This window comes from Sipha flava, unplaced genomic scaffold (genome assembly GCF_003268045.1).
Source record: "Sipha flava isolate LNK unplaced genomic scaffold, YSA_version1 111_pilon_pilon, whole genome shotgun sequence".
NCBI classification, from domain to species: domain Eukaryota; kingdom Metazoa; phylum Arthropoda; class Insecta; order Hemiptera; family Aphididae; genus Sipha; species Sipha flava.
Window position 1 is genome coordinate 1,592,777 of NW_020271729.1, and position 144,179 is coordinate 1,736,955.

A 144,179-nucleotide genomic window follows, 5' to 3' on the forward strand; every position below is an offset into this window, starting at 1 on the left:
AAGCGTTGATATAAGTGATATAATATATATATATATATATACATATATAAACAATTTACAACAAATCTTGTTTAACATTAACAAAAGTAAAGATGCAGAAAAATCTTATTAGACTCTTATTAGAATAGAAAAATATACATTTCTTTATTGGGTTTGTTTTTAGGTACTCAAATTTCAAATTTATAGTAATTTATGTATCGTTTGTTTTTATTCATTTTTCATACAAATAACATATGATAAATATAATTTAAAAAAAATTATTCAAATTCAATAACAGTATGAAAACTAAAAATAATTACTGCAGCTGAAAGTGTAACTATAAAATTATACAGACACTATATGTATACAGTTGATACAAAACATTCAAATAAACATATAATATTATTTAATTTTATTAAAATATAAACAAATAAAATAATACAATGGACAGGTTAATCAAAATACCTATTGAATCTCAATAAAAGAGTAATCTTAAAATGTTGATCAACTATTCAATTTCTTCTCTTATTCAATAATATCTATCTTATGTAATAATATCATAGATTATGGAATAATTTTAATAAAAAAGAATACAATTATTAATTGGGATAAATGAGAAAATAATATGTTAATTTCAAGTTAATTTGCGAGGAAATGAAAAAGTAAATAAGTTAATATAAGTAAATAATAAGTTAAAGTAACTTAACTTTTAACTTATTAACTCGTTAATGCCTAAGCTTACAAATATGTATATATATAATTAGAATACTTTGTTTCATTTAACTTTTGGTGTTTAATAATATTAGTAATAAATATGTAAATTTCTAAATCAATAATTTTATTTATTAATATTTATAAAGCAAAATATACATAAGAAAATTTGCAATGACTTTTTGTAATATATATTTGCTAATTAGGTCTTAAATGTAAATAGCTTTCGATACTTATAATAAAATAGAAAAACATTTTTTTTACAGAAAGGCAAATTAAATTAAATAGGGAAGAAATCCTAGAATAATAAGCATTAAATAAAATATATAATATCAAAAAAAAAAATAAAACATTGCGATTTGAAAATGATTTATATTCATCACACACCACGAATACATTGAAATAATAACAACTTAAATCTATAAAAAAAAACTAAACATGAAAAGACAAAAATATTATAAATATATTTGAATATATTTTTTTAATATTTAAACAATGTCAAACAAAAATGGTTCCAGACTAATACGTGTTTTATTAGAAATTTAAGTATTATTTTAAGGTTGAATTTTATTTTGACTAGCCAGCCAGTGTCCTAGTTGAACGACCGCCAGCACCAAATACGTTCATACATATAATATATCCAGGCGTATAATAATAGCTGTTGCCGAGAAAAACTTGAGTAAATGAAAAATTTCATCCCCACACTTGGCACAAGAGTCGTGTGGTTTTATTTTTTACGAAAACCCCCTCCTGATTATGTCTTGAATAGTGCAATTGGATTTGGCATAAACAGAACGTAAGATAAAAATGTGTAGCCAACATAGGAATCTAGAAGCCACCACTATTCTATTTATATGTTCGGCCGACATAAGGATTTTAAGAAGTTTCTTTAACCGCTATTTACGACACACAAACTACTAATCTGGTTACTTGTTTTATTTACTGCCCAGTTAATAAAGTAAATTAGACAAACTTTAAGCAGTAAGATTTTCATTGACTCATTACAAATTGCGATACGGTATAGTAATTAAAACACTAATAACGATAATAAAAAAAAGCATATTGTTTTGTATTTGTATACAAATACATACAGGATTATTTTTCCTTCAATTTCTCATGTGTTGCTGGTTAAGAAAATTACTAATATAAAGAAACCAAACATCTTCAAATTACTTTTATTATAGATTCCTTAAATCAAAAAATAAAAACCTAGTTGATTGCTAAATAATTTAAAATTTCTGAATTAATATTTAATAAAGAAAAAACTTTGGTAATTAAATTTATAAGAAAATATAATAATAATATTGATTAAAAGCTATTAAAAATATCTTATAATCCTAAAATAAAATTTAGCTGATAATCAAAAAGAAATCAAATTTAATTTGTTTTCATTTACATTATTAAATTTGAACAATTAACGATAATGATCAATATTTTATTAAACATTAAATAATATAAAATGTAATTCATTTAATGTTAATAATACAATATTAGAAAAGCAATACACACCTAGATAGTAAAGATCAAAGATATGTTTAAATAATATTTTTATAAAAATCAACATTATACTTGGTAACAATGACATTGGAAGTCTTTCCAGCCGAACATCACAGACACATTATTATATAGTTTTAAAATACACGATTTTCTAATATTATTCATACTACTATTATTATTACAAAATAAATACACAAAGTTAAAATATTTTATTCTAATATATAAAAATTAAATTCGTTTTCAATTCTATCCACAGTTAAATGTGAACAAGGGAATTATTTGACTATAATAAATAAATTGAAAGAAATTCTCAGTTATATGTCATCTGATTTACATTACTAGACTATCAATATTTACAATACAAATTATAAAATTATTAAACTGGAACTACATTTATCAGTTAAACAACTTTTCAAAATTAATGTTGTATTATTACTATTTTTTTTTTTTTTTTTACAATATTAAAAATATAATACGTTCTTTACATAAGTCTCTACTAGATTAGAAACTAAACCAACTTTAAATCTAATAATAATTGTTTATCAGCTTTATTGGATGTACTTCTGGTATGGATTAATAATGTTATTATTAATTACTTGGAACCAGATTTAACAGGAGTAAAGGGGGATACCAAAATTTATTGTTAAAATTGTGTATTTCGTTATTTTAAATAATTATTTAAATTTATTATTTATATTTATTTTTTTTTTTTTAATTTTATTTTTTCGCATTTTTGTCTTTCTTTTTTATATTTATTCATTACGTTTCATTCAACAACTTTTAATACCAAGTGAATTTATAAATCAAAATGTCTAAACATATATTTGAAAATAGTGCATAAAAACGAAAAAAGAAGTATTTTAGAAAAAAAATTGTTAGGGGGCCTATAATTGGTATTTGCTACTCTGAGACTTCAATTTAGTACTGGTTATACTTTTAACTTTAAAAACTACCAGCATTCAATGACAAAAAAATAATATATTAAACAAAAAATATTACGTCAAACTTCTGAGAGATATCTAATAATTTATAACTGAATTATATAATGGTAAGTGAAATATATCAATAATGTGTAAATATAATCAAGATTCAATACATAAATGAATGCACATAGTAAATATATTATTTCTTTACTACACATACCATGTTTTACCAGTAATTATCTAGGTCTCTCTTTTATATTAGATCGCTTTCACATAGCTTTTGTCCTTTTTAGGACAAACTACTAATATTTTACACAATAATATGATACATGTTTAACTTAACAATGCTGACATAAATGTGATAATTTAAAGTAAAAACTTTAAATAAGCTTTTTATGTGTAAAAAGTAACATCTATAGACAAAACTTTTTATAATTTAATGTAATGTACTACAAAAACATAGTTATTTTTAAGAATTGAACATAAACTACAGAATAAATATTCATTATTTTACAATAAATCAAATGTATTCATATATTATACAACATACTATATTTTCTACTTTTAAATTAAAATAAATAATATAAATTCTTGAATTTAATTCGAAGTTTATTTATTTTTTAAATGTAATAAATTAATAGATTTTTTTATTAGATTTTATTTGCAAAATATGTTTAAAAATAATATAAAATAATTAACAAATTTTAAAATAGAATAAAATAAGAGCTTTTATATTATTTGTAATTGAGTCTGTGTTATACAATAATCGAACATGAAATGTTAAATATTTAAATTAGAAATCAATATAAATATATCATTAACACTTGATGGACAAAATTAAACATTATTTCTCAATTATTTTTTTTAATTTCTCCTTATGCTTCAAAAAATCGCTGGTAAATCAAAAAGTAACCTATTATTGACATATATGTGTTGAATTTTTATTTAAAAATGTACTTAAGACATATTTCAGTTTAGAATAATACACCCATAAAAATTGTTAAAATAAATATCATTGTATAACTATCATATTCTGATTAAAAAATATTAGTATTAACATTTTACTGTTATTCTCTAAAAATACAGATAATGCTGAAAAATATCAGTAAGTATTAGAATTTAATAAAATTTAATAAAATGGCGTTAGTGAAATTAATTAAAGTAGAAAAACATTTGTTATCTAAAATATTAATAGTTTAAATAAGTTCGATGATAGTGAAATATTAACTTTTTAAATTTTTAAACCCATTAAATAACTATAATAATGATTTCACAGTTATAAATCTAATGAATATACGAGTACAATACATTTAAGAAAAAATACTCTTGGTTAAGCAATTTTTTTGGATCTGAACATTACTAATATTATTATTTATTTATTACTTAATAATTTACGTGCATCGACTGTACATTTTTTACCCGTCAGTCAATATTAACCCCTATTATGTCACTTTCTAGGTGCGCACGTATGTGCACACTACAACATGGCAAACCTGAGAGGATAGTGTATGCGACTGGTCATTTACTCATCGTCCATGCGCAGCCAGTCGAGGCACTATTTTTATTGACCGAACAGTCAGAGGGTCTTCTTAACGCCTGCGTTAGCTTACCTTTCAAAACCGTGTATCAAAAACAAAAATGACAAAAATGCCTAAATACTATAACGAAGAAGTCAATGCGATTTCTATGTCTATACGTTTTTTTTTGAAGTTGGAATTGATTAAAAATAATCAGACAATATTTATTTTTTTTTTTTCATTTCAGTATTAAACATAGACGACAATACAATATTTTAAGTTAAGTTCTCAACACCCCAACAATTTATTAAGTGAATAAGATCTACATCACATATATAAACAATAATTTTATTATGAATTAGTATACTAAAAAATATAGGCAGATACTTTACACAATAAAACTAATTAGAGGTGTTTAAATTTCTAAATAAAAAAAAGTTAGATAGCCTTTACGTATTTAGTTTGATATATTTATTTACAAAATTGTATTTATTTTTCTATAGGTACTGATTATTTCATTAAATTATTTATAACACATTTTGTGAAAAAAATAATATATTAATAGTAAAGGACAAGTATAAATACTTAAACAAATAAAGATTAGTTTCAAAATAAATGTAAATAATTTAATCCTTTTTACGAAGTAAAATGCATAAAAAGTTCCTTAGGAAATATTAATGTACACAGTTTGGAATTCAGTATATAAACGATAAGGATTGCTGTACCCATGGATAATTATAGCTCAAAATTCTAAAATTTTAAAATAAGAAGGTTAAGTGGGATGTGTTAAGAAATGATTAATTATTGTTGTTATTTTGATTATCAACTTTTTATAATAGTAGCAAGTTTAAAAAATATATAATTTTACCGACCTCGTATTCAAGATATTCAATGATTAATACTAAAATATATAGTACACAAAAAAAAAAACCAATTATATCATTCTATACAAATGATATTATTTTATAAAAAAAAATAAAAACGGTAAACCAGAAAACTATATCATACTTTCCAGAAACATAAACTTATATTTATCTTAAAATTTGAAGAAAAAAATACGAAATTACAAAACTATGTTTGATATAAACTATTTAATATTATAGAAAGAAATATCAAATAATATCAACTGACAAAGTTCCTAATAAATAAATAAATTGATTACTTATAATTTAATAATGGACTTAAAATATGAAGTTTAAATTAGCCATACTGGTTTTTAGATAATAATTAATATTTACAATTAATTATGATATAAAAGAAACATTAATTATTAAATACCATATTTAATTTTAAACTACCAATAAAAAAGGTTTAAAAATATATAATAATGTCAGTTACATATCAACCACATTTCATTATTAAAATAACAAAAATTCCAATAAACCACAAAATAATTGAAAATAGAATAAAACAAAGAAAAAATGCAAAAACCGATTTTTAATAGAATTTTATAATTTTTCGAAAAAAGTTTTATCTGTATCTAATTTATGAGCGAAATAGTTAATAATAAAAATAGTTGAAGCATGAAACTTCCAGAATAGATTTACTGACCGAAAATTGAGGCACTTTCATATTGTTATCAAATTATGACACCCAAGAGGAACTGATCTCCATACTCCCCATCTCTTATTTGTTAACACTGCTCTGTTACTAAAAATATACTTAACAATAAATCAACTATTTAAAACTGCTGTAGAAAATAACTATATTTGTTTGACGGGCTAGTAGCTATACAAAAAAAATATGTATATAAGTAGTCACTGTTTGTCAAATATAATCATATCATCTCATATATTGTTCTAAAACATTTTTTTTATTTTTTAAATTAAATTTTAGCGAACTTAAATAGAAAACAATTTTTAACTTTACAGTATAATATAAGTCATTATTAGGTTATAATGTATACACTATAAAACCATTAGATTTTCAGACTGAAGTTTCAATTCTGTAACTAATAGCAACCCCAAAATTATATTTTTTTCAACATCATAGGATACATTTTTAAAAATAATAAAATAAGATAGTAATAAAAATAATAATAATTTCAGAACAAAAATTTAAAATAAAAGCAAATTAGACTTTTGAAATTATTAAAAAAAAAAATCATAATAACAGTTAGTACTAATACGAAAATGTAAAGTTATTAACTATTATAAGATTTTTAATATACGTATTATTTAATTATATATAACTGTGCATACAAATATACAAAAAAAGAAATCTTTAGGATGATATAGAAGGCTATTAATATTGAATTGCAATCGTAAATATTCTTAATTTAAGTACGCAACTGATTTAAAAATAAATCAAATGATAAGATAAAAAAAGTTATTTAATATTTTCATTTACTACTATAACAATATCAAAATAACTTTAATTAGTTATTTAAGTTTTTTTTTTTATAATAAAAATTTTAAATACTTGCATTTTTTTTTAAAAAATTAAAATCTTAAAACAAAATTATAAAATTAATAAAAAAAATACTCAAATTATTAGTATAATCATTTTTACTTTCTTTCAAAAAGAATTAGTTATTTTAAATTTATTTAAAAAATCTAAATTATAATTTTTTTTTTAAATAAATCTAAATTAAGCGTAAAGAAAGTAGTCCTTGCCGTAATTTATCATTGAAAAAGCTTATATATATTATATAATATTTTATATAACAATTTAAAATTAGCCATATAATGAAAAAATAAAGTTTTAACCAAAACAAAATTTTAAAATACAAAAAACGACGACTTGTGTCCATATTTTTTGATTATTCATATTTCCTACATTTTAAAAACTTATGCAATTTTTTATAACAATTATTCAATAGATATAAATTATTTAACATAATTTTTTAACTTTTTATTAGGTTCTTTAAGTATTTTTTTCGTGGTCACATTAAACCTATAAACGGCAAATCAATATTAATTATTCTAACCAATATCATACGACAATATTTAATAAAACAAAATCATTAATTTTCTATAATAAAGTATATACCTCATTTATGGATTTATGAAACAAATATAATTCATTATTTTCATCGATACATTAAAATTATAGATTCGCATAAAGATAAAACTTTTGTACTTTTTTCTTAAAAATCTAAAATTTATATTTAAGGTACATTATAATATATATATAGAATACAATAAAACAAAGTTTAAAAAGAAAAATAATACTAAGCATGTCATTAATTTTATCAATATCCCATGGGGATCACAAATTATAGCCTAAAGGATTTAAAATGGTGGCGGTTGGTGAAATTAACACAAATAGGCAAGAAAACGTGTTTAATCTGTTATACTGAAAGAGGTTTCACAAAAGATAGAAAAAAGCGGTAGAGGGTTAGTTAAAAAACAACAGACTTGGCATAATGCCACCATTACTCATAAAAATTGTATTCCTTACAAATAGTAATAAGTAAAACAACAGCACAGGATAATGGTTGGACCTTTCTAATCGGTTTACATTATCAGATGAAATAATTCAATTCTAAAGAAAGAAAAATGAATCTTTTCTGTGTTTTTATTTGATAAAATTATATTTATATATATATTTGATAAATAAAATAATTTTTGTATGTCCCCCTATGTTCTCAGCTTAAAAATAATCAATGATAATTTACAATTTATGGTATTAAAATATTCATAAGTAGAAAAAATTATCAAAAATAAACCGTTCAATTTAATTTATATCTACTTGTAATCAAATATTTCATAATTTTGAGGGATACACATTTTGAATTATTTATAAAACAGGTTTGATACAGACATTGTAGTTAAAACCATTATACTAACCCAAATGGATTTTAATCTTACACGTAAATAAAAAAATATTTAATACACAAAATCGGGTATAAAATACAAAAATATTTAGAATATTTTAGAAAATTGAATTGATAAGCAATTAAAAATTAACTCTTTATCTATATTTATATCTATATTTTTGAAAGAAAACACATAGACAATAGCCTAGAACACTATATAATATGATAGTTATAATTTTATTAAATTTGTGCTTTAAACTATATTCAAAATATTAGTTCAAAAGTTTCTATCTAAAAAAAAAACATTTTTAAGTATCAAACGTTTCAATAAAAAGTGAACTATATATTTGACTGCACAGTAAAACATTGTTAACACTATTTTTTTAAATATTTTTATAGACAACATATTTAACATATATATTGTGAAATATTATGTCAAAATCTAAATTATAAAAAATTGAATAACTACCCAAACCTAACTATGATGAGTAAGTCGGCAAAACAAAACAGTAACACAATTTTTTCGACATTGTGATTATAAGCTCTAGATTTTATATCGATATATATATATTCCATAATTTAAATTAATTAAAAACATATTTTGATAGCGATAAAGAATAATACAATATAAGCATACAACAATCACGATGTAGAGAAAATTATGTGATATTGACAGTTGTTATTTCTATTGTTTGAATCCTGTTTTTATCAAATTGAATGCAAATTATTACAGGGATATCTGGTGGTTGTGTCCACATAGCCACTACCAATTTTAATAATTTTATGGCATATCTAAGTACCTGAATATAATAAAATCAATATCACAATAACTAATCAGGAAATTTTTTCAGTTAACAATCTAGATCAGCGTTTCCCAAACTTTTTTTTTGCCGGACCCCTTAGAGATAATAAAAATGATCATGGACCCCTTAAAACATATAAAAATTAAAAAACAATAACAAATAATAATACTTTGTATATTTTAAATTCACGTTCGCGGACCCCCTCCGGTATACATGTGGACCCCTAATAGTCCGTGATAGAGATGGGCTAAAAATTTGAAACATCGATGTTCCTATGTATCTACATTTGAAACATCGATGTTGATGATCGATATATTCGATAAAAAAATCTATGTTTAAAAATATCGATGTTTACCTTAATAAGTTTTAAGAAAAATTGTAACTATGTTATATGTATGTATGTTATGTAAAAATTGTAAAATGTTTAAATAAATACGTTATTGAAACATTAGAATTCGGATTAGAAAAAAATCGATTTTTTTTTTCAATACATCGCAATAAAAACAGCGATTTAGGGTTTCGATATATCGAACGAAAACATCGATGTTTTTAAAAAATAGATGTATTTTACCCATCTCTAGTACGCGGACCACAGTTTGAAAAACACTGATCTAGATCATTTTTTCTATACTTGTTTATTATATATCTTTGTTAATACCACGTTTTAACCAATAAGATTTAATATTCACTACTTAGTACATTGATCATTAAATGTTCTCGTTTATCGTATATTATGATCACCAGATATTAAATTCACAAATTTTTTAGGCACCCCGTTGTAATGCACAATTTTTGTCCAAATGAATACCTATAATCATTCTGCCAATAGTTTCTTGGGTAAATACTCATCACTTATGCATTATCCAAACTCTCATATCAATTAAGAAATAACCAAGTTATCATAAATAAGTATATACATATATGTTTTAGAGTTTGGAATGCTACTAATTTAGTATTATTTAGAAAGATACAAAAAATGTAATTTCATTATTCTTTTACATTATTAAAAAATTTACAACTAACTATATTCCTCATTACCCATATTGAACTCGAACGTAATTTAAAATTAATCAAATTATTGGCATTAAAATACATTATAATGATATATTAATAAAATTGCTAACCATGTAAATATATACAAAAACTGTAATTCACAACCTAGGGGGAAGAGTACATGAGTAAAAATCACGGAATAAGAAAATTACTATCAATAAACAAAAAAAAATGTCAACAAATTTTTTAATTTATGTGGGTCATATAAGATTTTTAGAAATCTACAAGGCATAGAATAAAAATTTTGAGAACCACTATACTAAAATTTAGATGTGATTTTAATACTTCCAAAAAACTTTGTGTAATGTAAAAAAAATAGCAAAAATAGTGACCAAATAGTATTTATAGTAATATTAATGATTATTTGACAAATTGTTAATTGATAAAACAAGTCTGGAATATATGTAAGTATACAAGTCGTATAACTTTTATACTAAAATAACTAATATAATTATAGCTCATTAGTAATTAAAAATCTTACCTGATAACTCATAACATCTGTCTCATCTATGTTGTTAATATCAAAAGTTGCAGCATTTTGATTGAATAATCCTTTTCCTGGGTATGACGTACTACGTCTAAATTTTGATGAATTCATTGGGGTAGGTTGTTGATGATGATTGTAATTAGTATTTGGCTTACGACCAGCTAAAGCATGCATTGGATTCAAATTAGGTACAGAACGACCACGATTCCACGATGAACCAGCTATACCACTTTGATTTTGACTAGAATTAAGCCACGAGTTCTGGTGAGACTGTGACCAAGAATATCCTTTGCTGGCCATATACAGGTTCTGCGGATGAGCTGACTGTTGCAGTTGCCTTGATAAATTATGTGGGAAATTATGTGTTGCACCAGATGCTTGACGTCTGTGATGATGTTGTGGCTGTTGTTGTTGATGATGGGGTCCCAAACCAGTATTGTACAAAGTATTTGGAAAACTCTAAAACCATTAAATAATTAAATTAAAAGTCTAAATCTAATTACACATAAGCTCAAAAGACAAATACAATATGAAATATATTATAGGTAATGAATAATATGCGTAATATATACATTATAATATTATAATAAAATTTATCAAATTTAAAAACAAAAAATTTAATATTTTAATAACCAAAATAGAATTAACTAATTTCCATAATTTTAACCAAGCCTTGTAATAAATAAGTATTGTTTAATTTTTGAATGAAACTAAAAATAACAATGAAAGTTATTTACATAAATAAGTAAACTTTCTCAAATAAACCACTTAGTAAATATGACAAAGATAATAAGATTCTTCTATTCATATTTCATAAACTGTAAGAAACATTTATGAAGCCAATATATATGTTATGGACAATATTGAAAGCTGGGCAATTTGAACCTCAAATAGACATAAATAATTGTCAAACTAATAACAATATACTATAAATTATTTTACTAATAATTTCTTATATTTGTATTATAATACAGAACAAAGTAGTATATATCAGTATAATATTTCTTACTCACTATTTATATTAATTTATGTCATATCTATTGGTTTCTCTTATCACATTGATAAAATTAATATAGATATGCCAATATAATCAGACAACAATATATGAGCAATAATTGATATTTATGATTAAGCAGTCAGGTTTTCATGCTTTCAAGACACTATGTATTTTGTAATTATTTATTTATATTTGAGGTTCAAATTGCCCAGGCAGGACCAAATTGCCTGAGCAATGACCTTGTCCGTTATTCCATATTGCCTGTAACATATATTTATATAGTAAAATAGTTTAAATATAAATATATTAAGATAACCCTTAATTAAATTATACTTTCTTAACAGAATTTAAATACATATTTATAAATGTGTGAGTGTGTGTGTGTGTGTGTATGAGAAAAAATATAATAAAATAATAGCTTTAGTCTGATATAACCTTTAATTTTAATAATGATAAATTAAAATATATTTAAAAACTGAATAAATTAATAATTCATAAATTCTTCAAGTTAACTATTCTTTAAATAAATTATAGTACAGTAAAAAATTTAAAAAATATTTTATATTTAGTAAACTCAACCTCATAAAAGTTTAATTAGTACATGATTAGGTAAATAATGTTCAAACCATAACCTATTTAGAATAAATAATAAAATAAAACAAAATTAAAAATTATTAAATGGTTAATACTCATAAATTAGTAAATAAATAAATAAACAAATAGTTTACACATAGAAATAATAAAATTATAACCTGGAGTAAAATTATATTTGTTAAGTACAACTGATTTTGAAATATAAATATATAAATTTTATATTTATTAATATACTTTGATTATACCTGACGATTAATTTTTAATTCGTAACCGGTTGTACTTTACAAATATAATAATACTCCAAACCAACTTCAGGCTAAGCTTTTATTTATAAATTTAACTATGTGTTTATTTATTTGTATAGTAAAATAAATAGAGGACAATAATTTAATATCTTTTAATTTTAACATTTTCAATTAATTTAGAAAACCTTAAATTTTATAATGAATACTTATAATTTATTGATGATATTTTATTTTTTTATTTACTTTTCAATTAAACACTATGGTTAAATATTAAAGATAAATAATTATAATACATATTTAAATTTATAATTTCATAATTTTTTTTTATATTAATTTTTATTAAATATAAATTTATTAATTAATTAATTAGACATACCTAATTTACTGTTAAAATTATTTAAAAATTTGAGACAATTTTTCAAATTCTTATTATAAACAAGTAATACAACATATCTGTATGCATTTGCATTTTTAAATATAAATTTATTTCAAATTAGGTTAAAATTATGTTAAGAGTAATGTTAAATATATTGACAGAGATTGGGGGAACTCAAAAATCTTAGTTTGTAGAAACATTTTAGATCCTTTGAAGTTTTTAATTTTTTAAATATCTGACACCTTGGTAACATTAACAAAATACAGTATAGATAAGACTAATCAAAGTATGGTTTAAATTTGTAGAGTATTAAGCCCCAAGGTAATGTCTTCTTACTACGTACATGTTATTAGGACATAGTTGAACATTTTTGTATCAATCATGACATGTATAAAAAAAATCTTAATAATTTACTTTACTAACAAAAAAAAAAAAAAATTAATCAAAAAATATTTTTGAAATATGTACCAAACCCTTTCAAGACAAATCTACACATTTGGGTAGGTTAGCGTGTACCTACTTAAAAAAAAGCATTAAATCCTACAATGATCAGCTAAAACAAACATATACAAATGTGTAGATTTTTTGTAGACCCCTAAAAATTTGGATTTTTTTTTTTTAGAACTTTATTATTAAAAATATTAAATTAATTTTAAAAAACAAAAATTCGTACAAACAAGAAATGACCTGCACAATTATGTGGTTAAGATTTAAATGTGCTATCTGAATTAATTTAGTCTACACAATTTTAAAAAACCAACCACACATTTATGTAGATTGATTAAAACCTATAACTAAAATTAATTTATCAGTCGAGACTGAAGATGGTATGTATAGATTTATGTACACAATTGTGTATTCTTATTGTAAAACATTCCAAAACAAAAATTAATGCTCGTCGTGAAAGGGTTAAAGGACATATATGATACTTAATCTCATGTTTAAATAACTACCTAATTTTAATTTTACTTTTTTCCTAAATAGTAGGTAAAAAAATTATAAACAGAATAAATCTTTAAAATACAAATGAATATGAAAATGAAAAAAATGTAAAATTTATAAAACAAATTGGTCTGATATTATAAGACTATAATTAAAATCAAACATTGATAAAAATTAATATATTATCAATAATGGTTTAATACTATAATAGTAATACTTATTTTTTACAAGTGTAGCAGTAGAAATTAAGTTTTCTATGATTAGATAATATGATTTAGACAAATAAAAAAATCGATTGTTTTCAATACCAACTAGTTATTAATTATCAAAATGTATTTTAAAAATTGTTCTTAAAAATTTAATATGTTTTTTTCACAAACTAGTAAGTAACTAATAAATTTAATTAGTATACATATATAAATAGTATTAATATCTAATTTTAATCTTATTATTTTTTTTTTTTAATTAGTAATCATCAAACTAAACATACAAAAAGTTATAGTCATAGTAACATATAAAAAGCACATTTAATAATAAAAAAATTTTCTCGATAAAATTAAGTAGCCGTTACATATTTTATAATTATGGCAATTATTTCTATAGAATTGTTTTATATGGTCTTACCTATCTCATAGAATTGTTTTCTTGATTTGAATGAAAACTGAAGTAATTTCTAAGTGGATACATAAAAATTTCCAACTGACAAAGAATAATCATCATCAACTAATAGCATTGAAATAAGATAATTCAATACTAATATTTATAAATTATAATAATCAATAGTAAGTAACTAATAGGTAGGTAATCATAACAGATCAGTTTTTATAATCAAAACCAAAAACTAAATTAATATTCATTAAATGCTAGTACAATGAAATTGTAAGTAAACAGATTTTAACTGATAAATTAAGACCAAAAAATAAAATCACTTTTCTACTTTAATCTGTTTAAACAAATACTTATTAAATAATACTAAAAATTAAATACAACGATATATAATAAAATATAATAAGTAAATAAGATACCTAATTTAACCTAAACTCATATAAGAATAGAGTATATTTAAAAAATAAATAATAAATAATCATGACCACTCTCTACACTCTAGTTTATTTAGTTATCTGCTGTATTCATATCTGTGGCGCAACCAGGGGGGTGGACTCCGGGTCTGGACCCCCCCTTGGTACGTATAATAGTATATTAATATCATATTCTAGATATATATATTATAATTTTTTATTATTTGTATATTAGTTTATTTTGTCAGACCCCCCCATGAAAAATTCCTGATTGCGCTACTGATTCATATACTGACTTTATAATTTATAAAAATATAACTAAACAAATATATTCAATAAAATTAATTTCAACACCTTAGTTGATTGTATAAGATTACTTCTACAACTAAACAGTATAAAATGTTAGTACCACTTGTAATAATTAAACTCAGATGAAAATGAATCATCAAGGCTATAGAATTCTACAAGTAATGAAAGCGTTTTAATTTTATAAAATGGACAACTTACAGCGTTGTTTGCAGCCGCAGAAGCATTTAACCCATGTATCAAGGTATCATCAACAGACGCTGACCACAGACTAGACGTAGACGAGTTGGTAGACGAGTTTATCACATTAAGACTAGCTTCATTGTTATATGACGATGGTAACTGCATTTGAGGGCCACCCGGCGATTTGTCACCACCACCCAACGCTGCCAACACAGAATCTTCTTTGACAACGCCTTTGGTAATAGGCAGCTGTTGGTGATCGCCGTTGACCGGTGACGGTGAGATCTGCTGTTTAACAGCAACGTCCTGCTGTTGCTGGCCGTCGTCAACGAAATACGACTGGGACGAGGACGATGATGGCAAGCCAGACGTGTTAACAGACGATTGGTATTCGATAGAACTTAAACTAGAATTTACACTAAATTTGTACTCCCCCATTTATACAATATATCACGTACGGTCCCGTGCGGAATAGTGATATGCCGCGCGATCTCCTCGTCGGACGTAATAGGTAGTAAAACGCACGCGCGAATAATTTATGGCAATTTTGACAACCGATTGATCGATCAAAAAAAAATAAACAAACGAGAAAGAAACCGTCCCTGAATATTATATACGTGTGCCGTGTATGTGTATAATATATAGATATATATATAAATATATATATATATATATGTATACGATCAAGGAATATTATGATTTAGTATAACTATTTTTATTACTAATATTAAACACTTGTAATTTTGATTTAAAAAAAAAAAAAAAAATTAACTATAGAGCTGCGGCTGCAAACGGGCACGTTGGCCACCCGCTGATAACACGACTGCACGAGCCGAAACGCGATAGCAGCGGCGGCAGCAGCTTGTCGGTGAATCCCCCTCCACCACCGTTACGCACGTTCCGTGCCGCCCACGGAAAGCCGCCAATCATATGTTTATTGGCAATTTTCGGATTCGACGCACTCCGCCGCTGCTGCCGTCGGAACCGACGCGCCGTCGTCGCCGGCCGACGTTACTCGACTCGGCTCGTTGCGGCGGCCACGGCGGCATTGTCTTTATTATTTATTTTCGTCAAAGTATACATAAAAATATATTATTATACATCTCAATTTGTATGCGTGTCATACTATTAATATTATTGTTCTATTTATAACGTTAAATATCATTGCGTGTTGTCCGCAATCCATTTTTATACGATACATTTAATGCCGCGTTTAGGTTATCTCCGCCTTTATAGTTGGCCACCTTCTCTACCCCATTTCTCAGAGATGTACAGTTTGTCTTATTAACTAATCTGTAAACGTTTTGTAAGTAATAGTGTACATTGTTAATAGAAATTAAATTGTATACTTAATGTATTTTTTTCAATGTGCCAGCGGATTATACCTACCTAATTAAACTTAACAATTTTTTCTTCTACTTTTTCCTCTGCATTTTTGAAAGTGCATAAATTAAAACATCACAGCTTACGGTTAGCACATACCGTATTTATCATTGTTAGACAGGTTAAATCGCTCACACTACAGGTAAAACATTTTTGAACCAACTGACAATTTAAAGATTACAAAATATGTTACGATCTATAAGATTATTTCTTGTATTTTTCCATATTTAAATTTAACAATAATGAACATATTTAAAATTATTTTAAACCAACAGTATGATCGTTGGATATAATTTTTGTACAAATTTACCAATATAAAATACAATTAAAATTAAATTCACATTATTTTCTTAGAATAGATCAGGCATGTTAAACACACGGCCCGCGACTAATAATTTTGTGGGCCGGAGCTACCAATATTAATGGACAAAATAAAAAATAAATAGCAAAAATAAAAGTTCAAAATATTAATTTCGTTTCACAACTATCTTAGGTTCTTATTTAATAATAATATTATAATATATAATATGTATAATATTATGACATACTTAATGGATACTTAGTATACCATTATTATGACTTATCTTTCAATAAAGTGTAATCGAATAAATTTAATTAATGGTTCTATCTATGTGTATATATATAATAATATGAAATATTAATTTTTTCGTTAAATGTTTATGTGCAGCTCGCGTAGTAAACTGTTTTATATTTACCCACTTGATACTTGAGGAGTTTGACATGCCTCGATTAAATGAACTTCTAGATTTTTCAACAAGAAATAAACACATTTTATCCATATTCTACAGTGTTTTTGTATTCAAGTTTGACTATAACTGCATAATATAATATTAGTCACATTGATAAATGATCAATTACCAGCTCTGTAAACTGTACCTAGTTTATAGTTTCAGTCCTACGAATACAATTAATGTTGTATCTTTACATGTTGAATTATTTTGTAATAGTAACTATATACATATATTACATAGTGTATGCTAATACTATATAATTTATATATATATATATATATAATAGCATATAGATCTAGGTTAAGACATGATATGGTCACGTCATATAATCACCGAGAAACCAGAATTTTCCCGACGGACCATTGCTTAGATATATTCATAAGAATTATGGCCCCTAGACCCTCGTATATATATATATAGCTTTTTATTTATTATAAGTATAATGTTTTTAAACAGTACCCATGGGGAATAATCGGACACCTATATTTTTATTATATTTTTGTTAAATTCAACCATAAAATATCCCTATTAATTAGTTCAGAGATTGCTTGTGGTATTCCTGCGATTGAACACCAAAAAATACTTTATTGGTGTTCATGAATTTTCCGAATTTCTATGTGTACTATGAAACTTAAAAATTTTTTTAAATGTTATTTATAAAGGAGATGGTAAGTTCTCATACAAAGCATACCATGTAAACGTTTATATATGTAAATTCCCATACAAAAAAATATATCGGTACGTAAGTTCCTATTCGAACCAGTGACGGTTTTTAGAGTGCAAAGAGGGCGCTCGCCCCCCCCCCCCCTTAGATTTTTTATGTCAACTGTTATGTTTTTTATATCGTATTACTTTCACGAAGTATATTCATACTTTTTTTTCTTTGCATCAGCATGAGACATTGAATTGATAACAATATACGAATATACGTTATCAAAAAATACAGATCTACAACTACAATTAATAAAAATAAGCTAGGTTATGCTAGTCGGGTTTGATCGGGTTTTTCAGATGATAGTCAAATTTATGAATTTTTTACTATATTTAATATTTCAATAAAATTAAACTAATTAAATTTTGAAATAAAAAATGAAAATTATGCCATTTATTATAGAATCATAAAAAAATTGTATTCTTTACTTAATATATGTAATTATGGCGGGGAACAACAAATTGAAAATAGATTCCCCTTAATGTTTTATCAAAACCGCCACTGACTCGAACAAAATTGCATGTTTCATAGCCAAAAGAGCAGATAATAATAAAATAAACGATTTCTGTGATTATTTAATGAAAAATTACATAGAGGAAAATAGTACTTCCCCTCCTACCTTATATTTTAACCAGTGTTTCTAGTTTTTGTAAAAGTTTTACTAAAAATGCTTGTGGATATTTTCACTTCGAATTCAACTTTTTCTTTTATCATCATCCTTATATGTTCAAAATATTAGAAGTCTTAAAAATATTTCAAACAAATACATACCTGTATTAAAATAAGTACATAGATTACCAATAGACCTCAAAAAATAAGCAAAATAAACAATAAAATATTAAAATACAACTTAAAACAAATATCACAGTATGATTATGTTAAAATTTTGAGTTTTCATAATGAGCCACATAAAATGTATATGATTGTTAGTTATTATTATTATCGTATTAAATAATTACATATAATATGTTGATAACCATATATTATTATATAAGAACAAAATTCAATTAAATTTGGATTAAATGTTCACAAAACACATAAGAAAAAAATTTTAATCACATCAACAACCACCTAGTCTGAATAAAGTGGGAAAGAAATTTGTATTCGTTATAATTATATTCGTGTAAGAACTTCATGCTAGTGTATTTTTTTTTTTTTTTTTTGTATAGGAACTCACGTAGACATACTGAAGGGTGAATTTTACTTGCTATATCTCAAGAGGGAACTAACATTTTCCCATTTATAAAGCATTTTTGGAAAATATTTTATTCATCATTTGTATTATTATAATGTAAATAAATTGTATACCAGCATAAAATTATATCTATTGGTACTAGTGATAAGCATATCTGGATTTCATATATTATCCGGATTATTCAATTCAATTTTGCTTTGCTATGTCGCATTTTTATATTCGCATAAATATAATTAAGGTTATGAAGTAAAGATAAGTTAACTGGGTATTCAGTCATATCATTGTAAGTCATAGTGGTATAAAATAAATTCAACAATTTAATAACTTGTTTTGGTAAATAATAATAAATTATAAAAACTGTTGAAATCATGATAAGTATACTGTAATTCATTAAACATAATATAAATTTATAGTTAAATTTTAATTACAACAAAATAAAATAATTTATTATACTATTATTAAAAATAATTATAATTCACAAAAAAGCAAATCTATAAATTCGGATGATCCGGATTAGTATTTAATTCAATTTTTTTTTTTTTTTTTGTCTTTAAGCTTTTATAAATACAAATTATTTTCATAACATATATAATACATTAAATTATTATATTATTATATTAACTATTATATTTTTAGCTCTGCAACTAATTTATAATATCATGATAATATAAATATATGACTGAATAAAAATCAATAAATAATTACCAAAAAAAAATATAAATCTTATTTAAACAATATTCAAATGTTTTAGTATGAATTATTGTTAAGTTTTGATGTAAGTTTGAATGTATCCAATTTGATATTGTTATTTATTTCGTAAATCGTTCTTGAATAAAAAATACATTGATAAATTTAAATTTAAATTCATATAGGATGTACGTAAAAGACTTAAACCCGGATTTAAATCCAGATAAAATAACAATAAGTAAAAAAAAAACTGAGAAAACTTTTGAAATGAAATACTTTCTAACTTGCATTACTTACAACTCTAAGACTTTATACCTACCTATGTTTGTTTGAAAATAAAGGCATGAAAAATATTTAAATCACACCAGAAACTAACTAAATTTAATCAATAATTTCCGTTAAAAATCATTGAATTAACAATTTCACAATAGTTTTAATTTCAAACGTTATGTATTCTAAAATTATTAGTTCATGATGTTTAAAGTTTAAGTTATACAATATAACATGTGCAATTGGTAGGTATGTGTAGTGTTAGCAAGATAAATATGCCAGTTGGAATACCAATTGTAAGTTTTGCTAAAATTTTTTCGAATAAAAATTTTATTTTATTAATTATTATAAAATATTTAGAATTAAAGTTTTCATGTAATATAAAAAAATGTTTAGTATAATTATTTATGTCACTTACAAAACTATTCAGGCTAGTTAAATTCTCCTAACAAACAATTGTATTTGTATACTAATTTCACCGATACACTACATTGACTACTATAAACTAGTACAATAAAAAAAAATTAATAAAAAATACTTCTATAAAACAGATTTTTATTCACATTCAGATACACCTTTTATCATATATAATGTTAAATTATGATTATGTATATATATATATATATTTAAATATCAGTAGGTATACAACTTATTCCATCTATAGAAGGTTTTAATTTAATTAGCGTCACTGTCACCACGTAGCTGTTTACGTATAATCTTACATCATTTTTTTACCAATGACAATGAAAACAATTATATTTAATTTAGATTTATTTGATATATAGGTAATAACCAATAAATAATACTAGTATAATTTCGTTTTAAAAATTGTATACGTTTCTGTTTACCGTTGTCAACTTTTTTAAGAATTACGAGCATAAATCTTGTTAACCTATAGGCTTTTACATTTAAATACATATTAAGTAATATAAATTTATTTAACCAGAAAATCATTGGAAAGTATTTCTATATTTCTATACTATGTAATACAATAATTTGTATTATAATTTTTTTTTTTTTTGTACTTCCCAATTATCATTATTTTATGTACACACATTGATTGTATTTTTAAATTATTATTTAAAATTATAATTTTAAATTTACTGGAAAAATCGTATATATTTATAAATTATTCTCGGTTATTAATTAATTAATCCTATTATACAAGTAGGTACAATTTGCGCCAGTGCGGTGTCCAAACACTCAAAAACCAAATAACATACCCCTCTCGTAGGTCACGCTGATGCAGTACAGGGTAGAATACATAATCAACTATTTAAACAGGAAGAAAATTAATTAAAATGTACGCATTTGTATACATGTAATTACTGAAACGTACTTATAAACATTGAAGTCTATCAATTCTATACTTATCGCATTGTAATATTATAAAGTACAATGTTAACCGAGTACATATAATTAACATTAACGGTCTAAGGAATTCAATAAATAAACAGCTTTTAATAGAAAATTGAAAATATCGAAAAAATAATCAAAATGTTACGTATTTATAGAAATTTGTATGGACATGAGCAAAATCCGCTTTTTAATCAAATAATATATGGCTGGAACAGTGTAGTAATTGAGAACCTGGTCATTATTCTGTATTGACTATAGGTATTTGGTTATGGGAACCCTGTGTAAATGTCGTAACAATTATAACTCTAAAGAACCGATACAACAATTTCAAAATATAAAATAAAATTGAACATATTATAATCAATTTAATATAATAATAATATTTAATCCATTGAATATATGTATATAAAGACTAATGTTTATTCGCAATCTACTAAAATTTTAAAATTAAAATAATTAATAATTTGTGCATTGATATTGATTACTCAAGCTAAAAAAAATTCAATGAATCGTTTCCTATAATGTATTTTGTATTTTTGTAATTCTAATTATAGAAATGTTGGATATTTGCAGCATTTATATAATTATAATGATAAACTATTTTTAATAATAATTTATTTTCAGATACAAACTTAATCATTAGATATAACAAAAAGTTAAGTCATTAATTCACGTTATATTACGTAATTTTTTTCCATTGCGATCAAATAATGCATTTTACTTGTGAAATAAAAGCTGATTGAGCGTAGGTATTTACAATTATAGATATCAATATATTTATTTTTTAATCGTGACACAATAGGTGTAGGGTTATTAAGTACATTGGGAGGGCTGAAGCCCTGCTATAAATGTTCAACGTACTATTTCGTGGAAGATCTGTCCCTCATATCCTCACTCATCACCTATATTTAGTTAATTACATTCATAAATAAAAAAAAAATAAAAATCATAATCTAGATAAAAATAAAACATTTATATTTTTCTAACTATAATTCCAAATGTCTATTATTTTTAAAGTGTATACTCGTATTTAAAATACTATTTGGATCAGTATTACTAGAAATATTTATTTTAATATTTAGTATTACCAAAGATTAAAAACGATCTTGTGTCATAATTTACAGTATATACATACGAGTATACCTATGCATGGACACGTCTCATTGTCAAAAATTACCTCTCACATGATGCAGAAAAAATTGGTAAGGTCAGCACTAAATGTAGAAATTTATATAAATTGGAAAACATTGAAACTGTTATATGTATTTTGAATAAATTGATTTGATACTTGTACTCCGGTTTATTATTATAGTGTTGAATGAAATTGTTAGCCACGAGTTCAATTTATTAAGAACAGTTTATATAAATAAAATAGACATGTAATAATCCTAAGGGCTAATATTCGCACTTGGGGAGAACTAAGCCTCTCCATGCTTCTTAGATATGCGTAGCGTACTTTTCAGTGACACAAAATACGTAGAAAAACATGATTTTATACTTTAAAAATTGTATTTTTCATAAACCCAACCTTAACAATACGTGGATTAGAAATTAATTTTACTATATCAGAAGAATAGAAAATTTTTTCCGAAGAGGAGCAAGATGAATTTATTGACCTGGTAATTAAGAAAATAATGAAACATATATTTAAGGTTAAAAACTAATTGATTTTTAGTTCAGTGTTTACAATGATCAAAACCAATTGGCCAAGAAGCTTTAAGATATTTAATCTCTTTTAGTAAAACGTATGTGAACAAGCCATTTCTACTTATTGCAATATGAAAATCAAATATCGTTACAGACTCATAAAGTCTGAAAATCAACGCAATAATTAATTGAAGTGATTTGTAATAAACATGTAAAAAGGTATGTTAATATTGTTACAATATGGTTTTGTAAAATTAAAATAGACCATAAAAATATTAAAATGTAAAAAATAAAGTTTTCGGAATAATTTAGTTTTAGTTTAATTTAATTTAATTTTAGTTAAGGGTCCGTGGCTTCATATGAATATGAAATAGACCGTAAGTATGAACGCATTTGTGGTAGATAAGATTTTTCTTTTAAAATTATTACAAGAACACTTGTTAACACTTGATTAATTCATGAAATACAGTGTTTTTAATTTATAATTATTTGATTTGAACTTGTTAATATGCGCTTTTAATCATTCAAAAATCTTCGAACATTCCATCAACTGCAAATACCGTCACGTAATTAAAATAGCATGGATAAGTTTGTACTTTTTTCCATTAAATTTCATTATTTCAGAGCCACTAAACCCGGAACCGCTTAAATGTACCTCCTCTTTGGAGTAGGTATTTTCACAGTTGCAGGCGTACATCGACTTTTTTTTTTCCATGAAGACGTTTGAGTTTTTGTTTCTTCAGAAATGTCAATGGTTTTTTTGATTTTAAATGTTTTAAGTCTGACCTGGAAGGTGTCGTAAAGGTATAACGTTATTTTCGAGTTGAATATTTTCGTGGAAGTAAATCCGATTGCTTAAATATGTTCACGCGAATTCCTCAGTAATCTCATATTAGGTAAGTAAATGTAACCTAATAAATTTTATATCGAATATTTGTTTATAGTCTTCTCCGGTATAATAATATAATATATTGGTATATATATTTATTATTATATATTTGTATGGTTAATTTTACAAAAATACAGTTTTATTGTTTAGTGTAAAATAGGTAATAAATTATAATAACAATGTCGATAATTATTGGAAACTTGAGAAATAGGGTGCGTTACGATTGCAACCTTTTTCACTAAAACGATTCCGTACGTTCTGCCTAACCAAACTTGGCGCAACGTTGCCGTTGTTCACAACCATGAAAATTTGTAATATAACTTATTTTAGGAAATTATTACTTATATTTGAGTTTCATAAACGTTACTGTTATTATTATTTTTAGACCAATATTTTTTGATAATCTATTTAAAACTTTAAAGTTTATGTTCTAATACAAAAAATAAAATTTTATAAAATAATTATAGATTATAATTAATTAAATAATTTTTACTTATTCTGATGTTAGAGCAACAAATAGTCCTAAGAGTTTCTTCAGAACTTTTAACGCTCAATCCTATAGTGCACATCCACCAATATCCTTTGTCATTCAGTCATTGAAAAAAATGCAGGTTGAAACCAATATAAAAATATCTACTGTAGAAGAATATATATCGAAAACTATTTCATCTAAGGATATCTATATATAAGGGTAAAATAAGCGATAACAATCTGGTTTACAAATATAATATTGGTATAATGTACACGTCAACAAATATAGTTATTGCATAAATATTTTTATTGAAGTACACGTTGGCAGTGGCGCGCAATAGGAGTTTTATTGAAGCAGCTGCTTCGTGATTAAAATGGGGTGGGTTGATGATGTGTGACAGAAAAGTTCAATACATTATTTGCACATGTGACATAAAATATTATTATACATTATTTGATTTGAACTTATTAATTTTAATATTTATTTATCTACAAGTATAAATGAATTGTGACTTTGGATGGGTTCTCGACACACATAGGTGCTTCATTGGAAAATAAACTTCGCGCCGCCACTGCACGTTGGCATCTTTACACTCATTTTCGTACTCGATCGTAGTGGTTTAAAGGATTAAGTAGAAAAGTCGTACGCAATTGTGCAAACATACCCAATCATGTATCACCGGAGGAATAAACAAGTTAACATTGTAGGAAATATCCACTCCTCTCAAATACATGTATTTATCAAAGATCATCACTGATCAGTGAACACGTATGATAACATTACAATGATATTCATATACTGTGACACTGAGTGATAGCCATTGTATTAATTACCTTAATGTTCTAAGAAAAAATCTATTAGTTAATTCAAAGATAATAAATAACTTAATTAATTGATTTTTAATACATTTTTATACATTTTATATATTTTAATTACCAGAAACATAGTACAACACATTTGTTTTAAAAAATCATAGTTAAAGAGTTACAATATAATATTAAAATATCTACAATATATTATGATTGTCCTACTGTTCAATTGTGACATAAGTAATTAATTATAAAAATAAAATAAATTTTATCGCATAGTAAATATAAACTTAAGTTTTTTCTCATTTAAATATATACTAGAATATCTTAGTAAATATGGAAAATTGAATGTTGTAAAATTCCACTGTTTCATGTTCATTTTATTTAGATGGTGGATGTGTTCCTTTAATAGTAGTTCTATGTAGTATTCTGAGACCCACTTGATTTCTAGGCGCTTGTGTACTTGGGTGAGCGAAATGACCAACAGCTAAGTTATCAGATATAATAAAATCACCGGATTCCCACTAGAAAGTATGAAATAATAATGTAAGAATATGTAAATTAGTGATAGTTTTCAAATATATTTTTTTTTTATTGAAGAACTTTCAGTAAGAACTATTATAGCTCAAAAATTACAGAATTATATACAATGGTTTATTTAAAACACATTTAACAATAAAAGGTCATTCAAATATAAGGTTATAAAAAATATTAAGACTTCTATTGCAATAAAAACTATTTTTGCCACGAAAATACAATAATTATAAGCAAAAAAAAGTAAACACATGACAACATTGAAATATAATATATGTTAAAAATATACTTTTATATTCATTTTAATAAATAAAATTGTAACTTGAAAGTTATTTAAATCATACAGAAACTACATTTTCTATACCAACATTTTTTGGTTGATACAGTTAATATATTATTTAAAATTATTATTATAAATATATACGATTAAGTAAATAAAGTATAATAAGTAAATATATACGATTAAGTGATAAAACTAAAAAGAAAACATATTTAGCTATCAATCAACTAGTTTCAGTCTAATAAGGATATTTCAAATAATGTAATATTATAAATTAATTACAAAAGTTATCCTACTTTGTAGTAGTTTTAAAAAAGTCTATTCACCTTTCTATGGTGGGTAAATAAACATAAAATACAAATTTTATAGAAACATTTAGTTTAAATTAAATAGATTTTTATCTTATTAAAACATAAAATTAATTTTTTTCTATTTTAAATAAAGTTCTGTTGAAAAAACAGTTATAGCTGTGACTATTTGGTAACACTTATTCCGTTTTTATTATAAAAATATACTTGTAAAAATTAATATAGTATTTTTATTAGTATACTCAATATTTAACAAAAAAAAATCAACAATTAAAAAAAAAAACCCTATTTAATTGAAAACTATTATAATTTGTTGATAAATTTCCATGGAATATATTTTTTATTTTTTAGTTAAAAATCCTATGTTTATAATTTCAGATGTATGCTATCAATTTTTATTTATATTCCAAGATAAAATTTCTTTTAATAAAATAAAAACAAAATTACCTTATGTGTATATATGTATTTTCCATTATCTTGATTGATTTTATTATTTATTGAACTTAATAATTTTTCATATTCTTCAGTAGTGGCAATTTTTTCTGTTGGAAGTTTATAGTCCCAAATAAAACTAGTAGTCATTCCCAAATGAAAACACAAAACCTACAAATAATTTTTATAATATAATAGTGAGATAAAAATACTTAGTGTTAATCAATTAAGCATACTGGTTTGCCTGTTAGAGGATGACTATATATCAAAGGGTGTATGGGTCCATATCTTCTGTCACTAACCATCCAAGCTCGATTCCAACAATCATAAGTTTCTTTGTCTAATCTTTCAATCAGTTCAGTTAATGGAATAAATAATGTATGCCCTTCTTTAGGCACTGATTCCATATGATACAAAGAATAACTAAATGGTGCTGGTTGAAATGTTCCATCAATGTGCCAACCTGATCGCCCAACACCTTAATAATATTTAATTAGGATATTATATTAGTAGTTATATTATACAATATAATTCAAATGTGTAATTAAAAATTAAGAAGCTAAACTCTTAATTCTATAATTTAAATATTTTTTTGCTAATATAGCGTATTTTACTATATAAAACATTGCTAATGAAGGCTTATGAGGTTAATACTTTTCATATGAACTATTATATACATAACATTTGTATTAGTTATTTAATAAAAAGTCTTTAAATAAGAATGAATCAATTTATAATAAAAATTTTTTACAAATATTTATAATAATCAAACTTTTTAAAATCATTCCAAGTTTATACCCATGACCTGTTTGTAATGTATACTATAAGATACAATTGTAATACTAACAATTTTTGTCAAATATAAATACATCAAAATGTGATCATTTTTGTTATTATTTAATGTTTAAATGTCTTATAATTATTACTATATATAATTTAATCAATTAATAGCTACATTTAAATGTATGGTTCAATACTGAAATATTTTAAAGAAAACATTTTAATTATATAAAATATTTTATTATTCTATTTAAGTAAGTACTTGCAAAAATAAACTGTCAATACATATAAACACAAATGTTAAATTTAAGTAAATGCAATAGATAGATATAAAATAATCTAGACTTAAGTTTAAAAATCATAAAATTAATTATATAAACAATATATTTAATATTTGTTACCTGTACATCCTTCATTTTCATCATTAGATACTCGAAACACATCAGGATGAGGTGATTTTGGATGTTTGTAAAAGGTAGATTCTAGTTCTCCAAACCAATGGCTGATCTCAACATGTCTATCACCACTTACAATACCTTGATCTTTAAATATTAAAATTCTATGTTCGGTAACATCTTTTTTAATCTCTTCAATAACTGTAACATTATTGTAAAAAATATGACACAAAATACTTTACGATAAAACAGAAATTTTAAAAATAATTTATAAAAATTAAATGATTTGTTTTTAATAACAGTAATAATTAACTATAAAAATAATAAAATTTCTCATACTTTTAGGTCTATTTTCAGTTTTCAAATCAATTCCATATACTTCACATCCTAAAGATTTAATGATTTTTTTCATTTTACTATTTATATTTTTCGAAAGCATGAAATCAGTTTTATGTATAAATACATACGTATAGCATAAAATACATTTTAAATATAATATTTTAAATTATTTTATAATAATTTTGAAAATATAATACCAAGTTAATAATATATGTAATTTTATATAAGTTAAGTTAGAAAAAAAAATTTTAAAATTGATATTGGACGCTTGTTATCTATTCTTATGTAAATATCAAATAATTGTATGATAAGAAACAATCACAGTTGTGTTGTACAATTGGATCTGCGCCGTGATAAATCCAAACGTTCCAAGTGCTTACCACGCATACGCCGGGACTTTTTGACATCTATAGATAATAAAGACTTATTAGGATCTGTTGACAACATAGTTACTTATCAATGATTTCAATACTTATCCGAGTATGAAATATAATAAATAATAATAATTTAGTGGCGTACATAGTGGAAGGGCTAACGGACTGAATCCGCCCCCTCCCATTCCCGTATTATTATCATTTTTTTTCATGGCTGTGAGCAAATAATATGGTGTATTCATATAAATATTAAATATACTACACTACATTTATGTCGTAATAATTTCATTTCCCATATGAACTTTTAATTATCAAGTAAATAAACCTTAATAATTATTCACTTATTAATCTAGGTACAATTGGGATAACAGTTTGCATTAAAATACATTGGTTTTTATCATTTTTATTGTATTAATTATATACATAATTTAGGTATATAGATCAAATGCACAAAAATATACGATTTCAACAAAAAAGCTATCAATAATTTATATTAATTCTAGTCATCAACATTTTTTGTAGTGGAAATTTCTTCTAATCGGGCGCCCATGCAAGGTCCAGCTTTTACATTAAAAATATTAACATGATCATGTTGTGAATTGCACCATGTTACTGATCAGTGGCGCATACAGGGAGGTTAAGGGGTTGTAACCCCCCTCCCCCGAAATTTTCTCCAATATCTAGGTTAAAATTTACAAATTTTACAAGTTTGAAATATGAAGAGCTAGTATTGAATACCTAGTATTCATTAGTATCATTGATTATAGAATATTATACTATTATCAATGCTATTATTTAAGTCAAAATATATTAAGGATTTGCATAATTTTGTCAATTGTAAAATGTGTTATATTTTTACCTTGACCCCCCTCCCCCGAAAAAAAGCCTGTGTGCACCACTGTTAGTGATAATCTTCTATCCTGAATTAGTTTACCTTTGATCTTGGCAGTTTCAGCATCTTTTCTCATTTCATATTTAATAACTAATGCTGGAAATAATGTATCCAATATATACTCAATCATGTCACCTAATTGTAAAAAGTGTGTTATAACATGGTTTTCATCATTTGCTTTACATCCAGACACTAATAATTGTGTTGGTCGATGATCAACTGAAATTTAGTAAGTTTTATTTTCTCGTACTTTATTTTTAGCTTCGAGTAATTTGTTAGCAATAACTACTTTTTATTTCATTTGATAGGCATTTTTGACTGTCCCAGATGCGGGTATGATTCCAAGAGCTTTCAATTTATTTCTCAAATTCATGAATTTTTTTTTCAAACCTAATAGTTCTTTTTTTTATTACGTTGCCCTCGTTGTTTTTTAATTCATAAATCAAAATCAGTTAATAATAAATTCTTTAACGCTTCTTGTTTAGCTTCAATAGTTTATCCTCTTTGGTGTGAGTTTTTGGAGGTAGACCCAGGGGTGAAGTGACCCACCGGGATACCGGGAAAAATCCCGGTGGCCTAGAAGCTAAATGGCTTGCTAACCTGGAGTATAAATAGAATAAAAAGATAGGAAAATAATGAATAAAGGTCCCCAAACACTGCCGCGGTGGTGGTGGTGGTAGTGGCAAAGGCGGTGACGTTAATGTGTACACACGTATTGTAATGGGAGTACGCACACTGCAGCAAAAATTCGGACGCGGTAAAATATTACCGCTGCGATATTTATAAAAACCGCAATATGCTCGATTTCACCGCCACCGCGCAGCGGTATTTTCAATTGACTTATCAAATATACGCTAATAATACCTATACTATCTAATATATATGGTGTATATTACGCTTTAAGCGGCCCATACATGGTTAATAATATTGATCAATATTTGATATTGTCAATAATATTGAACAAATTAAAAATATCTGATTTTTATTGACCCACTGTCAATAAAAATAAATTAATAAAATAAATTTGAAATCTTCAAATGTGTTACCAGTGGCTAAGTAACGCAGAGTCAAGGAAAGTCATTGGCTGGCTGAAATCGATTCTCGCATTATTGTATTTTGTTTTTTTAATAATGGAGTAACTTAAGTTAAAAGCTCATCATAGCATGACTCGTTCATTTTTAAAAAAATTCGATAATCTTCAGGTTGGTTTAATCGTAGCTCAAATAACAGATTTTCACAATTATACTTATTTCGCTTTTGCAACCTCTCATTAAAAACCAAAACCTCTGCTTCCGTTTTTTCTTTCTTTTATTAAGAAAAGAAATAGCTAGAGCAAGAGCTATTATAGTATTATCTAAATTATCAGACATAATTGTTTATAATTCAAATGCATAAATTGTTTAAAGCGAATTTAAATCTGATTTACTATTTGATAACGGACCTGGTAATTTGATAATGATATTATGTTTAATAATTTTTCAATAATATTGATACGTTGATGGTCATCGTCAATGTTCGTCGATATTTTTTCACTAATATTGAACGTGTATGGGCCGCAGTAGTTTAAACTTCGTTTATTTCCTAGGAACTATTCAAGTTATAGTTTAATATATTATTTAACTTAATTAAAAATAATCAATCCAATATTATATACATATATATATATATATATACATATGTAATGAATATAATATTTACAATAGTATAAGTACTATAGTACTAACGTACTATATAGATGAATCGTCAATTTATCAACGAAATAGGAATTAATTAATTAACTATACAATTATTGTATGTAATATATAAATATATTATGTTTATAGTGGATAAAAATCACCACCGCCACCGCCGTAATGTGTTCAGGTCTGCAATTTTAATATCACCACCGCTAACGCCACCGCGGCAATGTGTGGGGACCTTAATACAAGAATTTTCTATCGTTTATTTTATATATTTATATCTAATTCTTATGTGCGCATGAATATATGGTCGATAAGTGATAATCACCATAAAAAGTATCGGGATTTATCAGTGTACCGGGAATCGGGTAAGATAATAAGACAACAATCAAATATAAAAATAACTATTGGGGCGGACGACGTATTAACTAGGTTTTTTTCTCTAAAACCACTCAATAAGCCGTAATATTGAAACACGTAAACACGTTTTTTGTACGTGTTTTTTGGTGGTGTGGCGTCCTCTTAATCTAATAAATAATATTATAGTCACCATGATATTAGCACTAAAACAAGATTACTAAAATATTGTTACAGTGTTACAGTAATCGTATAATACAGTATGATGATGGACTAGTGGAGTACCTACATATTTATATTTCATACGTATTAACAAGGCTTGTTTTAAATATCTTATTCATTTCATATTTCTTTTTGAAATGAATGATAATAATAAAAAATGGTGGTGCTGAAAGAGATAGGGAAAACAATAAAAAGTTATTAATATTAAGTGGAAAAAAAAATGTGTGAAATTGGATTCATATTTTTGTAAAAATGTTTGGTAGGTACTTATGATAAATTTTAAGATATTTTGTATACCAAGTTGATTATTGCTCTATCTAAAATATCCAATAATGAAAGTTTTAAACCTAATATATTAGATCTAAAGCTGACGGTATATTACAGAGGTGGCAAATCTTTTTTGGTTCAAGTGCCAAATTTTACAAATTAAGGATTTGAAAATCGTTTACGTGCCCAAAAAAAATGATATTTTCTAAGAATAAAAATAAAATTACAGATATATTACATTATTTTTATTAAATTTTTGTAATTCCTAGTGAAACACAAACAGTAATCGTTTCATTGGTCGAAAAATGTATTTCCTTCAATTTTATTTAATTTGTTATGGCTTTCACAAACATAAGTTGACGACAAATATGAAAGCACAAGGAATATTGTCATTTTTAAAATACATAAAATATAATTATAATTATTATAATATTATATAATTAATTATATAAATATAGTATAAATAATATAAAAAAAATATATTATTTGTCTCTTTGAATTTCTTATAATCAACATTTTTAAGCAGTATAATATTTTTTTTGTATACAATTTTTAATAATTTCAATTTATGGTCGTGCCATTAAAATTTGGTCAGCGTGCCACCTCTGGTACGCGTACCATAGGTTCGCCACCTTTGGTATATTATCTTCATTATTGAAGTATGAAAATATTCTCATTGCACAAATATTTATGAAAATATTTTCCATAACAGACTTTTTATCCAAATATTTACTAACGAGTAGCTTAGATTTATTAAAATGTCAACAAATGGTCGAAAGGACTTTAGAACAAATAAAGAAACTCTAACGAAATATAGAAAATACAAAAATTACATCTGATAAGTTCATAGAAAAGACAAAACGCCTAATTGATCTAGAAATTGAAAATACTGACGATGAAAAAATTAAGGAAGATTCAAGACCAGTTTGAAAATAAACATGTAAGAAGAAAAAAAGGGTGGCTGATTATAAAATAGAAGAAGAAGAACTAATCATTAAAGCTGCAAAAAAATTTGAAGTTGGAGTATATAATAAAGTATTTGATACTTTTATTCAAAGTATGACTACAAGATTTATTAAAAATAGCGCATTGTTATAATAATATTGTTATCACCTATAAGACAACGACAATATGAAATTTTTCAAAATTTGGAATTTGAAATCCTAAATCTTTATAAAATATAATACTCCGAATATAATTTGAATATTAACTTGAAAATGCCTACTTGTTGGGTTATTCTAAATTGTAAGTATTGAGAAAGTACTGGTAGCGATATTCATTTTTTTACGTATGTACAATTAAACATTTTTATGTTTTGAAACAAGTGTAGGTCCCTAAATACAATTTTAAATATTATAATTCTAAGTTTCTAATTAATGATGAAATTCGTTTAGAAAAATGGTTGTTGGCTATAAATCATTCAGGATTTATACCCAAGAAGTCTAGCCGAGTATGTAATATCCATTTTTTAAAAACAGATTTTGTTGATAGTCCAGGAGTAGTTATAAGTTAAGACATAAACCCTGTACAGTACCATCAGTTTTTCCTGGTAGACCTGTAGCATCAAGTAAAAAAAAAATGTTAAAAACATGTTTTATGCATATGTAGTTAATTAAAAAAGTATTCTTGACCATGTTTCCTTGTTTCATAATTCATAAAACATTACGATTTAGTTATATACTTATATACTTATATACTTATGTACATGGTTATATCCCAAATGTATGTATATTGACGTAAATACTACATAGGTAGTATTAATTAATGGTTTGGTGTAATAATATAAGACAGAGAACTGAGAAATAACAAAATTTAGGCAAGTTCTCATTTATAAATAATAAATCTATAATATTAATATAAATGATAATAGTCTAATATTGATAACGTTTGTTTATCGTGTTGTCTTCTTTGCATATGGCGTCGTGTTTCAGATTATTTTGTGGTGGTGTATTTGAAGACGGCTATCTAGTGTTATTATATATCTGTGGTTTTTATTTTACGATTTATTTATTTCTGGTGTGATATTCGTATCTGAGTATTAAAATATTGTTCTATTGTCATTCGCCACTATGCCTGATAATTTAATTAATGACATGTTGAATGATGGAATAGTAAACTACTCTTACGAAAAAAAATATGAAATAAAAAATAAAAGACCGTGTCCCTTTTATCATATATACATATAAAGTTATAAATGGGGGGGGGGGGCTGTAACGTATTATTTTAGTGTCTCCCCAACTTAAATACACGTGCTTCACCACTGTGATATACATATCTCATTTTATTCTAATGCTTATGATTTATACAGTTAACAATAAAGAACTATAAAATATGTTTGTGTTATTATTTATAATACAACAATAGTAATCAACAACAAATTGTATGCAATTATTCAATTTATCCTCCACGAGCTACTATGTACAAGTCCATTTTATTCAATGCTCAACTTGGAAAAATTAAAGAAGGGGGACTCTGTTTACTTTAAAAAAAAGAGCGTCCCCAAAACTTGTTAAGCGTTATAATAATTACTATTATTATGTTACAATTATTGTAACATAATAATAGTAGGGGGACGCTAAAATTTCTGAAAATTAGTTGGGGTACTCCATCCCCTTACTTTCCTCCTCAAGTCGAGCACTGATTTTATTGACATATGATATTTATAACAAAATTATAATATATATATAGTATATATAGTATGTTAATTAATGAAAATATTATTCAAACATTACGTTTTAAAATACCTTCGATCAACATAACATAATCAAACGATATACGTACATAGGTACACATATGTACACATTACATACTATATGTATGTATGTACTGTATATCAGTGGCGTAGCCAAGGGGGGTGGCTAAAAGGGCTATACCCCCCCATGGGCCGTGTTTATATGTATAATGTATCTTGACTATTTAATAGAATCAATGAATGCTCGTTTTAATCAAAGGCTTATTGATGTTATGCCACTTGAAGGACTTTTTCCGGCCAATTTAAATATGTATGACGATAAAAATATTATAAAAGCTGCTAAAATATATGTCCAAGATCTCCATGATGATACTTCATCTACAATCAGAACTGACCTGTTCATATGGAGACAACAATAGAGTAAAAATACTATTCCAAAACCGAATTCTGCTCTTGATTCACTCTCTCATCACGCCAATCTTCGACCTAACATTAAAATACTATTACAATTATTCGCCACGTTACCAGTTACCTCTTTCACTCCGGAAAGAACGTTTTCAGCACCTAATCGCTTAAAAATTTTTTTAAGAAGCACTATATCGGAAAACAGACTGAATGGGTTAGCTATGGCTTATATAAATAAAAAAAGAGCAATTCGATAAAAGTGAAATAATAACTGAATTTGCCAGAAATTCGCCTAAGAGGATGCAGCTGTCAGAGTGGAGCAAGGGACTGAACACTAAAACCAAAATTATTATTATTATTATAAATTATATATTAATAAATATTTTTAAAACTATACTAAAATGCTTGAATTAAGTTTAGAAACTTGGTGGTAGATGGTGGAGGGGGTTAAGGGTGAATTCTCGTATCCTCTCTTACCTTACTTATCCAAAAAAGTGGTTAGCCCCCCCCCATTTAAAAATCCTGGCTACGCCACTGCTGTATATAATATATAAACAAAATTGCCGCAGCTTGTATATCGACTTTTTTTTTTTTGGCCTCTAGTGTTTTTATGAAAGTGGAAATTGGCCCACCAACCACAAAAGGTTGAACAACCCTGAAATAAAATATTCCTTTAATGAATCGATTGGCTCCTCGTGGAAAAATCATGCGCTTTTTTTCCGATCACTTTTAGCATATAATAAGAATTTGGTCTCCTTGTCTCTAGTCTCCATGATCACAAAACGTTACACAATCATTTTTCTAGGATGAAAATTTCAATCAAATTATTGTGATTTATGATTGTATTACAGTCAACAGAAATAGATATATTCTGTATTAATAAATTGCAGACAGGTAATTACTATTAAAACTATAGACAGTGCCGGATCCAGGATATTTGGAACCAAGGGCTGATAAAAATTCAGATCCCTTAAATAGGTAGAAGTACGTAAATGACTTTTTAATTTTTCATAAACTTAAGAGTGCCTTTATACCAACAAGGCCCGAGACGAGCATACCCAGGGCCATTCTAAAGCTGGGGTGAGTGGGCTCATATCCCGAGCCCCGAGACTTGACCTTATCGTTTGGGCCCCGCGATCACGTATTTAAAAAATCAAAAGTTTTCTTTATGCAAAGATTTAAAATAATACTAATTAATTTTGAATTTTTATTTTACAATATTATATTTTTAATTAACTGCAATTAATTAAGAAACACTTATACAGGTTACACTAAATAAGGGTGTAGGTAAAGATTATTTATAGAGAGGTTTGATACATTAAAGTTATAATTATTTCTATTGTGGGAATGCTAATTAAAATCTGTAAAGGAAGTTAAAATGCAATTTAAATAAATAAATAAAGCGTTACTTAAAATAAGTGAATCTACAAAAATACCGGAAATTAAAAATGTGTTACAAATTCGTGCCAAGTTCAGCAATAGGTATGGTATTAATTATCAAATAATATCAAAAAAATAAATAAAATTCTATAAAATTAAATAATTTCAAATGATTTTGCTGTAAACAATTTGAAAAACAGTTTTATATGATTTGTATAATTTATATGAATTTTATTGTAGAGATAATGGAGGCCCATAGTCCATTATCTTAATATTTTTACATTGTATTGGCTATTATGATAAAAGCTTACTTTTTGTATACTTGTTACCTAAACATTTTAATATAAATGTGTTTGCATGAATTATATCATGCAATATTACATTAGTAAATATGAATATATTATATATATTTCAATAATACAATGTATAATTATATATAATTATACATTGTATTACCAACATAATATATTTTCTGTTCATTTAAATAGTAATGTGAAATTTAAACTAATTTAAGCTGTGAAAAATAATTTATAGATTGTATATTATTTAGCTTTTACTAAGGAATATAAAGGTGATCATTAACTAAAGTTTCAACATTTCACTGTAAATGTATTTACCAACATACTATTTAGTTAAGTTAATTTAATGATAAGAAACGAATTTTATTTACTTATCAAATAATTTTTAAAATCAGTGAACCATCCTATAACTATCATAAAATTATGATAATGATAGGATGGTTCACTGAAAAATAATAATAATATGATTTATTTTTTTAACATTTTAGTATGTTAGAAGACACTAACACTGAATTATCGTCTCAAGTATAATTCCTATTATACTACTCGTATACTATTACATAATATAATAATTATTAAAGTTTATTATGAATGTAAAAAAGTATGATAATTTATTTTAATAAATATCTACCTATTACAAGGATTTATTAATATGACTAATACAGTGAAACCGTATTGATTATAAATTTTATAGCATCTTATTATATTATACTGTATTTAAGTTTGAAAGGAGGCGAGAGATACCTACACAAATTAATATTTCACCATTTCCACCATCTCATACTGTTATTTACATACCTACTAATTATTATAAAATAAGCGATTAATAAAATTATCATGTAAATTTCATTTTCTTGAATATTATCGATATTCATTATTCTACGTAATAAGATAATAAGAGAGGTAGTTGCACTCTATTTATATATATATATATATATATAGGATTGGTAAATATTATTTATAGGTTTTCATTATAAGGGTTATATTATTGTGACATAGTAAGAATAATATATTAAAGGTGTATGTATTAGATTTACCTAATAGTTATTAAGTACATGTACATTTATAAATATAATTTGTAAAATAATATTTGTTAACATATTTACATAGTTTGTAAATATCATTACGAAAATACGGATTTTTATGTACTTCAAAATACTAAAATATGCATGTATGTGTGTGCTAAAAAGTAACAAAATATGCATAAAGAAGAAAAATACACGGAAATAAATTAATATAATGTTTGTTCAAAAATTCAGATTCAAAAATAAAGGAAATATTTAGTTTTTAAACTAGAGAAATAAATTGAAATTAATATCCGCATTACACATATGCAACGTTTAATAGGCAATAACACTATATTGATTGTAGGTCAAACGGCGGCCATTATATTATTAAGGTTAAACGAGCTACCTATAGTCTATACATTGCAACTTATATTGGTTCGTTTATGAAAATTCTATTTACCAAATCATTGGTCTGCATTTCACGTTTATTTGGGGATGCAATGTTATCATAGACCCTAACTGTTATTGATTCAAATGGATATAAAAAATTAAGTTTATTTTAAGATCTATCAAGAAATATGATTTTCACAACTGTTGACAAATAGTTTTTGGTCAAAAGAAATTGTTACTTAATGTGTAACAGTTTTAAAAGTTAGGTAAGAGTAGCATTTACATAGTTATTAGTGATTTAAGTTAATAAATCAATACACATTTAAAAAAATAAATAAATATTTACATAAAAAAAAAAACACAAAATGGAAATTAATTGGCTAATAAAAATACAGAATACTCTTAGCCTCTCCTATAAATGTATGTATATTAATTATAATTATGAAAAAAAATATTTATATATATTCAATTAAATATTTGAATTTTTAATCGTGATACTTTAAAAGTGGGAAAACAACTTATTTAAAACAATTTATATTTTAAGATTGTATGGAAATCAAAATTTAAAGTTTTTTTTCCCGTACAATTAAGGAATACAGATTTAACTATTGGTGATTCTATAGTATGATTTGATCCTCTTCTATGAAACTGTAATAAATCATTAATTATTTAAAACAATTAATATCTAAAGAGAAATTTTCATCAGGATACATCGGTTAGCCACCTTATAAGTAATGGCACAAACATTTTTTTTTACTATTTATTTATTAATATACTATACTAATTATACTAAACTGAAGTATCACTCTAACCCTGTTTTAATAAAAAAAAAAAATTAAAAAAATATTTCTAGTTAAAATTTCTCTTTAAAACAAAATAGCTATCGATTACAAATTGTGAAGAATCATATTGTAATTTATATAATATACTCGTATTTATATATTAATACACATTTCAAAGTAAAACAAAATAACTATGAAGTAATGACCACATTACATTTTACGTTCATTGTTAATGTGCACACAATATACATAGTAAATATGTCAAATAAATTATAACACTGTGAAATCCGTCCGGAACAGACTAAGGATGAATCAGAATACTGTTGGAATTTATTTGGTTCCCAGCAAATGGTGCGCCATTAAAAATCAGCAGATCAGTCAGAATACTTATTTTAGTACATTTTACATTTATGTATATAAATAATAAATAAATAAATTTATACTCCATTTACCATTACTTTTATTAATGCATCTAATATGTACTTCAAATGTATTTTTTTTTTTAAATTCAATTTCATAATTACCAATTTTCTAAAGGCTACAACAATGTAATATTTTTTTTTAAATTATTAATTAAATACTATTAATGGTCCCTTAAAAAATAATTACAACATTTAGATAAAAATGTAATGTATACTTATGTCTTACATCATATCTGATAAATTTTATTACTGTAAAATATTTAATAATTTAATTTTCTTCTTTTACTATTAAATAAATTTGTAATTTTTAAATATGTAATACAAATTTAAAAATCATGTACATGTTAGCATTTTTCATTTTTTAGTATATTAATATTTACACAACTATTCTATCATTTTTATTATTATTTATGAAATGTCTTATTAAATACTTGGTTGAAAATGTATCAATTTAAGCTTATACTTATTTTTTATTTTTTAAAGAATATAAAAGTATATAAATTATAAATTTTAATACATAGTTTAGGGCATTGGCAAATAATAATAATAATTTTGGATGATATTAAATTAAATTTATTTCTCTATAAACAGTATTAAATATTTTCAAGGAAGTGAAGAAATTAAATATTTTATAAAATGGAAATACTAACTGCTATAACCTTATTATTCAATTTCAGAATAAGCACCCATGGATGAAAGCGAAAGAGCTAATAATATTAAATATTTTATGTTACGAGAAGTATGTACTTTGGGGAGTTAAAACGAGGAACAAGAGTTAAGTACAATATGATATAGTTTTTTTTTTTTAATAAAACCATTTTGACTGTTCTAAGTAATAAACAATTATAGTTAGATTAACATTTTGAGCGAAGCGTAACTAACTGGTTATGAAAGAATTTTAACAAAATAAATTAAATCATTTTTTCATAATTTAGAAATAAAATGTTAACTATGAATTTCAATCACTTTGTAACAAGTTTTTCGAGCAAAAATTATAAAATAAGAGAATTGTACACGATTAATACTATTAGGATTAGTATTGCTAGGACGGTAAATGGCTTGTAGTTGGGTCAAAATTGTCAATATCTATATGGCTTTACAACCTAATAATCAGGGTTGGGATTTTATAGCACTTAAAATTGCATAAATATACGCTATAATATTACTTTAAAAATCGCTAAATAAGCTCTAAAAATATGCAATAAAAAAAAAAAGGAAATGTATTGTTTAATAATTTTGTACGAGCACAAGAGACGAATGTGGACTGTATAAAACGAATTTTACACTCGTTCGTTAATAATCGGTTATTAGTAGATTTAGTAGAAATCGACAAAAAAAAATCCAACAAAATCAGCAGATAACAAAAATTAGAACCAAATAACTAAAACGAAATTATCATAATATTATATTATACCCACTTATATATTATCGCTGTAATTGTACAGCGTTGCATCAGTTTAATCGGTCTATTTACTTAATAACCTATACATTTATAATTTACTTGAAAATTCGATTGATAAAAATCAAAAAACACGTTTACTAAAATACAATTTCATAAAATATAGCCAATTTTAATTAAAACGCAGGTAAAATGCAAAAAAGTCTCAAAAAATCCAAAAAAAGCACTAAAAACTAAAAAATGCAAAATACAATTTTTTATTTGAGTTCTCTGTATCATGAAACACATTTTTAACTTACTCTGCTATTTTTTAAGCATCTCATAAGAAATATGCAAATGCTATAAAATCTCCACCCTGCTAATAACATATATATCAGATAGTATACTCGTATATATTATTTTGCTAATATGTATGTATTATGCACAAATGTATTACAATTATAGTAAATAGTTATTTTATATAGTTAGATATACATATAACAGGCGAGGGCTTAAAATTGTGTGCAGTATACTATGTGTAACAAGGACTGGAACCGTTTGAATTCATAGTTATCAGTTCCGGTACTGGTTCCGGAATAAAAAAAAATGTTCCGTTTTGGTTTCGGTAGTCTTATATACTCATATCAATACTAAACAAACATTTATTTAAAATAATTAAATTTTTTTTGCACTTTTTTTTAATCAGTTTTATTTTTATCATATTACCATAATGCATATACAATAACAGCCCTAGACCACGAATGCTTTAATTTTCGTTTCAATTTGAAATTAGCGAATTATCCAAGGATATCGCTTATCTGTGGATGCCATGCCACCTTATTCCGTGGATAATTGACAATACACTGTATATATCTTTGGTGCTCAGTCAAAAGGTGTTAAAACAAAAATTATAATTTTTCATTAAGATTTAATAAATGTCTGAATTTCAGTTTTTTTAAATCAATTTACATTACATAAACTTTGTTGTACTCTTTTTATTCTATCTTAAAAACAAAATTTTTCCATTATACTTTTTGAAATATTCGTATGATTTAGTCTAATTATATACACTAATTATGAATTTAATAACGAAATTATGAAAATAACATAAGGAGATTCACATTGAAAATTTCATATAAAGAAATTATTGACAAATTCGCCAAACTTAAAGCAAGAAAATCAAATTTTTATAGTTTGATATTTACACTATAATCATAAATAATAAATTTAAATTGCATTTTTAAAAGAAATAGTAAAATTAAAGACTAAAAAATATTTCATCGCCGGTCACTTACGAATCTGTGTATGCGATTTCGACCAAAAATATTGCTCCGATAATTACAATCATAAGAAATTTCTGATAGAAAATGGTTGGTTAAAAACTACTTTGATGGAGGACATTTTACAAATTTCCTTACAGTTTTCTGTATAATTGTGAAAAACTGACGAAAAGTTAAAAACAAAACTGCAGCATTTACGACACACCGGTTTTCAACAATATTGAATTTTAGATTAGATCCCATTTTTTTATGCAAAAGTTAGAACCTTATTAAGAAATTTGGTCTTACTATCATAACGACTATTTTTAGAATATAAACTGATTAACTCGACCACTTTCACTTAGTATCATTTATTCTAGAACAACGGTACATCAAGTTAAAAAAAACCAATACAGCAATAACATCAATCCATCCCTGTCTTCCTTGTCTTCCCTGTCATCACTATCTCACCCGACCGTGAAGTCTAACGCAATCTAGGAGTTTCATCTTTTTAATCTATATTTTAATTTTTTTTACCGAACTCAAATAAAATAATATATAAATTGTTAAAAAAAATATCATCTTAATAATTTTAATATTTATTTGTACTTATCTTGAACTGTATACAATATATAATTCACACATTTTTAATCTTACTAAAGAAGTCTGAAAAATTTTTAAATTTACTCTAATAGTTTTCTATTACTATTTTAAATATTAAAAACGCATATTTTCAAGATCCGATTAAGATATTTTGCGCCCAGGGTAAATATCCCTAAGACTCGGAAATTGTTTTTATAAACATGAATAGTAAGTGTATTAATATAAAGACGTTCCCCTAAAAATTCTTCAATCTATGCTCTTAGCTATACCTCATTTAGTTACGATAAATTTTATTAAAAGTCATAAGAAAAATAATGAAAAAATATGTTTATATGTATTAATATGTATATTTGTTTGTGTATGTTAAATATGTATCAATCTTTTTAATATAAGAGTAAGAATAAAGAATATAAACTAATAAACAATATTGATATTATAATAAAAAGAAAATTAAATTATAAAAATAATAATTTTGTAAACATGATTACAATTTAAATTGAATAAATTAATTAAAATTATTATATAAAACACTGGTAAATTATGTAAGCACATTATTTTATTTTTGTTAATTATAAAATTTTTATAAAGATACTTTCCTTGACTTCTGTTAAACGAATCGGCCAATTATCTTATGAAATTGGTCCAAACAGAACATTTTCAATATTAATTACAACAGTAGATGAATTTAATTTTTCTTTTTAAGTAGTAGCAAATCATGTTTGACCCTAAACAGGACATGGTTTAAAAAGTGTGAGATCTCCAAATCTTGCACGCGGGGGTAGATTCTCCCCCGCTGCAACCCTCTAATCCGGTTCTGCATATTTTGATATAAAATTTGCTGTTAAGATAAAAGACATTCTTCTTCCTCCCCTCCCGTCCACTCTGAAAAACCTGTCACCGAGACGGCTCATCCTCTCGTCATGTTTGCATTTCAGTGATAACAACACTGGTCTACAAAATTAAACTTTTTTTAATCATCAGGGTTGTATATACATTTTTCCAAACCAATTTTTTGTACTGATTTCAAATTTGTAATTAGATTTTTTCCATCACCTTTATTTTTTTAATTATTGTTATTTCATTTTTTATAGGTATAGAATATATTTTGAAATAAAATTACTAAATTAAATGTTTATTTTACTGGTTTTTTCAATGATTGAAATTGCATGAACAAATTATGGAATAAATTAATTCAAACAAATATTTAAAATAAAATAATTAAATTAAAAAGGCAAATAATTTACAAATTTAAATATTTAAAAATGTTGTGAAAATGATTTTCTGTTATATTTTTTATCAGGTACGTCACGATGTAGCATCCAGCAGTAGTCCGCTAACATACTTTCATTCCAAAAACCCTGGTAACGTGTTTCCATTAACTGGATGTCTTGTCCATCTTTCGCCTTGTCCATCACTTACCGCACCTAAACCAAATATATAAAAAAAAAAGAGAATAAATATCAAATATTGTTTACTTCATGCAGTCGAACCTCTATCGATAAAATGGTTTTGTCTTCACAAAATTAATTATATTAATATTATATAGTTTTATTATAAAATCGATTTTTCCCGTATTGCTTAGGGGGTAGGTGATAATTATTGTCCATCTGTAAATTCAATTGGTTAGGTAGTATTTGAATAAAAAATATTAATATTAATTAATATTAGTAAAATATTAAACTATTATCTTCAATGTTCTTCAATCACCATTGTAATATATGTTTTTATGTTATAACATGTTTTTCTATGTGTAATTTTTAGTATAATTAAGCCAGGGGTGGATCTGAAACTTATTTAAGGAGGGTGTAAGTAGGAATATTCTATATATATATAGCAATATTTACAGCTGTGTACTTATATCAAAAATAAAAATAATATAAACAAATCCGAAGGTGGGGCGATCACCACGCCCCCTCCCTCGACCTAAGGGCCCTTTGTTCAGATCGCGGATTTGGCCTTTTGACGTCAATCCGACTCTATTAAGACCTTCTTCTGGAAGTATTGGAATAGATAACGAAGCACTGTGTCTAATTGGTCTAATTGCAGAGTCTAAGCATGGGTTAATAATATTATGTTAATTTTTTTTCGAAAAACCACTTACGTTTACATTACAAAAGTAGCAATCGTTGTAATGATTTTTTTGTTCTCTCCATACCATTGGTATTGCAAATGGCATAGACGATTTTCTTTTGTTCAACCAATCACGCAATCCGTTAGAACAAGCACTACATATAGTTTGTGGTACCCATGCTTTATCTTGGTCACCAAGGGGACAATCAAAATATAACTTGTAAATATTCCGAAGATCATTTATAATTTTACGCCGTTGTGTTTTAATTGCAAATGATCCACAAACATAACAAAAAATATCTGGATGATTTTTACACCGACGAGCTGTAACGGACCGCGGTTTGCTCGAACGCCAACAGGACGCTGCAAAAACCCGTCGTAGTTTGACAGCGCAAGTCATGGTCACCGTCGCGCAGTTCCGTCCGTTTTCGTTGTTTGCGTAGTATTACACGTACGTGAGACAATTCATATCGTCTACACATCAGGCAGGTAAGACTGCGCAATAACGTAAGATCCAACGAGTAATAGACATCGTACCCTATAATAATGTACAGCGGCGTATGAAACCTAGGCGCGTACGTATCATATAGTGGTCACGGTCTGCCGACGTCGGCAAAAACGATCCGTCCGTCTATATAATAATCTCTATCTTGATGCGCGCGCGCTCCTCTTCGATAATAACATTAACGGGGAACGCGTAACGCAATATTGTTCTTTTTTTTTTTTTAAAGTGAAAACGTTCGCGTTTGCTTAATGTAACGTCACGCATTACATCGAACGTTCTCGCGGAGTGTGCAACGCCGCCGCCGCCGTCAACGAGAGCTGATGTAACCAACGACTGAAGCACTTTAGCGCGTGCAGTACGGCGCGCGTTCGATTTACATGCTCGTAAAATTCATAACAAGTACAATTTTTCGTGCGGCGGCGGCGGCGGTGAGTACGCGTTTCCCCGCAGTTGGCCGCGGCGACGGTCTGGTTACGAAAATAAAAAAATAAAACGTTTTAAATACTAATAATAATAAAAACACTGTTACCGACGCAGAAGCGCGCGCGCAATCGTCGCCGGACGTTTGACCAGGCCGGATCGCGAAGTCTCGAGCGGTGCCGTCGCACCGCGGTGTCCGTCTGCGCCATCATCGTTTCCGTCGGTTCCGCGGTCGTCGCCTCCGTCATCCCTAGCGCCGACCCGGACCGCACACGTGCGCATTCGCCTCCGTTGCCGCAACTTTAAGGTAAATATTCAACGTCGTTAGAACGTGCATTACAGTATAACGTCTAGGGATATACGTAAGGCTCTGTAACGACACACACGCGATTTAATATTACAGATGATGTTCTCGCGTCGTTGAGATTTTCGGCAAGCGAATAACGGGTGTTTCTGGTAGGGGATGGGATAATAGGATTTTTTCGGCAAATATTTTTTTCCATGTGGCAGCATGTCGAAAACGGTTAGTATTACCATCTACTTTTCAAACCGTAAAACACGGTTTTCGATCTTCTCAGTGCAGCAGTGTGCGAAATAAAACAAATCGAGATTATTTTTAAATCTTCAACCATGCACTTACTTCTGTCGATAATTGTTTGTTCTTTTGATGAATAGTTTTTTTCTTTGAGATTATTTTCTTATGCGTTCGATACGTTTCAAATATCATGACAAATATTTATTTTCTTACAAGCACTATAAATATTATTTGTAAATACATTACTGCAGTGAACGGAGCTTTGATCAGAATCGTCTTTTTAATGCGATGCTATAGTTTTTGAATTTAAAGACATCTGTTTCTGTAGAATTTCAGTTGCTCCTGTTCGTCTCTCTGGAAATTTTTTCATTCGTCTATCGAATGTACCAAAAAATTATTGTGTTCACAACGAGAATACGTTTCATGATCAAAGAAAACGCTGTATAAATGCACTGAATTTAGTTTTAAGTTGCATATTATGTACTTCTATAGATAACGACCAACAACAATGGTGACAGTTGCAAGATAGTCTCCGTTTAAGAGTCGTAGATGTCTTTTGACTGTGAACGGTATTTTTATATGATATATACGGAAATACCGCTATTAGAACTTAGCTTCCAAACGCTCAATGAGACGAAATGCATCATCCTTGTCCCGAATTCAGATAAGAAAAATATTTTAAAGTACTCAAAATCCACTTTATCCTTATAGTACTTTTCCCGTAAAGGGAGTCAACCATCTTGACATACTGTATATAATAAAAACGTTATTAATTACTTGTAATATTTTTATTTTTTACCCGACAAAACATCATACTGAATCAACATACTGAATTAAATTATTATATATAAGTATAATACTTGCAATCGTCCTGTCTATTTTATCATTCATCATATTTAATGTGGCAATTTAATTTTATCAAAGACCAATGTTCTGATAATAATAATAATATTTTTATCTCTATAAAATTTAGCTTTTTGCGTTTTGTAAAATAACAATCAATATATTACATACACAAAGAAAACAAATTAATAAAAACACACATACACACATACACGAACGCATGTATATATTTATGTAAATATATATTAGGTAATATAATATAATTTATGTACACACTACATACAATATAATAGGTTACCAAGCCCGTCAATCCATAGTATAGAATTTAAATCAAAATGTTATTCAACTGAGCTCAAGATTTATATTGTAGATCTTTGATCTTAAATATTTTCTGTAGGTAATATATATATATAATTTTAATTTATTATTTATTGTCATGCTTCATTTTAAACTAAGTAAATTAAACTTATTTTATATCAATTGTGACGTGTATTTATAATGGGTCATGTACTCACACATTCACATTATTTACATATGTATTTGAATATTATATTTATCCGATAACTAATCCATAATTATTTGATACAATTATAAATTATAAACAAATTATAATTTTTGATTTTTAATTTACTAATTATAAGTAAATGCTGCCAATTTGTAAATAATATTTGTTTTTATACTATGGTTGGATAGTTTAGATGGTTTATTCTTAAGATTATGGTGTTGACATGTTATGAAAAAAAAATAAAATTATCATTATTCGTAGATATTTGGCATTTTGTTGGAAAATTTAAATCATAGTAGGATAAAATAAGAGTTTTCCAATATTTTTTTTTTCTAACCAAATTAATAGAATTTAAAATAAACGCCTCAATAATTCAAAATAATAAATAAATAAGCCACACCTTAAAAAATAAATTAATTCTATGTTGTATTTTTTATGAATTTTTACTATGAGGTATAAAAAGAATAAAGATACAATAAACCTTAGTTAGTCTTACAACATTAGTAATTACTAACATTAGTCTTAAGTAATATAAGGTTTTTTTTTAAAAAAAATACTTTATAAGATGGTAAAAGTGGTTTAATATTTTCATGGACTTATTTGGCTTATAAATATTTGAAAGTATACTCAAATTGTACTTCAAAGATATTTTTTTTGTTTTACATAAAATTCAATTGCGTAAAATGATTAAATTTATGCTTTTTCTCATTTTCGATTAAATCTGGTTAATTTATAAGTAAAATAAAATCAATTTTAACTTAAGGTTATCAGTTATCTAAAAAAAAAAATTATATTTTTTTCTGTATATGTTAGTTTACGTGAACATTTATTATAAAACAATTAATCTATTTTCAATATTTATATATATTATTATTTTGTATGTAATACATTCTTTTATAGAATATTTCTAATTAGTAATTACACACGTTTACAAAATTATAATTAGTTTCAAAAAATTTATAAAATATAAATTACACTGGACATTTGAATCGGTTTTTGTTTAATGTTTCAATAGCCGAGGTTTTGGGAAATAATAAAAACTGACGAACTTTCAAAATATGATAACTGTGTTCATATACATTAAGTGAATAGTAGTTAATATTTATGCCAAATATTGATACTGTAGTATTATTTTATTTAAACTTTATAAGTTTAAAGTTGCTCCACATATGCCCTTTTAACAAAAATCAGGATAATTGTACATAAATAATGAATAAATATTTTTAGTTTTGGTTTTACTTTAATTGAAAAAGAATACTTATGAATTTAAAAAACTACATATTATCTTTAAAATGGCTGGTAAAAATATTTTTTTTTTAATGTCAAGAGAATAGTTTTTGTCTTAATTTATAATATTAAATTTAATATCTTCTGAATGTCTTTAAGTTTGGATGGTTTCATCGGGACTTCTAAATTTGTATACAGTAAATTTTGAGGAAGGAAGTTAGTACGAGTTGAGTAGGCTAAGCAAAATGTGTATACTACTAAACTGTTGATACAAGATATTGCTTTACAAATTACCTTTGGTAGTTTAGTCATACATAAAATGTTAATACGAGTTTATTTTAAATCTATTCTGCTGTTGTCTTGGTTTCTTTCTAGTTTCTCATAAAATAGGGCCTTATTTATAGTACCTACCCCGCCTTACTAAAAATCAAAAATCATATTATTATGTTATATTATAATATTATCATATTCTCTATCACTAAGACTTTTTGATCTACACTAATTTTATTCCGTTAGCTAGTGGATGGTATACAAGCGGTTGCATTTTCTTAAAGGCCTTTTTATAATCCTAAAATCTCTATTACATGGAAAGTAGCGGTGACTAATTATGGTGGAAAAATGTTTTTTTTTTTTTTTTAAACGACCTATGTATATCTAAGCCAAAAACAACCGGGGTATTACATAATTATTGTTTTGTCCACCACAGTTGTCTGCGTAAACGTATAGTTCATTATTCTTCATGGATACTCTGGCAATATATTGTTTTAAGAAAGAACAAACCTGATTAGGTTCCTTTTTGTCTAGTCTTCGTAATAAATAAATATCATTAGTTTCGGTTAATAACTTTGCTACAAAAAACGTAATCAGCCAATTGACGTACATAAAAATATACTTACATAGGAATCTTAAGCAAAAAACATTCATTATAATTCATTGTAAAAGCAAACACGTTTTCGTATAATTTAATGCTATACGTATAATCTAAATTAATATGATATTTGTTATCTGAATATTATATTGTCAATAAGTACGATAAATAAGGACTGAAAAATAATATTATATTAATATTAAAAATTCAACAAAAATTACGACGAGACAATATTTTTCCAATATTTATCTAGAATTTTTTTTGTTAAAAAGGTATTTGTGTTGCACATGTCTCCGATTAATAAATATCACAAAATAAATAATTTTATATTTTTCTTACGGTCCATATATCGTTTTAACACAATGATTCACCTATACCTAAGGAACTGAAAACCAAAATTAAATTATTTTATCAAAAATGTAACACGTGTCATTTTAACAATTACCGATTTATTTAGTACAACTATTATAATAGTATTAGTATCTTAGTATCACCCACATACTATATTTAAATGTGGGTAAAGCCACAATAATTTTTAGGATGTGTGGGCACATAGGGTCTTATGGTCTTGAACACTTATCATTGAATTTAATTGTATAATATACGAGTACGAGTACTTACCCAAGAGGTAATAACTTATTAAACTTAATACATAGCTAATTAATCATTAGTGATGGTGTAGGAATTATGCTATCCTATTCTATAAGCGTTAGGGTAGTATATATATATATAAATATTTAAGTCCTCCTAATTCAAAAATTTGTAGGCGCCTCTGAATATTATATATAATATTTACGGAACTATTGCGATATTATTGAATATGTGTTCTAATTTGCATGTTTCTTCAATCATATTCACAAATCGGAAGTATTAAAATATTGGTTATAACCGCTTGTAATTTTATTTGTTTATTATTTTGAATAATTCAAAATGAATTAATTATTAATATTTGCAATATTTCTATAAATTACTAAATGAGTTATTGATATTATTATCATCATATTAATAACGTTTATTTTACTAATCTACACAAAAAAAAAAAAACAACGCACTTAATAGTCAACACATAATGTACCTTAAAATCGTTGTGATCAACAAAAAGATCTATTAACTGATGCCGAAATCAAAATAGTGGTTATATAATTTCGTTTGAAAATACTAGAAAAAATATACGATAATACACTATTTATAGTTTAACATATAATATTTTATTATTCTATAATGTTTATAAACTTGTTTTTGTATTTCCAAAACATGACATGTAAGCAATTGAGATGATTATTTGTGTTCATTATTATTGCAATTCTAGGTGAAAAAAATAAAAAATACTTTTATCAGAACATAATGGTTATAATGAATACTATGTTAATGTTCAATTTTTTTTACACTTATATACTTAATGTTATTATATGCATTGAGTTATACAACAATACAAATTTAATGAACCATCCAACCATCAATACATATATATATATATTTGGAACTTGGGTCAAAAAGGGCCAATCTCACTATTTAACACTTTTGGATAATAAACAATTACATTTTTTTGGAACTTCAAAAATTAATATAAATTTTAATTTTTATTGTATGCATTTTTACTTTTGGAAACATCATAATATAATTATATTCTACCTAATGGTATTTATTAGGTTTTTTAATGTTCTTATTTAAGTGTTTTTTATTGACATTGGCCATATGAAAATCAGTATTTATAAAAAACATGCGATATTGGCCCTAAAACATCATCAATATATAAAACATATTTTTTATATCTAGCCTTATACTTCTTAGGTTTAGTAACAATTAATAAAAACAATAGATTTTTCATTTTTATATTAATTAATTTTTATATTTTATTAATTTTTAATTTTTTTTATTAATTAATTTTTATATTAATTTAATTTTTATATATTAGCATAATTTGTTTAAGGATAAATATAACAAATTAATACTTACTAAAATATTATTATATCAATAGGATAAAAATATGTATCTAATTTAACAGTTTATAAGATATTAATATTATTATTATTCAGTCTTGAATATTTTTTTCAATATCACAAACTTGAAACTTAACTATAAAACAAACCATCTAGAAAATTAAAAACAAACTATAAAATAATATTCAAAATAACGACTTCATTTTTTTTTAAATATAAAATAATAATATTATTATTAAATTAGTCACTTTCTTCTTCACTTGATCTAGAAGTTGCAGAATTGTTTACTAATTTATAGTAAAATGGACGGCTTGATTCACTGATAAAAGGTAACAAAGACTGTAAGTCTTTTAACTTTTTTGCTTCAATTGGAAGAAGGTTAGTGTGTAGAGCAGCGATTCCCAACCTTTTTCCCTCGCGGCACACTAATCCCAACCTATATTTAGCCGTGGCACACTTGTCACTGACTTATATATATATGTGTATACATATTTCTTTTATACACTTGACTTTCATCATATTAATTATTAACACCAAAGTAGTTGTATATCAGTATAATATACAAATAATTTAAAATGGTAGGATAGAAAAAAAAAATTATTATAATTATCCTAAATATTTAATTTATTGAAATGTAAAAACAAGATAAGTTACAATTTTTATAAAAAACCTAATCTTGGTGAGAAATTTGGGACTGTTTTCTCTTCATTATTAGCTTTCTTCGTGGTCGAATGGTTGATAAGCACACCCTCATATCGTCTTCCAAGTTCTTCATTGTGATCGATTTTTAGTTTTGATGGCATTCATCGAAGAGAATGCTGCTTCACAAATATAGGATGTAGAAAAAGGCAGTATCGCATTCATAGCTTTTCTTGAAATCTTGGGATACATTTAATAAATTTATCCAAAAAGATGAGACATTTACATTTATTTTGATTTTTTTTAACTTTGACTTTCTCGCAGTATCTTCAACTAATTTAGAGTACTGTAGCTTTAGACCATGGTCATTTTTTATATCAATTAATTCACTTTCTTCATCAGTGGTAAACAATGCAGTCTCATATGCTGAGTCAATGAAAGGATTTCTCACCAAATCCATCGATGAGACATCCAAAGATGGAAAATACTTTTTTATATTTTCATAAGGCAAACGTAGACTTTTTAAAATTAAGTTTGTAAGATCTGAATTAATGTGACAGTTCTTGACAATATCAAACACTGTAGAGTATGTAGTTCACCTAATTCAAAAGAACGTCTGGTTTTTTTTGTCAAGTCCAATATTTTAAATGTATGATTTTCATCACAGGAGAAGGAATGATTATATAAAACAATTCCAAAATGATTAGTCATGTATTTCATCCACCTAATCTTATTCCACCCCACAGCTTCACCATCGGTATTATTTTTTTTATGTATAAATACTCTACCAATTAATTTGGCAGCTTTGATCTCCATGTCATTGTAATGATTTAAAAATAAATAAATTTTTTAAGAAGAAGAAGAAGAAGATCAAATATAATATTGATAACACTATTAATAAACAATGTCAATATGGCCAATGATAAGATAATATATTTAATTAATTTTATCATATAAGAGCCAAAGTACACATACCTCTTATAGTTTTATGAATTAGATAATAACTATAATGGCGTAAATCAGATAAGTCACTTCAAAAATAGAAATAATATTTTTGTTTGTGACATTGGTCAATCTGATTCTTGTAATTTTAATGATCAAGATACGCCCTTCTAGCACAAGAAAATATATATCAAATTGTATATGTTAAGCCATTTATTTCATTTTCACCAAAAAATGAGATTGGCCCTTTTTGACCTAAGGTCCAGATATATATTAGAGTTATTAAATGATAAACCTTAAAAATAAATGCGTCAGCCGGAGAAACGAAAATAGACACAACAATGTAAGCTGGCTCGCATTTCGTTGACCTACACACGCATGTATGTTACTACATTATTTTTGTTACTACGGTCTTGTGCGTAAATGCGGATGCAGAGTTCAGTCTAAATTGTTTTTTTCTTCGTGGGAAGTGCAGTTAGTTAAATTGACCTTATTCATGTTATTTGTTTTCCTATGATAATATACGTAATCCAAACAAAACGCACCTACGTTATATTGCCTGGGTTGAACGTGTTCACTCGTATAATGTACTGAAGCGTCGAAATTTCATATAATCGTCACTATTGATTGTAATTTTCTTCTGAGTTACACGTTAGATGTTAGACCACGATTTTTTAATAGTATCGATTATAATAGATGGTTTAGTAAATCAGAATTTCATTTTTTAAATGATTGTAACTATTTTACACAAATTCGGATTATAAGCAAATACGTTTATAGTATTGCCTAATTTATTATTTTAAAGGAGTTATATTTGGATCTGAATGCGAGGGTTCATTATGACTTATTCTTAAATACGAACAGGACGTCGGGACTGAGAGAGTCAAACATATTACTACTCTAATATTACGGTGTTCAACAAAACATACTGAGTAAAGCTTTATTCACTAAATATTTATCAGACATCTGTATATTTGTAAAATAATTTATGAATACATATTATTAAAGTAAATCGCATTAACTAACGACGTTAATTCTGTATAAAATATTATAAGTTCTACAAAAATAAGGATAAAAGTTAAAATTGTATAATGTTAGTATTATATAAAAATGTTATTAACCAGCATATATATTTATTTTATTTAAAATTAACTTTTTACATATTCAAATGGTTTGAAATTATATTGTACACTAAAAATACATTAAAAATGCCAAATTTATAGAATTGCTATTAAGTTAAAAATAATAATTTAAAAAGTTTTCCGCGAACCAGGATTCTCCGCATAAATTTTATTTTTGTTATGATAAGATACCAGTTTCTCGAGTGTGTTCTATAAAAATGATTCAAAGAAATTCAAGTTAATTCTTTTATAGTACCATTTGTGTCAATTTTTTTTTGTCTCTTATAGATTTCCATAATCTTCTTAAGCATTCCTTCTTTTAAAAATTGAATTTACGGTCATTTTGAATGAAATATGTATAAAAAATTAATTTGAAACTTATTGATATTTTGTATCAGACAGAGTTCAGTAAGATTGAGTATATATTTATGATATTTATATTACCTTTTTATAACTTATAATTAATAAATTGCAGTTTGTAATATAAAAAATGTTATATAAATTTAATATCATATAGTTTAATTTTTATCAACAAATTTGAGAATTAGCAATATTATTTTTTATACTTTAATTTTAATTTTCCTCTACTATTATTTGTGAAAAAATAATACTATGTTTTATTTTAACAATAAAACCAATATGGTATGACTTCAGATTAAAAACGTTCCAAAATGTTCTTATAATATATGTGGTGCAATATAAATACATACGAGAGATAACTTATTTGGATCCTCATTAAATATTTTAATAGTTATTATACAATTTTACATTTTAAAAAATAAAATTATAATTATTATTCTATAATTACAGTATTTCGAATAATTATAAGTTTAAATATTTGTAATACTTGAAACAATACTATGATTATTAATCATTTGTGTTAGTATTCATAATCGTTTAGTTAATTGTTTCATTGATTTCTGTGGGATTTAATATTTTATACTCATTAAAATAATTACTGATAATTAATAACTGATTATTTGATTAGAGTAAAAATATACTTAAACGTATAGAATTTAAATTTAAATATTGAATGCACAGTAAGAACTTTTAATTGTAATTTAATAATCTATTCAAAAATTAAAAAAGAGTTATTTGCCTATAAATCTTTTTAATTTATTTTTAATTTAATTTGGTTAATACTTAAAACAAAACAGGCTTATTTTTAATTGTTCAATAATAAAAATTAAGTTAGGAAAAAAAATTCTACAATTTTACAAAAAAAAAAATCTAATTCTAAGACCTACAATATTTTAATCACATTATTATTTAATTTAAATTTAGAAAATATCAATTTTATACTTCATTATAAAGAGGATTGCTTTCAGAAAAAAAAAGTAATCCAACATCATATCTATTATTATACTGTATTATATTTTTCATACAGAAAATTACTAATTTACCTTTTGCTCTTCACATTTTGAAAATTTGATAAACGTTGAATCTAATTATTTAATAGCGTTAAAAAAGTATCTTATATGGAAAACGATGCGATAGAAAGAAAGTTTGAATGTAATTTTAATATTGATAGTATTTAAAAAAGAATATTTAATTGCAGTGCGAAAAATAAAGTTTCATTTATAGAGTATGATTATGATACATTTATTTATTTACCGGGTAGTTGTATGTCTTGTACAAAACAATATCCATATTTATTTTTACTTGTTAGACTGCAATCACATTTATTTATTCATTTAATCTGTATGCGTTCAAATAGAACTACAGTTTACACTGCTATTGTTATATAATAATCATTCCTTAACCTTAATCTTTTGAAAAATACAAGATATACTTAAGAATCATTCTTCTCTACTGAAAATTAATGAAAAAGTAAAAACGAGGTCTTGATCAGTGATCGTACACTTACACACATTATTTATATATATACACATAATATAATATCCTATAACATTTACCTACATATTATATATATCATATTAACGTTATATTACTAACATTATTCAAATATTCTAGTACATTTATATCGTTTCATTATTTAAATATTATCAGAAAATAAAATCGAATTTTTTGAAATTATATTTAATAATGAAGTTATATTTTCTGTTTTTGAGTATTTACTTTTTTTTCTCATTGACCTATTTTGATTAATAAATATCAATTAAAAATACTGCTAAAGGAAATATTTGTTAAGCATACGAACATGCACAATAATTTAAAGTTTAGCCAAAGTGAATAGCTCTTTGTTGTAATTGAAGGAGTAGAATATTATTTAAGAGAAAAGAATGTCGTCGGTTATAACGTTTTGTAGAAAAACATAAATATTAGTTATAAAATTAGTGTTACAATATATTTATTACAATCAATTTTCTGTTTTAAGATCATAACTAGGGCAGAGGAGTTCTAGCTCTAAGAATTCACCAAATATGCATTTAAATATACAAAATATGCTTTTAAAATATACATTTTAAAATGAATAATTTTGAACAAAAAATAAAAATTTTTCTGTACATACTTATTATTATAATGAATACATTTTATTTCAAATTGTATTTAACAACTTACAAGTTACAATTAATTATTTGAGTTTTCTTATTTAAATATTTATTTAAGGCATTTTTTATTATAAATAGTAAATAGAACGCGTTTGGACGTATGGTTGGCGGTCAATTGTTGATAAACACAGTGATTACTAAAACATGTATATTTCCGATGCCGGCGACAGGCGTCCGCGTGGCCCGTATCAATATTTTGTGCGTTGAACAATATTATCTCATCTATCTATAAATAAAATGAATAACCCGACCATCAACCTAATCGATAATTTTCGAGACGTTTTTTTAGGAAAAATAGGTTAAAATACGTCTGGGAAAAATCAACAACTATATTAATATTATGATTATCATTTAAAATAATTTTAAATTCAACGCTATTTTGGTTGTATGAATAAATAAATAAAAATGTCGACGAAAAACTATTGATAAAATGATAAATTTTTGATAATATGCAAAATATGCATTTACAGGTATTTTGTATATGCACAATAACATTTCAAAACTAGCTTTGTGGAAGCATAAAACGTATTTGTTTCGCGTTCCACTATTTTTGTGATTGTGCAACAAAAAAAAAAAAATATTCAAACGCTATAAGTCCTCTGCCCTAATCATTACTTTAATTTTTACCTATTTCTTTAATTTTGAGTTATTCGAGCGACGATTTATACTTAGTAAATACATTTTTATTGTTATTATTATTAATGCATTAAAGTAGTTTAACATTTTTAAAAATGTATAATTTTAAAGTTGTTTTTCCTCAAAGCTAAAAATTCCAAAATTGTATAAATAAGTAATATGGAAAATACATGAATATAAATGCTGTAGTGATCATAACGTTAATCTCGAAGTCGGAAATGTTTTAGTGTATACATTCAATAGTCTCGTGTATGCATATATAACTGTATATGCGTATAAATTGTGTAATACATATTATGTATTGTAGGTACATATTATGCACGGAAACGTACGTTCACTGCAACGTGGGAGGGCGATCGATGACAAAAATGAAACATTATTGGGAGGGCTCACGGTTTTAAAACCTCAAAAGAATGTTAATGCTCCGAAATGTTTATGGTCCGGTGCAATATTTTTATTTCTACCGCGGTGTCCATAAAAAAAAAAAGAAAAAAACACAGCGGTGTAAGCTAGTGGTAGAGGAGATAGTGTGAAAGAGAGACGGATAGAACGTAATAATATAATGACTGTTTTATTTCGAACGCGCGGAAAAGACATTAACGTCTTGTCCGTCGCCACCGCCGACGGTTAACCCCTTCCGAGCGGCTCCGGTCCATCGCGCAGTCAATTTAACGCAATGAAAACGATGACCGTCTTGTAATAATAATAATAATAATAATAATAATAATAATAATAATAATAATAATAATAATAATAATAATAATAGCAGTAATAATGATGACACTAGTCCGTCGTACACACATATATATATACTGTACAGATCTCATCAGCAACATCCTCGATGGGTGTTGTTTCTGCCGCCGTCGCTATCGATAGTTTATGTCCTTGTGGCGTGCGCCACCGACGACGACGATTAACGTAATTCGCTAGTCTTCGTAGTAGTCGTAAAATACGATCAATTTAATAGTTTACACACTCACACACACATACTCGCCATACATATAAACGTAAATTTCGCATTTTTTTTTTTTTCGAACCTGTAAATGCGTGCGACTAATTTGTGTTGGCGGTGTTTTTTATCGGTCATTTTCCATGACAAAATAACATTACTATATTTGTGATTAAGCCTTTATAGTTTTGATTTTGTATACATTATGGTGGTTTCTTAATGATTTCTAATTTTTTTTTTTTTTTAATTTTTATCTTCGAGTGATCTATCTTTGTTGGATGCGCCGGATTGTATTAATACAACATAAATAATACGCGTTTCTCAAATTTAAAATATAATTTTACTACTGTACTTTTAGTAAAGGTAACAGGATAGCTCACGTAGGAATGATAGTTTTTACTTTAAATAGGTAAATGTAAATACATTTTATATGTATTTACGAGTTGTTAAAAAGAGGATTCGTTCCATGTGCCTATACAATTATGAATTGATGTTCTTTTAAAGTAGACATTTTATTCTTTATTTTCAAAATTAAAATTCAAATGATCATGTCAAATTTACAATTACTATTATCAGCTGTGAGCTTTTATGATATATATGTTATCAAAGTACATTTTTGCATTAAAATTTTTCATAAAAACGTGTACAGATTATTCAATAATTTATACTTATTTTTAATTGCTTATCAATTATATTACAAAGTATAAAATATTTTACATAAATTAAAAATTATAATGTAGCATGAAACAACATATACCATAATTACATATACCATATACCATCTTTCAAATTCAGACATCAATACGATTTTCAGTGCGTATTACAAGGATATTTTGATTTGGTTGATCGATATTTCATTTTTGTTTGAATTCTTAATCACCCCAAGGTTTTCGTGTATTTGATTTCTTTCTTTCGAATTCTGTCGATAGAACGTTTATTTTTCACGGTTCACTAATCATTTTTAAATTACAAAGCGCAGGGCGGTATGTACTCAGTTGGCTACCCATATAAACGAGCGAGTAAATCTAAAAAAAAAACTTTATATATATAATGTTATTGGTTCACCAGACTTACTTCTTCAAAATCCTTGAATTGCCGGTTAAAGACCCGACGATTTATGGTTCAATAGACCCAAGTGTTTCTAGTGACGGGTTGTCAAAAAATTACGATTTAAATTCCGTACACAATAAGATTTTTGATAATCGTTGAATACTAACATCGACTGTAACTTGTATGATAACTTTCTAGGCACGCCAACAGCACGATGTGGCCTCACATACGGAAAACAGAGAGCGTTGCAGAGCTTAAGATGAAATTCACCGGTAATCAAAATGTCAAAAACGGCATTGGGGTTTCGGCCAAAGCAACTAGGACGCCGCAGATGAGCACAGCTATGAGAAAGGAGATGGTTACCAAAAACAGGACAAAACAGAATATTTTAGCTGTAAACACAAAAAAAGTAAGTATCTATTTGTTATAATTTAAATAATTTAAAAACAACCGTCTCTAAAATAATGTGTGTATATTTATTGGTACACATTTAAAGATTTGTAGACTATTTTAAATACTTACATATCAAGTTATAGGTATTAATTTTATCAATGATAACGAATATTTTTTTAAACCATCTAAAGTAATAGTATTCAAAATAATGTATTAAGAAAAATATCAAAAAAAAATTTAGTAGAAATTATTATATGAAATTATAATTAATATTAAAAAATCATTAAAAATAGAATAAGTTAAAAATTTGTAAAAAATATAATTTTGTAAATGGTATTGAATAACTTTTCCGTTCAGTTTCAATTAGAAATTTATAGAAACTGAATTAATCTAAAATTGATCGTGTCGTTGTAGGAACAGTCGCAGTTCAAAATCATGTTAAAGAGATTATATAAAATATTATTTTATTGCTTTTTTCTGGTGATTTAAATGACTTGTCTTTATATTTATTATGACCTATAATTATAAAAGTCGCTGTAGCATTTGTTCTGAATTTATTTTTTAATGGGAATTGATGATTTATTAAATAAATCTAATTTGGAAGTAAATATTGAACGATAAACATAACAGTATTTTAAAGTTTGTTACTATAATGTCTATAACCTTTTTTTTATACATTGTTCCAATTCAAACGCAGTTTTCCATACAAAATATCGGTTACCTATTGGTATGCTCGTTATAGAACAAAGATAATCGGGGGCGTAATGTATTATTATCAGTTTTATTGATATTATAAATATTTTATAATATTTGATCACGAAAAACAAGAGGCGCACTGACCGCCATCGACCGGTTGTAACATAGTGACCGGTTCTATCTGGTTTTAATGGTACATACACATACAGATCCAAGAAAAGATACGCCGTATACAAACATATACATATAAGCGCATGCATGTTATTCCATTTACTTCCGGTTCGAATTCCCAATTAGTAAGTAGAAGAAAAAAAAATAAGAATCCTGAACGTTAAATGTATTTCAGTGAGATATAATATTATTATAGCCCAATATAGCATAATTTCACATCCAAAAAGCTTATAGATATTTAAAATAATAAAATTTAAAAATTAATATAGCCATCACGTTTAGATCTTATGGTATCATCTATGTATCGTCGTCAAATAATGCCTATTGACCATTGTTCATAAAATTGCTTTTTACTAACTCCTACCTAAGCGATGATAAATCATTATATTTATTTTACTGGCAAAGCTACAATAGTAATGCTGATATATATACACCAGATTGCATTGTAGTAAAAATGTAATGCACCAAAAAACTGAAAATATAGTTTAATATCATAATAATTTAGGTACACTAATTTGAATTGATGGTAGTAAACGGTGTGACAATCAAACATAAAACAATTTAAATATTGCAATTATAAAATTTAAATGAAAAAGTAATGTATGTGTAGGATTAATTTTGAAATATTTGGTTCTGCTTGTTTTATTAATAATTAAAACATCTAAAATACTGATGATATTAAATTGAACTATCAATTTCGTTTTTTTAGCGAAAGAAAGCTAAAAAATTTTCAAATTTAGAAAATATTATCGAATATTGTATATGAACAAGTCAAATTTTAAAATTTCTTTAAAATTGAGATTTTAGTGTTTTCGCTTATTACAGTGGTTCCCAAACTTTTTTGGTTCATCCCTAAAACAAAAAAAAAAATTAATTTATCTCCCGTGAATAAATTAAAAACAACATTTTTTTTTATTTTTTAATAAAAGTAAATTGATGTCGATTTAAAAATAAATATATGATAGTGTAATATACAATATAAATATTTGTCTTGCGCCTCCCTAGGGAGGCGCGTCTCAAAGTTTGGGAATTATTTTCTCTTGAGTGACAAAATATTTAATTAAAGTTTGATGACTGTTTAATTAGATTTCTAACATAAGTTACTAATTTAATTTCATACATAAATATACTTAAAAAAGTATCTTAATTCAATTTATACTTGTATAGGTACTTGTTACTTATAAAAACAATATTATATAGGTATTTGAGTGCATTTTCAAATGGTTGAATTTACAGATAATGTTCATTAAAAAAATAATTTTACATTTACCAATGCATGAAGTTTAAAATAACAAATATATACAACTCATAATTTTTTAAAAATCATAAACTTAAAAACTAAACCGAAATTTTCCCAAAAATTAAGAAAAATTATTGTAGAAATTAGAAATTATTTTAACTGGTTGTAAACATAAATATTATTAATAACACATTTATCATATTTTTAGTTATTATCATGTAACAAAACTAATATATTTATTTCTGGTATAAATAGAAATTGAAAAATACTCATGTTTTTAGGAAAAAAATATTTAATCAACCATTAGTTAACATTTGAATATATATGAAATCCCCAAAAAAGTACAAATATAATTATATTCAATGATTTTATAATATTATCTAGGAAATCTAATAGTACCTAACTGCATTTATCATGTTAATTTTCATTTCATATTACTGAATATCTTACAAACATTGACCTCTAGTGATTCGGTTTTTTTATAATACATGGTTGATTGATATCGGTCGTGACATCTTTATTCGTCATAGCCATGAACTACAGTCAATACGACGACAGGGTTATCATTTTTTCAATTGGTTATCTTAAATCAAACGTTATTTATAATCTTCATATCGTTTTTGTCAATTTTTATTTTTAACATATTTTCTATTTTAACTTAGTATATTTTTTGAGTCATAAAAAAATACAACAATTTTATTATTAAATAATATGACATTTAACTTGACATAAATATTATAAATATTAATTTATTATGTTGTAGGTACTAACCTAACCTTTTACAATTTTATAATAAATAAGTTTTACACATTTTTATTTGTTACTTTTATTTTTCATAGTAAATACCAAAATTAATAATATAGAAAATATCAAAATATTTATGTTTGTGTAAATTTTATTTTGCTCTATGGACCACTAAAATGTTCAGGATTGTGATTCTATACTAATTGTTTTTTTTAAATTATTTATATTTTATTCAGCCAGTTCTCTACTTTCATCAAATCATTCATGATTCATAGATTATCATCATTACTTAGTGATTTGTAGCGTTTAGTTCTTTAAGTTAATTATCTTTCTATTAAATTTAATTAGTTTACATTTATTGATTGTGTTGAGTTAAATTAATAAAGTAAGTAGCTTTTAAAGACATTTTATATAACTAGAAATAAATGAAATTGATCATATTATGAATATACCTAGGTATTTGTATTATACATAAATATTTATATATTTATATATACATATATATTTAAAATAGTATAAAACTAATTTCATAATTTTCATATAACAATAATATGTATATAATCGTATATATACATTGCAAACAGCGTTCTCTTTTTAAACAATGTAGTCTCTGAGTTCATAAAAACGGTCTCTACGATATTATGTAGTCTCGTATTATGGGGATATATGGATTTAGCTATATATCGCATCAATAAGACCTCCTTCGGCGATTAATAATCTTTAACTGTCATCTGTATCAGTGTTGAATCTTCTGAAAATTGCCGCTCTTACTATATGTAAATTATAACCATTAATCCATCTATATATTAAATCGTGTGAACCATACGAACTCAGCCGTCAACTGGTCTATACAAATGAGATTCAGGGGTATTATAACGACGTGTAATATCAATATTCGCTGTATGATATAGTTTCTATTACCGGTATTTACTCTTTTACCGATAGTATAGTATTAGATAAACGTAACTTATTTCCATTGATCTTATATTGTATATGTTAATGTTTACGATTCGTTACTTCCAACAGAATGGAAAAAAAAACATTCAAACCAAATGAGTCAAGTATATAGTGAAAATATATAAATAAATAATTTTAATTAAAACGAATAAATAAATGAGTAAACTATGAATAATATAGTTGTAAAAATGTATATTTGCATCGGTAGCACAGGCACTAAAAATACATTATGATATTTGAGTAAAAAATATTCGAATAGTCCACTTATCACTAAAATAATCGTTTATCACATACTACGAGTACAGAGTACTTCTTATTTATGAATACATAGTTTAGGTTTTCTAATTATTATTATTCGTCGGAATGTATTGTGAATTAACTGTGGAAAACGTAAGTAATTAACGGAGCGTGCCAAGACAACGGTATCTATAATACACACGAAATTTGTTAAGCCATCCGGACCGCGATACCCAGAATAGGTATAAGTTTTGGTTATTGTATACTTGCACAAAATTAATTACCGTTATGCGTACACATAACATTATAATGTTATTATTCAATAATTCACGATTCGTGTTATGCATTTAAACGGTGTCCAGAACAACAATACATGCATAACAGTGCCTCTAATATACGCTCGATTGTAATTAATGTATGGTATTATAGGTTGATTATATATTTATTATACATGAAGTATAGTTAGTTAGTACCATTTTATACATTTCCTAGGGTTCTGGGGTTACCTATAATACGTATGCTTTGTGATACGAAGAGTCTTGATTTGCATGGGAAATGACCTAAGCGTCTGTTTCCTCTAGATCTATCCCGAAAATCGTACGTAGTAATATACCATAAATAATGGAATTCACGCGGTTATAGCTATATTTAAGACGCGAATGACGTTGGTGGTCCACTGCAGCCATGTATGAGACTGTTCTGATTATAGCCTACGGTATACGAAACAATAATTAACCATTGATATACACACTTTTTTGATTCAACCGTTGGTTGCCCACAATTGTTTTCTCAAAAAAAAAAAAAAATTATTATTTTCTATTAAGCCTAACAAAAACGTGAGATTTTTCGATGTACCTACATACATTTAAAAATTGTACCTAACGTTTTTTATTTTTTTCTTCTTTTATTGAAATCTAAATAATTTTCATCATTTTAATACACCTAGTAATAATATAATAATTAAGTGTAATACCAGATTAGGAGGTTTTTTTTTTTAAATATTGTAATGTAATTTACCTTAGTAATATAAAACATTATTAATAATACAATTCTATTTATCATACGTGTATACAAGAGTATCAACTACAATTATATGAATTTATAATTTTGTTTATTTTCTTCGAAAACTATGTAGGCAGAAGGTTTTTTATACGTATATACTAATAATATATAATATGCTATTATAGAGTATATTTTAGGATATCAAAAATAGTTTGATTTTTAATCCAATTTTTATAGTTTCTAAAAGTTTGCAAAGCATATAATTAGTAAGCAATATTTTTTATCTACTTTATTGTTGTATAATTTTAAAAATATAGTTTAGATTATTTTTATAATAGCTGTATCATAAATTATTCAATTCTGAAAAATTGTTAAATAATTGAATAAAATCTTTAATTTGCAAAATTAACATATTTTATAAAAAATTTTATATTTTGAGTGAAACGAGGAGTGTATTGGTTCTTACCATGATGTGTATGTATGTTTTATTTTTATGTCTGTGTACACGATTTTTATTGGGAGTAATCTGATCATCACAATGAAAAACTGACGAAAGTTATAAAAACTAAAACTTATAGAATACCGGTTTTCGACAAAATTGAATTTTTGTTTTTTAAACTAAAATGTTTTGAGTTATTTCTAGATAATTAAATTTTCTTGTTTTTTAAGTTATTTTTAAATATATGTATAAAATTGGTTTGAAAAATATGTTTAAAAAGGAATTCAAAGTTTCTTATTATATATATATATAACTGATTAAAGAAAAAAATTTTAATATGTAAAAAAAATATATATAATGGGAGTTTAAATATTAAATTACGTGATCCGCTTTATTTTTGTAGTCAAAACTTCATAACATTTTCAATTTTTCTACTTTATGCTTAAAAATTGGATACAAGATTTTTCATACAATTTTTTTTTATGGCCATAAAGAAAATTACTGGGATTTCGTGAAAATGATTTATAAGCATTATAAAATGCAATTTTGATGAATGAGATATTTTAATGAATTTCCATTAAACGATTTTAATTATTTAGTTGAAGAAATTTTATAGTTTTCAAATATATTAATGAATTCTGTGCTGTCTACAGGCACTTGAAATTTTTGATTTTCTTTTATTTTAGGTACTTTTTTATTGAATAAGTTTGAACATAAGAAATAACAATAGTCAAACCTTAATAAAAAGTTTGGTTATTCTACCATATCAACCACATTTTGAAATAAAAATTGATTTACTCGACTTCTTTCACTTAGAATATTTTTTTTTCTAGAACAATGGTACTTTAGTATCAAGTTAAAATATCAATACAGCAATAACATTCACCATTCCTGTACTCATCCGACCTATGAGTTTCGCTTTTTATTTATTTTGTATATTAATAATTAATATGTACGAGCTAAAATTTATAAAATAAAATTAGGCTAAATGTTAATTAGGATAACTAAAAAAAAATCTAAAAAAAAAACATCATTTTCCAATTAAATTTACTTGTTCTTTTTAGTTTCTCTTAATTGTCGAAACTAACTATGGAATAAAAACTAAATTTATACATTGTTAAATGCATGGACTGTAAAAATGTTACTTCATAACCCACAAATAAATACATATAATATACAAAAATATTATTGTACAATTCTACAATTCACATTCACCTTCATTTGACCAAATAAATGTGTTTAAATTACTTTATAACATACTTACATGTATAGATTTTCCGAATGGACAATATTATGGGTGAATAACATGTGAAAATTTAGTTTGATGTTTTGTGTGCTCCTTTTTCTCTTATTTTTATTTATATTTTTCTGTCTCTTTATACGTCCTGAGGACACGAAAAACGTTTAAACATACGCATGTATATGTGAAAACGACTGACAAACAATATGAATGCCATGTGCGATGGCATGTAAATGTGTGGGCATAGATATCACGTGTGTATATTGTTTATCAACATTAATTCATTCGTTATGCACGTATAGATGAACAGCAGCGCAATATCAGTGGATCCTTTTTAAAAAAAATGTATTTATATGACACATATGTATAACTGAAATGTAGTATTTCGAAATCGAACGTGTTGTTGCGAGGTGAATAACTTAGCAAGGATATAGTGGATGTATATACTCGTTATATGTTTGAGGATAGTACAAAACGGCAAATGATTTACTAAAAAAACGATAGTTATAATAATGATTTCAGCACTAATTTTTTTAATTTTTTTTTTTTTTTTACGAAATCACAATTATTCGACGTTTTTAATTCATATCGATGATATTTCAACGGAATGGCATGTAATGTATTATTATGAATACACGTATAGAAAAGTACTCGGTTCGCGGTGTAGAGAGCCATGTACATTTCCTTTCTTTTCGCCGCCGCCATGGATTCGATGCAGCAGGTATTATACACGCGCGGAGAGACGTCGTTTGCACCGGGGGTTATGATGGAGAACGATGGTCGGAGCAGCAACAGGTGCTTTGCTGTTGCACTCAGTTCGGTCTCACGTTCCAACGGTGAAACGTGTTTTGATTGTTGTGTCGTACACGCGCGTGTGTCCCGGAATTATGCCGGTACCGTCGTCGTCGGATGAGTGTCGTTCGCAAGGCTCGTTATACATTCAGATTTTTTTCTTTCCGTACTTCGTGTACCGTCAATAAAACAACGTAACATTACACGCCCACTACTCCGATGGACTTGCTAGACGCATCTCTTCACCTTGACACCGCCGTGCAGGTAAATCATCGTTTTCAGTACCAAAACGACTTAAGACTTGCGGCTCGACCGTTTATTTATCCCTATTCGTTTTCCGACGAAACATATCACTAGCCATACAATATTCGTTCTTGATTTTAAATTTTTAAATTTTCGAGGAAAATATAACTCGTACGCTTTCGATAACAACGTTACACCCTTAGAAGAAGAAAAAAAAATAATATGACCATCACTACTCTATACAAATATTATTTGTTAAGGACTTTTCATTCGGGTGTACGTTCGTAGGTGGTAGGTAATCTTTGTATTTCAACAATATGAAAGTTTGTAAAAATTTTTGAGTGTAAAACAGGTTTTTATTATTTTAATAATAATTTTATATTTTAATATGCAAAATCATTAACATTATGCGTAGTTCAACTAAAGAAAGGACGTACAATATATTTAAAACATGTTTATAACGATATTAACTGTTTAAATGTAATTTATATTGATATTATTTAACATTGAAGAGTAATTCAACAAACATTTGTTTTTTCACAAGAGAAAATATAACGCTCGTAAACTTAAATATAAAATTAATAATTTATAATTCTAACCCTTATAATAAAAAATAATACTTTAAATCATATATAGACGAGAAGGTTCTAGAGAGTAGTGAGCTTTTTATTAGTTTATAGCTATATGTTTTTTTTTGGTTAACATTTTTTTTTACAAAATATAGTTTACTCAAGCAATTCTGTTTTTCTCACCATAAGCTATTGTACATTTTCCAGAAAATAATGTTTTTAGAATGAGATATCTACAAATAAGTGAGAGAAAAATATAATAAAATTACAAAAGCAAACCAAATATTTTAATTTAATAGTAACCATTAGATTATAATAATTTAATTGAGAGTTGAAAAATGTACTTCTATATCAATTTATGTAACTCGACTATGTTATTTTTGATGAATTACATTTACAACCAGTCTAATATTGGTTGGTGAACCATTCTACGATGTTAGATAGTGAGACACATAATTTTTTTATCTTCTACAAGAAATATTAGGTAGTGTGGTGCCTTAGATAAGGGTTCCGGTTACTCAATTCTTACATCGGTTTTACTTACATATATGTCTACACATTTATCATTGAACTCGGGTTGTACTTTGAAGATTTTAATTTTCCTGAAATTTTTGTAAAAATAATGACCAAAAATATGACGAATTTATATAGGCGTGTATTTAACTGTATGCAATAATTTAGGGATTACTTAAGAGTAAATTTTACCTTAATTTACGATTACGTAAATTAATACTAAAATGTTATTTTCCAATTCGAAAATAGTTTATTGTTTACAAAAGTTATGTAGTTCACTATTTGTTATTTGTTTGTAATAATATAGTAAAACTATAGTAAAATATATAAAACCGTACATTTATGAGAATGGAATAATTAATATTTTTAATATACAAATATAATTGTTTAGTAGTCTATGCTCTATAACTTGATGATAAATATTATTATTATTAATCTCGGTAATCGTGTATCGTATAAGTAATGGATACATATCGATATAATTGTATAAGTAATACGAAAAGTCATAATTAGTTTGTATATGTGTAGTTATATATAATAAAGCTAATAATCTCACACATTAAAATATGTATTTTATAATAAAGATTGACTAATTTAAAACGTAAAAATGTAGTTGTAGTAATGTAGAACAGTGTTTCTTAAACAGTGAACCGTTAGTATATTACAGGAAGGAAGGCAGAGCAAGAAATATTAATGTACATAATTATTTAATTTAGAATATAGCTGAAAACGAAAATGCCTTATTGTTTTAATGATTTTGATAAAAAAAAATGTATAGACCTTAGGAGGCCATAATAATTTTGCATTAAATTAAGATGGTCACATTACAAAAAAATTTGAAAAGAACTGATGTAGAGTACTATATGATTTGATATTCCGTATTTTGTGACTAATAAATATTCATATGGTAACTATCTGAGCATTGATAAGTTTGATAAAGAATTCAAACTTTACTAAAACTTTACTTAACTTTTAAAAACAATAAGTACAGTTTCTAACTAAAATATGTATAAAAGCTGTGTTTATTTTTACAATACCGAGAATAGAAGTACTGATAAATTATAAAAATATTTAACATATTGGGATTTTTTATATTAAATTTTACAGTAATTTAATTCAATTTGAACTATAAAACAATAGGAAAAGGTAATTTAAAAATTTTGCTTTAATGCCTTGTAATGGTTGTAGAAGAATTTAAAATCCGTTTTTTATTTGTAAATTACGTAAAATAATGATTTTAAACTGTCATGCTTTATCCATACTTTTACCAGTAATTTAAATCACATTAATGAACAAAAATCATAAGAACAATCATTACTTTTAAAATATTTCTGAGAACACTTAAATAATATATAGTATAGTTTTGAAAAATTAAATAAGTAATAATAATAAATTAATATACATAATAGTAAACCATGATTCTATAACTATGGCCATAACACAATCTTAAAAATAACATTTTATCATGAAATATTTTTGTTTACATTTGTTTTTAATTTTTATAGTGTACTATATTAGTAAGAATACAGACTATAACTGTAGTAGTAGGGGAGCATATTGTTGGCTTCCCTTAGAACGAATTATTAGTATTATAGCTAAACGTGAAAAAACTTATCAGCCTCGACCCAGTGTCATAAAAATTGGTGGAAATAGTCAAATATAATATAGCCCCCGGGAATCATTACGATTGACCACTAATCGATATTGGCCTTAACCTCTTCTGGACGTTCACCTCTGATCTAACCAATTGTGATTTTTGGTCACGAATTCAATTTAAATTCGTTTCTTTTAAATTGTCCTTAAAGACGATAGAAGACGATTTCGAGTTAAGCCTCGCGAATAACAATTTCTCATTTGATACCACTATTAGACAATTGTCTTCCAAATAGGGTATGTCGAGGAAACTCAGATTCATTAAAGTGCATTTAAAAACGTAGTAAATCTTTTTGATCGATCCATGTTCGTCATTCGATTTCGCCGGCACATTTAAAATTGCTAATATATCGTGTGACTAAAGTACTAATAGATGATGTATATTTCATTTATTATTTATATGTATACATCTTACGCTTATTTATATATTATATACAAGGAGTGATTTAAAAAATGTAGTTTTTGGGCTTAAATAAAATATTTGCCAATAAATAGGTATATTTATCTTTTTATTTTTTAATGTTATTGTTTTAGGTACTATTATAATTTATTTATTTTTATAATTGTGGTTAAATACTATAAAGAAACCCTTGGACAATAATTATTTACTGCCAGTTTGCACAATAACATAAAACAGTATTATTTATTTTATCTATGATTATTAAAGTTTAATTCGGTTTTCATTCAATTATTTTATTGATAGAGTTAAAATTATTATGTATTTTTGTTTTTAATCAGTATTAATTATCTATAGGTACAATACAATTTTTGTATTTTTAAAGTAGTCGATTTTTCTGACATTGTACAATAAATATGTTTATAAATGTTTATGTTTACATGGATGTATCTATAACATTTATAGATTTTAAGTAGATCTTGTAATTTTTCGGTCTATACATTTTTAATCTACTTCGTATCGAACCTTTTTTTACCTGAAAATATTTTTTTTTCAGCTCTCAGAAAATAATATTTCAAACAAATCATTACGAAATAAATCTCTAGTACATAAACAATGTTCGATTGTATGTCATTCAAATTAAATATTTTTGCTAAACACACAGGGTTTAACAAAAGTTAATATCGATTATTGATTTGTATCTCCGTTAGAGGCGAGAGTGCTGAAACATCGGATTGTATGCATATTATATGGACGGTTAATATGTTAATGTTCCGAAAATGTGTCTTATTGTCGTTCAAAATGACTATTGCAGTGATTTCATTCATCAAACAATCGGGAGACGATGTCGGTCATTTAATTATTATTCCATGTTTCAAACAAACGGACTGGTAACTTGTTTTTAGCGACTTCCTTTCGTACATGTTCCACATATTAAATTATTTACCTATCGTTCGAAATTTCATCAGCCGGTTTGAAATATTCTCTCGGCGAGCGACGGCGGCACGGCGTCTATATGGGTAGGAGGTAGGAGGGGTATAATAATGAGTAACCAGTCTTCCGATTTAGCCAATTGTTCTTTGACATTTAAGAACAATCTGGGACATCGGGTGCCCTTACATGGTAAATAGGCCAATATGTGCGGACATTTGAGGCGCTCTTCCTGGATATTATTATATTATTAAATACAACATGTACATCTAAATTTATCTGTCAGATATTAATGCGGCACTGAACATAAAATAAAATCTTCGTCGACTGTTATATTATGTTAGATTTAGGTGCCGTACACAGTGTATAAAATATAAAATAAATACTTAAAAATACTTTGTAATATTTCATTACGAAAAAATAATAACAATAAAACAATATAGTTGCGAAACGTAATGTTTTTATAATTAAAATCAAAATACCTTATATATTTTAAAATGTAATTCATAAGTATAAGTAAAACGTTTTTACATATATTAATATTGAAAGTGCGAAAGCAATAATTTAAATCGTACCGGACTACATCACGAACGAATATCACTCTGAGAACTGCAGTATATACGTAATGTTATGATATAATAGAGATATACAGTCAAATTTCTACTATAAAAAACTCTCAGTATATTAAATTTTTTTATGAAACGTTATTTTCATTGAAAAAGAATTTTTATTGAACGAATTCATCTTAAATTATTATTATTCTACAATAAACGTAAACTATTGTTATCCGTAGAGTACCCACTTGCGATAATTATTGTTGGTAAAAAAAAATGTAATAAGCTATAAAACAAATACGCATCACAATGTAATTGTACAAATACATATTATTATTATTATTATTATTATTTACATGTACATTTGTAGGAGTTTTTCAATCACAAATTGTATTTGTAACCGACGAACCGTTTGCGATTGAACCGTCGAGTTCGTCAAGTAGAGTACACAAAACGTATTGTAATGTTGAGTCTACACGGAGACGACACAGAAATAAAACTTGAATAAAAATATATTTTTAAACTTTAAACATATGTATCGCACAAACGTGTCACGTACGTCAACTGTACGACATTTAAACAGCATACCAATTAATAGGTATTTAACGGTAGACGACGAATTTACAAAAGTACAAAATATACCCACTATAAATCAGCATATTAATACTGCCTGTGAAATCCCGAAAACCATTGTCTTTTGGTTATTTTCGAAACGTCGTCTCTACACGTGTTCGGCAGCGTTCACAACAGCGAAACCAAAAGCTTTGCATTTAAGAACACGTACCCCGATTCGTCAGGCACGACTGCGTTTTTTAAAGGGTGTTTCGGTCTCGGTTGTCGGGGAGAACACCGAGTTTCCGTTCATCTTTTCGCCTCCGTCAACGTTACGTGGTTGCGATCACGCGCGCAGTGATTGGTTTTTCCTTCGCGCTCCGAAGACCGCGGAATCGTCTTGCCGAGTGGCCGAAGGTGGTGGCGGACGGTAAATGTCACATGGACGGCGAAGCACAATGAAGCGCGCGTGCGCGCACACACCGCACGTGTGCCCGGGAAAAAAGAAAGGAAAACAAGAGAGAGAGAGAGAGAGAGAGAGAGAGTGAGTGAGAGAGACGGCCCGCGATAACGGGAGATCCGTTCGCGCAGGTGGGTCAGTGGACCAAGCGGTAGGTAGGTTGCGATGACGCGATCGGCTGGAGGGCGGGTAGGGTATCCGCGCGGAGCACCGCGGATAAGTGGCACATCCTCCTGCGTGTGAAACAACGCGTCGGCCGTCGCGGGAACGTGACCCCCGGCCGGCTGTTTATACCATTTTTTTCGTACGACGCGCGCGTACGCGTGCGGACGTACCGATTTCGTTTCGGAACTTTTCGCACGTCCAAAAAAGCGCGTCAAGCATTCGGGCCTTATCGCGAAACGTTCTAGCAAAACACTTCCATCGCGGCGACCCGGAAACCGTCTCCGGTCGGTGCGGTCACGACGTACGCGATTCCACGGCAGATGAAACCGGTCCGTTTGTCCGGCAGAGCTTTATTCAATTCATTTGGAGATTTGTTTTGTACTTTTTCCACGCATTTCCTTTGACATTGTTATCGTTGCGATTTCTGCCACCTTCTTTGCCGTGTGGAACGGTGGTGTGATCTCGAACCATTTCGATAAGTTTTTCGTCGTTCGCGGTGATCTGGATTTCGTCGCAAGAAAAATCATGTGTACGAAAAGAAAAACGATTTTACGATTAAAAAAAAAATCCGTGTCGTTATTGTCCGCGTCACGCAAATGTTCACGTGATCGACGCGCGCGGAAAACAAAAAAAAAGACACGCGGGCCAATCATCTGTAAACCGTTTTTCGGCAGTTCAACTTTAGCGCGATCGCGGGAACGCGACCGCAGGAAACCGAGGCTTTAAGTATTACGCGCGTTCCTTTTCTGATTACAGTCCCTCCGCGCATGCCACCAAGCCCGCCCGGCCGTCGGACGACCTATATCGATTTCGTTTCAGATGAACTTTTTCAACCGATTCGTCATACGGATATCGCCTCGGTTGCGCGCTCGTCGCCGCCGTCTTCAAATCGGCTCGACGCGTGCGCAAAACAGTCTTAACGTTTTACGCGCTCGTGCCACCTTATAACGTTACATCAAAGCTGAGGCGGAACTATGGGGTGGTATACGGGTATTTATCCCCGGGCGTAAAATTTTAGAGGGTATAATTTTTGTAATTATTAACAACCAATTTGATATTTTTAACTTTGGAACATACTGATATTAGGTTAAAACTCAATATGTATGACCGTGTATTAATGATTAGAAAAAAACGCTCGAGAATAGTATTTGATTATCTTGTCCATGATAGGACGTAACAATGTCTAGTTCCACTTCTGCATCAAAGCAACACAAACGCGACACACGATTGTTAGCCGAACCGCGTACGCGCAGGCAAAGGATCGCTGCACTTCTGATAGTAAAAAGTATTACGTATTTGTGTTTACGTTTTCGGGCCTGTTCGGTTATACATGTGTGATAATAAAACCTGTAACCGTAATGTGGCCTATATACATAATCTCGGCCGTACAATGATTATTATTGTTTTATTATTTTTTATTGTTTATGTGACAATACTTCCTGTAAACGAATTTCGCGTTTGAACTAAAAATTAACCAAACGAATGTTTGGAATCATCCAGGATTGGACAAAGTGGATGTTTTCACGATGCAACGTTTTCGTAACTTAATAACGCCTTTATGCGGTTTACAAATGTGCCGACGGATTCTATTAAAGTGTAAAAATAATGCGTACAACAGAAGCACATGCGTATTATATTACGTATATTTTACAAAATGTTATTTGTTACATTATTTAAACAATTGTACGCTATTTGAAAATGTAAATAAAAATTAGGCGCCTACGAAATGCCGGTACGTGGTGTTCATTAACGATTATTATAACCACGTTGTAATTGAATAAAATTATACTTGAACCGATCAAGCTTCCAGGCGTTATTACATTATTTATTTATTTAAATTAATAGCTCATCGGCTACTAATAATCTTTTTGACATCTGATAGCATTAGAAAGTGAAATACGCAAAGGGAAAGCTCCATGTGACATTATGAAATAATGAGAACTGTTAGCATACCTTCGGGGCACTTCCTGTGCCCGCGGATAGTCGGTCATGTTAGAACTATAAATAGCAACTGTTGAGGACATAAAAGAATCGTGATATATTACACATAGTAGAAACTGAATTAAAAATGTCCTCGAAGCGTTATTTTCGATTATTTAAATCCTTTATTCAGATCTATCAATACTATCTTTTTGGTAGCCCAACTTCAGTTTTAACTAAACAATTTTTTAACCAAACCTGATACATAATAAAAATAATTAAAATGTTTTACGTAATCAAATTAAAGCATTTCACTTTTTACCTCAAAGCGAAAATTGCATTAGAAATTCAATTGGCTATTTGGTTGAATGTTTTCTAAACGTGTTTTTTTATAATTGTCGCTTTAAATTTATCTCTGAAAATGGATTCTATTGGATTTGAAAAATATTTCAAATAGAAGAGTTTTTATGATTTTAAAAAATTATTTCTCAGCACTTCGTGTTTAGATTGAATATATTGTAGTTTTTTTTATTGTTAGACATTCATATTCTCGATAAATTCAGCTGTTTATAAAAATATTTTTATAATATTTAAAGTAATTCTCATAAAATAATTTTTACATTTTCATTATATATTTGTCATAATTATTATTAATTTTTTTAATGGTGATATATATTTGTTACTTAGAATGCACTTTTTAACAGAGCCGTGCCGAGCCATTTTTTATCCTGAGGCAGATCTGAAGCAATGCGTCCCCTAGGTTATAGGGTTGTCACAGCTTTTAATATGTATAATACGATTCGGAAAAATCTGAAAAATTATAATTAGGTTTCTAGCAAAACAAGAAATAACATTTCTTAAAATTTAGTAATAATAAGTTAACTATTTAATATTTTTGCGCCCCAAGTTTCAGGCGTCCTAGGCAAGTACCTCGCTCGCCTTACCCTAGTTACGGCTCTACTTTTTACTAATGAATATTATTTTTATTGTTAAAATAATGATCCTTCATAATATACAGTATAATATTTATATGTACTATTTTCAGTCTTAGAATAATGCGTACCTAACATTTTAATCAAAATTAAGAAGTAAGAACACTATAATACATTAATTATGTATTGATATATACATTTTTTTTTGCTTTTTTTTATGCTATTGCGCTATCAAATCACGATAATTTCCTATTTTCTTTTTATTATTTTGGTTTATATACAAAAAATACCTTAGACGTAAGTACATTTGCTACTCGGACAATGGAGTACGATGTACTAAAGAAAATTTGAACGGTCTCGAATGCAGTTTAATATTGTGTGTTGAGCGTGTAATGTAAAGATAATTTTCAACAGTCGAAGGTTTCCGCTACCTATGTCTAATAGATATTTAATCAAAGTAAAAAATATGAAACCATGTCGCCGCCACCGCCGTCGCGTGTATTTGCGCGTATTATATCACAAGAACAAGTTTTGTCGATCATGCATTTTTAATAAACTTCAAAGAAATATGTAATACAATATCATCTGACATTAATATCCATTTTATTATTATCGGAAACACGTTTACGGTACTTTTTATAGTTACCTCGTTAATTACACTTCATCACAAGAACGTGCCCTTAATTGGTGATACTATTTAATTACTCATTATAAGAGCCTGCACATTATTTACCATCGTTCGTGGAATATTTTTCGCTCTTAACATAAGCAAATGTGATTTCTACATTTCTCTTGTCACTGTTTGTGATGAAAAAAACGACACGATAAACAATTATTGCTATAGGAAGTGTCTACCGATAACAACCAATATAAAATGTTCACTACATTCAAATAATCGTAAACAGTGTTTTCACTTGAGTTAATAAACACGTTGTATAGTAATGTCGCAGTCACATTGATTGTACATGTGATTATAATATAAAAATAACAAGTGGTACTACGTACTAGAATACGTAGGATACGTACATTAAGCTTACTTGGTATACTCTGATCAAATTTGCCTGATTAAAACTAGGACAAAGGAGTTTGTTAACTAAAAATATATTTTATCGTTATAATTTTATTTTTCTTATCTATTTATGGTTGTTTTTTAATTTTTAACTGTAAAAATATTACTTGAAACACCATACTCGTGCTAAAACATTCTGTTCTCTGTTCGTATTATTTCTACTATACTTATTAGTTTTCATTGATTCTTGATCATTAATAGCAAGCCGAAAAAAATAATACTGTGTTGTAAATAACTGATTTTATGTTGGAAATATTATGACTAAAACTATGGAGTAATATTTCAAAAAATAAATATTATTTTGATTTTGTTTTTTAAAAAAAATGTTCTACTAATTAATTATGAAGTTATGACTTTTTAACTTATAAGTAGGATTTCTAACTTTTATCTTATATTTTTAGTAAAATTCAAAACTTTTAAGTTTGAAATGATTATAAATGTAATTATAAATAATATGTTAAAAACAATTAAATAATTTGATAGTACTTTAAAATAAAAGCTAAAGTATTTTTTCCAAGTTTAAATCATACGTTTGATGATTAATATTAATAGTATCGTTATCTGTAATTAATTTGCTCTGTACTGGATTCAATTAAAATAGTGTATACGTTTTTATAAATAACAATTCAAAGCATCAAAAACAAATATAATGATATTTTAATTTTTAAATATTATACTCCTAAGCAATAATTTAATAGTTAAGGATATACCAGACAGTTTTGAGGTAGTATGAACTGTCAAAACCACCCATTACACTCGTTATAAACTGTTTTTCTTTTTTTTTTTTAATTCTGTAAACGTCGACGTATTCAATTACAACGTATTTAATGTTGGTATCTAAATAATTATATATATATATATATATTTAATTAAACTAAAATAAATTAAATTATAAAGAGAATCATTTTTTTTAATATATTTAAACACTATTTAATTAATTTAAAATAAGTAAAAGGGATGGCATTACATTTTTTAATAAAAAATAAGTCAATAAAGGAAATTTATATCAACACCAAATCTGATATCTGGGGCTTAATTTTTTTATTATTATTTAAATAAAAATATTTATCATAAAAATTTCATAATCGAAAAATGTAATTTAATCCATAATATATTATTTAACTAAAAACTACGTATTGATTTATTTTATACGTTGACCAAACTATGAGTTATTATAATATGTGGATTAATAAAAATTGTTAAGAATAAGATTTCTTCTTGAATATATAATATTGATTTATAAAACTACGTTGAATGTTTTTTTTTTTCTAGAAATTATTGTGAAAAAACTCCCTTACTCATTTTCAAGCATGAACTGTTTTTCATATATCTGGTTTTATTAATATTTCAATCGTATCCATATGTACACGTGTATGCGTGTAGGCTTTATATGTATAATACGTCTGCGATCTGTCAAGCCAAACGGTCCAAATTTATATCAATCATTTTGACAAATGACAAGACTCACACGTTATTTTTATAATTATAGTTCGTCACAATTTGACAGTTAATTTTTAAACCCAATTTAATTAAACATTATTTTTATAATCGGTCGCTATTGTACTCTTCACTAGTTTTAAAGATACACTTTGATTGATATATCATTGTTATTTGTTTGATGGTCATCGTTTTTATCACTTTTACAATAGATATACTTAGGCGTCTATTTTATATTATTATTTCTATTATGATTTTTTTGTTTGCAGATGATCAAAGATCCAGTCGAAGATTTGTCGCTGACGAGCAAAAACTCGAGTAGAGTTAAAGACCTGATGAGTAGTATAATTTTCATACAACATGTAAGGGGAAGGTTCGCGGGATATACACTCGTGGCAAGTCAAACAATAAGTTGTTGGTTCATGCTTCTGGTGATTTTTAATTACAACCCGTTTTCCACATACTATAATCTGCCGGTCGGATTTATTATTATAAATGATAAAAGATAGCGCTTGAAGGTCTGTTCCCGATAAGAACAATAAAATATGGAACGACTTGCCGGCATAAACTATACTCAAAGAGACCGGTGTTGATGCAACAGTGTTTCTATTTTGTTATAAGTTTTAATCAGAAATCGCGATGAAATCTATACATTACAATAACGGTGCCTACTATTCATATATTAAAATAAAACTATTCATAAATCAGTATTCTTGATATAATGCATATATACTATGTGTTATAAATAAAAAAAATTGTAACAAATAACGTGATTTATTGACAAATTATGATAACAGAAAATTGGTCCAATGTATCGTACTTATTCATTTCAAAACACTCAATATAACGATAATACACTAATATATAAATATCAATTACAACAATGAACGGTTTAAGTATCTTATCGATGAATATAAATTATTTTCATCTTATTGATGATAGTTATATAATCGTTATGTGAATCTAATAGTATAATATGCATGTATATGCATAAATGATAAAAATTAACAACTTGTTCATATTTATACGATTTTACATGATTATTAATATTTTTTACAACCACAGTGAACGACATGAACAAATTTATGTATTTTCTTCGAATTATAAAAATATCAATAAATGGTTTCAATTTATTTGTCCTTGATAAGTAAAAATGTATAATAAATTACACGTCAAATGGTATATAATTTCTAGTACGCACCAATTTCGTTAACACTTTTTATTGTACCTTAGAGTTTATCATTAAGTAGGTGTATATTAAAACTAACCTATTTAAATAAGGTTCCGATAGATATTACCAATTTATATATACATATAAATAAAATAACTGATGTCAAGAAAACGCACAACTAATTAAACCATTATATTATACAACAACGAAAAACCAAGGATATTCGTTTATATACCTATATTGTTGCACAATATATTAGAGAGATAATTTATTGGGCTCTAGTCACTTTTGAGTACTAATAATAATAATTTATTATACTTTCTAGTTCTTATGAGAAATATTTATATTTTCTTTAAACTTATTTTTATTATCAATCCTTTTATACATTTAAACTCATTAATTCGTATTAAATAAATATTAAAGCGAAGACTTACCGAAGAATATTCGTTTTAATACAGAGAGGCCCGTTGTTGAGAAAGTGAAATAAACAAGTTTTAGTCCGTTGGAATATTTGAAAATGCTTATTATAGAGAGATTTTCTTAATTGGAAGTTCAGGGTTTTCATTGCAAGTATAAGTATAATCCAAATAAAAATAACCAAACTGTACCATACATTTTTAAATTAAAAAATATCAGATGGTGTAAAAATATTTAAATCCGATTGGAAATGTATAAAAAGTTTTATCGAAGAAAATTATTTTTTTAAATACTTTTCAAGTCATATATAAAATAGAAACTCCAAAACTGGAAATAATGTTATTTTATGTCAGTAAAATACGAATAACAGTAATTATGTATAATTTATTTTTTAATGCATATTTTTCTATATAATAAACAACATATTAGTAAGTTATAAAGTACAGATCATACATCCATGTATTAAATTCTGCACAAATTAAAAAATAATACTATAATATTATTTTTCTTTAAAGTCTTCTTCGGATAATCAAATCTGCATCGATAGTTTTGTTTCGTGAGATTTTACATATACAGTTATAAATAATAATACATTATAAGTATGACTTGTAATAAGAAATTTTTTTATCATACATTCATATATTATAATCCACATATATAAATATTAACACGATATGTATAAATCTTATAATAATATATTGGTAATACTAATATTTTAATTTTTAAAAATAATATTTGAAATAATTATTGTCCATAGTATAAAAAATTATTATGTTTAAGTATTTATTACACAATTACGAAATAATTACCGAATAGTTTATGATCCGTAATGTATTATATATTATAACTATATTAAAATTATTGATGAGTAAGTAACTATATTCAATTTAAAATTGTTTTACATATCACATATTATGTGTAGATATGAAAGAGTAATATCGAATGCTGAACGTTCATAGCAATTAGGATGTACGACGTATATGTATGCATGACTAATTTGACATAAAAATACCGTTAAAACGTTGAGAGTACATGAAATATTTAAAAAAAAATCTCATATAGTCGTATACAACAATTATTTTCTAGTACATATGATAATCAAATCACTTAATAACTTATGTATTTAGATAGTAAAATGACAATATATTTTTTGAATTATTTAAAGTTTAACTACTTAATATTTTGTTACCATAATAAAATTGTACATGGCAGTGATAGTGTACCTATGCTAAATACAAGTATAATATTACGGGGAAAAAATGCTATTTTAATTTAATCGTCAATGCCTTTAATATTTTTGAAACAATATATACGTATCTACGTGAATAATATTTCTAAATGTAACTTTTAATTAAATAAATAAATTACTTCGAAATTATATGCACTGTGTTCATAAAGTACTATACTTGTCTATCGAAGAAAATCGACTTAAATTAATTTATATACTATCGAGCTTTTATGCGATTAAAAATATGTTTCAGTTTTTGATTATATTTTGAGGTTAAACGATGCCATTCGAGTAAATAAGCTGTTGATATCACACTATCGTTTTTATTTTTCTGTCGTTTAATATGACCAAAGTAAAAATAAGTTGTATCCATTTCAAATTTGAAATCTTTTTACTTCAGTGATACACTGCATACTATTTCATTTTTTATTTTTTAAATAGGTACCATTATATTTTTATTCTATCTCGCGATAGCCAATAACTGCAATGCACATGTTTTTAGAGCCTCCATATGGTATCAGTTTTAAAAATATTAATTTGCTCGTAAGACATATCGTATTGCTTTTATGGTCTTAAGAAATCAATGTTTCGATAATATTACATCGAACTATAAGCGTTAATATTGTTTAATCGTCCATAACGTTGTTGGCGTCAATAAATACAATATCTCGCGGAGATTATGAGGTTCACTGTTCATGCGTAACCCAATAATATTTGAACACCATTACTCGCAAATCGTAAAAAAAAATAACGATTACAATATGTGCACATAATATGTTATTTTCGTACGACTGTTTTTATATGATATTATATAAAACTCGTGTGTTGTGAAAGGTGAAGGTTAAGACTAGTAAATATTGTTTTGAAAGTCATTAACGGTATATCGGAAGTTCAGGAATGCGTATTAATGTATTGCATGCATGTTGTAAAAAAATGAAAATATTTATATATAGTTAGGAGTAGGAACTAGAAAAATATGTATAATAGCAATAATAATAATAATAAAAATACAAGCCCGTTTATTTTATATTATTATCATCATGCTTTACGTACATTGGAACGGGCTGAAGCTACTTTCTCCCGCCGCAGTTTGTACTTTCACTGCACCAGTCGTACAGATATACATATACATATGCGAGAATGGTTCAATAACAATAATGTAATTACGGTAACTTTACCGGGGGCCCTGGGGGTCCCTGAACACCGACGAATGACGAACCGGTTACGTTAAAGCTTACGGTTGTTATTAAAAATAAATACAAAATAAATAAACGTGCACGCGTGTATTGTACACGCAAAGGGAGTAATAATAATAATATGCTATTAAACGCAATAATTATTAGATTCGGATCCATAGATTGAAGTTCGTTCAACCGAAACTCATCGTCGGTCTACCGTTATGTTTGTGTTATATTATTATTATTGTTATCAACAAAAAAATGGTACGCAAGAAAATTAATTAATTTCAATTGTAATTATATCACACCACAAGTATAATATTTCAGTGTCTAAGACAATATAAAAGTATGTATTGATGTATACGTTCCAAAACGTATTATTAAACGTAATATACACGTTAAAAATATCACGACTAGCCGATTGTTTTGGGATTTCGGTACAGTTTGTTCAAATAAAAATGTATTATTATTAAAAATAAATAATAAAGACACCCATCTTGTAAGTTTCAGTCCAATTCCTCGACCTTTTACTAAAATAAAACTACTTACATATTATAACACAGTGATTTCTTTAAAACATGTTTTACGTCATTGTATTATTAAACTTTTTGTTTATATAACCATCACAAATTATTAATATACGTAGCATGATAATATTATAATTTTCTGAAAAATGCGGAAAATAATATTTTACCTTATTTGTTCAATTAATTTTTAATATTTTTTAGTAAATTATGTTAGTTGATTTTTTCAAGAATGAATTACTCACTGTTTGTGCTCCTATCATTTATACGAAGGTACACATTTTAAATATAACATTTAAGTTTAATTATTTTTTATCATTATGGAATAGTTATTTATTTGTTTTTAATAAAAATCTTTATTTACACTTCAAACTTGAAATTATATTTATAAATAACTCTATATTTTATTAATTTTGTTTTTATGATTGACTTTGATTAAATACAAAATAATAAAAAATGTTTTAATATAACAAATACAAAAATGTATTATTCCATGTACCTAATGATATTTTGAAATCTTCGCATACATAAATAGTATTTGATTTATATTCGAGGCCGGATTAAAGGGAGTCTAGTCGGGGTGGTAGCCCCAGGGCCCTCTTGAGCACCTAAGTGAAAGGGGTCCAAACAATTTTAAGCCTATACACATTTTTATCATACTAAAATTAGAAATTTTATAGACATAAATTTTATATACCTATTAATTTTATAATTTTATAATGTAATCAACAATTTGTGGAATAGTTAAAAAAATGTATCGCTCTGCGAGCGTAGCGAGCGGCTTTGTAAAGCATGTTTTGTCAAAAGGGCCCATATAAAATTTTAGCCCTAGGGCCTAATAGGTGCTTAATCCGGCCTTGTTCATATTGTCAAATAAAACATAAAAAATACCTAACATATAAAAATCAATTATTTCCTCTTTTCACTTTGAATTTAAACTGTAAATTCCGTGGACCAAATCATAAATTAACGCAAATCTTATATTTTCTAAATTGAATACTAAGTGTAAATATATCGATTAACCGAAAATAATAAGTTTAATATCTAACTGAATGGAAAATCGAATTATTTTAATGTTCCTACTTTTTAGTTATATTTTCAACAAATTAATTTTAAGACGAATGAAGGCTTTATTAACTTATCGTTATTTAACAGGAATTGAAAAACTCATAAAAACTCATGGCTATTAACCTTATAAAATATTATAGACATTTTCCACTTCTTCGGGTTACATGTGGTTGTGTCATGCCATTACATTATACTCGGTGTGTTGCAAGATTTACAAATTACAACTTCAAATTGTCATTTTATTACGTTTTTAGTTATAATCTTGTAATACTTGTATTTCTGTATCGATCCCACGCTGCAGTGCAGTCTTTTGATTATCTAAATCGCTTTATTACGTCAACATACAAGTTAACGTCTATATAACATTATATTATTGAACGTTTATTATAATAATTATTATTATTTTTTGTACACAAATATATAAAAGGTTTATTTAAATTTTACCTGTTTGAAATTATATGTATAATATTATCATCATGCAGTTTACGTCTGTGAGAGTTGTGTCTGTTTATTATTGTATAACGTTATTGTGGATATAACTACGAAGTGTCTACGCGGAAACCCCGTGACTCGTAATTACTCTTATGGTTTATAGTCAAAAACAGTTATTTCTTGTTGACTTATCAACCGTTCAACATTGCACAATACCACTGACAAGGGTATATGGTTTTTAAATGTATCGATAATAATGTTTTACACTTCTGTTATAACCTTACAAAATTGTTGAAAAAACTCTTTGAAAATTCTGGAATGTAGTCAATTGGACCTTAGACGACATGCGTGAGGGAATTTGATTATTATAACATTAATAGAAGCCATAACATTTCTCAATTAATATTAGCAATTAGCATTATTGCATGTATATGTATGAAATACATAAAGGTACAGGTATAAGCACTGTGTAATGAATTAAAACCAAGTGTATCCATGAAAGTGTAGATTTTATAGCATACGTACATATTTTAATCTACTATAGAATAAAAAATATAATTTACACTGGAGATGTTATCAAAGCGTCTTACGAATAAAAAAAAAGAAAATAAAAGAATTGACAATTTTAACATAAAATCAAAGTGAATTACAACTGCAGTATACGAGCACATAACATGACATAAATCATATATTTTATGGTTCATTTAAAAAAAAAAACAAATTATTAGCATTAAGCTCAAGAGACTTTCATAGAGTTTCCATCCATATTTCTAGTGCGTAATACTTTGGTTTTTTTCTATAATAGCATATTAAGTTATATTAGTAGTAGTAGTAGTAGTAGTAGTAGTAGTAGTAGAAATAGATATTTATTGCTTTGACCTCCTTCATTTGTTTTCTTAAAGTACGTACGTACGTATACGACATTGTCCATTAATCAGTCAAAACGAATCGGCGGATTTCCTGTAGTGTATAGGCGTGTTCACCTGTCAAAATTGTGTGATTTCATACGTGACTCATCTGCTTATATAAATGAAGGGTAACAAATTGTAGTAGACTTGTACGCCTACTACGTTGTTTTTTTTCCAAGCAACATCGAGACTTTCGATTGATATATACTCCGTTGCATTTAATTTTTTTTTTTTGCGAAAAATATTTTAATACCTTACTATAGTATACTTAAATACAATTTATTGACTTATATTAAACGGATAAAAGTAATTAAGATAATTTGTATAGATTTTATAAATATTTTAGTCATTTCGTCCCGCCATCGTAAAAATTGTAATTTCACATTTAAAATATTGAGTTGAAAAATAAGTGTTTAAATTTCTTAATATTAACAAACTGTGTGAGTAAGTATAAGTAAAAGTAGCCAATTTTCAAATATTCAAATAATTTTATTATTACATTTAATAAAAATAAAATAGTTATCCTAATCATATTAAAATAAGATTGCGAGGTGATTGGGTTTTTATAAATTTCTTTTTAAAATATAAATGATAAAAAGCGATATTATTTTATCAATAAAAATATTTAAATATTTAGAATATATTTTTCTGTTTTTGAATATGTCTCGTTGAATAAATCACACCAGTCAATAATACTTATTCAATGACTTTTCTCGTACAAAATATCTATTTACTAACATTAACTAAAATATAAAAAATATGATTGCAGCTTTGAATTTTGTTTTTATTATTTGTTATCGATAAATAGAATAATATTGATAATAAATAATATAATATAATATACAACGTATAATACAAATGTATCAAATATGCCTTATACGCACATGAGTTTAATATGTGTTATCTGATTTTAAATAATAAAATATCTTGATCTTAAAAATAATGACATTAAAGAAAACTACTTAAGTATTTCGGTAAGAAAATAAAAATTACAAAATATTAAACAGTAAATAAAACTGATTGACATGCTGATGGGTTGATCGACCGCAGTAAACAGGTGTTGAAATTAATTAGTTGGTCCAATTCAGCCAAATGTTTATACTTGAATGTAAAGGAACGGTGGAGGTAAAACGTGATCCGGTCGGAGGTGAAAGTGTATTTGTATGAGTGTGCGCTTGGCTACAACAGGTTCGAAGCACCCACGACATCACGAATGATCCAAGGTACTATTTTGGCGGGATCACGATCCGCCACAGAATCACATGTGCGAAATAATAATAATAAAAAATAACATTAACGATGACGAAAAATAATAATAAAGTAAATTATTGCAGAGGTCTAGGAAAAATCGAAAGTGAACCACATTAAAAATAGAAACGATTATTAGAACGTAATTTCTTCATGCGAGCTTATACGTCATTATTATTATTATGCTATTACCGTTACTATTATTATGATTAAGATTACAATTATTTTTTTTCAGATAAAAAAGCTAAATGAAGGTTCTCAACAATCTGGTACACAAAAGAAAACTGGACCCGTTTGTAAGGTAAGACGAGAATTCGATTTTTCTTATTCAATAACTTTTGAAAGTATGTTAATGTGTTTGAGAAATCAATAAATTAATAACAAATACACAATCATCATTTTTACCATCCACTTAGATAACATATAATTGTATTAAAAAGGAAACTATGTAACATTTTTGAGAATTTTAATTTTTCTTAATTTATTTAAATAATTAATCAATTAGGTACTTATTTTCTAAACTACATGTACTTGTATCAATATAATTAATTAAACACAACGTGCATTAAATGTGGTTAAAAATTAGTGTAAATATAATTCGAAATAAATGCTAATATAATAATGGCTGTTATAATAAAAATATTAATAATAATAATAGTAATAATAATAATAATAAAAAAAAAAAATTATAATGTAGTATGTAAAAATTTAAATTTTATTTTCGCTACGATTTTATATTGAAAAATAATACTGTACTCTAACTGAACAAAACTTAAATCGAACTAACAGCTCTTATCCAAGAGCCTTTGTCACGTTCAAATTTCATACTTTAGTGTTGCCTACTAATGTTCGCTAACGGCTTGTTTGATGTTTCATGACTGATGTACTCGTGAATATATGCATCGTAAAATGTTTAATACGCGTAACGGATGTTATACTATTATTAAAAATATCTTTCGGAATGCTTTCTCCCTGAGCAGTGTGCTTGCAGTCAGCCCCCGCCAACACGAATACGATCGTCATAATGATGAAAAATAAAACGAGGGAAATTAATATTATATTATAGTGTTGCCTTTAACGTGAACACGACTGTCAGAAAGATGATGGATTCGTGATGCTCGACCAAAACGGTATTCATAATCATATCATTATTTCCGATATTGTTTTTAACCATGGATATACCGTAATGACGGGTTGGTATAGGTACGGGACTTTTCAGTATTATTATTAGTTCTCAATATCGGCTGCATAGCTGTAGATCTGTTATACGGCGAACCTTTCTAATAGAACATTGTTTATATTGACTTCCTTGTTCTGATATTCTGAAATTTTCATTTTACGGGATGATATTAATATTTTAATTAATATTACATTGTTTTTTTTTTTTATGATTGTAGTGAAGCAATTACTTATACATATGTTAAACAATTCACCCATAATATTATATTATATAATCATTAACAAAACGTATTATTATTATTGTTAGTATTATTTGGTGTATTTTCTATTTTTATTATGATCTTAAAATTATACATTAGAATTTAAAATTTTAAAAATCGATACAATTTAAAACAAAATTTAAATATATTTATTTGATTTTACTCAACAAAATTAGTCTAAAATGCAAGTATATGAAGGGAACTTTGTACATGTATATTATTTCAGTATATTTAATCGGAAAATTAAATGTTGGAATTCCAAAATATCACTTTTAGTAATTAAATTATAAATTTGTGATGATGTATTATTGAATTTTATTTTATGTTCTATATTTCTACATATTTTAATATGTATATGGCAATAATTGTGATATAAGAATTATGTTATAGAATTTTTAAGTTAAAAATTATAGCAATCGTTAATTTTTTTTTTTATTAATCTTATAAGATTCGTATAGTTATAGATTTTTAGAAATGCTATAAATTTATTAATTGTAATTATATTAACTACTGATTGATAAATTATCAGTATTAATAGAAAGTACATGAACATACTTGCTGGAAATAATACAGCAAGAGAACCATCGAGTAAAAGTAGATGCTTTTCGCAATAATAATTTTGATTTTTGAAAGTTAATAATTACTGCTAACTATCCTATTAGCAATAATTCGATTATTGAAGCAAGCAAATAAATAATGAATTTTTAATATTAATTTAATGAATAAATTATTGATAGGTTCATTTTTATAACGAAATAAATAATTAATGCTAAATAAAAACCAAAATTTTAGATTTTTTTTAGTGGAACGAATATTTTAAAAAATGGACACCTCCTTCAATATATTTATTTGTTTTAACTATTAACTATAATTTGTTAAATCTGTTAAATTTGAAACAGTATTGTTTTTAAATAAAATATAAATATATATTAATTATTGTAACAAACATTAAGTACCGACTAATGAATAAAATGATGTAAACATACTTTTTTTAACGATTAAATAAAAACATATATTTTATAGATTCATTTGATTGAAAATAAAATTAGAAAAAATAATATATAATAATATATATAATGATAGCATCCAGACTTTGAATTTTGAATGAAAGCACTAAAATGTAGTATTGTTCCAATAAGTGGCCGTTTGGTTAGATATAGCGCCAATTAATTTCTATTGATTGTTTTTAATTGAATGTTACATAAACGTATAACACATTCAATGAATTTCTTATTATACATCTATAGGAGATTATTTATTTATTTGATTATTTGTTATTAGGTATACTTGTATTAGTATTAACTACTAGATTAGTTGCATATCTTTATTTAATAATAGTAATTCTCCAGGTTTGAAAAAAAAGGCAAACAGTACTTTCCAAATCATTAGTGCTCGAACACATTTTTTCATTTTCTAACCACATAATAAAAGCAATGTTGACTACTTATTAATTTCAATTTTTTATCGTAGCAGTTATATAAACGACATATTAATAAAATACTATATAATGGCTTGTAATTTTTTTTTAAAAACAAATAATAATTTATATATATATACCTAATAGTTCGTGATTTGAATTAATTATATTACGAAAAAAAAACAGTCATTTGAAGATCTAAAATACATGTATTTCTTTAGGCTTATTTATTCTTGGTAGATACTTACGTACTTATTGATTTTTAAATATATTATAATATTTTATTATATGCATAAACCATCACATTTGTATATACTATAGTTAATTTAATATGAATTTAGCTGTATACTAATTTATGTTTATAATACTATATTTTTAAATATAGTCTAAGAAAACTTTATCATTCAGTTTGCTGTTGCTCACTGTTTTGGAGTTTACAATTTATCGTTATTAAAGTTTACTCTAATTATTTTAATTGAACAAGAAATTTCAGCTTATGAAAAAAACATGTTGTCTATCTATATTTATGACTATTTTTTTCTTTTTTTTTTCTATGAATCAAAAATTAGAATGGCGCCTCCTCAGAAACAGACTCACCAAAACCTACTGACCGAATCACTAACGCTAAGGTAATTTTATAATTTCATATAACCTCTAATTATTATTAGAAACCCTGGTATGGTTTTACGATTCACGAAATTTTCTACTCGTTCACTTGGAAGTTGCGTACAACCAATTACTGTATAATATATTCCTGTCGTGCACTCTATTGAATTTACTATATTTCAGACGTAATAAAAAAAAAAAATTGATTTGATCTATAGGTACAAAAAGTATTATCGAATTCAACGAAAACAACCGTCCAAGATGTTTTAGACGTACGGAAAAAATCCGTAGAAGTCAGTAACCGCGTGGGAGGAAACACGGCGAATTCAACCGTCTTAAACAAGGAAAATCAATTGCCTCAGGTATACATTGTTAAAAAAAATACATAGGCTACACTGCTGGCGTGTGAAAAATATAATTTTAAATTTATCTATTTATTATAAACAAGTATAAAGTATAATAAATAATAAGCCGATAGTACAATTGTTGTTTATTATACTGAACGTGTAAAATATGTTATTTATGTAAGCAATGATGTCAGTCATCATATAATATAGCGAAACGAGAGGTTATGTACTGCCGTTGAGATCTCAAAAAATAAAAACAGAAAAAAAAATTTATAATAATAGGTCTTGTAAATGTATACTTGAGTTTTTACTATAATTTTACTTTCAGATGGTGGACCTGGAAACTATGTATTCATTACTATCTGAAAAACATTCAGAATTGCTGCGCGCATTTAATTGCATGCAAGTGCAACAGCTCAAAGAATCAACGTTGCGCAAAGATAAACGAGAAATCCAACGATTGTCTAAAATAAATTGTGACCTCTTGACTGATATAGACAAATTGCAAACTCAACTCAAAGAGACGACAGAACACAATGAACTGCTTGAGTTCAGACTTTTAGAATTGGAAGATATTGAAACAACGACTAAAGTAAGACTACAAATTTAATTAAAATATCATGTCGTATATCGTAGGTGTTATCAATCACGAATTATTTTACGAGTATTTCCATGTAGCACGACGTTGAAACGTTTAAATAAGTAAGTATTCGAACGCATTACTTTATCCTGGACTACGCGTGTGAAAATATTTTTCATCTTATTCATATTTCATGCGATACATTCAACGTTCACCGCGTGCTCTGTATAATTTATTTTGAATTGAATATGATGTATGCGTCCCGCCGAATGGTTGCAAAACGTTTTCGCACTTATTCCAATCCATTGTTTTTGTGTACAGCTGAAAAGTCAAAACCGTGAAACCACCGAAGACATGAGCGACTCCGGTGTTATGTCATTAGCTACCAGCGACGATTTTTGTAGTGACGGCGACCAACATGAAAACGAACTGGTAAGCCCTTTCTAAACGTAAATAATCCTAGTGCATAACGTGCAGGCACAATGTCACATGATTCCTTATCAGAAAAAAAAACAAGGTCATGTTATGCTAGTATAGCGCGCGCAATACAGAGTAATTTAAAATTGCTGTTTTTTTTTTCAATTGTCTATTAAAACCTAGTGATCTTTCAGTTCCATTATCTTTTTGTCCTTGTGATGCCGGCTGAAATAGTGTTTATCTTTATCGTAAGAATAAGGTGTTGACATTTAAAAGGCAACCCGGATTTGTGAGAATAAAAACTCATAAATTGCTTCCTGAATCTATTGTACTGCGGGGACGAGTTTTTACAATCAATATTTTTAGTACAAGTGCTAAAATAATAACGAAACTATAATACTCTCAAATTTTGCGCAATAAAATAACCATTTAAGTTATTATTGAACTTATCAATGTGGCAAACCACGAATAAACATGTCTAAATTAAATTTTTAACGTTTTTTTTGTAAAGAAATTATTTTATCAATATCATCAAACAAAACAAAGTATGTGTGTATGAGTAAGTGAATAAAAATATCAAGCAAAATAATTGTCAAATAAATGCACGATCTAAATAATAGCTGAAACGGATGAAAAACAGTGGCAAAAAAAATATTATTGTTACTTATTGTTACTTGCAGAGTAAAATTTTGTATTCAACACACACCGCTCTTTGTTTATAATATTCCAACTAACGTAATATTATATTACATTCAAAATCACTCTCACGTGATTGTTATTCATTTATTTGGCTACCATTTTATATTATTCCAGCCGTTATGTCATAGAAATCCATAGGTGTGCCGTTGACTCAACGGACCCTCTCGACTTCACGTGTGTTACCACTCCTACTAGAAAATATTACAATTATAAATACTACATATATTCATGTACGGGATAGAATGTTTTAAATACAATAAGGCCAGACCTCGAAATTGAAACACGCCTAGAGCGTATATTATAGAACTATGTGACAACCTTGTGTGACAAGCATTCTGTAGACTTTGGACGGTTCGTGATCCGATTCGAAATGTTCTGTCTTTCGAAAATCAAATACGCGTACTGCTGTTTAATAGTTGTGTCTATTTTTTACTGGTTTTTCGATTCAGTGCCACTTGGCTTCCGTATGTCGTACTGGTAATAAAATTAGATTTCTATGGCGGCGGCGGCTGTCCGGGTATAATGCCCGTGCGCGAGGTTATGACAGGTTTCGATTTTAACCCCGGGGGATGCAACCGAGAGGGTTTCGATGGGCATGTTTGACATTCCACTACAACATTCCTTTACCTAATATCCGTAGAATGTAAAGGTTAACTATATAATATATACTGTAATAATTTATCATTTCTGTAAAACACGCACGGGCGTGTATATGTTTGTGTATGTTATGAAAGACTGTTATTCGTTTAACGTTTAATATTTGCTATGCTAGAAATACATCCAAGTACATCCACATAATTGTGTACAAATTGAATTTTTTAATTGTGTTTTAGGATGTAAGACTATGTGATAATATCAAACAACGACTGATGGAGATGTACAACAGTATATGTTACTGCGTAGAAGATAGATCGACAATTAATCAAGTACTAGCACTCATAAGGCATTTCGAGTGCCGTTTAACAGACGTAAATCAAAATGACCGCCATAAGCAGACGTCGTACCCAGATTGCCTTCAAGAAAGTGGTATTTTCGAAGAAGATATCTATTCGGAAACCGTATCAGAAGCAACTCAAACTGAGAGTCCCATTGAAAAAACGATAGATATCCTATCTACCGATTTAACCGAAGAGCTTAGAAAATTATCAAGAATTCGTGAAAAAATCGAAGAACGAAAAGTCCCATTAGTAGACGATCGATTTGCTAAGGAACTGTCGTTTTACAAGGAACACTGGCGAACTTTAAAGAGAAAAGTCGAAGCTTACGAGAGCACGGAAGACGAAAGATTGAAACTTTTAACAGCATCCATAGATAGAGAATCAAGACTGTCCAGTGAAGTAAAGAATTTATATAATACTATAGATAAACTAAAAGAACAAAATCGATTGTTAGAAGAAGAAAAGTGCGAATTTGAAGAAGCAGAAAATGATACCCGACTTAGATGCCAGAAGTACGTTAATTTTTTAACAATGTGTTATTTTTGACTTTTTAACAATTCAATTTTTAATTTTTAGGTTGGAAAATAAATATATGACATTAGCTGAGAAAAAGAATACACTACAATCCGAATTAGTGAGCAAGGCTGAAGAAATCGAAGCACTTCGCCAAGAATTATCTGAAGTGGACGCTAAGAAATGCGAAGCCCGTAAACACGCAGCCTCGATGGAAGCATTGGTCAACAAATATGAGCAGCGGAATTTCGAGCTCGAAGAGTCTGAAATGGAAACCAAATGTAAACTACAGATTTTGGAAAATGCCTGGCCAGCAGTAGTGTTATGGAATATATGGCGTATCGTGTGTAAACATTATCGTAAACCCAGACCTACGAAAACCGTTGAGTATAAGGAATCTGCAAAGATGGATGTAGATTATTTAGAGAAATTGCGGATCATGACCAAAGAACGTATGGAAATGGAGAAACGGATCCAAGATCTCGAGTTCAAAGATAATGTTTATCAACAGACATTACAACAAGCCGATAACATTTTGGCCAATGTTGAGGAAGGGTATAAGCGTCAAATTGAGGAGTTAAACTCGGAATTGGCAGAAAAACAAAAGAAATTATTAGATCGGGAGAATAGAATGCGGTTATCTGCCGATTCCAGGGATAGGGAACCTGAACTTTTAGATAGAATACATGGTCTCGAAACTGAGGTACGAGATTTGGTGCATAAACTTCAATCTAAAGACGTAGAAAAACAGTCATGGGTTCGTCGTGAAACACAACTCAGAAACGATATGGAACAATTCGTCAACGAAGTGTGCCAAATTAAATCAGAAAATGCAGTACTTAGAAATCAATTGGACTGCGAGAGAATGAAATTTAAAGATCTACAGAAAGATATAAATTTTAAACAGTCTGTTTACGCAGAGCTTGAAGAGAAGTATAATGTTGAAGTAAATACTATTTATTAGTTATATTTAATATACATATTACTTAAAAAATAATATTTTTACAGGCCAAAAATTACCAGTCTACTATACTAAAATTGTCGAAACAAATTGACGAATATGACGTTACAAATGGAGAACTTAAAGAAGAAGTTGAAACTCTTGAGGTAAACTCTTTGTTCTTGTATTAATTGACTTCTCACACCTTATTAATTTTATATCATACTCATATTAAACCATAATAAGTAATAAATAGTCATCGAAAATCAAAATTAAAAATATTATACTATTTGATATTTGTATTGAAAACACAATGCAAATTTGTATTCAAATAATTCGTAAGAACAAAATTACGATTTATTTAGATTTTACATCAATATAAAATTAAAAGTAAGATAGATAAATGTTAAATATATCTTTTCTAAACTTCAGTTATGTTCGTCTTTATTTTATTTGAAAGAATTTTAACATTATACGAGTAGTTTATGGATATATTAAAATATAATGTTAGTTGAGTATATGAATATGAATTTCTGTTTATTGTACATCTAAGAATTTAATTTTTAATTGTTAATAAAATAATAAAAACTGAAATATAAATTAGTACATTTTTAATACTCGTAAATCAATAACAATTTATTTTTTGTTATATAATTTTAATAAATGTACTAAAATTGAATTACAGTTGAACTTTCAAATAAAATACATTACATATAAGTTTTATAGAGGATTTTTCTTCCCCCAGGCACACGTTAAACTTTTACGAAATGCACTGACAAAAGAAAAGGAAATCAAAGAGAATATAACTGTCGAACTGAACCAAGAATTGTCTCGAAAACAAGAAATAATTGATAGCATGGAAAGGCACATGTCATACAACGGATCCAAAAATGCTGCCGAGGAACTACAATGCCAAAACTTAAATGTATGAATATATGAAATTTTACTTTATTATATAAATTGCTATTATATGTCATTTTTCAGGCTAACAATGTTGGAAAATTGAACTTGGAACAAATCAACGATCAAAATCAACTCGTCGCAATAACATCGCTCCAGTTATCAAACCTTCAACAACTAAAAGTAAAGTTCAAAAATAATAAAGAGTTACTTTTAGTATCAATACACCGTTATGAGTTTATATTTTGAAAATCGATAGTCATAGTATTGTTTCGTTTGTATGCATACTGTACTCATATTTTGTTTGAAACCTTTTCACATAGTCATTTAATTTAAAAAATATGACACTGGATATAGTGACACAACTAGTATAAAGTGATGGTGTATAATATATTTACTGTCGCGACACTATTATTATAATGAAAAACCTAACTTATATCATAAAAATATTGCACGGTGTTTCAGACGTGTGACGCTTGTTTCAAACATTTCGAGCCACTCTTACACAAAATCATGGAAAACTTTAACGATGTAATCATCACGTTGGACTCAAACGGCAATCACGATGTCTCGCGACTTCCAGCCGACACGACCAACGGTATATACCATTTTAAATTAAAATCTTTTAATTTACGCAACTTGTGGGTGTAACCGTCATTTGTTTGTTCTTTTTTTCAGATTGTACAAACTTTAAAAACTCTGTAAGTATATACCTCGAGCCCGGAATTCGATATTATTGTTTTTGGCGGAACTTGCCTTGAGTACCGATAATGGGTTTGTTTAGGTACAATATACAGTTCCTCTGAAGATAAAAGAAACAGTTTGTCACCTTACCAAACAAGCGGCCATGCTGGAAGCCAAAAACGTTGAAAAAAACAAAATAATTATGACGTTAGCCGACGAACTGCTGCACTTGTCTGAACACGACAAGTGGAATCGTCGATTAGAGTTCACAAAAGGTCTCAGTTCCACACCGTCCATTCGATACGCTCCCGACTTCAATTGCACGACCGTGGAGAAATATTTGAACGGTGGTAATGTCGAGTGTACTCTGGACGAAAAGGTTAGTGTATCGTAAAATAGAAATTGCAAAAAATAAATGTGTAATACCTCTGTGGTGCACTTATCGTTCGATTCTAAGGTCGTCTACTTCACGCACAATCGGTGTACGTACAAACATTGTTGCATAATAAACGTTGGTGCAATGTGAACTATTTCGATATCGCCGACTCATCCAATACCGTGATTGTTATTATTTCTAAACGTTTTAATGCGAGATATTGGGCACGATACGTACGTATCAGTGGCATATACAGAAAATATTTTCGGGAGGGGCTACTATGGACAGAGTTAAATTACCACTGCTATCTAAGAATTACTAACAAGACACAATAGGTATTTATCTACATTTCATTTACAGAATGTCCCAAAACGATTCGACGTTGGATGCAAATTCTAAATAAGCATAAAGCACTATTAAATTATAACATACGTTTAATATAATTTTTAAGTTTTTAAAACATTTGGGGGGGGGGCTGTAGCCTACTAGCCCCCCCCCCCCCCTATATACGCCACTGGTACGTACGATATACCCAGGTACGAACACGGAGTCGAAAAACCGGTAAACAACCACTGCGGCGAAAATGCGCCAACTTTGCGATAACGGTTGTATAGTATGTCATCGGAACCGTTTTGTTTTATGATTTCTGTTCCGAAACCGGCGAGTAAACGATTTTTATTTTTTTATTTTCGACGTGTTTTTCGTGTACACCGTCCGATCATCGAATTCACGCGCGCGCCCACTTAAAACGAATCTCTCGGTTAGATCGGGATACGCGTACCTTCAAAGTTAGACAGTCAGACGAGTTTATTTATTCGTTTGTTTACACAACCGGTTCGTACGCGCGTAGTGCGTACCCTAGCACCGTCACGCATTTAGCGTCTCCTGTGCGAGTGTGATTTCCAATTCCTACGCGAGATTATTATTATTATTATTATTGGTATAACTGACGAAAAATCGTCTGGATGCACACGGGAACGTATGATACGATAACGATTTCGTTTTAGAGTGATGACCGGAAATACCTGTGCCTTATCGGACCGGAGAACCCCATCGGTCTGCACGTGGTCAGGCAGATCGGACCGGACGGCATCATTCTGGCGTGGAAATCGCCGCAACCCAACACCATAGGCTCGTTTGAGGTGAGTCGACGTTGTACACGTACGGTTGGCTTGCATTGCATTTATAGGCGGACATTTGGTTGAATTTTTGGAGGGAGGTTATAATAATTCAATGTAAAATAACCTGCAGGGGCTTCACTCCCACACCCCCTTCCCATACACAAGTAAAACTTATTACTATTAAAAATATGGATATGTTTAGATTGTATTAAAAAAACACTAAATAACGTATATTTAAAAATAATTAATATTTTATTTTAATGACAAATATCTATTTGTATCAGCAAAGATATTCAAAATATGATCACTTTTTATATTTTTCGATACATCTGTTTCAATATATAGTATTGAAAGATCGCTGAACTTATCATAAACCAACGATGTCCTTAGCCAAGTTTTTATTTTTTCATTGCACTGTAACTTCTATCGCAAGTAGTCGAACTAATTGGTATTGTTAATGATATTGTAAATAGTTTTTTATTATTTCTTATTTTATGATTTTCAAAAAATCGAACAGATAATTATAAAAACAACGAATAACATTTCTAACAATGTTTCGATTTTGGGGATGCTATTAAAATATTTGGGGGAGGATAACCTCCCCCAATGACCGCTTATGATTGCATGCATTTAATATTGTTGCAATCGTCTACGTATGTAAAATCTGATTGACTGCACCGTTTGCAGTTAACATAACTTGGGTTTTCAGGAATCACGCGATGTAGATGCTCAATTTTTGTTAAAAACGAAAAAATGATTCGACGTTATTTCTAATGATTGGAAACAAAAATCACATTTCAAATAGTTAACAAATTCTTTATGTTTTTTTTAAATTAAATTTCATATGAATAATGTGTGTGATCCGAGTGAAAATATATATTGAGAAAATGCCGTAATATAATGAAAATTATCGAACGAAACACGGTAAACCGCACCCCAAGAAGTTCAACGACATCGTTTCACGAATCTAAATTCTAAAATTCAAATTATTTTTTCATGTACAAGGATGTTGAAACAGTTGTATTGTAATTAAATGTCACACATTGCACAATATCGAATCGACAGTTATGATAAATGCAACTTATTCTCGTAATAATATCTTCTTGTGATTTTTTTTTTTTTTTAATATATAAATTAAAATTGAAATACAATTAAGATCGATAGGATAAAAACAGAATGTGCCAATAAAAGTTTAAAGTAAAATTTTACCGGGTCACGAAAAGTATAGTTGGAAAAGATGAAACGTAATTACGTTCACAGCGTATAAATCATCAATAATATTGCACTTTGATAGCCTACTGTGTTTTTCGCAGTTGTTCCTGAACGGGAAATTTGTGCAGAGGATCGAGAGTCCAAAACGCTCAACGGCCGTGTTGTGTCCTGTCAATCTACAGGAACCACTAACGATAACGATGAACGTGATAAAGGACAACGGTGACACGCTGCCGCCCATCACCGTGCACCATCCATTCGTCATATGATCGCGCGTGCCCGTCACTTCTCTAGTCTTCAGCAATTTAACTGCGAAACTCAATCAAAACCATTATTCGGTGTAACATACAACTTGTACATATAATACTATACATATATTTATAATGATGTAACGACCCGTTGGTCACGTCGACATTTTGTATTTTGTTTAACTTTTAATATTTTATACACACGGACATAAAACGTGAAACGAAATTATATTTTTTTTTATATTTTTTTCCCGTTTTCGTATAATGTTAGAAAATCAATAATACACAATAAAATGCTTCTTATATTTATTAAATATTATATTGTTATTGTCTATATGTAAATGAATGACTAGGGTCGCTGTGTATGCGTGTACAGCCGAAGCTATTGAATTGGCTCCCTAACTCAGGTAATCGTTATTTTTACGTATTTAATTAGCTCCCAAGATTTATGCATTGAGTTGGCTTCCTACACATTTATTTAATTGGTTAACAAAATTGTTAGAAAAAAAAAAAAAAAAAAAAATCAATATTAAAATATAAAAGTTGAAATAGTACGCGATTGTAATATTTTTAGCGACTAAGTGTCGATTAGCGTTGAAATTATCCAATCGTTAATCTGACAACGCATTAAATGGTCACAACCATCAACGTATTAATACAACCTCTATGCTAAATAATATTAAAACAGTGCAGTGGTCAGTGAATTTTTTTATGTATGCATTTTTATTTTTATTTCTACCAACAACTTTGATGGATTATTTGTATTTTAAATTATTTTAATTTATTAATTATTTTAAGTTATTTTACTTAATGTCGCGTACTTTTTGAACTTTTTCTAACTCTTTTTCTAACTTTTTTTGAAATTCTTGAACTTTTTTTTTTTATTATGAGAACAACTTTTTGAAAATTATATTGGGAACCAATTCGATATTGCCTGTCTTGGGAGCCGATTCAGTTCTCGATTAGGTACCTAACCTAATTTCGGGAACCAATTCAATAGTCACCTGTGCAATGGTATAATTGCGCGAGTAAAAAAAAAATAAAAGTCCGACGCTATACCGCAAACGCCTGACCGACATCGCGGCGTGGCAATGCGTTGAGCTGCAATAGCATACAACACTATTCCAATTAACGCAGCGGACAACTGGGCTATTGCAGTGCAAATGTACGCTCAATACTATATGTATAATGTTACAAGCGGTTCACACCTCTTCGGCCATTACGATATCATTGTTATTATTATCATTATTATTATTATCGTTATTATAATTACTATTATTATAATGTATGCGTATGTACACGTAGTGCGTGCGAACACAGTTTAACCGTACGATATCGACACGAAACGTTCCAGTACGAATCGCGTTTACAGTTCGTCCGGTACACACATGCGTATCGCAAACGTTTCTACGTCCCGTTACCGTGACAAGGTTATCGTTTGCAGCGGCTGAAATAATCTATAATTGCTTCACCCCTTTCACCATTGTTTCCTGGACGTAAAACGCGAAGGACGAACGGCGCGCGTTGCGCGCGTGTACGGCACACTGAATCATACACTACACGAGAGTTTCGCGGCGAAAACGATCGAAAGTCTCCGGAAATCGATTGGTCTGCACAGCTCGTCCGAAAACCGTTTTTTTTTTTTTTTACCGACGTATCGCAATACGTCGTCGTCGACGCTTTCCTCGTAAATCAATGAAACGGAAGTATTCCTCGTCCAGATCCAAACGTCGTTTACCCGGAACTACCGGCAGACCCGAAGTTTATATTTTCGTTTTTGTCTTGGACGTTTAGTCCACTTCGATTTTTTCTCCCTTAAGTCGTCCGACTTACCCGCGTGTTGACGTGCGATTATAGAGTTTCTAACTCTCTCTCTCTCTCTGTATACATATCTATGTACATATCTTTTTTCCCTTTTGAATGAACCGCGACCGATTCAAACGGTCTTCAAACCTAAGTCGGAAAAGCGTTTCGATCCTATCTGTTTTCGTATGCCGAACGTAATTCACGATTATAATAATACGCGTGTACGCGATGAATTCAATCGAAGTTTACGACGAACATGCACAACCGAACGGTTACGTTTTACTTTTGCGGAATTATAATTAACAGAGAAAGTTTCCGTTCCAATTGTACGTAACACACACGCGCGCACACCACGTGTATACACGTATTTATGTACATAACGACACTTTATCGATAGTTTGTTCAAAAGAAATCGGAACGATTCCGCATGAGCACGATTTTACGAAACTTATTCAAACCAAAGAGCATTTTTTTTCCTCGATGTTCAGTTTCCGTTCATCCGGCAATGCTCGTACTGCGTTTGAACAGTAGGTCATGTTATAGTTTCGCTTATGTATGTGTATTTGTGTATACAGAGTGTTTCGTACGAGTACCGATTCATCAATTAGTTATAATACGTCGTCGTCGTGTACTGTATAAAGTATAATATGGAGTTTTGCAATTTTCCTTACGCGTTAGTCATCGGACCTGGAATGGGAATATGATTTGATTTGATTTCCACCGAATGCAAGTGCTTTACGAACTTACACAAAATATAATGTTACGATCGATCCCTATTTATTGGAATATTTATCGCCACTTTATTCAATGTCCACATGGCCGCAACATTTGTATTTATTAAAACAGTTCCGAATCAAGTGTACGTAATTTCGTTTGTGTAATTAACTCGGCGCTATTGATTAGTGTTAACAATTTTTAATATTTAATTTAATTCTATCGTTGGAACTTTCAAAAAATTACGCAATAACCTTTCGGTATTTTCCAATGGCCTTAGACTGAAAAAGAAAAAAGAAAAAAACAAATGTAGTCCTTTATTCAAATTAATTAACAAACTCTTTTCACCGCATAAAATAAAATATTTCTGTAATTAAAATTCTGAGTATACAAAAAAATTAATTTATCATACACATTTTTAGGATCAAACTTTCCTTTTTTTTTTTTTGTTCTACCTTCAAGGATCCCAATTCCTTTCTTCCATTTAACCCGTTTTGAAATTAATCAAGCTTGTACGTTTTTATAAAACCCAAACTATTTTCACGTTTACTAAATTTTTAACTTTAATCAAAGCATAATCTGTTTGTTTTCGTTTTCGGAGGAAAGGATTTCTTTTAACGGGGGTTGTCGACGCACAACAATAATTCATTTTGTGCGTATCAGTTTCAACTCAGGAAATCGAATACGTGCGTTTTATCTGTACCCAATGCTGTGTATAACGTTTCAACATTTTCAACACCGGTACAACCCTAGTGTATTTCATAAACGATTTTAAATTTCCGAAACGTTGTGCATAAATTATAAGAAGTACGTCGAAAAAAAACCGTTTACGCGATTATGGTACGCGTTGTGTAATTGTCAGTGTACCGAAACCCACAACGAACTCGTGAAATGTTGTGTTTAATATTATTTTCTAATCGTTGTGAGACGTTTAACAGTTTTTCGAACATTTTCGCGTTTTAACGTGTAGCGTTTTACTATACAGCCGTCTTCGCATGTTCGACGAGCGGTTTTGTTCGTTGTAACGACGGGAACCCAAGGTAACAGGTCGACAAAAAGGAAATCGATTAACGCACACTCTTGGACGAAACTCTAAACCTAGCGTTTCTTAAACTTTTTTATCCATGAAACCCTTTTCGATGTCCACATTTATCGTGGAACCCCTATTTTATTTTTTAGCCTTTTTTCAGGATTATTTGTAAATAAATTATAATCATGTAATAATATCGTGTTAAATGTATTTAATTCAAAAAATATGTTAAAATAAAAATAAAAATAATAACAATTGTATAGGTACATATATAATAATACTTTATCAGACTAAATATAAATTTAGACTATTTCATATGGTTTATACATTGTTATTTAATATACAACAATTTTTTTCTACAACGCAAACATTTTTTCACCATCACTGATATTTATTAGGGCACATGTAAACTCCGCCAGAAAATAACAGATAAAATTTGGTTTATGTAAACTACGTCACTGAAAAAAATCAGGTAAAATTGAGTTCATGTACAATCCGTCAGTGAAAAAATCAAGTAGTAGTATAAAATGAATATGATATATTATTAAAAAAAAAAATTATAATATAATATAATATCATATCATTTACATTAAATATTTAAATCATAGTAAAAAAATCATAATAAATAATCGTTATATCTAATAATCCAAAAATATAAAGATAAGTCATGTATATAAACTAAAATAATGTGATACAATTTGTAAATATTCTACTCCATTAGTGTACCTATTTTAGCATCCTGTAACACTGTCATCTTATTTTTTATTTCGAACTTTTTAGCTTATTTACTTGAGATATGTAATTTAGGTTTATATAAGTATGGGTTTGAAATTCGGTAGAACTTTATTAAAAATATCAACATTTGGTTGACTTTTATAAAATGAATTCCTTAGATGACTGAAAGTATTCGTAAGCAAAACACAAAAAAAACTGGCGGAATTTACACATACCCATTACAGGTAAGAAAAAAAAAACTGGTGGAGTTTACATTATACCTTTTATTACATTTTTATCTTAACCGATATTCTGGCGGAGTTTACAATCGCTCCATTAGTTGGACATTTTAAAGTAATTTTCTTAAAAATGTTTAAAAAATTACTTAAGCTCCGAGGAACCCTAAAGTGATCTTCGCGGAACACAGTTTAAGAAACACTGCCCGGTGGTTTCCCGAGTGCGTCCCGTTTTTAATTTTTTACCTTTTTCATAGTCTGAGCGCGTCCACGATTTCATCTGCGGTTTTTATCGTATAGCCTGAGTGCGTCCGAGGTCTCATCAACTATTTTAACCGAAGAGCCCGATTGCGTCCGCGCAATATTCAGTAAGTTTTCGTTACAACGAACTCCGAGGGACCGAATTTTTTATAATAAAGAATCCGAAACATATGCAAAATGTTTCAATATATAACAAACCGAATGTTTTCAAAATCTATATAATTTTCGCCCGATTTTACGTTTGCGATTTTACGTAAGATGATGTTAAGAAATGTTTCATTGAAGATTATGTCTATTATGCCAGAACATGAAAAACTTCAAGATTTGATGGAATATTTGACAGAAAATTACATTGTTTCTGAAGCAAAATTTTCAATTTCTATGAGGGCAGAAATAAGGTAATTCTGAAACGACAACAAACGCCTGTGAGAGTTTCCGTTTCAAGTTTAATTCGTTTTTTTATAATCAATAACTAGATATATATACATTTTTAAAAATATGAAAAAAAATTCAAATTGATACTAAAATTGCAACGAACGCAGCCACAAAAACAACTATGAAGAAAAAAAGAACAGTTTATAAGAAAATTGCATTCATCGAAGAAAATATTAATAAATTTAAGAATGACCTAATTTCAAGGATTGATTTTGTAAAAATTATGGATTTTAAACATCAACCACAACATAAAAAGTAACAATATAATTTATATGATTTTAAAAAAATACTAAGACACTCACCTACAATTTAATATAAATATTGAATAAATCAAAAAAACATTTTTAGGGTTGTAAGCCACTTCACCTCCTCGTGGTGCACCTTGGCTTACTCTAAATGAACTGGGACGCATTTGGGATATCCCCCACTGCCCTAGGCGAACCGGACGAGTTCTAGTAGAACTTTTGTACTCCACGTGCGCTGTGCGCGATCAATCGTTATTTCGCTTCAGTCGTTACGAGCACGACGATGATGATAATAATATAAAAATAATATATCGGTATGTCGGTCGATAACAATAAACGGTCGGGGAAGTTATCGACCGCAATCGGACGTCTCTCGACCGTTTAATACAACTGCGCGCGCAACTCGAGCGGAAAGATCGTGTCGATCGGACGGGATCTGTACCCACCGGGACGATATACACGTAAAAAACAAAAAAAAAAAAACCGATAACGCGCAGTACGAAAACGTAGTCGGTCCGCATACGCTGGCGGCGCTATCGTTCCGATTCGTACGCGACGTAATTGATGGCCGGATCAAACAGAGCGATGGTGAAAGCGGTGGCCGTAGGGGAGGGAGGGGTAATGTTTTACGAGAATCATCGGTGAACATTCATGGTGACTGCATCCGAATTGGGTCCTGAAATTAAAATTACTACACTAGTTGGATTCCGAATTATTTTAGGTACTACACCAATTGGGTCCCGGATTTTTATAGATAATACACTAGTTGGGTCCTGAATTATTTTATTATATTATATAATATGTATTTTTATATTTGATTTTAACATTTTTAATATTTTTAGCATTCTAATAATTTATATTTTAATGAAAAAGAAACTAAAAAACTATAAAAAACATTTTTAACCTGTGGTATAATAAGATCATAGATAGTCTTAAGTCTGTTAAAATGGGAAGGAAAATGTTAGTTTAATGTAGTTACTTACCAGAAAATATTCAGAAACTAGTGTAATACCTAAAATAATTCAGGATCCAACTACTGCAGTACCTATAAAAATCTGGGACCCAACTAGTATACTACCTGCGATTAGCCCCTAGTACCCGGGTTCTCGGAATCAAACTCTTATGCTCCTTTCGCGGTTCGTGTTTGGCGAAAGGCAAGGCCGGATTCAGAGGGGTTCAGGGGGCCTCCACTAAATGTGGTTTTTTTGCCAACAAGTTTAAAACATAACATAAAATTTGCAAAATAGACTTAAATCACAACTCGAATACAAATGTTCAATCGTTGTTGATATTGTCATAAGTTTATAAATAAATTTTATTATTAATATTCAATAACTAATAATATATTTATGTATAATAATTGCGTAAAAATTAGTAGCGAGTTTAAGGGTATGAATTTAAATTGGTTTACTTCCTTTATTATTTCATCACAACAAATCGTTGTTTTTTACCTGAATTCTGAATATTTGAAATTTCGGTTGTTAAAAATGTGTAATCGAAAAAAAAATCTACTTCTAAGGGTGGGTCCAGGGCCCCCACATTCCTAAATCCGGCCCTGGCGAACGGTCTCTTTTGGTTCAATGGCCGGCCGCGTGTGAATAATATTTGGAGGTCCGCGCGTAACGTTTAACGGTACGGCCGTAATATTTACGGACCCGTGAGCGTCCGGCTAATTGTTCCGATTCACACGCGAGAACTGCGCGCAGCACCAGATGATAAATCAACGGTTTGATGTTTATCGCGGGACGTCGCACGGATTGTTGGCCTTCGGAAAAAAAAAGCGGTTTTCTAATTGAATAATGAGTTGTTATAATTGTTGTTGTTGTTGTTGTTGTTGAAGAAGAAGAAGAAGTCGTGCACGGGCAAGCGCAACGGCGGAAGAGACGGAAATCCTTATTTTTAAACGTCCGTCGATCGCGAGACCTACGGGAGAAAATAAAAATATTTGTAATATATTTTATATTAATATTTATAACCTATTTGTAAAATAAAAACGCTTTACTGCGACGGCACAAAATCCCCGTCGAAAGATGATGAGGTAGGGACCGCCGAAATTATTGTGGTCTCATGCGCGTTTGGACCGAAACCGAAATCGATCGAGTGCTAACTCTTCGGTCTAGAGTGTTACCAGCGTGTAAGAAAGGGTACGCTCGACCAAGGGCGTCCGTCCGAGGAAATCCGACAGTGGAGCCAGGAGGTTAGGGTTGGATTACGGTTTACGGTAAATAACGAAAATGCGTCGAGTTTCGAACGAAACCAACAACCGAGTACTGGATGATTAACGGTGTGTTTTTTTTCCTCTGACGATTTACACTTCGGTATTGCACGGCGATGCGCCGACGTTTCAAATTCGTAACAGGTCTCTTTGTTCACACTGATACATCCGGAAAAGCATAATCAACCCACGAAAAATCCTCGACCGACACGTTTTCATACTTAAAATAATCATAACGTACGCGTTTTTATCCTAACATATCACAGCTGGTAATAAAATATTATCTAGATAGCCGGGCTACCCGGCGCCGGTGGACAATGCGACGAACTGATTTTTTCCTGCCTTTTCCGTGTTCCGATCACGTCCCGTTGTGCAGTTGGTAAACGTTAAATGCACTTGACGTACATACTTCACGCCCACGCGGTGTGTAAATCTGTTTAAACGCAAATTGGTTTTTACATGATGAGTTTACAAAAATTATATCATATGAAATTCGTGTCGTCCATAATTTTAAATATCGTTCTCACAAAATGTTGGCCAATCATGTCGAGCGTTGATGTAGTACAAATAACAAATACAAATATTATTTAAACAGAACCGGATCAGCGTTATCAGAAAATTAATGTGTTTCAGCTAATCATTGTCATTCCTTTAAATTATTGAAGAGAAAAAATATTCTAAACAATTTAAAACGAAAAGTAACCAAAGATATTACTGCAGAACCGGCAACATTCATACGTAGTCAAATAAACGGAGATGGCAGGCAGAATAGTAATTTTTATTTCCAATCAGGGCCAGATTTAGGGAGGGCAACCAGGGCGATAGCCCCGGGTCCTCCACAAAAAGAGAGGACTCTACAATTAAGACTTCGGGAAAAAAACCTTTCAAATTACAAATGTACTGTAACCCCGTGGTCTCGTCGAAAGTGAATAATAAGATAATAATAAATCTAACACCACACCAAATTCTAGAAGATTAAAATACCAGAGTTACATTCCCAAACCTTGAAATTACAATGAGAATGTATTTGGTTTTGATGGTATCAAATTACACCGGAGAGTAATCATTTTCAAAAATGAAGATTATAAAAAATAGGTTTCAAACCACGATGGTACAAAATCGTCTATCAAAACTTTCTCTCCTGAGCATTGAAAGCGATTTACTTCGGGAACTGGATTTTAGCGAACTTATCAACGATTTTTCGTCGAAAAAAGCTATGTTATAAGCTAATATATTTTTGTTAAATACTAATAAAAGAAAAAGAATCAACTGAAAAAAAATTGTTCATTTTATTTGGAAAATAATTTGGGGCCAGGGGGCCTCCCCTCCTTTGTTGCCCCGAGGCCTCTACACCCATAAGTCTGGCCCTGTTTCCAATATAAAACTAAATATTTTATACCTAAGTATATAGTCTTGCATAATTTCAAGTTGTTATGACTGTTCATTTCCCAATCAATCGACCCTAGGACTACAAATGTATTCAATAATGATTAATAAAATTATATTGAAATAGGGTAATTTAATGCTTACGGTGCAATAGTTACAACAAACATAATATAACAATTTAATATTGGATTTAACAAGAGTTGAAGTATATTATCATTTATAAATCAAACCGAGTGAAGTGTGTTACGTAATAAATTATCTTAATAGATTATAAATATATTTCGCAATAAATTCACAAGACAGTCTCTCGTGGTTACCCCTTATATAGATATAGAAAAAAAATAAATTGTCTTTCCCAACCTCGTTTGTAGGGTTGGGTATGTTTCTCTTCTAGCGTGACGAAGACTCACCTTGACGTGGTGAGGGGAGGCTTGCGTCCCTCAATGGTTCCGAGAGCTATGTCAATGGTAGTTTATTACCAACAGGGTCTCCCATGTTGGACAGGTTAACGAACTGAAGGCTAACAAAGCAATTCTCAACAAAGTTTAGGGCGGGCTCTTCAGCCTCGGGTGGCAGCCGTCCTAGAGGAAGGAAAACCTTAATCAAAAACCCCCTGGCAGTAGAATTGAAATGTAGTAAAAGAAATCACTTAAAAACAACAATATGAGTATACTATATATATATATATATATATAAATACTAAATATTGTTACCACCTCAAAAGTTTCGGAACCCCAGGGGTCGGCTGGAGTGGGTGGTTCCGGTGTCAAAACCGATTCTAACGTAGCGGGACGTCAGCAAGCGACCGCGAGGGTACGAGGGTGGCCGACCAGACCCCCGTTACTCTATCCACTACTGGTGCGAAGACAAAGAATTGTGGGCTGCAACCTTGGCAACGCCGATGACTACGGCACCGAACAACCTGGTCGACAGACGTGATCTTCGCGTTGACCACTGTCGGAAAACCGCATGCCACCACACGGGACGGGTATTCCTAGACGGAGCGTCAGTGCTCTGGGGACGAAGTTACCGGTCCTTCAAGGACCAAGATATTGGGGAGAAAAAGTACGTGGACGTCGGCGGTCAGACGGACGAACCGCCGGAGACCGCGGACGTGTTCACTGAGATGGAACACCTGGCGCCGCCCCAGGAAGTTGGAATATTAAAGCACTGTCTGAGAACCGTACGAGACCATATGATGCGTGCCAATGCCAAAGATGAGCCCGAGGAGGACGTAGTCATGACGGCTGGAGGGACTGCGGTGGAACAGACCATTTCCACCTTCATTTTCCCCAGTACGTTGCCGTCGGGCCCCTCTGATGGGTCTACCGCATTGAAGCTGCCGAAACCGTCGATCGCCGCCTATGGACACCAGGACCCCCTTCACGACGGCGAGGTGAAACCGGTCGCTTAGCAGTTCCAGCGACCACCTGTTGCTGACGAGCTGCACTTCTCGGTGTCTGCGTGCCCGGAAGTGCTGGCCGCGTACATCGTCCGGAGATGCGCTTTCGGTACAGTCATCTACCCGTTTTGCGGAGTCGGTCGCGTGGCCATTCAGCTGATGTGAACGTGCCGCCGAGTGGTCACCGTGGACGTGGACCCCACAAAAATACGGGTGGCCTGTTGGAAGGCCGCGGAACACGGGGCATGGGATCGCCCATCAAATTGATTTTCGGGTGGGCGACAGCTTCGTCGTGCTTTTCGGGGTCAAGGCCGACGCGGTTGTCACGTCCCCACCGTGAGCGGCCCTCGCGTGGGACAAGAATCGGTGGTTTAGCACCGATGACCTGTACGACCACCACAAGAGCAGATTGGTCGGCGCGCTGAAAATGACGCGTGACGTTGCACTCGTTTTCGTACTCCACGTACCCAAAACTATCCACATGTCACAGAGTGTGGACGTGTCGAGAGACAAGGGTTTTGGGTGCGTAGAAATAGAGAACATAACGATAGACGGGTAGAAAAACTCTGCAAATGCTCTTCTCTATAATATACAGAGGTCTTCAACCTTTTTATGCTGCGGGTTACGTATTATTTTTTTAAACCTTGCGGGCCATTCGTAGTAAAAACATGTATTTTATATAAATATTCAGTTTTATTCTTACAATTTTTAAATTAATTGGGTACACTTAAAATTTCAAATTAATATTATTATTAAAACATAAATAGGTATACATTTTTTTTTAATTACAATTTTTTATTTTATTTTTAATGTGAAAACAGTGTTCGACTTGAGGGGGACTCGGGGGGATGGCGTACCCCTTCTAATATTTAAAAATTTGAGCGTCCCCCTACTATTATGATGTTTTAAGTATAACGCTTAACAAGTTTTGGGGACGCAATTTTTTTTAAGCAAATAGAGCCCCTCTTCTTTAATTTTACCAAGTCGAGCACTGTGTAAAAACATTTAAAATGTGATCGTGGGCCGTGGGTTGAAGACCCCTGCTCTATATGAAGAGGTCCAGCGACATGGATGGACCAGTCCAACCGATAGTGTCGGAGATGAAATTAGACCAGAAATCTATTTCACCACCGACTCTATACGCTTAATTGGCCCTTTCCGTTAACGGGATATGATCGAGGAGATCCATTGAACTGTAGTATTTGGCTAGATGGAAAACTTTTTTTTATTCAATTTATTTTTATACATTTTTTACATTTTTTTATACCTTTTGCTGTGTGATACTACTTTTTTCTACTACCTAATTTACTCGTAATTTATCAACTTTTTTGGTTTTTTCACTTTACATGGTATTTCTTCTTTTAAGCCATTTTTATAACATATTTATTTTTTCATATTATCAAGTTTTCTCTTTTTTATAACGATTTTCACATTTTTTTTTAATATTTTCATAATTTTTACTACATTACCTTTTTTTTTCTGTGTAGAAATGTTATATTTTTATGATGTTAAAATTAGTGTTTTAATAAATAAATTGTTATTTAATAATTTGTCATGTTTTGGTTTTTTTTTCTTCACAGGGTTTTTTTCCTTTAAATCTTTAAACCTTTCATTTGAGATGCTACTTTTTTTCTTAAATATTATATATTGTATTACCTTGTATAGGTACGAGTACAGACTTACAACGGACATAGCCATGTCTTAGTATTTTGCATGATATTTTATTGCCACGCCATGAACTTGTATTGATGATGTACCTAATTATATTAATAAAGAATTTAAATATTAATTTAAAACTTTTTTTAATGAATGCATCTTGAAATTTATCAATATAATAAGTAGGTGATAAAACTATTTAATTATTTATGATTTATTTAAAAAAAAAGTGACAGATACGCCTAAAGTGAAGTTTTGAATGATACGGGAAAAGATATAGGAGTATATAAATGTATTTAAATTTAATGTATTTATTTCGTATTTAAATTTAAATTATAGCATTATTATACTTTTTGATTTTTATACTCGTATATTAATAGTTATTTCTTTATATTATTAAAAACAAGAGACATAATATATATATTTATACTAAGACATATTATACAAAATACTATACTCCCCTCCCACCAAAAAAAATACTAGAAAACCCGATTTTTCGATGTGCGTTCTGGTTATATGTTTCCCACTTCGTTCAATAACCTAAATTCTAATCTTTTTAATATCTTAATTTCAAACTATTCAAATAATATTATGGATTATTTCTGTTCTGAAATTTATTATTTGTAACTATAGTGATCTACCTTTATTGTATTGTTGGTGGATATTGTAACATTGTGATGTATATGTACATATTATTTAATGCAATGTAATACTTATATGTTTTTAATTAAATGTTTATTTATCAACTATGTTATATAATGTTATATGTGATATGTTTTATAATGTCCTCATGATTCTCTCAATTGTCTTGCTAATATCTCCAAGTTTCAACAAAACCTTCCCTGCATAATTTTGTGAAATTTTCGTAGCATTTTCAAGATGTGAATATTTACCAGAAGCTCTTAAATCTATGAATAATGAAAACATGAACATAACAATTAAAATGTAATACATTACATAAATATACTACAACTACTACTAGTATCACTACTACAAATTTTTTTTTTTCATCAAATATTTTAATATTTTTCGTGATTGTGGTTTTGTATTTTATGGTACTATCTCTTAGTATTACTCCTCAGTAATATTATGACTAAATTTTTGATTTTTTTGAGAGTAAAAATTTGGTAAAAAATAATTAAAGTAAATTTGAAATGGACTAAAAACACTAAAATATACAAAGAATGATATAATAGGATCTTATACCACTTTCCCATATGATTTCGAAATAATTCAAATGTTTTTATTTACCTTTGGGAATTGACAAGAGTTCTACAATAATGCGGGGTTGGTTTTGTAACCACTTCTCTTAAGCAATTGCAATTGATGGAAATACATACCTCTACTTTCATCCTCCATTTCTAATAGAATATATGATTTTAAGTTAACAAAATACGTATATTAACTATATACACGTAAAATAATAAACTTAAAAGAAACGTAATAACTTATGATATACATAAATTTTACTTACTTTATATAGTTCAATAAAAATAAAACAAAACTATGATAATAATTATTTGAATAGGTAGCAAAGTAAGTAAGTATATGTCATAAACAGTATCCACAGTTTAGATCACACTATTTGACTGTCAAACACAATATTCATTTTCTATTTTCGGAAATAACCGTGTTTAAAATAAACATCTAGTCAAATAATTCAAGCTACATGCACAAACCAGAAATTGGGGTTTTTCTATTTTTAATTATTTTTATTTATATTTAGTCCACCATATACTATAGAAAGGTATAGTGGTGTGGAAAGTAAAACTCGAATTATTGATACCTAATATTAAGTTATTATTAATTTATTGTCATATTATTTTAGTAATACGGTACCTATTACTGTACAGCATTGTGACTATTATAGGTAGTAGGCACAGTATAAAATGTGATGATCATAGAAAAAACGGATTTTCTCGATTTTGGGTGGATGTACAAAATTGTACATAAAAAAGTATAAAATACTGTCAAGGTTTGGTACTATTATTCAAAATTAGCCGTGCTGGTGATACGGACCTTTAAATAAGGCGTAATCGAATGACGCCAAAACTGAGATCCAAAGTACGCGAATAATAACTATAATAACAATTATTTTTCATGTGTTATCGAACACCCGGCGAACGTAGAAAAAGACTCGCACAGTATGTATCCGATTTTTTTTTTTTTTTTTGGGTTGGTATCAATCTTAATGCATTCCATCTTTAATAGTATAAATAATAATAACAATACGAACAAAAATCTTTTATCGATTTATTCAATTCAAACGAATTGACTCAAAAAAAAGAAAATAATCCAATATTATTATACACCGAGTTAAACGCAGGTAAATCAAAAACTCTTACGTTTAAAAATTATATCCACTGGAATTTTTATGGTATGTCTTTATACGTGGTGGCCCGAATCCGTTTAGGTCCTGAGGTGCGAACGTGTTTTAATACCTTGGGATGGTATACCTCAGAGGCCTAGGATTTTCTCGGTGCGCCCATAGTACGAGTATATATGTATGTATGTAGTTGTCCGTTATTATTTATTCGAATCAAGATTGTAAACCAAATAACTGTTATGGTATTGCGCATGTAGGATCTTTTTAAGAGTCTGTTGTTACGTAATGAGAAAGCGTGGATGCATTATTTGTTCCTGGGCGAGTTCCACCCAGCAGAGGATATTTTATTTTTAACATAATAATTTTTAATCGAACATAGAAAAGAGATCAACGTGTACCGATATCAATCGCGTTCGAAAAGCGCGTGAATCATTTTCATCAAACATTCCATATGAATTCAATGACTATGTATGTACAATGACTTATGATATTGATATATAAGTGGGGTAAGTATTTGATGGGACGGAATTCTCTCCGAGTCGTATTTTATGTTTAAAATACATTAAAAAACATATATTTTACAATGTTCCTTGAATATTGCCCAGACCAGGGTTTGATTACAACGCGAAGAGTCATTTTCTTCTGAATTGAACGTTTAGTTTAACAAAACGCACGTGTATGTACACTACAGTTGAAATGTATATGTAATGTAAGTATACTATGTGAATATATAACTTTAATATATATATATATATATATATATATATATATATATACGTACAAAACGGACTGACTTCATCGCTATTGCGTGTGTGTGTGTTTATAATCGATTACTTCTGTACATGTATACGAGAGCACATAACTCGGCGCGTGGTGTACGTGTCGCGGGCGCGTTATTTGGTCGAGAAACGATCTTGTGTTATTTTGTGCCCGGAAAGTGAGACGTAGAGAGAAGGAGTGACAGAGAGAGAAAAATAGGGAAAGATAAAAAGAGAATAATAACCGAGTGAGAGATAGAGGATTAGAGAGAGACGAAAAAAACAATATAAACACAAGCGGCACGTATACGAAACATTTGGAGCGGGCACGTTATTTAGTATACACGTGTGTATGTATATACTCGTATGTATGCTTCAATGTACCTCCCGGGAACAATAGAGGTCAGGGAGTCACACATCATTGAACAACGCTGAGAATTTTTATATCGCATAAATCTCGCGCGACCGTGTACGGTGTGCTACACGCGCCACATCGCCATACTACATACAGCATGTACACGTATTTATTACAATATTACAACAATCTTACACGACGATGTTTCTCGCACGAAAATCCGATGAACAGAAAGAGAGGGAGAGAGAGAGAGAGAGGAAAACGAAAAAGAGAAGCGATGCGATTATTGTCGGCCGAGAAAACTTAGATCGCGTTCAGCAGCCGACAGCCGACGTTTTGTAGATCACGTTGATCTCGTAGTGTACGCAGGATAGAGCTATGGAATATGATCATGAACGATGGAATCGAATTCACTGTCCTCCATGCATGTGTTAATCGTTTTAAATCGTTACAACAGTCGCTCAATCGTAAAATACCTACTACTATGCTTCATACACTGACTACACGTGTTATAAGCAATGTGTCTATTTAAGCGTCTAAGACGGGGACGGTGAACCTTTTAGGTATTCGCGTGTTGAAAAAAGATTTTGGTTTAATTTTACTTGCTCACAGTGTATCACTAACTTTAATGGCCATTTTTTTTTTTTTTTTTTTATTAAAACGTATTCTTAAACAATAAACAAGATCTTAATATTAATTGTTACGTTCCAAATTAGTCTAAAATTACTAAAAATATGATAAACAAAATAAAGATCTTATCAAACGAAATCACCACTACGAGATAGAACAGTCTTGAATTTAGTAGTCGTGATGATGCAAAAATAGTATAAAAATTATGGTCGGCGTTGAAGAGAAAGTTAAGTGAAAATTACAAATTGTATTTAAATCGTTATGCCACTGAAATTATACGCGCATGTCGCTCTGAGACGTCGACGCGCGTGACACAGGTTCGCTATTCCTGATCTAAGGTACATCACGAACAATTGTCATTGCCCGCCGCGTATATATAATCGTACATAAGACAGAGGTCATACTGCGAGACATTTTGATAAGATATCCTCTATCCTTTTTATCGTGACGAAACGCAGATTCGTAGTCCGAATCGTAATGTATAATGAATATGTGTAGTGGGTTTTGAACAGATATATTAGTTTTCCGGTCGATTTATATTTAAAAATGATATATTTTAAGTCCATGTACATTTTTCCCATCGATAAAATAAAATAAAAATTAGGCCTTGTTCTGAAAAAAGACAAGCATTTTTTTTTTTTTATTATTAAGTACTATCCATATAAAATCCTCTTCGTATGCGATTTTTTTTTTTTTGACGTAAATATATATATATACCTATACTACATAAGTATCCATGCAGTGACACAAGCAGTGGAGGATGACAAAAATAATGTATTTGAATTGGCAAAGTCATCATTTTTCATCTTCCGACCACTTCGCTATACAGATATTTTCAAGCTGTAAAATGATTTTGAACATGCAAAAAAGAAGCTATAAATATTGTTTGATTTTTTTTTTTTCGTTTGCCACAGTAAAACACCGCGGTATTTCTTTTTAATATTATGTATGTGTTAGTTATTTTATAGGATAGTACATTTTTACAATAAGAAGAAATGTACGAAAACATAACCAGAATCAAAATATTTGACTCGGGTCAGAATTCGTCTTATGAAAAGAAAAAGAAAAAAGAGAATAAATTTGCTTTTAAAATAAATATAATTGTTTTCCTTTTCGATTAATATCGAGTTGAAAGTAATGGAGAAAGTGACAATATTTAGGGAACGTAAATGTATAGTACGTACAATTTTACCCCCCCCCCCCCTCTCACTTAATAAAGCTGTAAACGACATAAGAGCCTTTTATATAGGTCAGTGGCCGTTTCAATAATATACTCGTACTACATAGTAAACGTTTCTCGTCTACCATAAACTAATATCGCGATTTTAAATTTTTTGGAATTTACAACGATTTACTGCATAAATTCAAACTTTGCACTGTAAAAAATATTAAATCAATTACATCGTTCAGAATATACGAGTATAAGCGTGAAAATAGCCAAATGATGACGGTAAGTTTACGAATGACTATCACCGATCACTGACCCTTTTCCTGTGTTGTAACATTAAAGTTTTCTACACGTATCGCAGAAGTCGACTCCTCGTGTAAAACGTGGCCCCGTTTGTTTTTATTGAGATTTAAGATTTTACACGCGTCCGTGTACGTAAAAAACACGGATAATGCAAGTAACCACGTTTAAAGCATCCCTGGTCAACACTACCTACTCCCCGTTTAAGCCTCGAAAAGACTCAAAAGAATTCGGCCTTGGTACCGTTTGCGTCAATCCTACTCTCCAGTGATTTCCATGGTCGGGCCTTCAATAGCTTCCCGTGAACGCTATTTACGTGGCATTCGCCTTTTCGTAACGTACTGCTGTTATAAATAAATCGTAAAAACGAACGAGTAAAAAAAAAAAAAAATAAGAAAACAATAATAGAAACGAAATCGGCAAGATCTCCGGACACTGAAACACATCCCTTCGCAGTACACGACGATGTGCCCAATGAGGAAAAAACGGTTAATCGCCGGAAAATCACCAGGTCCGGTGGTCGACCTTACATGTGGAAATCGTGGTCACCAGAACGCGCGTACGATGTACAAGACTCACGTGGACGTGCCTAATGACTGAGGAACCCGAATGTACCGGCACGTACTTAAGTGAATCTCACGAGACTTAACCGACGGATTTGTCGGTCGTCCGTTGAACGCTGTTGGAACATTTCCTACACTTGTTGGAGACAGTAGTTTTTTGTTTTTTTAGTTTTTTCGACGATTTTTTTTTTTTTTAGAATTACCAATTTCATGCCTCCCCGAATCCGTCCGAAAACTATCCGAAAACGTATGGTTGGATTTGTTTGACATTGTTGGAGCAATTCTGACGTTCATTGGTGACGTGATGGTAAAACGAAAAACCACCGTTCGACGACGCGATCGACAAATCCGTTGGTCAGGTCTCGTAAGACACATGTGGTGCACTGCAGGTTAGAACTTTTAAGAACTTTTGAGGGCTCCGGGGCTACCTTTACTTACACTTGTTTGACTGAGATATACATACTAATTGTACATAATTTAGTTCAATAAAAATATTGTATAAAAGGCTAAGACAGGGCCCTCTCGGATGTACGGGCCTCGAGGCTCTACCCTCTCGTCAGCCCTGGTATGCTGCTATGTTCACTGACAATTGGGTTACGTATGTGTACATTCTCTACGAAACAACACATATTTTTTGAATCGTTTGCCTACCGACTCGCTCGTATCGAATCATACGTGAACGCCACTTCACCCGGCGGAGCATTTCAGACAAAAAAGAAGAATTATAGATTTCCTCAAGATGACCGGTATCGCCCCAAACATTTAGATCACACTCCATAGATGCCTTTAACGCCGATTGTACTGCACAAAAGTCTTTATTACAGTTATTGTAAAACTTAAACTATCGTCAACTTATCGATTTTGTATTTGAAGCCTTATTAATTAAAAATGAAAATATGTAGAATACTATTTCGGTAATGAATTTGCGTTGTTTTAGAATATTGACCGTTTGGCTAACATAAGATCCATGAAAGACATGTCCAATTTCAATCTAACAGAGCAGGGATGAGCATCTCGAAGTAACTAGGGGGCCAATTTTTAGAACTTCAAAATATAGTGGGCCACAGTAAAGAAAGCAAAAATTAAAAAAAAAGTCTTTAAAATTGACAATTAGCATTTATTTTACGAGTAATTAATTTAATTTTTACGACAATAGAATAATATATGTGCCTAACACCTATAGCAAAGTTAGCTACGTCGATATGAATATAAATGATAATTAGACATTTTTTAGCTGGAGTTCAATGCCAGAGAAAAATATAATATCAAAATTGTACGATCAACGTGAACAAATTAGGTATTGGTAACCGCACTAAAATTTATTGAAGAGATTTGAAAATGTAGCACGAACCAGATAAAAAAAGTACTCGGGCCACCTGTTGCCCATCCCTATAATTTAGGTAAAATAAACTATTAACACTAAAGTCAATAAAGATAATGGATTAAAGTTAGATTGTTATTTATACCTGTTCTCGGGTTAAAACCTTAGGGTCGGCTACGATATAGACAATAAAATAGACCTTTGTCGATATTAGACCGGTAATATGGTGAATTGAAAATTATTAAACACTTGGGTGTCGATAAAATGTCAAATCCCAAATCTTTGGTCGGGTTTAAAAATCAGATCTCTTGACACGTTCCAGTGATAAAACTCAAATTGAAATGACAATTATACTCATAAATTATCAGTATCGCGTGGTATAAACGTAATACCTTCTACTAAAAATGAAAATACGAAATCCGAAGATGTTAATTAACACAGGCACGTCTCTAGACAATTTTCAAGTGAGAGAGAACCTATTTTAACTCAATAATTACTAATAAACTAGCTAACCCGACAAACGTTGTTTTGTCATATATTATTTCTAGTGAATATTTTGCTAGAAAAAATAACTAATTTAATATATGCATATAATGATGTGGATAAGGATAAGAATGTAAGGAAGAGGTATGGAGTGCTGTGAACGGTGATGGAATATCAAAATTAAAAAACATATAACATTTATTTTTTTAATAATTTATTAAAATTGATCCATTAAAATTATATATATCGCTAATTATGACAATATTAGTAAAAAACAATATCTACCACTTAATGCAACAGAGTGTACAATTTATTTTTATATCCCATCTTTTGCCAATACAAACTGGATGGTTCGAGAGCACGCCACGTATAATTGTTCGTGTGAAAAATATGATGTGCTCAAATCTAAGCCACAGACAGACATCGTTTGGCCTTGAGACTTATTGATAGTCATTTCAAATGCCAATCTTATTGGGAATTGAAGGCGTTTAAATTGTATTGGTACATATGTGGGTATAATAGGGATTCGCGGTAATAATATATTTTCACCTCAGAATTTGCCCTTTAAAATGATGGCTTCGATAACATTTTTCATTATTTTTTTAACGACTTATCGCGTGCCGTTGTACAACCGTGGTGGGTCAAATTACGAAGCAAAATAACCGGAGATCAAACCTTCAATTTTAAATTATGTGGTGGCATGTCTGATAAATCCAATGAGTATAAAAATTCTGTTGAATAATTTACAGCTTCAGTAGCATCGCAAACTGTATCAATAGATTTGTATGACACCAAGTCTCCTGGTAACAAATTTTGTATCTTGAAATTAAATTCGTTGACGTTCACATTATTTGCTGCTAAAATTGCAGGATTTGCTAAAATTCCGCACGCAGCATTTTTTGATTGAATCCCAAGTATCGTAATCATTTGCTCTCTATCTTTATATAAATGCCGACCATGAATTGTTGACCAAGCTCACGACATCGTAGAATAACGTTATTCTAATCGCATCTAATTATCAACCAATATGCATAATAATCCTTCGATCTAACATTCTTGTTTGTTTTGGCACCTGTTGCGGTATCTTGTAGTTTAATATTTATGCAATACTCGTCATTTAATACCAAAAATAAAATTAATAGTTTTTAAATAGTTTTTAATAGTTTTTTGATAGTTTTTTAATAGTATCATTTAATAATTCATTTTCAATTGTGCCGTTATCGACTGGGTCAAAAATGATTAAATTAAACTACGATTTATTAAAAAATAACACTTCTTCTGGCAATTACGAACAATTAAAAAAAAAATTTGATGAAATGTTATACATTTTTTCTCCATTTAATATATATAAATTACAAATAATGAATAAGTAAGTACAATTAATTATATAATAAAATCGGTTTTTCGTTAATTTTTAGCAAATCGATCAATAACACTATCTAAATTTATATGAATGTTTCTTTGCACATGCATTAATGCCAGTCCGGTCTATTTTGTCCCATTTGGCTCCTTGACCAAGTTTTTAATCTAAAAATCATGAAGTAAAAACCAAGTAATTAGGTTTAAGTTAAATTAATATCTATAATTATTAAACATTATCGTTTTAAATACTTGAATAATCACGAAAAGTAAAGATTTACTCATAATATAACTCTATGGAATATCTATAATTCGTGGTATCCATTGTGCACGTTATAGTACCATGGTTATAATAATTATTATCTATCTATAACCGTAGTCAGTACTGTTATCTTTCATAATATATTATTATCTTTTTATCATTAATATTATTAAAATGTTTAACACTGATCATTATTATTTTGTTAACAAATTTTACTATAGAGGTTAACTGTCCCCTTCGCCCGCCACCCTCTTAGGGACACGTTTGATTCAACATTTATGAGGCAAAATAAAAAGTGATATTATTCAAAATGTATGAGTCTGCAGTACTTGAGTTAAAAATGAGTTGCTACTGAACGAATTATTTAATTTAATCGTAATGAAATTAAAAAATTTTCACATAAATTTTATTTTGTTTTAATTTTAATTTTTTTTTCAATAATTTTGTCTGTATATCTTCTGATTACAAAATATTTACTGCGGTTCTTAATTAATCTTAACGGTCCATCTATAATGACTGAAATTCACTAACTGACATCGAATAAAAGTGGTTAAATCTTAAATTATCAACAATGATATCAAGTGATATAACAATTGAAGAAATGCATGAATAGGCGATCATTATTAGAAAACCATCACAATGGTCAAAATGATCGGTAGGTTGTTGGTATTATTATTATTATTTTTAATTAGCTGCTTATCAAATAATTAATTGACTGTTTAATTATAATATGATACCGTTTGTGGGTTTGGTATCTTTATACTTTGTGGATTGTAAAGAATTATTGTAAATCGATTAACCACATATAAAAGAGATAGTATTAAGATTTTGATCACTTGTTGAAAATATAACTTGAACGTTTTCATATCTGTTTCATTTTTCAGAAGTACTCTAAACGTAATAATTTTTTATAGAGTATTTATTACAAATTAAAATGATTAAACCCATTTAAACGACCGATTTCACATTATGAAAACGAAATTCAAAAAAATAAGTAAATAAAAATGATTCCATTTTGAGTATAATATTTACCTGCTCATTATATTTTATTTTATAGTTTAAGCCCAGTGGTCGGTAACCTTTTTGGACCCTTGGGCCACATTCATGAATTAAAAAGGGTTCACGGGCCAGTAATACAAAAAATTTATATGATATCCAATGAAATTTCCTAGTTTTGGACCGTATAAAAGAGATGTGTTAGTCGGGCGCGACCCGCGGTCCGCCTGTAGCCGACCACTGGCTTAAACGATATGATCACATTTTTTTTTTGTTGCCAATACAGTATTACATTTTATAACATTTTTAACATTTTCTATAGCACAATTTTACCCGAGTAAAATACCGAGAACGTACTTTACGGTATTTTAAATGGATCACGGGTACTCATGAATTATAGGATCGTGTGGATTATATACATTTGAATAAAAAATACACAATAAACATTTATGAACGAATTTCATGTGTTATTTGAATTATGAATTTAGTTTTGATAGAAATTTTAACTTTTACCTGTAATCTAGAATCGTCTTAAACTTTGGAAGTGATAAAATACCACTGAATTTTAAAAGCGATTGCGAGCCAAATTTGGTTTACTCTAGCGAGTAGGTACTTATAAATATTAAGTGCTTATGAATAAAAAATTGTTCGCCAAGATATTTGAGGTATTAAAAATTATTTTCTATTAAAATTTAAAGTTTGTAAAATTATTAATTTATTTTCATTTAATTTGTCATCTACCGTCGTGCCTCGGCAACCGGGTCATTGGAAGTCTAATATAATTCCCCCATTTTTTCTACAACTTATTAATACACAATGTTTTTACACTGAAACGATTCTTCATTATTCCCAATGACTCGTTTCACCAAGATAAACAATTAATATTATCACTAATCGCTTACAAATATTTTTACAAATTTCCAGTTCATCCGACTTAAATGAGGAAATTGCAAAATACGTAATAGTATTCAACGTAATAGAATGCTACGTGGATTTTTTTACGTATTACTACCATCAACTGGAAATAGTTTACGTGATAAACGAAATTCCCATCAGCGTAAAATAAATGCGCTTATTTTCTACTCGCTCATGATCTATAGAGTTGGAAATATTAATCATAACTCTTATTTCATAAAATATCATATAACGCTACAACCGAAATCTTGGTTCTGATAATTTTATAAAAAAAAAACATACTCATCATGTTATTGAATTGTTTTCATACTAAAAAAATTACGTCCGTCTCATTATATTTGCTCTTGTTTATTCTAAAATGAATAGATCCAATCGTTTGTTATCGAAATACGTAGTAGTCAGTGTTATTTTTTGTTGGAAAGTTATAATTTACGTCACATGCATAAATCAATTAATTATTCATAATAGATATTCATTTAAATTGGTAAACGTCAAAACCGTGGACCGCTGGAGTCTATAAATAATACCAAGTACATCAGCTGCGTTCACACCGATTCCGGTTTCTTTCGATGATAACGATTGCACTTTTGTCGATTCGCTGTAACCACTCGCAGACATACATGTAAACGTACATATGATATATCCGTGGATGTGACTCACACGTTTGGGACGGATTAAAAACATACCATCGTTATGACTATGATCCTTTAAATTTAGATCTAGTTTCTAAAAAAAAGTTCAAACACTAAGCAGCGTTATATTACCATGGATCTCCTATTATTCGCCGTACTAGTATTATTATGAAAATTAGTGTCCACCACAACGGAAACCTTTGTGGAAATTAAATACCGTAAAAATCCTATATGCAATCGCACGTATAATGTTCTTCCCTTTAAGTTTGGTAATATAATAATAGTGCACTCTAATATTAAAGCTATTATAAACACAAAATAAATTAACGGACTTATCAAAACGAGTAACGATTATAATGTAATTTGAAGTTTGATAAAAAAAAAAAAAGAATAAAAAGAATTTTTAAATGTGAATTATAAAACCATCCGTTTAATGACTATGACATCGTGGTATTCTATAAATTATAATTGTCCAATTTCACTGGCGTAACTCTTTATTAATATTCATCGGCCACTGTAAATTCCTTTAATAATATCTTAGTGTGTACGTACACTTCATACACTGTTGGCGTTAGCTTGGCCGTTTAATAGTTACTAAAAGTATAATGACAAGAATTGAAAATGGTATTTTTCAATTCCATGTAAATAAGCGTTATTTAAAATTCTCGTTAACAATTTACACAAACGATTTGTTTATATTTCGTTAAATGGCACGCGATTATTTTGTTTACGGAGGGAAAACAAACCAAAATTAATTCATGACAGATGACGATTTACGCGTTGAACAATGTACATAAAGCGTATAAATGCAATATTTGAAAACTCTTGTTTTCTTTAAAAAAAAGAAAAGAAAAAACCAATGATTTTTTTGTGTGCCGAAATGTAATTCGTTGATCACCATATACAGGTAGTATTATAATTGACAATTCGTAACTTATATTATAAATAGATTTAGGATGTTGATGACCTAAAAAACACACAAAAATACCCTAAAAACTCAAAAATATTATCTTAAAAATGATCTAAAAAACTAATTACGTAAGTGAAAAAAATGTATTTATAAATAATAATTTTTATTAGAGATATGGGTGTGATAATGGATATAATAGTCATTTAAATAATGAATTATAAATTATAATATTAATAAACAATAGTATACATTTACATTTTAATATATTAATTATTAAATTTGTTTCTTAATTTGGGTTTAATACTTGCTCTAAAATCTAAAATTTGAGAAAAATGCTCCACGTTGTACAAAAACTACAAAAAATGACCTAAAAGATGACTTAAGAATGTTGAAAAATGTCGTTAGAGAACAAAAAAATGCATTTATAGTTAAGAATGCCTAAATAAAAAAAATAAATAAAAAAAATGTAAAATAAAATTAGAATATTCTGCATCAAGGGAGCATGAAACAAATTTTTAGCTAGGATAGCATTGTATAGAATCAAAGGAAAAAAAATGCAAAAGTCATCAACATCCTAACTCTAGCTATAATATTATAATAACTCGTGTCGCACAAATCAGCCGTTTCGACGTAGGCTGCATAACATTCACATATTACGTGAAGTGAGATCGCGAATTGGAAACGGAAACGAAATCGTCAAGGATTCTCTCATGAACGTGTTTATTTTATTATTAGTATTATTTCGAAGACATCATTTTGCTGTTTTATTTATTTATTTTTATCGTCTCGGTTCATAAAAGTCTAGCCTTCAACATAAATACTTATACCTGCAGGTATTGTACGTAATGAAGCGATGGGCAGTCGTGGTAGTATAATAAACTTAAAGTCGCGCACTCTCCATCCCATTCCTCTTCACCATTGACTGAGCACACAATATCCCGTCAAAGGTACTTAAAATGTATTTACATATATAAATACGCCGTTTACGTCATTTTATTTCAAAAGTATCACTACGCTATTAAAGCTTCACTGAAATGCGTTATTTATTACCGAAGCTTATGATTGTCTCCCTATCCGCGGACGACATATAAATATTTAGATTTTTACGATGCGCCTATATGTACCACACGTATAATACGTTAAAATCGCACGTAAATAACGCGTACATATACATATATGTTATTTAATTTATGTACAAATTATAAAAAATAAATATATTATGTTCGATGATACTGAATATACATACAATGTGATTAATAATTTATTCGCTAAATAACTATACAACAACACACCGTTGTGCTTTCGATATTGTTAAAACGTGGTAAACTTAGGAACAAATGAAAAACAAATCATGTAATATCATTTGCATAACAACAAACACTATATAGATTAGTTAAACTGTGAGATCAAAGATCGTATTTTATATAAATATAATATACATATATGCCTTATTATTATTATTATTACTATTATTAGCATGTTTGACGCGTAACGGCTATTATTAATCGGTTTTCGTTGAATATGTACGAGTACATTATTTACATACACGTTTCTGTGAAAATTTTTAATTTTCTATCCGTTGTTTTTTGCCATCGGTTGGATCGCGATAATTTCATGAGCATTTTGCGACGCACTTTGTGTTTGTGTCCGCAACCACAAGTAATGAAGGGTCTAAGTCTCATTTATGGAGCGTAATATATGTACGATTGAAAATCCATTTAATCAAAATGGTTATATTGTTAGGTTTATATCTTTTTTTTTTTTTTTTTTTTTGAGAAAAAGAAAGCACAGATTTAGATTTATGCTGTACACGTGCAGGAATTCTGGGTTGGGAGTAACGATGTTACTCATTGAAACAGAAATTATTCATTTTTCACGATTTACAAAAAAAGATAAAATGATAACCATTTTGCAAAATCTTGTTTTTTTCAAGCTAAATGTCCGAGTTCTTAAAAATATTTGACAGAATCTGTAAAACTCGAATGGTTTGAACTTTGAAGTAATGTATAGTTAGAAATATGTTGGAAATCGAAAAAAGATACACGCGTGGTATATGATATTTTACAAGACGATGAAGAATTTGTATACCGTATTCAATAAATGCCATATTTAATACCGACTGACAATAAAGAGCAATATTTCAAGAGCTCATATAGACACCCACGCGAAAGACCATGTCCGTATTTATATCAAATGTTTATAATTATTAAAATAAGACACGAGTTTAACACAAGTCAGAACCCATATTTTAACGAAAATGTATAGTGAAGATATGTTTACGCAAGAATTTCTTAACAGCAAGACTTACGCATCAGGAAAAAACCGCATTCGCGTGGCATGTTTCAAAACGTTTTTTACGAGTTTTTAAAGTACAAACGCTGATTCACACATGAATAAACTTATGTTCATTTAAAATGTGCCTGAAGTCATTTACTAAAAGAAGTAATTTATATGTTTGTATGCGTGCACGAGTGAATGCATATTGGATGCAAATAGTAGGCGGTTTTCATGTGACGTACAAAAATGGATTTTTTTTTTTTTAGTGAACCGTTACATATAACAACTCCCAAGTTGAAGGTTTATGGTTCGTAATTGTTATATTACAGCAACTGCGCCGACGAATTTCATTTATGGTACTTACACTTGAATAATAATTATCTCTTTGTTACAATGTAATAAAATATAATGTGTGAAAATACTTAAAATACTTATATGACTTAAAACCAATTAATATTTACAGATCGAATGATCAACAACTTGAATTAGAAAGCTATCATCCAAAATTATTTTTGAAAACTGTTTTCGGTGAGCAACCAATTGATTCGGACCATAACTACTATTGCACATGGTTAAGAAAACAATACAAAATTGTATTCATACCATATACTGTCAATACTGCTAAGTTGTACAGAAAAATTGTATTAAAATTTGAAAATAAAAATATCGAATTCGAACGTTTTAGTTAAAACATGCTATAAACATATCCGATGAGTCTGTCATTTCGTAGTTATAGGGACTTGTGTATTATTCGTTGACCAAATAATTATATGAATTCGATGTGGTGATAATTTTGTCGAGAACTTTCCATTCAGATGCATGCCTGCAATCGTGTGACCCGGAACTGCACACGGGCGCATGAAATATTTCATGCGAAAACTGTGACGCGCGTGGACTTGTCTTTAAATTTGTAACCACACTAACCGCATACCAGCAACCAATCTTATTACGTGTATTTCAACAGAAAGCCGTAAATTGTTTCGCGGTGTACGCTATTCTGGCCGAAATTGCAATTGTCTTATCCTGTTACGTGTACTAGTCGTTCTCAATAACTGTTGTTGACAAGAAATACAAAAATTCTCAAAACAATCGATGACATCACGAAAGCGTTGCCTGCTAGTTTCGACTGGCCACAGTGTAAATTCCGTCGATTTTTTGCGTGTGCAACCTGTAAGTTAATTTAACTTGTAAGAGAACGCGTGTTTAATGTATTTATTTTATTTTTCTTATACTATATTATGTAAAATCTACCGGTGCATTTTAAATGTTTTTTTATTTTTTTTTTTTTTTATGACATGTAAATTTTACCGGTTATAAATCGCACAGCCAAAACGAATGGTTATGCATTTCTCTCCTACAATACAGGGAACAATGCGTACTTTTCGAAGACGTGTGTTAATTTTTGACCGCAACAAACGTTTTACAATATTCATTTTTACACTAAAGAACGCGGGCTAAGCTCTGTTACGCAACAGCTTATACATGCGGTATATTCTGTACTAGTTTCAATGATTCCGAATGTTTAGGAGCAGATAGTGTTGTGATATAATTATCTATTCGACGATAGCGATTGGGCATAAACACTCTTAAAATCAATAAAACAACGGTGATGAAGTGCGCACAATGTATTCGTAATATTTGTCCCTGTGAGCACAAAAATCAATCGATCGAGAAGCTGTTGGATTCGCGCACTAGTGTCATACCTGTATAATATGTAAATACACGTGATAGTAACATATTAGCACTTATCCCGAATGTGGACCTAAGAAATTGTATTGGTGTGTGACGGGAATATTGGACGTGGAAATCTCTCGTGGTCTCATCAGGCTAACGGTATAAGCGTGAACACGTGGGTGCCGGACAGAGACGGTTTGAACATTCACCGGGGCAGTTTAATTTAAACCACCCCACCTAACCCGAAAAAATTATTCTGGCTTCCCTTGTATCACATTAAAACTACTTAAACGCTAAAACATAAATTATATAACTCCAAAAACATGTTCATAAATATACCGGTATGCCTACTAAATTTTCATTTATTTAACCAAAATGTACATAAAAAATGTTTTTACAGGGGGAACGCCCCGGTAGTAAGTACTTACAAGCCGCCTCTGGTGCCGGGGGTGCGCGGGCACCTTCTGAAGTGGGGAAAAATACGATTGCGTACGTTCGTTATCGGCGATTCCTTTTTGAACTACATGATTCCGTTCGATTTTACCTGATTTTTAACTACACCATTGCGTACGAAGTTATTATGATAACATATCGTCTACGATTGATTACAAAAGTACAAACCATAAATAATTGAAGCAATCTGAGAAAAATATACGATATTGCAAGAAAACATACTCATCGGGGTTAATATACCACTGAATTAAATAAAAAGTTAAAGTTATACTTGTTTAAGTATTTATACATTATAATGTATTAAATATACCAACACGTTTTTTTTTAAGATAGGGCCCAAAAGTATTGTTGACACCCCCTGAAATACAGGTCAGCACACGCCTATAGTTAACGGTCGACGTTTTCTTCGAGGAGCTTTAAAATAGCCGAAAATATTGTAGTCGACATTATTTCAACCGAAAATATTTTAGCCGACACATATTTCGTCCAAACTGTATTTTAGCCGACACATATTTCGTCCGAACCGTATTTTAGCCGACAGTATTTGTCATTTGTGTATGGTATTATCATACTGTGGCAATAGTTTATACCACGGTTATAGATACTATGTTATGATAGTCAGATAGGTACTAGTCAGAACCGGTGAAAGCTATGGGCGACCGGGGTGCCGAACTGAAAATTATTTTTATTTAATTCATATTTTAATACGCATTAACAATCTACAAGTTAATAACTTTATTACAGTATTATGTAATCAGGTAATAAAGTTTAAAGTTATAATACAAATTACCTACTTACATTTTATTTAAACTTACTAAAAAACTTAATTTTACTACTACTCAAACTAGGTAAGAAGGGGATTAAGGGCGCCAAACCTTCTTAGATCATGTTATATCCTTATCTATAACCTAATCAGTAATACGGTATAAGATAGTAGGAGATAACATATTTTAGGAGTGTCGGCTAAAATACTATCGGCTCAAATACGGTTCGGCTAAAATACGTATCGACTAAAATACGGTTCGGACCAATTACGAGTCGAATCATTTATTTTTCGGCTAGAATACGGATCGGCTGATATATTATACGCACTCCCGTTTTCTTCAAAAACCAATTGTTGTGTACCTAAAGTTGTAGACGTCTGATGCAATTGTAAATTAATATGTGCATATATAGATATATATATATATTTTAGACAGATATTTTGGTTGCATTGTCGAAATATACACGCGCATAATGAATGTGATTGTGAACGGGTGCCAACATGCTCTGAGGGAACAAAAATATTGCGACAAAAAGTTTGGAGATCGTGTGGTTCGTACAATAACGCATACGCTTTATTTCATTTACTCCGTGTACCTACGTGCACTTGATGAATAGGTAAAAACTGAAACGTACTCGGTATTGTAGCGGTTGACGAAAAGTCGTTGCACTGTAATATATATTGCATAGAAATGTTTCAGAGCCGGGGAGATAATTTTTTTTTTTTGGCTACCCATTTTTATACTTGTACTCATGATTATATTACATTTCTTGCAATTGTAAATCATTAATATATGGTATATATAGGTGTCGGGATATGACTTTTGCAGGCACTTGACTTTATCGAACTAGCGTGTCACCGTTTCGGCAAGTACAGCAAATCATTGTTGTACGGTAAAAATGGTTTGCGTAAACATTTAAAATTTGAATACATATATACGTATAGTTATTATTTGTACCGTTAACTTTTTGTGCGCGCACCGTGAGGAGGGCAAATGTCCGATGATAAAACCCCTCTCCTTTCTTACTCTTCCGGTGTTTTCAACGAGCCGGAGCAGGTGCTTTGAAATTTAAATAGCTGTATAAAAATTAAACAGTCATGTCTACGTCTATTAGCTACGTTGCTAGTATTTTATTACACGCAACAATGTAGTATAGTATAATATGACGCGTTACCCACGCGTGACCGCGTTTACACCGTTTGTGGATTTCGCAATGTACAAACGCGCACACACAAAAAAAAAAAAAAAGTCTTGAAAATTATGAAAATTATTTTCATATGTTCAGACATTTATTGAAGTTGGTACATTTGAGATTAGTAGATTAATACTTTGTGTATACAAATCCATATCGCGTACGTCGATTCGTTTGGCAGTAGCATCAATAATCGTCGGGTCACGTACGTGGTAGTAGCATACGTCGTAGTAGGATAAAAAAAAAAAAATTACAATAAATATCATCAGAATTAATCACCCGAAATCGTTCGAAGTAGTTATTGTTCTAATCTAATGTAGTAAACAGCATCCAGCCGATGCCGGGTAACTCGGCTAGTAAAAGATAAAAATGTAACAACAACAACAATAATGCCGATTAGTCCAAAGATTATCATTTTTATTCCGAATGGCTTTCCCGCGACCTTTACAGGTCAACACGCAACGTTCGCGAACGACATAAATTACAGCCATATTCGCGATATCTATGCACGGCTGTACGCAGTGGCGTATACAACGGGGGGGTCAAAACCCCCTTAGGCCTTTTTTTAAATGTTATAAAATAATGTTAGTAGTGTGAGAGTGTTAGAAACGTAAATAAAAATAATGATTTGTTCGTAAATTATCCTTCCCCCCCCCCATACAAAATTTATGTATACGCCACTGGTTGCGGGGCCAGTGGCAGAGCTATGGGTGAGCGAGCTGTGCGGTAGCACAGGGCCCCGCGCTTCCTGGGGCCCCGCAGTTAACAAAGAATCGAGCAAAAATCTGTAGTTGATTCACGATTTATTATGAAAAATCGGGGCCTTGGAGTAAAATTTACAAATATGAACCCCTAACACCATGTATTATTGCCAAATACTTCAAATTTAATTTAACCATGAAGTAGTCGTAATCTTGGACATGCTAGATAAGGATTAAACATTACGCCGATAGCACGTAGTGAATTGTTTACTGAAAAAAAAATAACTATCATAGTTGTAAAACCATAAAATAAGATCCTTTGCTTCACTCAGAATTTAAAATATTTTTATAATGAATTTGTACTTCTTGAGAACACTTAGTCATAATTTTCTAAATAATAACCAAACATTTTTTATTGATAAGAAAATAAAGAAAATGATAATTTTTATTTGTATTATAAGGTGATAACGCTTTTGTTACATCTTTTGAGCATTTTATCGAAGACTTCAGTCAGAAAAAAAAGTAGAAGAGTTTATTTTTGAAAGCATATGTAACCATAACTGTAATGTAAATACAGATTCATACTGTACCTTAAGGTAATATTATATTTTATTTTTAATCTTTTTAACTTTTTGTTTTATTTATAGATTGCTCAAACATCCCAACATGTATTTTATTTAAATTAATTAATTATATACACGAAAAAACAAACCACTCTTTGAATAAAAAAAAAACTGTCATGCATTATAGGTTGTATATGAAATCTACAGTCGTTAAACAGCGGTAAATATGTAAATAAAATATAATTTAGATGGTCGTAATAATTATTTTCATAAAATATTTACCTGTTTAGAAATAAATTTATATAACTCGAAAATTATGTTAAAATCGTTCAGACCTTATGGCGAAAATACTGCAGTGTGGCGTGAATCAAAAAGACACAGTTGCCTGACACGCACGCACAATTTATGGTTTACATGCGATCTGCTGTGTAATGTTAAATGTATAAACTAACAAGTTACAGTCAACTGGTAATCAATGTTCATATATTTTGTTTTGGTTGATTTGTACATAATATTTTGAATTCTTATTAGTTATTTACAACGAATTCCGTTCTCTAGTTGTCTTAATAAATAAGTTGTTAGTGAAACACAGTATTCCTATGTTATAGTCAGTAGCGGCGTGAAATAATATGTTCCCCAAAAAAACTTTCAAAAAGTTAAAAAATGCTAAGCTCAAATTAGAATTATTATATTATTGCAACGAAAAAATACCTGTCCAAAAAATGCACAGTTATACGAGTAAGTTATGATACTAAATGCATACTGATTTTATTTCAGCTAAAAAACATAATTTTACTACTACTCAAACTAAGTGGGTTGGAAGGGGGTTTAAGGGTGCCGATACTTCTAGCGTCGGCCCTGACTGGCTGTACGTATTGAGTTATGTCTACCGCTCGGATGGATTCATGGGCGTATTTTAAGAGAGGCGAAGGGGCGATCGCCCCCCCCCCTGAATCCGTATTTCAGGAATTAATTTTATGTGAGATACGTATTTTAAATTGTTTCAATGTGTATCATTTTATAACGAAATCAAATTACGCGTGGCTGTGAACACTGAATTGAACTTTTTGTCGGGTCCATACTTAGTAAAAAATCAAATGAAACACAAGCATAACTTTCAAAACACAGACAGATGTTAAAAAAAAACTACACAAAAATCGATTTTAAGTGTATTAGCGGCATTAGATTAAAAAAAAAACCACAAATATTAAGGATGCGCCTGATTCAAATACTACCAACAATTTTACTTGTAAATTTTGAGCCTGATTTAAAGAAAAAATTTGAGTCACCCCTCCCCTCCCCCTAGAAGTAAGTCTAAATACGCTCCTGGATGAACCAGCAGCAACGGTTATAAATGGCAATGCCGCACAGTGTTAGATTATTATGTTCCAATAACTCGGTACGGTTCCGATCAGTGACGCAACTACAAAATAGGAGGTCCGTGTGCGATAATTATGTTAGACCCCTTCCTAGGATTTATTTTTGTTGTACGTCTTATTTATAAGTATCAATTAGTTTACGTTTTAAAACACGTTTCACATCAGTTAGTGTATGATATATGTATATACATCAAATTAAATACTTACAACTGTTGTATATTATACTTCAGCACATGTTTGTGTAGTAAATTCATTTAAAATAGTTTAGATAGTCATGTTGTATGCCTACTCAAATACTCAATGGACTCATGGTTAAATAAATATTATATTACTCTAAAATATTATAACATCCTTGTCTGAATTTTAAAAAAAAGTTTCTTTTTATTATAAAATAATAATATAATATTATTAAATAATCGTGTGTTTGTAAAGTGCAGTTTATTTTAGGCTGCGACTAGGGAGGGGGGCCTCAAATGTATGAAAGCCTTGGGGCCCGTGTGCACGGCACACTCTGCACACCCGGTTGTTGCGGCACCGATTCCGATAGGTTTTACGCCGTCGCCACAGTACAGCACGCGATAAATAAAACGTGTCGCAGTCGCTGTACGGCGCGTGGTTCACATAAATTACGGTTGAATTGACGGTCGCGCGGTATCAGTGAAATGATAACGTTTTTTCGTCATCGTTGGTCGCGCTACACACCGCATTATTGTCGAAAGCACTTTTATTATGATTACAATTGTTACCGTACACTGTGTACCGGTCCGCCGATGTGTTTAACGTGGACACGCACGTGCGACGCAGAAACGGTTCTGTTCTTCTCAATTGTCGTCTTCGTCATTGCGGTCGTTAAATTGCTTACGCAACAGTTGGTGCACCGCAGTACTAAGCGCGCAGTACATTACCGAGTAGAGATGGGACTTATCGTTCATTAAGGTGAACTAGTTCAGTCGTTCATCGTTCATATATTTGACGATTCGTTCGTATGAATACGTACTCCGTATCAAAGAATTGATCATGAACGATTAAGGTACTAGCTCGTTCATAAACGAACTAGTTCAATTAATTATAACGTATAGTATAAAAAGTACAAAGTGAACGGTGAACGGTGAACGAGTCGTTCATCAAAAGTGAGCTAGTACGAAATCGGTCACTTGGATGAATAGTTCAATTGAACTAGTTCGTTCATGAACGACACATCTCTATTGCCGAGGCCGATTCGTCGGCGCCCCGAGAAACCGCTGCGATTTGATCCTGCTGCTGATCGAGTTAATAAAAAAAAAAAAAAAACCGCTGTTGTTTTTTCGTTAACCCCTCAGGCCAAAGAACCTATACCCCATCCCGGGGCTCCGACATTTTCCGATGCTTTCATTCGTTTATTTTGATCGGGTTAAATTTAGGTACGTATAACGCACGTTTGAACGATAACGATATGATGACGGGTTTCTTAAAACACAGTTCGCTGGTTTTTCATAAAGCCGACGGACCTTTTTCGAGAACGAGTAATCGTCGAGCTTTCGTTTATCAAGTGAGACATGAAATCAACCGTTAATGATTTAACGCCTCGTAATTATGTGTAATGCATTTTTTACTTTTCAATGTTGCGCCAGACCTGGGTTGTTTGAGCTATATTCTATTTTTCTTCGTTGTACTAATTTAATCATTCACACACTTTAAGCGGGGTTCATATTCCGCGTAAAATAAAAAATGTTACCGGAAAATAATACCTTTTCTTCGATCACCACCTGTTTTTGTCATTAATCCATTCGTTCAGTGTTCCCTTTAAATCCTGGAGTAAAAACGGTTTTATCAAATATGCTACCAAAGATTTACCTAATATATCTGTAATATCTACCAGTGGCAACAGAATTATTTGAAAGGGGGGGGGGCAAATACGCATTTCTGGTAGTGACCATGGTGCACTCACCCTTTAAAAATTGATAGAGCCACTCTATTTATATTTTTAACGTCTTGATTTTTGAAATTAATTAACAACTGGTACTCAGTGCTCGAATTGGAAAAAAATTGAGGATGGACACTGGTTTAAGTTAAAAAAAAACACCATTTCATAGCTGATAATTTGTAAAGCAACCCGTTGAGGACTTCGTCCCCCGTGCCCCTTGCACGTATAATTAGCACTATAAAGGTAGTATTATTATATAATATTTATTTGCTTATTACTATAACATTATTTTATAACGAAATAATAATATTAATTACAGAAATAAATATTATTCTTTAATTAAATTCCACAATGACTTGTATGCATTTTCTTCAGGACAATTTTCATCCTCTCCTGTTCGTTTGTCTTTCTTAACCCACGAAATTATATAGTTATTTAGCCATGGTTATTATCTTTGGTTTTTATCCGTGATTGTCGTCAACGATAACCGTTTTCTGGGAAAAAATAACCATTGCTATCAGCGGCGGATTGGCTAAATATTTCGGCTCGGGAAATTACCGTATGACCGGCCAATAATTAATAATTTTTCATAAAAGTCTTCTTTATTCATGGATTAAATGCTCGTTGAACTTTGTAACATCACGTTTACACTAGGTTTTTATCACAATCTTACAATTTAATACAATATACTTCAATACATTATTTTTATAAAATAATTTTTAATCCAAGTACATCGGCCCATTGTTATAATATGACTAGCGGCCCACCAAGAACTTTCCCGGTATCCCGGTGGACCAATCCGCCGCTGATTACTTTGCAGTTTGCTATAGAATATTGAAATAAACGAAAACAAAATCCAAACACACCGTTCAAAAGTAAATATTCCTAGGGGGGGGGGCACTCGTTTTTAGCGTTCCTCGCTTGATTAAATGAAGGGGGCCGCTGAAATCTATGGAGAAATGAAAGCGGACTCCGTCCGCCCGCGCTCCTCCCTCCAATTCGAGCACTGCTGGTAGTCGACCAGTACAGTTTAACTATACTTAATAGTTGACACGAAAAAACACAGAAATGTCGTGTAACAAATATTGTTGCTATCGGGGTATCCACCGCCCCTTCAATATTTGACACGGGCAATCGCCCGTTTCGGACCCACGTTGACCGCGCCACTGCTCATCGCCCCCAGAGGTACTGCTTGTACATACTTTAGTACAATAAAAATATTCAAACCCGCGTTTCATTAGTTGCGACGAATGAGATTATAAAAAAAAAAATCAGTATAAAATGCCGAGACGTCGGGCCTCGAGGCTTTAACCTTCATTGCACCATCCCTCTCACCGGTCTTGAGTGTCGACGGCGAGACGGTTCCGGAAGCGGTGACCGGCGACAAGAAACGCAGGTGTGATAACACGTGCACCGATAACAGCGACTGATAACGACCGCAACCGCCCGCGAAACGACGAGCACGGACGACGATGTTTGATAAGCGGAGCTCGAGGCCAGAGGCAGTCGGCGACACGCAACGCTACACGAGCCACACGGGCAACAGGCCGCCGAACGGTTATTATTGAAATCAAAATCGTTACGTTAACTGTATAGCCGTTGTCGCGCTCGCGTCCGTATCTAACTTGACACTGATAACGGACCGTGGCGCTGTGCCGCCGCCGATTCCGGTCGTTTTCAAACGGCTTTTGCCCAGCACCGCCGCTGCACTTTCAACCACATTCATGAGCGGCCGCCGAACGCGTCTCAAATGACGTCGAAATTCAGGTAAGACCGACCACGGGCACGTGACCCCTCCGGTCGCGAATCCGCTCTTTCGTTTGCTCGTTTGCGTTTTTGAGTTGGTGCAAACCGAATATGTTTACATCTGCTGTTCGCATTCGTTTACAGCAAGTATGACGAGTATGGTTTCGTGCGTGCCGATGATTTCGATTACGTCGAGTACGAGCAATTCATGTCCGTGTACTTGACCGTGCTGTCCAAACGGTCAATGAGATGGGCTCGAATCATGACGTCCAACCCGCAGCTAAAGAAAACCGCTCGGCTCAAACAGTTTGTGCGCAAAGGAATACCGTTGTCGCTCAGGGCGCAGGTCGGTGTGACGTTCGATGCATGGCGTTTTGTACTAATTACCAAGTTTGAAATATCTTTTTCTTATTATCCAGGTGTGGACGTCAATTAGTGGTGTACAAAAGATGAAGGACAAGGACGGACCGAATCTGTACAAACAAATGCTAAACAAACCTATCAATGAGGATATTAAAAACATAATCTCAGTCGATGTACCTAGAACATATCCGGACAACATTTATTTTTATCCAACCTCTGAAAATCATGCTGCTTTGTTTAGAATACTATATGCGTTTGCTGCACAAAATCCTAACATAGGATACTGTCAGGTACATCTAAAACCAATAAAATCAAAAACATTATTTTTAATCCTCTTGATTTATTCCCTCTCCCTTTATTTAATTGATTTTAAAATGATTCTATAAAAGAAACTATTCCAAAAATAATTCATGAACTTTGTTGATTTTTCTCTAAACATTAAGTATTTTACCTAAAAATACTATACTTCAGTCATGCATCACTTGAAATGTGGTAGTTTTTTTTTAATAAATTAAATGCATGTTAGCTGCTGTCCGAAATAATTCCCATTATATCTTATTTTTTTTTCTAATAATGTATTTCTAAAATTACTATTATGTTAATTTAATTCATATAACTATATTTTTTATCAATTTTCTATGTCTTAAAAATGAATAGGTATTCTGAAAAATATTCTAAAGAATGTAGTATTTAATTATTTTTGTAATATTCGACTAATTAAATATCTTGATACATTAAATATTAAAAATTTATATTTCTAAATACATAACTATATTCAATAGTAAAATATATCAATGTCACCAATAACTTGAACTACTTAAGTATTATTTTTGATTTTCATATAAATCATTTTCAATCAAATGTCTTAATGAATTATTAATCTAAAAATAACTATTTGCCATATTTCTACCTAATATTATCTATATTATTTCTGAAATAAATCTATTGATTGTTGTATTTAAATTCCATGTTTAGTTTAATTTAATGTATTTTAAATTGAATTCTTCTTTTTGAGCTTGGATGGTTAAGTAAAAAAATTAAACTGTTAGATTAATTAATTATATTCAAAAAAAAAAAATCTTTCAAGGGCCTTGAAGTATTCAATTTTATTTTTATTAAGCTATATTGAAATCACTCATTGTTTTAAAAGAATATCTACTTAAGTTTGTACTTCTGTTGAACAATATTAATTGATTTTAATAAATGTAAACTATTAATAATTCAATTTTGAAACAAAATTGAAAACATTTTATTTATATGACTCAATGGCTTAGTCTTGTATTGAAATAAAATAAATTATTTCCTATTACAAAGAAACTCATTGAAATTTATTTTTTCATTTTCTTGTATGGGTTTTTCGATTCAAACATAAAATGATATCATAATTTTTACTGTCTATCTAATTTGAAAACTAAATAATATGTGTATTACAGGGTTTAAACTATATAGTCGGTTTATTGTTATTAATTACTAAAAATGAAGAAACATGTTTTTGGTTATTGAGAGTATTAGTCGAGAATAAACTACCAGACTACTACTCTAAAACTATGGATGGTGTCATTGTGGATATAGAAGTTTTTTCTCGCCTTGTGAAGTAAATACAATTTATATGCATGCTATTTTGGTTTATTATTTACTATGTTAATTATTTATTGTGTCATTTATTTTAGAAAAAAATTTCCTGATGTGTCACAGCATATGACTAATTTAGATATGCCTTGGGCTCTGGTCATTACTAAGTGGTTTATTTGTCTTTTTGCTGAGGTCTTACCAATTGAGGTAATTTCATTATTTAACATTTGGTATAATAAATTTCATTGTGTCACATTGATTAGTTAAAATTGTATTATCATAGTTATAAATTGTATGGTTAAACTTTTATATTATTTGCCATTTCTTTATTTAAAAAATAATTTACATATGTCAGTTGAGTTTTCATTTTACTTTAATTGAAATGCAAATTTAACTATTTACAGTAGAATATCTATTATCCTAAACCTTCTTACAAACCTCATATTATTAAAACAAAAAAGATAACATATTCATTCAATGGGCGTTGATATCAGCTGTAAAAGCTATGACAAATTTCTTATTATAAAAATGTATTATTACACCATTTTATAGTTTTATGTATATATATTATAAGTTTTGGGGAATACAAATCCACTCATAAAAAATAACCATGAGGTCACATATACATTATTTATTTAATCCATATAAGTACTAATTTGGCTAATCGATGTTCAACTGTTTTTAGATATTATAATACTATGTATTTCATAATTTAACTGTACATTTTGGTTTCTAGACAACTCTAAGAGTATGGGATTGTTTATTTTATGAAGGATCCAAAGTTATATTCAGAGCTGGCTTAATGTTGGTAAAACATTATAGAAATGAATTGTTGGCATGTGAAGATATTGCATCATTAGCAGAATGCTTCAAGTCTATTGTTCAACAGCCATTTTCTTTAAACTGTCATGTTTTCATTAAAGTATGTTCTTAGTTGATATTAAAAGTTCATGTATTAAGTATTTAAAGAATGGTTACGGTAATAATAAATTCTTGTTTTTCCTTAGGAAATGTTTAAAAACATAGGATCATTACCCATGGCATTGATTGATGATCTGCGTAGACAAGTATCAGCTGAACGAAATGCTGACAAGTCTACATATAAAAACAGAAAAGGCTAAACTTTTATAGTTATTGTTATTGTTTTTAAGGATTTTAACAAAAAAAAAAAGTATTTCTTAAGATGCATAAATTCTAGTCAAATTTTTATATTAATATCTGTGGCCTATATTTAAAATTTCGTATTCAAAAGTAATCAAATATTTTACTAAATAATCTTACCAATAGTATAATTTTATGAAATTTCATAATTATACTTTAGTTATAATATTATATTTATAGAATTTATATTATTTATATTTATTTTTATTTTTGGTCGTATTACAAGATTGGTTATAGTTTTCAGTAAAACATTTTATCAGACAAATTTTATTGAACTCATGACTGATTTTTGAAATGTCAGACCATTTACAATGTATCAACAAATAAAAGTCTGTTATATTTAAGTAATATAATTTATCAATACTATTTTAAGTATTACAAATCATTTAAAGAAATTTTGTATATTTCACTTAATTTTTTTTATACTTTTTTTGTTTATACTATATTATATCTTTAGAAACAATTTGAAAAATGACAATTTTATTTTTGTACTAAATAATTTGTTATGTTTTTCTATTGTTATTTATAGCTAATATTGTGATTATACATCTATGTATAATTTAAAAATGTATTATTAATTATATTAATATTGTATTTTTTTATTCTAAGCCAAAATGTGTTATGTAAAATTAAAACCATTTTGATAAGAATACAAGTTGATTTTGAAAGAACATACAATATTTATAAAAAATGAGCTGTTATTTATGGTATTAAAATATTGGTTTGTGACAGTTTTAAACTTTTCAGTGATAATTATATTTATGTAAATTGTTTTAGCAGCATATAGAATAAAGCAAAAGGATATTTTGAGTTAAATTAGAACATTTTTAACCTATTGACTTAAGCCAATTTTTTCATTCCCTATCCAGTAATTATTATGATAAAAAAATTTTAATCATAGAACTGCTCCTTGTAGTAAAAACAAGAAAATCAACCTTTTTGATAATAGTGTAATTATTAAAGCTTTTAAATTTGTTTTTTAACATTAAGTGAGTAAAAAGTCAATATGTTATTAATTTATACTTTGCTCCACCTATTGCTCCATCAGTATATTGTCCATCCATTAGTGTTATTAGTCTAGGATTTCTGTCCAATATTTCAAATCTACATTTATTTATTCACTGGTCCTATGTACTACTCACACACTATTTATATATATATATATATATATGATAAGGATGGGCACACACCAAAGCTGTGCAATATTGACCGAAGCAGTGCACAGATGGTGGGATATGTTAATGTTATATCACCAGTCTTGGTAATATATTCTATGCTATTTAATATTTATAATATTATCTAATAAGTTATAAATGATGTCAAGTTTTGAAGATAATTGTTTAATGTTAATTCTTTTAAACAATATTATTTTGTATTTTAGGATTTATTGGATATTAAAAAACTAAATGTTAAATCACAGTTAATAGACGTTGCTTGAATAAAATCAGCAATGGTTTAAAAATTCAATAAAAAAGAAATTTTGTTCTAATTTATATAAAATGCTACGAGTAGGACTCACTTTATTAGTTAGCTCTGCAACATGTGAGCAATATTTTTTAATTATGTGTAGAATGAAGACGTGGATGAAAACTTGTATGCATCAAAAACATTTTACAAATCTGTCTATATTACACATAGAAAAAGATTTAATGAAAATTATTGACAGTGAAAGTATTTTAATAAAATCTAAATTATTTGAAAATATTAACTTTTATATATTTTTTTATTTTTATTGTTTATTTGTAATATATTTTGAGCCTATAAAGCAATGGTTCCCAACATCTTATATTCTATGCCCCTTTTGAAGGATTTCAAAAATCTCGCACCCTAACTCTTCTATAAATTGAAAAAATCGATCACCATTTTTGTGTATTATACAAATAAACTATACAATACCATTTGGAATTTATTAAAAAAAATTGTATTTCGTTATAACTGCTTGCGCCTCCCTAACAATGTGTGCACGCTCCCCTCTTCCAGTTTGGGAATCGGTGTTATAAAGTACCATATAACATATTAATAAATTTCAGATGAGAAGAGAAATATTATCGGTTGGTTATTTTATTTTTAAGTAATTGATCCAATGCAATTATTTGCATGTTATGTTAAATGTGTTAAGCATTATTTAAGGTGGTGGGGCGCTTTTCTTCCAACGGTTTTGGTTCATGTAAAAAATCGTAGCACCCCACTTTCTCCAATGGATTTCCACCAATGTGTACACATTTGTGAGTTAAAAAAAATGGTTTCAACACAGATTACGCCAATTCCAAACAATTCCTGTGGCGAAGCACGAGTATTCAAGTCGGGGAGACGTTAAAAAAATACTTTACAACCCCCCTCCTCCATTCATAACTTTATATATATGTACAATAAAAGGGACGCGGTTTTTATTTTTTATTTCTTATTTATTTTTCGTACGATTAGTTTACTATTACATCATTCAAAATGTCATTAATTAAATCGTCAGGCACGGTGGCAATTGACAATAGTGTAATATTTTAATATTTAGATACGAATATCGCACCAGAAATAAATAATTCGTAAAATAAGAACCAACCAACAACTGCGGTAACAAAATTGCGTCGGACGATAACGGAAAAACGCGATAAGCAATGACGGTTACATTAATGCATATTAAAATGAAACAATAAATACAAATGACGAGACATGTCTCGTAGCGCGACGACGATAAGAAGTAGAAATAAATAAATCGTAAAATAAAAACCAACCAATAACTACGATAACAAAATTACGTTGAACGATAACGCATCAACGCGAAAAACAATGACGATTACAATAATGTATATTAAAATGAAATAATAAATACGAATGTGAGACATGTCTCATAACGCAATGGTAATCCCCACTCAATAACCTATTCCGCCTGCACGCCGTGCCTTGAAAAACGAGACGCTGCAACGTGTCGTCTCATTATATTAATTTTTATTGTATCTATATTGGGATGTTTATAGAATTACCCACTGGGCCACAACAACGACAGCTCACGTGCGCAGTCCGCAACTAATCTATTTTATGAATACTAATACGGTGTGGCACAAAAGTAAAATTACGATAAATATTGAAGTATGTATTAAATAAAAATAAATAAAATATAATAAAACCAAATTATGTATCCGCATTAAAAGTGGGTAGCCGTTGTCTCATTGTCTCCTATGACGCTCCGCCACTGCAAACAAGCCAACTTATATGAATTCAAAGACATTTATCTATAGACAAGATAGATGCTTTTATGACATGCATAACACTTATTACAGTTTAAAGCATAGACCTTGTACCAGGGGCGGATCTAGGGGAGGGTTCAGGGGATCAGCTGACCCACAGTCAATATTTGTTGACAAAATTGGCCTGTTGGAAATTTTTTTCTCTTTTTAGACCTTGATTTGGACTCTTGGACAGTTGGCCCATCGGAATTACTCGAAAAAGGAAAGCCATGTATATTCAAAATTTAAAATTTTTCAATTCATAATTTATGTTTTAAATCATATCGTTTTAGTTGAAAGTTAAGTAAACCATATTTTATTCCGTACGTTTGTTGCGCTGATAAAATTATATAAAATTTATATTTTCGTAAATAAGTCATTATCGGTGGTATCGTTAATTCTAAAATGTA

At 28.8% G+C, this 144,179-nt stretch overlaps 5 protein-coding genes across 8 annotated transcripts in view; 2 read left to right on the plus strand and 3 right to left on the minus strand.

Moving 5' to 3' along the window:
- The window catches only part of LOC112689170 (cytoplasmic polyadenylation element-binding protein 2), a 148,247-nt gene extending 132,222 nt beyond the window's left edge, over nt 1-16,025 (minus strand). The window contains exons 1-3 of one of the 2 annotated variants that reach the window (XM_025562743.1): nt 15,411-16,025; nt 10,958-11,189; nt 10,725-10,891 (exon numbers count right to left, since the gene is read on the minus strand). In XM_025562743.1, the coding sequence (XP_025418528.1) occupies nt 10,725-10,891; nt 10,958-11,189; nt 15,411-15,830 (819 nt within the window). In that variant the 5' untranslated portion in view covers nt 15,831-16,025. Of the gene's footprint in view, nt 1-10,724; nt 11,190-15,410 lie in introns of both variants that reach the window. The other variant, XM_025562735.1, reaches the window with a different exon arrangement.
- A 9,738-nt stretch (nt 16,026-25,763) lies between these two features.
- LOC112689155 (putative dioxygenase Mb0100) lies at nt 25,764-28,764 on the minus strand. Its single transcript, XM_025562707.1, has 5 exons — nt 28,636-28,764; nt 28,303-28,497; nt 27,358-27,599; nt 27,137-27,292; nt 25,764-26,091 (listed from the first exon to the last, which is right to left on the minus strand). The coding sequence occupies exons 1-5, from the start codon at nt 28,733-28,735 to the stop codon at nt 25,948-25,950; spliced, it is 837 nt and encodes a 278-aa protein (XP_025418492.1). The 5' UTR covers nt 28,736-28,764; the 3' UTR covers nt 25,764-25,947.
- Nucleotides 28,765-44,192: 15,428 nt separating this feature from the next.
- LOC112688704 lies at nt 44,193-45,771 on the minus strand. Its single transcript, XM_025562037.1, has 2 exons — nt 45,145-45,771; nt 44,193-44,467 (listed from the first exon to the last, which is right to left on the minus strand). The coding sequence occupies exons 1-2, from the start codon at nt 45,511-45,513 to the stop codon at nt 44,459-44,461; spliced, it is 378 nt and encodes a 125-aa protein (XP_025417822.1). The 5' UTR covers nt 45,514-45,771; the 3' UTR covers nt 44,193-44,458.
- A 171-nt stretch (nt 45,772-45,942) lies between these two features.
- LOC112688686 (A-kinase anchor protein 9) lies at nt 45,943-99,962 on the plus strand. Of its 3 annotated transcripts, XM_025562018.1 has the most exons (19): nt 45,943-46,345; nt 46,442-46,561; nt 60,005-60,215; nt 79,381-79,446; nt 87,521-87,586; nt 90,711-90,770; nt 90,966-91,109; nt 91,423-91,686; nt 91,996-92,106; nt 93,624-94,240; nt 94,305-95,187; nt 95,250-95,348; nt 95,927-96,106; nt 96,166-96,264; nt 96,547-96,679; nt 96,760-96,782; nt 96,866-97,144; nt 98,149-98,283; nt 99,576-99,962. In XM_025562018.1, the coding sequence occupies exons 3-19, from the start codon at nt 60,021-60,023 to the stop codon at nt 99,741-99,743; spliced, it is 3,522 nt and encodes a 1,173-aa protein (XP_025417803.1). In that variant the 5' UTR covers nt 45,943-46,345; nt 46,442-46,561; nt 60,005-60,020; the 3' UTR covers nt 99,744-99,962. The 3 variants fall into 3 exon arrangements, with proteins under 3 accessions (XP_025417803.1, XP_025417795.1, XP_025417809.1); XM_025562010.1 differs by lacking the exon at nt 46,442-46,561 and having other exon boundaries at nt 45,944-46,345; XM_025562024.1 differs by lacking the exons at nt 45,943-46,345; nt 46,442-46,561; nt 60,005-60,215 and adding an exon at nt 67,726-67,981.
- Nucleotides 99,963-137,141: 37,179 nt separating this feature from the next.
- LOC112689147 (growth hormone-regulated TBC protein 1-A-like) lies at nt 137,142-140,583 on the plus strand. The gene is made up of 7 exons (XM_025562695.1): nt 137,142-137,473; nt 137,597-137,798; nt 137,872-138,105; nt 139,249-139,409; nt 139,486-139,594; nt 140,124-140,309; nt 140,395-140,583. Exons 1-7 carry the CDS (start codon nt 137,457-137,459, stop codon nt 140,506-140,508), a joined length of 1,023 nt encoding a protein of 340 aa, XP_025418480.1. The 5' UTR covers nt 137,142-137,456; the 3' UTR covers nt 140,509-140,583.
- Nucleotides 140,584-144,179: the final 3,596 nt, after the last annotated feature.

Bases quoted from the DNA above. Each gene is read 5' to 3' on its own strand.
- LOC112689155 (XM_025562707.1), bottom strand. From the start codon at position 28,735: ATGCTTTCGAAAAATATAAATAGTAAAATGAAAAAAATCATTAAATCT. The intron at 28,498-28,635 runs GTATGAGAAATT...ATAATGTTACAG, and splicing joins AACTGAAAATAGACCTAAAA to TTATTGAAGAGATTAAAAAA. The intron at 26,092-27,136 runs GTAATTTTGTTT...CATACTTTCTAG, and splicing joins AATACATATATACACATAAG to TGGGAATCCGGTGATTTTAT.
- LOC112688704 (XM_025562037.1), bottom strand. From the start codon at position 45,513: ATGACTTGCGCTGTCAAACTACGACGGGTTTTTGCAGCGTCCTGTTGG.
- LOC112688686 (XM_025562018.1), top strand. From the start codon at position 60,021: ATGTGGCCTCACATACGGAAAACAGAGAGCGTTGCAGAGCTTAAGATG. The intron at 87,587-90,710 runs GTAAGACGAGAA...ATCAAAAATTAG, and splicing joins AAACTGGACCCGTTTGTAAG to AATGGCGCCTCCTCAGAAAC. The intron at 91,110-91,422 runs GTATACATTGTT...TTTTACTTTCAG, and splicing joins AGGAAAATCAATTGCCTCAG to ATGGTGGACCTGGAAACTAT.
- LOC112689147 (XM_025562695.1), top strand. The intron at 137,799-137,871 runs GTCGGTGTGACG...CTTATTATCCAG, and splicing joins CGTTGTCGCTCAGGGCGCAG to GTGTGGACGTCAATTAGTGG. The intron at 140,310-140,394 runs GTATGTTCTTAG...GTTTTTCCTTAG, and splicing joins ACTGTCATGTTTTCATTAAA to GAAATGTTTAAAAACATAGG.